This window comes from Hydractinia symbiolongicarpus, chromosome 3, assembly GCF_029227915.1.
Source record: "Hydractinia symbiolongicarpus strain clone_291-10 chromosome 3, HSymV2.1, whole genome shotgun sequence".
Classification (NCBI taxonomy): domain Eukaryota; kingdom Metazoa; phylum Cnidaria; class Hydrozoa; order Anthoathecata; family Hydractiniidae; genus Hydractinia; species Hydractinia symbiolongicarpus.
This window is the reverse complement of record NC_079877.1, coordinates 26,437,214-26,580,398: the sequence shown is the minus strand read 5'-3', so window position 1 is coordinate 26,580,398 and position 143,185 is coordinate 26,437,214. Positions and strand designations below refer to the sequence as shown.

The window sequence follows — 143,185 nt, the reverse complement described above, 5'->3', positions numbered from 1 at the left end:
CCTTCCCATCCAATATCTGAAGGTCCAGTCCTCCATTTGGCTTATAGGCCGCATTTGGGTTTTATTTGAAAATGCTATCCATTCTTTTTGATTTAAATAATTCCACTCTCTAATATAAGAATGTATATCACAATAAATGACGTAAATAGTGAAAAGACAATCTATTTGTATCACCCAATCACCAACCCACATGGCACAAAAGAAGTTGCGATCATAGAGACGTTTTCGGACAATGTTACATATGAAATCACAGCTCCACTAAAAGTGACCATTGGAAAAGACGAAAAGTTGCTACCGAAAGGAAAATACACCGGCAGGGAGTTGAACGCATCTTTAGCGGGTGATGTCACATGCACACCATTAATCAAAGACCCTCGAGTAATCAAAACAAATAAGCTAACCAACATAACAGAACTAGATTTCAATTCTGAATGAATTGGATAATACATTAAATCTTAAAAATGGTAGATATAGCGATAACCTGTTAACATATCATATATCTGAGTATGGTGATGTTACACATATTGAGCCAAAAAACCCACAATATAAGAAACTAAAGGGTGGTTACCTTCAATCACTTACTTTGAAAATAAATGATCAAAATGGAGATCTGGTAAAAGATAGTCTGGGAACAACAGTTTTCCTTCACATAAGAGAGATGGCAGACAATAGGTTTGAATAAAAGGTCATAGGTCTAATGAAGTATACGCTAACTGAGATAAAAGTAAAAATAAAGTAAAAGTAATAACAAAACATGGAATACGGAAAAAGGTTAAATCCTGAACGTTCTCTTAGAACTGCTCATGGTGTAAAAGGATCACACCAAAAAGTAATTGTGACACACAATCCAAGTGAGATTGATCAAAACCAGTTACTTTTGATTAGGTTTCCTAATTTAGGTAGCGATGATGTTATTGTTCCAGGGACTTCAAAAATAAGTTTCGACGTTGAACTCGAGTCAAAAGCCGACACGAAAAGAACATTAGTCTCTAACATTGGAAGAGCTATTGTTAAAAAGTTGGCCATCAAGTTTGAGGGTACCGAGATTTTGAGCATTGATGACTTTGATCTTTTCGGATGCTACAGAGATTTATGGCTAACCAAGTATGAAAAGAGAAATGCAATCAGACAAGGCATCATATCCAATGATGGGTGTACGAAAAACTGTATGAAATTGAGGGTAAGCGCTTCGGATAAAGACGCATCTGATGTCTCAGACAAAGCCATTGCTGATGCATACAAAAACAAGTTCACCATACCACTAGATTTTGAAATGTTAGATAGCACGATCCCATATTATCAAGCCGGATTAGGTAATAGGTTATGTTATGAGATCACATTCAATAAATACGACAGGGTTGTATTATCAACTCCAACCAAACCTTCGGGTTCTGCCACGGCACCAGCACCAGATGCTAAATACAAAATAACTAACATATCTCTCGAATATGAGATTGTGACACAACCAACCTTAGCCAGATTCATTTCAAATGAATACGAAAACATGGCTTTACTATACGACAGGTTTTTGAGACATAGACAAATTAGAGTGGATAAGTCGGACACAACGTGGAATTGGTCATTCAATACACCTTGTAAATCTTTGAAGGGTATATTGGTTTTGTTTGAAGACGAACAAGCCTACAAACGAGATACCGGTAAGTTCTACAATCCGAAAATTAAAAAGGTATCCGCCATAGTTGAGGGTAAGCCTAACCAACTTTTCGCCCAAGGTATGCAGCCGTTTGAACATTACAATGAAATTTGCAAGTATTTTGCTGAGGGTAAACCAAAGGATGGCAATGCCGGCGAAATTAAAAAACATCTGCAATTACATGATGTAAAAGTCTCCGATTACTTGACGAACAAATATGCTCTATGGTTAGATTTCAGAACCATTGATGAAAACTCCCTGCATGTGACCGGCCGACGGATTGAAAATGCAAGTGAGGGGATCACCCTACAAATTGAAAAGACAGCAGAAACCGCAGGATCCTTAAACGCCTATATATATCTAATCATGGACGCTCAATTAAACATTCAAAACGGTGAAATTATGGATGTACTTTATTAAGATAGAATGGCGAAAAACACACTTTACATGAAAGAGCCCCACACAGCATTATTCGTTGGTCCTACGGGCTGCGGAAAATCCAAACGTGTTGTAAAATTATTAGAGAATGAATACTTTGATCACTTCGATTTCATCGAGATTATATGCCCAACATTAAGATGGAATAAGACATATAGGGACCGAAAATGGTTTTGGAACGACAGATATGTGATTCTAATTTAGCCGGGAGGTATGTTATATGAATATATTCGAAAGATGACGAATTTCTGTGCCGGATACAAAACCTTATTCCTGATCGACGATATCATCGCAGATGAGAAACTAGACAAAAAGAGACAGCCATTGCTGGAGTTGGCCATTAGCGGACGACATCGAAACCACACTATGTGGCTACTCACACAATCATACACCGCTATACCGAAAAATTTACGAAGGCAAGCTAAAATGTTATATGTGTGGTATCCAAAAGACAGACAAGATCTCGCAACTATTCATGAAGAGAATGATGTCATTGAATCACGATCAGAGATCCAGACGGTTAAGAAAAGGCTAAAAGTTGGCAAATACACACATTTAGTCATGAGAATGGAACATCCAAGAACTTACGTGATTTGCTAGATTGGACGTTTTTTGTTACAAGACTCTTGTAACAAAAGTATAATAAGAATCTAACAGATCTATAGGACTCCTATAAGACTACTATAAGACTACTATAAGACTACTATAGATTTCTTGAAATCTCCTATAGATTTCTTAAAATGTCCTATAGATTTCTTGAAATCTCCTATAAGACTCCTATAAGACTCCTATAAGACTCCTATAGGACCACAACAAAATGATAGAATATATCAATTTCATAATACTAGTACTACTAGTACTAGTACTACTAGTAGTACTTAGTTTTTGCTATTTTTGTGTTAAAAAATACCTATTGCTATTGAAAATGGCTGAAACGGCAATTGATAACTTGATAAGATGATGAGGTGAAGAAACTATTTAGTATATATGAAGCTAAACTATCAGGTAAAATGGTAAAGTCCTTGGGACAATCAATCATTCACATGTATTCCATGGGTGCCTGTACAGTCTTAGGAATAAATTCTCAAAATGCATTGAGCAATGACCTGAAAAATGACCCCTTCCTAAACTCTGCCCTTCAAAGGTTCGCATGTGACCTGTATTATAAATTCGGCTCATTGTTAGCACCACTCAGTGTTGGTCTCATTACGGGTAGGCATTATATCGCAGGAAGAAATTTAAACGCAAATAATAATACTACTAGTAGTAGTAGTAGTAGTACAACAGATAATAAAGATGTCAGAGGAACAGACTCCTATTCAGGTGACAACGAAGAACCCTAAAGAGGTTGAAGCGGGTAAGAGGTTGGCGGAATACAACCGTGAACAGAGGAAAGAATATAAAGCGGTCATGGCACAGCAGACGTCTCAGACACAGCAGACGCCTCAGACACCCCCGATGCCTCAGACACAGCCAGAAGACAATGTCGGAGAGGCAGAACCTACCATCGTCCCAAATGAAAAGCCTATGAACTACGCTATAGGGGGAATAATAGCCATCGGTTTGGTTGGTGGATTTGCTTATTTTGTGTATAAACAGAAAGACAATGTACTATTTGCTATAACTGGGCCGAAGGGTACCCCACCACAAAAATCCAAAACACCTGTGAGAATAAGTAAACTTGAAATGGAATAAAGGGATAATATCGCGATATAATAATCTCACAGTATATAATAACATGGACAAGAAAAGTATCGTCAACGATTTATATCACGCATCGGTCGTCTGCGTTTTCGCTGTCGGCTATTCGATGCTAGGAAAAAAGGTGTTAAAAATGTCACCACCCTCAATTCAAAAGTTTGACTTGGAAGATACCGGAAAGCTAGTCGCAATCGTCGCCGCTAGTGAAATGTCAAGGGAATACTTAATTAAGCAAAAGATTATACCCGAAACTATCAATATATAAATATGGCTTCAATTGCAATGATGTTGGGAGGGGCCTTAGCCAATGCTTTGGCTTTTACAGGCTCAAGCTATCTATTTTCAAGCTTATCAAAAGACAGAATTGATAAGGAAAGAAAGCGTCATGATCTGGCCATAGAACAATTACAAAAAGCCCAGGTTTTGTGGCAACGTAAAAGACAAGAGAGAGTAGACTTTATCAATAAGCAGCTCAGACTTGAAAAGAAGGCCGAAGGAAAATTCATAGAGCTAAACGATGCAATGCGTGAATATAAAAAAGTGTTTGGAGATAAACTTGAACCTTTACCGCGTGAACCTGTATTGAGCGACTTTTATACACCGAGTCAGGATCGACATGAAAGGGAATTGGCCTTTATCGCGCTAAGTATGATCGGTGTCGGTGGTGCTGTGTGGTATTTCGAAAGATAGTACTACCGGTACTACCGGTACTCCTAGTACTACCGGTACTCTATGTTACATGATGCGTGTAACATATAATCTATACAAGGATCTAACGCTTTGTCACGGGATAGGTGTATATCAGACCTCCGATTCCAACTATCAAAGCCCACAAATTTTGACTCAACCAACCAACCGCTCCTTTCTCTCGATTGAGTATCCATGATACTATGGATCCTAATATACCCGGTAGAGCCGCAGCGGCCGTCCCCGCCAACCTTCCCAAGAGAGATCCCAATGCATTCAACTTGTTTTTTATCCAGGACCGGAGGTCCTTTGCACCACCCTTTTCATGATTTTGTGTGTTACCGGTGGATGACCCCCACCACCAGACGTCAAAGTTTCTACGAGAAGGCCGATAACCATACCAAATGCCGTTAGTACGCTGACAACAGTGATACCCTGCTCACGGAATAGTGTTTGTATCTTTTCAGACAGTGTGGTATCTTTGTCAAGGACTTTGGTAATCGTCTCCTTGATGCTTGTTATTTGACTGTTAAGTTTACCTTTGAGAATATCGATAATCTCTTGCCGACCTTTCAACTCATTTTGCAAACCTTTCAACCTTTCTTTCGCTTCATTTTGTTGTTCCTCGGTCATATTTGGTGTGTTTTCCATCTCTTCCAACTTGTTTTTTTCTCTGTCAATATGCTGTTCGAGCTGAACCTTTTTTGCAACTTCATCCTGAAGACTTCCTCTTATGTTTCTCAATGATCTATCCAATCCTAGCAATTCACGCATAGGATATTCAAATAGATCACCGGTCTGGGTTGCTTCATGGTCTACAGATTGTTTTACCAATGAAATTAAATCTTCCGTACTGTTTACCACATCCACAGATATAGCTTCAAATTCTACATCACTTGCTGTTGTTATTTTAGATGACGAGGGTAGTTCTTCTTGTATTTTGTTTAGCTTAGCAGCCTGTCGGGCCGTAATCTTACCTTTTGGTATGTCAAAGCCTAAATTACGCAGCCTTCTCTTGCCTAATATATCTGATATAGTACCGGTGGCCCTTAGTCTTTCATTGTTTGTCAAAGGTTCGTTTTTACCTATGTAGTATAATTCACCATCCTTAATTTCAAAAAGGTCTGTATGTAGCACCTCAGGTTTTGACAGGGATCCTTCAGATAATCTATCATACAACACGTCAACCATTTCCCGCAAAACTCTGGTACGTTGAGTGGAACCTCCTCCGAATGATGCTTCTTCCTCACCCGGTGTGTGTATTTGTACTCGCGTACGGTCCCCGGTGGGTATGAGTGGTAAAGTTTCATCGGTACCTTCATCCGGTCTCCCATGGTCTCCAAAAGGGTCAATGTCTGCCATTTTTTATTATTTAGAGGATAGTTTTTCTTTTTAATAAGATAATAACTAAAATGTCCGAGCCTAATATTCATCCAACTCCCGATTATTCGAGTGATCAAGACAAGCTAGTTATTTCTTAACTTGGAGATTTGATAAAATTACGAAATAAATTCGACAGCAAGTTGTATAAATACAACAAAGCACTAGACCGATTAGCGATTGCACTCGGCATCTCAGAAAACTTGGTCGTTACCACTGGTTTTGGTACGATAGTCCGGAGCGCTACCATTATAAGAATTCCCATTTATATGGGATTTTCCGGTATAGGGCCATCCAGCTCTGTTTTCCGTGAAATTATCTCGGAATATATTAATAAATATAGAAAGAAACTCAACAAAGTTGAGAAATTATACGATACTACAGTATCGTATATTGATGAGATTAGAAACTCTTCCTATTTCTGTGCACCGAATGATGATAATATTAGCCACATGGAATTTCAAACTTTGTGTGGTATATACTATGAAGCTCTTGAAAAGATAAGTAAAATAGATGGAGAGTGAAACATTCTCAACGGAATCATGAAAGGCGTTTTTTATTATTTAGAGGATAGTTTTTCTTTGTAATAACCTAAAATGGCCGATCTTAAGATTTATCCAAAGTTACCCACCGCTCCCGAGTATTCGAGTGAGCAAGACAAGTTTAATACAAATACAGTTAATTCCCAACTTGAAGAGTTGGTAAAATTACAAAAGAAATTCCAGGACAAGGAGTATAAATACAACAAAGCACTAGACCGATTAGCGATTTCACTCTACATCTCAGAAACCTTAGCCATTTCCACCGGTATTGGTACGATAGCAACCAGTGCTACCCTTGTTGGAATTCCCATTTCCATAGGACTTTCCAGTGTATCCATAGGTGGAGCTATATCCTGTACCATTATCTCAGCATCGATTAAGAGATATCAAAATAAACTCAACAAAGTCATGAAATTATGTGATGTTGTAACATCTGCTATTGCTGTGTTTGAAAACTCTTTCTCACGAGCATTGAGTAATGATAATATTAGCCACATGGAATTTCAAACTTTGTGTGGTATATACTACGAAGCTCTGGAAAAGATGAGCAAAACAGATAGAAAGATGGAGAGTGAAACACGCAATCAGTTTGAAAAAAGTTTAATGGCGGAAGTTCAAAGTCTAAAAAAGGCATTAAATCAGGAACAAAGTTAGTAATGTGTGCCTGTATACCACTCACATGTTTCATGTGCTATTTGAAAAATTGAAAGTAAGGCGGTTTATGACAAATCATGGATTGGCGCGATCGTCCGACCGAGCCATAGCGGCCTTACCTGCCGGTCGCCCTGCGCGATCCCCGGCACAATCATCTTTACCAGACAGGTAAAGATACTTTTTGTCATTGTCATGACTTCGTCCCCCTCACCAACCTTGCACATAATCAGGAGGTAAATCTGTATCTTCAGGTATTAACATCAATTCCTCTTTTACAAAAGCCCGTCTGGGTCCGTCTTGAACATAGTACATTACACGGTTACCGGGTTGCGCTATTACCTCACGCAATCTATATGTGTTTTTTGACCATATTCTATCGGTTGCCCGTCTCCGCCCATCATCATGCTCTTCACCGGGTTGCAGTAGATATCTATACAAGCCATCTTGAGGTAATTCTACTTCAGGTGGATAACTCTCTTGATTAACCAAAGGCACCTCTTTCATTATAATAGCATCTTTTGGTTTCATACCAATCATCTGCGTCTTTGTATCGTTTAGCCTATCAATCAGTTTATACAGATGCTTAACCCATGTAGATGATACCTTTTCCGAATCATTCAGTTCTTGGGCATCTTGTATTTTGAATAAATTTTCCGCAAGTATCTTGTTCAACGCCTCAACAAAAGCTGTGTGCGTATGCTTATATTTTGTAGTCGCCCTTTTAATTTCAACCTTATGCTTCCCCAACAATTTTGATACATCTGCTTTGAATTCTGAACCGTTATCACATTGGAAAGTTTTCGGATAAGTTAATGGTCCTGCCTTGTAGATGTCCTCAATCATAGCGGCAACCTCTTTGGCTTTCTTACTCCTCAAGGGTCGGGCTACTTTGTATCTGGAGGCAGCATCGATTCCCGACAAAATGTACTTATATTTACTACCATACAGTATGTCACCGGGCATGTACAATAAATCGAATTGATGTAAATCATTAGGGGTGGTAACTTCATAATGTGGTCTTTCAACATGTTTTGGGGCGGGTAAATGTACTTGCCAAAATGCTTGTTTTGATAGCCACTTCTTAATCTCCTTTGGCTTGAAACCGAATCCTCTTAAATTCGTAACAGCCTTTTGTCCTTTCCATAAATTTTGAGGTTGATAGTAAGTCTCTTGAAGTTTTGACATGTTTTATTTATGCACACCTTTATTTATCTCCTTTTTGTTATGATGTAGTACGATAAAAGTGCTTAAATGTATTTTTACTGATTATATATAAAGATGTCTGACGTGGCTACTCAAACTGATCTACATTGTGGTACCACCGATGGTGGTGTACCCGACTACAAATTAATGAAACTCAAAGAGTTGAGAGAAGTGGCTAAATTCCGTGGGATTAAGTATATTTATGGAATGAATAAAGCTAAATTGCGTGAGGTGATTGCGAGGAATGATATTGATCCATCCTACACCATCGACCTAGATAGCAAAAAAGAATGGTATGGATACTGTTCCAACTGGAGGGTAAACAACAGAGAAGCATATCTACGATCTCAAAAACGTTATAACGATAAGAGATCTTCCAAAAGGTGATTAGACCTAGAACGGATTTTGTTACTCGCTCGGGTAACAAATGTTATAAAGGTGATGCTCTCGCGTCCCGATTTTTTTTTTCCTGGGGGAGTACCCACCCGCGAAACGATCCATGGTGGCGCGATGTTGGTATCATAAACCGCGGTTTACCACCAACTACCCTGTGGAAAATTCCGGTGACCACCATGGGGCAGCGCAACCTCGGGTGGTGGTTATGCGAACGAAGCCCCTCGCGATCCTCGTCCGGTTTCACGATTATAAAACCATCTTAAAGATTCATAAAATCGTATATCACAACCAGGCATGTCTTCAGGAATCGTTCTCGATTTGATATACAGTAGAGAATACATTGATGACTTTGATCTTTTCACGGTCCCCGATTTAAGAGCCCGAGCGAGGTTCCTTGGCATACGTGGATACTCGCGGCTCAGAAGGTCCGAGCTTATCAAATTATTGCTATCAACCGTACCCCCGCTCAGAGATCCCGATCTGATCGTTGATTAAAGTTATTTTGCTAGAGAATTATTGCATCCCATCAGACAGGTACCGGCACCTGTTGAGAATGATACGGGTGATGACGAGGACATTGATACGGTTTCCGATTCGGAAAAATGCATAATTTGCTATTCGAAACGAAAGGAAGCAACTATTGTTCATGGTAACACAGGGCATTTTTGCTGCTGTCTATCATGTGCATCTATATTGAAATCGGGGGGAGATAAATGCCCCATATGTCGCGCATCCATCGATCTTGTCATTAGACAATATAATTGATTTGTTGGGGGTCAGATTGTTTTTTTGTTACTTACGCGAGTAACAAATGTTATGAATCTTTTTTTTGGTTTCACGATTGTATAAAACCATATTAAAGGTCCACATATAGTATATCACAACCCGATATGACTTCGAGAAATACAGTTTCCGAATTAAGGGATCTCGCTAGAGAACGCGGTCTACATGGATACTCAAGGCTCAGAAAGGCTGAGCTGATCGAATTATTGACACCCACTACCGTGTCACCACCGGTACCCGTGCCGAGACCCACCAGACCAGTACCAGCGCCGAGACCAAATAGACCAATACCGATGCCTAGACCCGTACCAGCACCTAGACCCTCGAGATCCGGTACTAGCCAACAAGACATGGATTTGTTTGAGCTGCAAGAAATGATTAAAACCAGACCTATTGTGAAAAGCAAGTTGAATGAATGGAGAGACTGGTTGATAAATCATGTACCTAAGGCTATTAAGGATAAAACAACAAAAGCTTTCAAAACCATGAAGGATAAGATCATGGGTTTGTATAAAAAGGGCAGTGGAGAGAAAGAGGAGAAAGAGGAGGAAGAGGTGAAAGAGGAAAACCCCTATATTCCTATTGAAGAAGCGTTTGTAGGTTCCTACAAAAGGTTCAAGATAAACCCTGACGGTGAGAAGAATGTCAGGGTATTTTTGAAAAAGGTTCATCCTATCGTCAAGAGGTTGATGAGTGACGTGCTCGGGCAGAAGAAGTCATTGAAGACTCAAGCGACCTTGTGGGTGAAGTGGGTAAGGGAGGACACCAGCTCGGCTGATGCCCCGTGTGTACATGTCGATAAAGCGTTCAATAGCTATATGGAGATGCTGCACGCCCACGATGACATTTCTGATGTTTTCGATCGGATGTGTAATAAGATAATCGAGCAGATTAAAAACCCTGCTCTACCCGCCAGCGGGTTCCCAATCGAAAGGATCCTACATATGCATGTGGACTTTCATAAGCTAAAATTAACGAGAGGTAGCTCTTATTTGCCGCTACCTAAGAATTTCAGTGGAAAGCGATCTGTGATTAATCCTAAAAATGAAGATGATGATGAATGTTTCAGATGGGCTATTATCGCCGCGCTTAACCACAATCTGATCAAAAGTAATCCTGAGCGTATCTCAATTCTTAAGAAGCATGATAAGTATAATTGGGATGGTCTAACTTTCCCGATGGCGCTAAATAAAATAGATTTGTTTGAGAGAAGGAACCCCGATGTCGCTGTGCATGTTTTGACAAAGGATGGGAGAGAAGGTATCTACATGCGTCGCAAGTCGAAGCATCTGGATCGTAAGGAGACGGTTGTTTTGTTCTTGCTACATGAGGAGGAGAAGAGACATTACATCGCCGTTAAGAACTTGAGCGGTGTCCTGAGCAAGGCCAACTCAAAGCATAAAAATAAGGAGTATTATTGCTTGAATTGTCTCTCTGGTTTTCCAAGCGAACAGAAAAGGGATGAGCACTTTGAGTATTGCAAGAATAACGATGCTGCTAAGATTTAACTCCCTGAGGAGGATAGCACCTTAACCTTCACTGATGGTAAGTTTCAGCTCAAAGCTCCATTCATCATGTATGCCGATTTCGAAGCTTTCACAAAAGAATTGCCCGAAGAAGAGAGAAAATGCGAATCATCCACCGAGAAAGTTGGTAAACATGTTCCCACTGGATTCTGTTGTTATAGTAAATATGCTCATGGTGAAGTGCCGGACCCTCTGAAGCTTTACCGCGGTGAGGACTGTGTTCCGCGCTTTGTAGATCATGTAGTTTCTGAGGTGAAAAGGTTATATAACATGTTTCCTCAGAAAGCAATGGATCCACTGACGGAGGAGGAGCGTGACAGTTTCAAGAGAGCCAGGGTGTGCCACATTTGCATGAAAGAATTTGATGACAAGGATGACATCAAGGTTAGGGATCACTGCCATTTCACCGGTAAGTTTCGCGGGGCTGCCCATCGAGAATGTAATATCCGATACAAATTGCCTAATTATATTCCGGTTGTCTTTCATAATCTGAGTGGCTACGATGCACATCTATTTATCAAAGAGCTTGCGAAGCAGCATGGAGAAGAAAATATGAGCGTTATCGCTGAAAATAAAGAGAAATATATCTCTTTCTCAACTGATGTTAAGGTTGGTGAATACATTGGCAAAAAGAGAGAGACTAAAGCCAAAAAGATAAAATTAAGATTCATCGATTCGGTTCGTTTCATGGCTAGTAGCCTGGATAAATTGGTAAACAATCTCTCTGATGATCAGTGTAAAAATCTTCGAAAATTCTTCAATGATGATGAGCAATTCAACATAATGAGAAGAAAGGGTGTATACCCATATGAATATGTCGATTCATTCGATAGGTTTAATGAAACTAAGCTTCCGTCGAAGGATGCCTTCTTCAGCGAGCTGAACATGAGTGACATCAGTGATGCTGACTATGCGCATGCCCAAAAGGTATGGAAAGACATGAAAGTTGAAAATATGGGTGTTTATCATGATATATATCTCAAGACTGATGTGCTGCTTCTGAGTGATGTGTTTGAGACCTTCAGGGAAACATGCTTAAGAAAGTACGATCTAGACCCGGCTCACTTTTACACATCTCCAGGATTAGCCTGGAGGGCGTGTTTGAAAAAGACCAAGGTTAGTCTAGATTTATTGTCGGATATGGAGATGGTCCTGTTCATTGAGAGGGGTATTAGGGGCGGTCTCTGTCAGGCTGTTCATAGACACGCGAAGGCCAATAACCCATATATGGGTGAGATGTATAATACTTCTGAAGAGACCACCTATCTACAATACCTAGATTCTAACAATCTGTATGGATGGGCCATGATTCAGAAGCTGCCGACTGGAGGGTTTGAGTGGGTTGACACCGGTAAACTTTTGCACTTTACACCTGAACTGATTTCGCAATTAGCTGTGGAAAATGGTGAAGAGGGGTACATCCTTGAGGTTGATGTGAGCTATCCACAGGAGCTTCACGATTCTCATAACGATCTTCCTTTCATGCCCGAGAGGAAGGTGATTAATGGCGTCGAAAAGCTGACACCGTGTCTTTCGGACAAGAAGAACTATGTCATTAACATCCGTGCACTTGATCAAGCGTTGAAGCACGGTCTCATTCTTGAGAAGGTTCATAGGGTACTGAGGTTTAAGCAAAGCGCATGGTTGAAACCTTATATCGATTTTAATACCTATCTGCGTACCAAATCAACGAATGACTTCGAAAAGGACTTTTTCAAGCTTATGAACAATTCAGTCTTTGGGAAGACAATGGAGAATCAACGGAAGCAAAAGGATATACGTTTGGCTACCAAGAAAGAACAATATGAGAAGCTGGTGATGAAGCCCAACTTCAAGGGTAGCACGTGGTTCTCGGAAACACTGATGGGCATAGAGATGTCCAAGAGCAAGATCAAACTGAATAAGCCAATCTACCTGGGACTGGCAATTCTCGACTTGTCCAAGATAGTTATGTATGAGTTCCACTATGATTACATGAGACCGAAATATGGTAATGATGTAAAGCTTTGCTACATGGATACAGATTCATTCGTTTATCATATCAAAACCTACGACTTTTACAAAAATATCGCTGACGATGTAGCTTTGAGATTTGACACATCAGGGTACGATAAGAAAGATGGTAGACCTCTACCATTAGGTTTGAATAAAAAGATCATTGGTCTGATGAAGGACGAGTTAGGTGGCAAGGTAATGACGGAGTTTGTCGCCCTAAGGGCGAAGACCTACGCTTACAAACAGCTATGTGGTAGGGAGAATAAGAGGTGCAAGGGAGTCAAGAAGTGTGTGGTCAGGAAAACCTTGGGTTTTGATAACTACAAGAGGTGTCTGTTCGAGGGTGTAAATGTTTACAGAACCCAAATGACCTTTCGATCCATTAAGCATGATATTCACACCATAAAAACAAATAAACTCGCGCTCAATGCAGATGATGACAAAAGAATAATAGTAGATGGTATTACTAGAGGCCATTATAGACACAGTTGAATCTTATCACTGTAATGGGGGGACACGGCGGGGATTGGGGGGTGGGGGGCCAGGGGGACACGGTGGGGATTGGTGACAGAAACTCTTCTATCGTTGATTTCACGGGTATGATCCATGATTTGACGATGATGACGATGTGATTGCACTAACATCCGCATTTTCCTATCTCTTTTATTAAAGAATGATCTCTTATATTAATACGGTAATTGTGTTTGTCTCTCTGTGACACGCAAAATGAATATGTTTAGTGTTTACAGAAGTACCCGAAGCACGTCTAACTTGTTAACTTTATTCCGTCTCGAATTAATTACATTGTAATCTAAAATGTGAAAATGTAAAGCAGTCTTGATACAACTTACCAATTTGACGACTGATTATGTGGGAATAAACATTTTAATTTGATGAATTGAATGTCAATTGGACAAACTGACTTATCAATGACATACTGAATTTGTCAGCCAATAGCATTGCACTGACATCAATGCGTGTAACATTAGTAAAGCCATTGCATTGCGTTTATGAACTACCTAGAATCAAAATGAGACCAAGTTCGTAAAGCTGTGCTAAGTTTTTCGTTCATCCAACCAAAGGGTTGCATATGTCATCAGAAAAGTCAATATTTAGTCAAAAGCACACATTGCTTTGATCAAGGTTTTAAGCTCCACATAATAGACGCACCAGCTAAATACAATTTCGACAAGACATTTAAGTTACAAACTAAATAGCTTAAATACGAGTCAAAAAAGTCATCAAAAAACTTGAAATCCTAACATCTCTTTATCCATTCGTTAAAAGCATGATTTTTGATCAGCATTTCAAGTTCTACACAATAAATACAACGAGTAAATAAAAGTTGTTTAAAGTAGTGACGTCATCAAAATTCCAATGATGGATATTTTCCATTGTTATCCTGCATAAGTGGATTTTTCCACGGCCAAATCTGCTAAGTTTTAAAATCATTACGTCGCTTGTCTTTTACCCATTAAAATATAAACAAAAGCTTTTCAAAAGTACTGGAAATATTCACTTAATCCTAACTAAGTGGCGGCAAGCATTTTAAGAATAATAATACGCTGACGTCAGAAATGTGCTGGACATTTAATGAGATGTTTTCACTGTTGTGTAAAGCTTAAAAAACTGATTAAGAAAATGTGTAAAATGGGGTGCGTTTGACGAAGTGGTACACCCGTTTATTGCGGTCGTTTCTAATTTACGAGACCGCAAGCATAACGTCAGTGTAGTGCGATGACGTCGTGGCGTAACGTTTAAACATTTTTTGCCGCTAAATCAAAAGAAAATTAACATATCCATTTTACCTGTAACATATAGGTAGAGAGACAGACCTAACATAATAGTATTACAGACTAGTTGATTGGTGTGCAATTAAGATTAACATAGATATAAGCGCATCTTGGTAGTTTCACTAATTTTATTATACCTATTGACGACAGACAAATCTGTCAACATCAAAGTTAAATTTTCGGATTAAACGAAAAAACACCAACCGGCTTGCGAAAGAAAGAGGCACGAAAACCTTTTTATATTAGACCGCTCGATTTGAATTTGTAAATTTTCGCTTGTCAGTATTAACAAACGGATCTAGGACTGTATTTGGTTACATCCGAATCTTCGAAGCGAGCTAATTTTTGCTGACGTCAGCGTCGCTTATTCTCTGGATCTTTGCGGGTGGCCGCGTCAATTATTTCATAATGCGGATAACTGCGACTAGGGCATTTTTAACTTTCCTTATTAGGCCTAAAGACGATACTGTAATGACACCTTCAAGTGGGTTGTGGGACACGGTTTAACTGTAATAAGCTCCCAATCTGGCGTTGACTCTGTTTTTAGCGACTAGCCTTATATAATAACACGCTAACTGTATATGTCTGTGACTTTTTGTACATTTTTTAACAAAGTTTGTAAAACATTATCTTTAAAACTGTTTAGTTAGTTACAAAACATATTACATTAGTCTGATGTCAATAATTCAACTATGATTAAAGCCATTACATTTCAGACTAAAGCCACATACGTTCAAAATGAATGGAAAATGAAAAACCCTTTTAGGTTAAAAGATTTCGGATTTTTAGCTTGGTTATGCACGGAAAAAGTCTGCCCAATCTTGGAACGTGACCCGTCTTGAGACTGGCCAGGCCAATCTTCTGACAGTGACAAATGGGTAGCCAGTCTTAAAGGTTCCCTCCGACCTTTTAATGATGCTACCTAATTAAGTTCTATTCATATAAGTATTTAAGAAAATAACATTCGTTTTTTACAGAAAAGTTTAGTACAGCAAATAATTGTAAATAAACTTTCAAATTTTGAGCTACCTCCCTTCATGCGGCTTTATCATGCTCCCGCTTCTTCTCGAACTTTGAAATTCATAATGGCTGCATAATTGACGTCACAAGGACCAAAGAATTATAGGATGCCTCACGGTGATATATTCTACTGACTAATTCGTGTTTACAATGCCTTGTTGATATGTTTCGAAGTATTAAATATTTATGAGATATAGAAGATTCATTAGCGCTAGAAAAAAATTTTGTTGTTTGCTTAATGCAGAATTATTTGTTTTCTTTTAAAAGCAACACGTTTGTTAAGTACTGTAATCTTCGGATGAGTCGGAATCAAAATGTTCTAACGTTGTACTTGGCTTCCAGTTTAAACCTAAACGTAGGGGGGATTTATCGGACTCATCGTGGGTGACATATGACAGTGATAGCGATGGGGAAATAGCAGAATTAAGAAACAGGTGAAAATCATGTCAAATTAAGTTGATCTTTGGCGATATTACGATTCAAGTCCCTCAGGGAAGCTATCATTTCTTCTCCAAAATTTGAAAAAATACTCAAGTCTTCGAGGACGTTGATAGCTGTACGCACTTGCTCGGCCGTCGGTCTTGTGATCTTATCTTATTTTGAACTCTTTTGCCACATTCTTTGGCGCAGTACCCTTTTCCAACGCTTTAAGAGCTTTGTACTTGATTTTGCACGACTTATTGTCAATTCGACGCTTTGATCCTGCCACAGACGACATTGTTATGAGAGTGTCTTTCTTTTGAAATTCTTTAGATTTTCTCGAAAACGTTCGAAAAAGACGTTCGAAAGGTTTGGATGACGCATCATTAATCATTCGAATTAATAATAAGGCCTGCAAAACACGTATTAACAAGATTTTTAGACCCAATTTATCAGGAAAACTGTTCGAATTTTGATTATGATGTCAGAAAATTCGAGTTATGGAGAGAAAAATCTCCAAGGGACAAAAAAATTTGTTCGAGTTAAGGGAAGATTCGAGTTATGGAGGTTCGAGTTGTAGAGGTTTTTTTATAAGAGTTTATTAGGAAATTTTCACGGTGCCAACGAATTTGTTCGAGTTAAGGAGAGATTCGAGTTATAGAGGTTCGAGTTATGGAGACTCTACTGTATATATAACCTACAAGGTGTGTACTTTTTAGCGGGATATACGAAACATTATATGCTGATTATTAAGTTATTAAAAATATATTCTTTAGAAATAAACTGTATAGTCAATCACGAAGATTTCAAGCCGATTGTTTTAAGGAAAGGAAATCTCTGGACTGCTTTGGTTGGAATGTATGAAAGAGAATCGTCATATCTTCCTCCAAGAAATGACGTTCCCAATAAGTAAGTAGATGTTGTTCTAGTCAAAACACGCTGTTTATAGAAATATGGGTTATAAGAACATAAATTTGATATTTAAGGTTAACATTTTTCTTTTAGAACATATTGCTATGCTGCTTACCGACAGTTCACGTGGTGGGTTCACAACAGACTTGGCAAATCTGTGCGAAGGGTCATCCCGTCATGTGCAGTGACAAAAATTCGTGATGCTTAACCAGAGCCGGACGGGGTACACAGGATATATGGAAGGGCGTGTAGTTCCTGAAAATGAGTTAACATGGGTTTTCCATGATGCAAAAAATGTTTTTTAACTTAATTAAAAAAATTAAAAAAATTAAAAAATAACATGAACAAATTACATAAAAAAAGTAAAACAAAATTATGTCATTCGTGAGTATTTAATTGAGTTTTTAAAAATTTCCTCTCTAGGGCAGGGGTAATGAAAGCTCGTTTTCTTCCCGGACGGCAATTACAGGTGCCTTTCACCTACCAATTATATTTGCCCATAAAATCACGTGACTTAGTCTTCTTTAGCAACAAGACAGCACATTTTTTCCCTTTCCTTTTTCACCTCGCTAATAATCTCTCGTGGTTTGTTATCAATCACTAACCAAATCTGTTAAGCATGGCCAACAAACAAATCGATAAAGAAATATATAGATGTAGCCCTTTCGTTATAAAAAGACCCTTTAAAATGACCGACCGCTTACGCCAGGTCGGGTTGTTCTGATTCTATCACGGATCAATTTCACTACCCGAGCAGAAAGCGGTATAAGAAACAAGGCCTGTGTGTCGTCCTTGTTTCTTAGGTCATCCCTTCACCCACACAACATCCTTTCTCTACATACGATACTTCGAATCCTCCACTGGAGAGTAGGGACACCCAATCAAAAAACATGTTTACAATATGAAAAAGAAAATATTTTTAAAGCTAATTAGAATTGTGATAGCGGAACAACTTCTTAATAATTAATTTCATAAAGAAATCTCGCTTCGTCGTTTTCATGCTGCAAGACGGTGTGGTTTTGGCTCTTGTGACGTTAGGAGGTATCCTGATGTTTTTTTCAAGATTTTGAAGCGTGTTTTTAATGCTGCAATAATGGCGGTCGAAGCACAAGGTTTTATAAAAACATGGAATAAGTAAATCGTGTTTATGCTTTTATTTTGCAAGTAAATCCTTAAATAATACTTTTTTCTATAATGTTTTAACGGTTTCTTTCGGTTAAGATGAACTTGTTATAACGTCGGAGGCAACCTTTAAGACTGGACTACCCAATCTATAGAGATCTAATCTTAGAACAATTGTGGAAAACAAAGATAACAGTAACAATTTTAGACTGTATGTCTTAAAAGGAACTCTAAATTGAAACTTTTCTTGGCAAATCAAAAGGCAAAAAAATTATACAATTTATATAAGAATGTGTATAAAAAATATTGAAACTATTCAACCATATGTGGCTGACTATCGCTACTTAGCTAGCTAGCTAAACTTCTCATTCAAAATGAAGTTAACAGCTAACGATTTATCTGATTCTTTATATATAAACCTTTTTTAAAAAAAATTAGTCACTACGAACTGCATATAAATGCCAAATGTATAATACGTGCTAGCTATAGCTAGCTAGCTAGCTAGGATTTTTACTATGCCCAAAAACTGGCTTGGTCAATTAAACAGTTTTTTGTTTTTCGTTTTTTGTTTATCATATATCCCAAATATGATGTTTTAATGTGTCTGAGAATGGTTGTTGAGTCTTGAGCAAACAACACAGCTTGTGTGGCACATCCCTTCTTTAAAATTTTAAAGGCGTCTAAAGAAGGGTCTAACATGGTCCCCTGCCCAATCTTGTTACGCCTTGCCTAGTCTTTAAACTGGCCGGCCAGTCTTAAGACTGGGCATTTTTATGTCCAATTTTTATGTCCAGATTGGGCAGTGTCCTAAGATTAGGCAGAACAGTTTAAATGATTTAAAAAACACATTGAAAATTGTGCGTAAAACTTAACCAATGACTTTATGCTTACAATTTTTAATTTGTTTGTGATATTTTATGTGATTGTGATGTTTTATGAAAGGTTGTAGAGTTGGGAACAGCATTCTCTAGAAGAGAAATAATGCGTTGTGCTTACGTAACATGAGTTTTCTTATATTATAAATACATTGTTGGACATATATTCTATTAACATCTCTTGAAATAAGTAGAAATATATATCGTTTGTTTTAAAAAGTTTAAGTCTTGATAATGCACGTTTCTTCTCGGGCTGAAACTAGCCAAAATCTTCGAAAGTTATTAACCAGACCACTACGTTCGTTGAATTTTGGACTGAATTGCACAATGTTTTCGTTTCTCGCAAGTTGAATCATAACACAACTCCCCAGATCATCTTGTTTTATGCAAGCATGCAAAAGAGTGAGGCATTCACTGAATCAAAAATTAAAGTGGCAACATTATTTTCCATTTGAAAAGAAATCTTGCTCCATTTTACAAAACACTAAATTCAAGCTTTTTACACATGACTAAAAATATGTCTAGATACATTAGAAACATAAATTAAGGTGTGTGCACAAATGCCAATGAAAAATGCAGCAGGCTTAAAAGAAGATCTGAAAAATGTGACGCATGCTTTTTGCTGTATTACTTTTTACCTTACGTATAACAGGATTAATTGAAGCTGGATTAAATTTGAGGGATTAATTTTAACAGGGCTTGGCCAATATATGTAAAAAAAAAATCACGCAACAAAATATCTTCTAGCTTAATTCGAAAAATCAAATCGTGAAAAAGAAAAAACAGAATTTCATTATTCATTTCTTGTGGAAGTTTTTCCTGAAAACCGCTGGTGGCAATAACGGCAGTCCTTTAAAAAATTGGGTCGAAGAAGAAAGAAAAGAAAAATACGACAGATTTTATTAAGATCTCGGATGTAACAACCCAAATTTTAAAAAACTTACATTTTCACCTGCAAGGGTAACTAGGGACCGCCTGGCACCACAGTTGGGTCCATTTCCCAAAGCTAGACACGTCATCGAAGAAATTTAAACAGCAACAACTGTTTATCGGCAGCATATGATCCTACACCTCTTCCTGACCAGCTTTTCAAAGTTTAACTCAACAGAACTACAATATCAAAAAGTCTATTTGAACATACCTCCCAAATTGCTTACAGGGAACCACAGCAACCAAACAGACAAATGATCATATACTGCTGAAATAAGTTACGACGAGAAAATTAATTTTAAAATATTTCTTGGTGGGAATCATTTTGCCCCATTAAGGCAAAACATTGACAAAATTGTCATATTTTCAGACTGTTTTCTTTGCTGTAATCACCAAGATTGGGACAGTTACAGTAACTGAGCTACAATGACCCCTATCACATCTCTTCCAAAACTTCACTTTTATAGCTTGTGTCACGCCTATAATGCAAATGCAGACACAAGCTACTGTGGAAGAATAAAAAAAAATGCAGCTAGCATGAAACATAAAGCAAACATTGAAGCAAAAATGTCAAAAAATGTTCTTGTTTCATTGCTGCATCTGCTTTATGCTTGTTTCATCGTTTTTGTGGTGTAAGGAGATAACACAAGGTACGCGACTGAAGCAAATAAAAAAACAACAGCTGATGATGGCACAACCGTGTAGATGATGATGATAAAATCGATGACACTGCCTCTGTCGTATCATTGGCAGCTTCAAATGACGAGGAAGAAGCTTCTAACAACCATGTAACAGCTAACGACTGTAAGTTATCGGATTACAGAAGGCTATTCACGAAACATGGGATTAATAGCATAGTTTTTAAATTTTTGTTTCAACAACTCCTGCTGTATTTATGCTTCCCACATCCGTGTTTATTGTGTACCCAACAATACCACATATTGAAAGCCATCCGCATACACCTTCTACTTCTCAACTGCCCCCTCAAGGAGAAATAGGAAGACAAGAAGCCCAGTTTTTAATCGGCATATTTCGGTTACACAACTTATTTATAATGACGTAAATGAATATTTTCCCCACAACTTATTTCAGTAATAACACACGGGACAAAAAAATAATATAAAGTTTAAACTTTAGTATACACCGGGTCTTATTAAATATTTTAACGAAAGATACACTTTTGCTAACATGTGCAACCACTCTGTAATATCTCTCCTCTGCTGTGCACATTATTCGCCATGGTAACAAGCCTTCCATTAAGTTCACGTAGGTTTTGATTGCATTTTATACTTCTATTGCTGGTTGTAATATCCTGGATCTTCGTAATGAAGCAATATCATATGAAAAATTATCCATTGTAGCTAACCAGGAATCTAGCACAATTTTCCTTTCTTATATTCTTGTTTATTTGTGAAAAATAACGGTAAATAAAAATAAATGTCAAATTAAGTACAAATATTAAAAACACAGAAATTCTATAAACACTACGGCGGCAATTATTAAATGCATCGGTTCTTTTTTATCATGGTGATTCGAGAAATAAGGATGCTGGTAAGACGATTTGACTGAAAGCCGTAATTCCCAAGAGCCTCGAGGGCCAGCAAATCTATCGAAAACATCAAAACTCAAGAAATTGACTAACGCAACGCAACGAAAAATGAAATCAGAAAAAACAAGTTTGAAATAAAAACCACGTAAAAAAGATTTCATAAAAATAAACTAGGGGAGCTGAAGACCAAGATGCTCGATCCCTTGAAGTTAAAGGGCATTGAGGCAGCAACGGAACCAGAATCTTCAGTATGGTTAGCGGCTCTACCTCTAAAAGAATTTGGATTTTTCTTGAATAAACAGTCCTTCTGGGACAGCTTGTACATTCGTCACAACATTCCGTTTCAACGGTTACCAGTCCATTGTCCTTGTGAAAGTAGCAACGACCTTCAACATTTACTATCTTGTGCGAAGGGTGGTTTTCTCATTCAAAGACACAATGCGATTCGCAACATCACTGCCAAAAGTTTAGATGAAATTTGAACCAGCGTCGCCATTGAACCAATTTTGACACTGCCTTCTGGTGAACGTCCAACAATTTAACTGCTATCATATCCAGTGACGCCCCCACTGACGTAACAGCAAAAGGTTTCTGGACAAAGGGAAAAAACAGCGTTTTGTAATATAACAGTTTTCAACCTATTAGCCAAATGCCACTTAAGCTGTGCACAAAAAAGAATGAGAAAAAAGACTGCTACAACAAGAAAAAAAACCAAGTTTTTTCGTGCTTTGGAGGCATAAGTCGCGAGTGCAGCAATTTTTTTTAATGTAGCTGATCTTTTGGCAGAAAAGAGGAAGCAACCCAGGAGCACCAACATCCGCTGTATAAGAGCACGACTAAACCTCGCTCTTTTGCGATCCAGCTTGCTTTGTGTTCGAGACGCACAAAAGCCAAAAAATTTGATGCTACGCTGACATTTGCTACAGACATCGCACTGGCCGTAATCAAAACTTGATGAATTAGTGATTAGAAAATTCATTTATTCATTTATGGAACTGTTAAATCAATATTTAGGTTGATTAAAAAAGTAACAAGAAGCCCTGGGGGCTCTAAGAATTTCCGCTCGCTACCAAAATATTTGATGACAACCTGCTAATTTGTTCTGTTATCATGCCAAACATTCGAAGAGTTTTGGTGCATGAAGCTCTGAAGATAAAGCACAAACAAACGCAAACAAAACGAAACGTGTCATAATAAACTCACGTTTTAAAAGAAATTGCTAACAAAAAATACAGCCTATCATTTATGGTTGAAAGTCTTGCGATTGAAAGGTTTATGGTCTTAAACGGCATTTAGTTGACAAAAAATCAAAATTTTGATGTACCCATCATTTTCAGCATACTTTTTTTATTAACTGTGCCGATTTTTGTCGAAAATAAAGTAGTTTTAATTTTTGGACCAATTCCGGCCTAAAATGGCATTTAGGTGACAAAAATCAAAATTTTGATGTCACCATTATGTTCAGCATACTTTTTTTGTTAACTTTGCCAATTTTTTTTAAAAATGAAGTAGTTTTAATTTTTGGACCAATTTTGGCCTAAAATGACATTTAGGTGACAAAAATCAAAATTTTTTGTTAACTGTGCCAAATTTTGGCCTGAAACGTTATTTAGATGACTTCCCCGTACTTAGGGAGCTTGGGTACGAAGTTTAAATCTGTGGCGTTGCAATTGACCATTTGGGACAGGGATAGTTAGTTAGTCAGATACCAATACTATCCTCCTCTCAGATGAACGTGAAATCCCAGGGTCGATTTTTTTCTCAAAAAATGCCCCGAAAGAAAAAAACAACGGTTTTAAAGAATTTCCTCCTTAAAGGGAAACTAAGGTCAAAAATTTTTTTTTCATAAAAACGTTTATTATACTGTTTAAAAAAGATACCTTAAATTTTTTTTCAAAAAAAATGTATTTTTATGAGGATTTTAGTGTAAAAAGGTTATTATTTACATCTCCGTTAGAGTACATAAAAAAACTCTACGATGGAGAGCAATGACGTATGATCCGCGAGTGAGTAAGTGAAACCATACCATAAGGTTCGCCTGATTTGATGTATGAAGACATAAAAGATGAATTTTACTTCTTAACTATAATTGTACATTTTGTCTTTACTACTCTTTTGAATTTGAATTTGAATTGAACGTGATGGCCTCGCGGATAAATTTAGCTATTCTCGATCACAACTGTAACGTAGACAGAAAGCAGGCTGTTATTACTAAGGAGAGAAGTGGTTGCGGCGCTTTGGGCGAGAAGAGATGGCGATATTTATCAAGTAAATTCAAAGGAGTGGATTGCGAAGCCAGTCATGGAAGCAAAATCTCATGATTTTATTGAAAAGTTGCTTATGGAGGTAGTGCAACGAAAACTAGATGGCCAAAACATCTACAAGAAAGTAGAAAATATGGAAGGCAGATTTGACACTCCAAGGAATATTGCGTATACAGATCGTCCAGAAAAATTGAGTATACTTGAAAAAAATAAAAAAGTAAAACGATTTTCTAAGTAGATTTGATTTGTTTGTTATACACTTTTTTTTATAAGAACAAGGAAATTTGGCTTGTATATTTTCTGTATATTTTCCATCTTTTTCTGGGAAACTTTCACGAATTTTTTTCACAACGCATGCCGGTATAACAACTCCACATCCTTTTCCCAGTGTTTCATAGTAATGCACCCAAGCTGTATATTGTCTGTATGCTGAAAGCGTAGTTATCTAAAAAGAATATAATATGTTTTGTTGTTGTGGAACCTAGGCCTTACAAAATGTTGTATATATATTTTTAAATATTCTTTGACTCACATTCAGTAAACGAACTTTTATGTAGATAAAGAACGCATTTTTTTTTCGCATATGAAGTAATATTTTATATTTGTTTTGAAAGGTAGAATAATAAGCTTACTTGTTTTGAAAAGATTTTATATCCTTGAAATTATTTTGATATCTGCGATGTCTAATGCTTGCTGTCTCTAATACGGTGCGATTTAAACAAAGAATATTAAAATCTTTATGCAAGGTAATACATGTATTCTCTTCCAGCTTTTCTCCCAGTAAAGTTGTAAACTCCAAACAACACTTGCATTCTTCAACAGTCATTAACTCGTGTATATCACATTTTTTACACTTACACCAATGTAAGTTTTCTAACCTGCTTGAGTCTAAATCCTCATCTTCGTCGTCGTCTGAAATATCATTCGCAGTTTTTGATGAACAAATGTTTTTCAACTGACTTTCAGTATATTCAGGTTCGTTATCATAACACCCTTTGCAAATACTTTCATCTGTTTCAGAACTATATACTTCGCTATGTTCACTAGCACAACTACTTTCTTCGCTGCTATCCATGTCTAAGTGATTTTGAGTCTCGCGGCTCATACGTCATAATTCTGTATGGTTCACGAGGAACCGTGAATGGAGTACACGGTTAATTTAAGAAAACCTTAGAACTTTAATGGGCTAAAACAGCCTAAATAATGAAAATTAAGAGTTAATTTTTTTTCAATGGTTTATTTAGATGTTATACAACGTTCTTAATTTTTTTTAACAACATTTTTTTTTGACCTTAGTTGAATTTCCGCGCCCGAAGGCGTAGGAAATTCTTTAAAACCGTCGTTTTTTTCTTTCGGAGCATTTTTTGAGAAAAAATCGACCCTGGGATTTCACGTTGGTCTGTCACAGATGTAAGCTTTGTACCCAAGCTCCTTAACTACTGGGAAGTCCAGTATTGACGCTTCAGGCCAAAATTGGTATTTGTTTTCGACAAAATTTGGCACAAATAAAGTATGCTGAAAATGTTGATGGTACAAAAGTTTGATTTTTTGTCACCTAAATGTCATTTCAGGTCAAAATTTATCTAAAAATTAAAACTGCTTTATTTTCGACAAAAATTGACACAGTTAATAAAAAAAGTATGCTGAAAATGATGGTCACATCAAAATTTTGATTTTTTGTCAACTAATGCCGTTTAAGACCATAAACGTTTCAATCGCAAGACTTTCAACCATGAATGATAGGCTGTATTTTTTGTTAGCAATTTCTTTTAAAATGTGAGTTTACTATGACACGTTTCGTTTTGTTTGCGTTTGTTGTAAGATATAATGTCACTGGTGTGCTTTATCTTCAGAGGTTCATGCACCAAACCCCTTCGAATGTTTGGCACAATAACACAACGAATTAGCAGGTTTTCATCAAATAATTTGGTAGCGCGCGGAAATTCTTAGAGCCCCCAGGGCTTCTTGTTTCCCTTTAAAAAGAGAACCATCGTGGAAGATGCAGAATTATTTTCAAGATATTGCTACATGAGTTCATAATGAAAGCTGTTAGTGTGGGACGTCATCACGTTCTGCCTGTCATATCATCGCACTCTGCCTATTTAACTCCATTTGCATTTTTATATCTGATTAGCTAGCTCTATAGATTTTAGGTTAATTACAAGGTATGCGTACATAGGATCAGACTAATGAGTGGTGTATTTGGATTTGTCAGTAAAAATTATATAAGATAGGAAGTTTTGAACACCATAGCTAGCTAGGTATAAAGGGGCCTGCGAAAAATTTTTTTGGGCCCTGTTAGCAGGATATCGCCGCTAAGGGGGGGGGGGAGGGAGTTTAAAGTTTGAGAAAAAATCTTTAAGGACTAAAAAATTTTAAAGTTTGAGAAAAAATCTGTAAGGACTAAAAAATTTTAAAAATTTGTTCTTGGCCTGAAAATTCTTCATTGTTCGCGAGCATGATTGCACGTGTTATTAATTCTGATAACTTTTATCTACAAAATACGCCCCCTGAGCCTTCCAAGACTTATTCAAATGTGTGTATTTCACGGACGGAAATTCGTTAAAAAAGGGGAGGAAGGGGTCTGAATCTTAGCTCCGATATCCTGCTAACAGAGCCCAAAAATTTTTTTGAACGCCCCTAAGAAATAACGATAAAATCCATGACATATATCCAAAATATATCTAGTATTCCAGTAAGCTTTCGCCAACTCCAAGGTCCGCATGTTCACACTAATTCTAAAAATGTTTTCATGTTACGGATAAATAAAAAATATATAAAAGAAAATAGAACTATTATGATAATTCTAAAGGCATAGCTAGACTTTACCGTGTTATTCAAAATAGTACGGTCACACTCAATTAAAAAAGTCTCCATCAGAGTAAGTTTAAAAATCATTAGACTCTTCCGTTGTGAAACGATGCTGGAAAGTGATTACAAAACATGAAATGTTTGAAAATGGCACTTGCATGAGGACCAAGTTTAACGCATTCACCTATAAGTGCAGAAATACCTTTAAAATGGTGTTTTGTTTTGCCATAATAAGTGGCGTTGCAGCCACTACACTTAAAACAAGTCCAGAGCTATAATTATTAAAACAGGACTTGTAATTTAAAGTTTTAAAAATTTTATAACAATTTGAGTGTATTTTCACTACAGTTGATTTTTGTGAATATATCTCTTTAAAAATCATTAAATGTTTTGCTACTAACTACATAGTGGTAGTTGTACATAATGTGTTAACTTAGAAGTAGCTTGTTTCTATGAATTATGATGCTGAATTAAATTTTTTGGTTATTTTTATTGAAAATAATCAGTAAATTTTAAGCATGTTAACCCTTTTCCAAGAATACTGGTAGCTAACTAGCTGCTGGCCATCTTTTATAATAATATGGAAACAGTATCTGTCTGTATTGTATTCATTTTTCTTTTGTGTAGCTAAAAAAGCATGTTTTATTTGTTAACTGCGTAGATCTTACAGGACGATGTCAATGCATGTAGATGTCAATGCATGTAGACTGACATCAATAATATATTTAAATTCCTAGACAACTTTTCAAGCTCTTTCATATGCGATTAACTTTATTTTTCGCGGGAGGTAACCTTTAAGTAATAGCAAATTTTGATATTTTTTGTCCTCAATAATTTCAGACCTCTTAAGGGATATGCATTCAATCAATGCATAGATATTATAAAGGTGAATTGATTAACATAATTTTTTTTAACAAAATCACACTCGTTTGCTCGTCCTAGGCCTCTTAATTTGAGATCTCCAACTTAGTTTAGGAAGTGACTATTACTGTTGTAAAAAATTTCCCCCATTATTTAACAGCTTTTAAAGGAACAACACACTCTCCTGCACTGTGTTCCAAGAATTATTCATGCTTTGTCAATTCTATCGCGCTTCTGTCACTTTACTGAACTCAACCTTATTATAATGGATTTCAGTTGTGTGAAATATTCAAAATATTGATTTGTCTTTCTTGCTCAACTATTTAGATATTTTATGTGTTTTTCCTGCGAATCGAAAAAATCTTGTAAAATACAGCTAAAACCCTTCTAAATTCTCGTTAAATATACGTAAAAAATTAGTTGGAAATAATTGGGAACCATGTTTTATTTGTCACACAACACATTGCATGTACATTATTTTTAATCCCTTCTCATAACATCTGTTTTTGTTTCAAGACAATGAAGACTATGGTACTATGGTAACTGAAGCTGTCACAATTCTTTTATCAAATTCTCCACAAAGGAATCATTTTTCCTGTTGTCTGAAAACTATTTTCGCTTTTTTAAAAAGATTTCCTTTGTGACAAATACAGCAAAGCATGACAAGTTCTATTGTTGCCAACCCCCAACATCAAATCTTCAGTGTGTCTTAACAAATCCCCTTAACCCATGGCATGACATACTATTTGATGGTTACTTTAGTAGGGTAAATAAAATCCTACGTCCGCTAAAATAATTTCACTTTAAGGCCTTTTTTTTCACCAATGGCTAAATTAAACATTTTTTTCAATCATTTTTTATATCAGTATATTTCAAAGTATAAAGAACTTGTTATTGACGATTTATTTATCTTTTTTAAAAAAAAAATATTCTAATATTTATAAATATTATAAAACTGCTTTTCAAAAAGCAGTTTTAGTTCATTTTCTCAATACAGGATGTGAACAATCCATATGGATTCTCTTTGATTTCCATATATATTACATCGATATAGTAGTATTTTTTGTACTCTCTCTTTTGTTGTTGCCTTACACTTTCTAATAACCGTTTTTTGTTTTTCTAAAATGTTTTCTTTCAGAAAACAAAACAAAAATCTTAATTTTGAACAAAAACAAACTTTTGTGTTACTGGTTACTTTTTACATACAGTTCATTGCAATCATATCAACTTTGTTTAGGGTTAGGGTTATACGAGGCAAGATATCTATTGCCTTGTTCATTCAACTCGTTTCTTATAGGGTTTTGTGTGAACATTTGTGATAATCACGATTTGTTAGTTTGAACATACACTTACATTTCATTTAGAAAACACTACAAAAATGAGTGCAATATTTAATTTTCAAAGTCTCCTCACTGTTATCTTGCTATTGATTTGCACATGCACCTACATCCATGCAGTGATGCCAAGTTTACTAGATCGACATAAAACTGGTTTGCCCGGAATTTTTTGGAAATGTGCAAGAATTGGCGAACGAAAGAGTCCGTGGGTGGCGGCATGCTGTCTGGCAATGGCAGTTAACGTTTTGTTTTTTCAATAAATTGGAGAAGAAATTTTATAGATTATTTATTTATTTGTTTACTTTGTAACTATGAAAGAACAGTTCGTAGGATGGAAACTAAAGAACCGACAACGATATAACGTGGGAAGAAACAATGGGTTTAAATTGTCTTGAATGTGGGTACATAAATTTTATATTTGGTCTTTTAATTGTGACTAAAATAATTTGACTTATACACAACAGAAAATTATTAATCACAAAATATATCGTTATTTTTTTTACTTATTACTGCATGAGCGATCTTAACCATTCTAATATTTTTTTAAGTAGTACTTAGCTCTTTCAAAAATTCACGGGTTCGCCCGACATCTAAATTTCACGAGAATTCGCCCGCTGCAACCAAGTCGATATAAATATATGTGGCATGACTTTCTCGCGCGTATAATACAGGTATTATTTTAGAGTTGTAGTTCCCTTCATCGAAATCCATTTTACAGAAAATTGTGTTCAGCGGAAGAAAACACCCTAAAAACTAGCCTCAAATAACTCTAAATAAATTTTACAGGAAAATTACAAACGAATCGGGAACAAAGTAAATGCAAAATAAAGGTTTTCGAAGGCCACACGGTGAATCTTTGTCATGGCATGTCCTTATTTTTTATTTTTAACAGGTGATCATGCGTCCTGAGCAAAACCACATTCAAGAACTTATAATACGTCAAAATGCAAACGAATTATCAACTGAATTGAAGCTTTTACTGGTGTATTTAAACTGAAAATACGAGAGATAATGTATTCGTCTGTGTAAGGAGATTTCGGTACCTCCCACTGTGTAACAAATTTATTACATCCTGTTAGTTTTGAAGGAGATTTCAGTTCTAGTTTATTTATTGTTTCTTACTAGACATTGCAGCTTACAGGACATAAAAGCCATCTTTTCTCATAACAAATTAACGAGAATGTCATCCACTCCCCAGGACTCATAATCAACTTTTTCTGGAACATTTAAACACTTTTGCAAAGTTTGACCTCTTAGCAAAATATAAAAGTCCAACAATGTATTCATAATATATTGATGTCACTGGGATCAGAAATTTCGTCAATTTCCCAGAATTGATGTCTTTTTCTAATCTGGTCTTTATTTTATCTCTAGGACTTCTATATCTCTTTAGCAACATCTCAAAAACACCTGGTAACGAACATATATAAAGTTAATGATTATATCACCAATACCAACATCTTACAACACTCAGACATGCATCTCACCACTTTTTAAAATTTACACAAAATACCCACCGTAAAATGCTGTTAAGAAAAAATATGAGAATATAGAAATGAGCCAAATTTTACTTTTTAAGCTGAGAACATATGAAATAGGGAAGAAATAAAAAAATTAATTTTCAGAAATTTCTGTCCCGCCCTTAACGCGCGTGGTGTGCTCCACTTGTCAAAAAGCCTAAAAACAAATTAGACTTATATTCACTCCCCCTCCTTACCAGGACATTTTTAAGTATAGCAAGGAGGTCATCTCTCTTTAAACCTCCTTGAATATAAAAAATCTTTTTGCGTTATATTTTGATATATTCATATCATCACCAAGATAAAAGGTAAAAATGATAAAACACTTCGAAACAGTAAAATAGTAAATGTACATTCAGACTAGACGTACGAAAAACAATCATTTAAATGCTCATATCATTACAATTTAATAACTAGTGCCCTGGATCGATATTCGTCTTTTTTATAGATGTTTTCAGTTCATTTATCTATCTATAGAGATTAAACATTCATTTTATATGTTAATGATCAAAACTTTGATGCAATTATGTTGACGTTATCCATGGTCAATTCACAGTTACACGCATTAAAATGAATCCCTACAGCATACGGCATAGTAAGTGTGGGCTTGCCTGGCCAGCATGTTCGTAGAACGGACACGTAATTTTGTAGAAAAATTTTATTTTTTGGTGATACTTTCACACAATGTTTGACGATAACGCTGTTTTTCGACCTCATCCCCAGGACTTGTTAGACTTATCATATTTGGACGTTTTCAAGCTGTCCAAATATAAAAGGCCTAAGAAGTCTTGGGAAAAAGGTTGGATGTTTTCATCTTTCTTAGTATAAATATGACGGCCCTTAAATATCACGTAAATACGATTGTTCTTAATGTAAATATTTACAAATTATTAGCGGATAGGTTGAAAGTGAAAGGCGTAACAATATTTCTATAAGATAATTGTGATGGGTTATTATAACTTTAATTGCTAATAAGTATGTCCTTAGGATACAAATTTCTATTAACAACCGATAATAGAGGAAGTTAGGTAGTTTTAAAGCTTTTGAAAAGGTTCTTACGTTGAACAAACTTCAACTGACAACACAGAAAAATAACAAAGCAAAAACACACAAACAGAGATGGACGCTCCTGTTATTATTGCCGTTGTATTGCTGAGTATAACATTCGTTCAATGTTTATACAACGAACCTGCTTGTTTGAACGCAAAAGGAGAGTGCCTGCTGACGTCAGCATGTCCATCTGGCAGTCAAAAAAGTGGTCTCTGCCCAACGCAAGCTTATAATGTCAAGTGCTGTGTGCCGTATAACGAAGACCCATGCGAATATAAAAGTGGACGTTGTCAATGGAAAAATCACGCTTGTGATGGATTGTATTCGAGTGGACTTTGTCCTACACAAGCCGCTGGTGTATTGTATGTTTGGTTATTTCATCTCTCGATAATCTGATTTTAGAATCAGAACCTACAAATGTTGTTGTTGTTATTTTGTTGTTGTTATTGTTGCTGTTGTTGTTGTCGTTGTCGTTGTGGTAGTTGTTGTTGTTATTGTAATTAAAATGTCTTTTTTAGGTGCTGTGTACAAAATAGCAACTGTCCAGAAAAGTACAGTCATGCTTTGCAAAAAATGTTTAAATTCGAAGGAAAATGTCAAAATTGGCGGGAAGACTCAGGTATCTCTATTTTGAGAAAAGTACATAAAGGACTCGTTTTTTTCTATCACCCTTACTTTAACTATTGCTCCCATTTATGGATTCGCCAAACTTAAGTAAAATGTGTAAGATGGTAAACGGGAGATACCTTATCTGTGAAAAAACCTCGAGGAAAAGACGGGAGATACCTTATCTGTGAAAAAACCTCGAGGAAAAGTGACTAAATTTTTTGCAAGTGAGTTAATTTTTCCCCGACCAAAATTTCCCCCGATAATTTTTATCTTTACCTGATTTTTTTACACCCTAAACTTTTTTCTCATTGTTACCACCTTAATAAATTACAAGGATGATTACAAAAAACGATCAGGGACATAAAAACATAATAGAAACAAAAGAAACAACATTTAACTTATTCTCGTAGTTGTTTTTGTATGAAAAACATAGACAAATAAAAAAAAATGATTCAAATTCCATTGTGAAGTTATCTACAGAAATATCAAAAATTAGTCGGGGAAAAGTGACTTATTTAAAAATTTAGTCGGGGAAAAGTGACTTATTTATCAAAAGTGACTTAATATTTCCCTGACTAAATTTTAACCCGTCGAAATTTCCCCCCTACTTTTTCCCCGATAAGGTATTTTGTGTTCTCGTCCTGAGAGCTTCTTTTCTTCTCTCTATTTCGTGCTGGCGTGCTAGCGACATATCAGAAAGCGAAAAAGACGCTCTTGGGCGATATTGAAATGCGTCTATCTTTGGTGTAAATTTTTGTGGGTGTATATTCTCGCGAATTAAAAAAATTAAATATCTCATGTTCACGTATGTTTGTTTAACAAAACGCAGGAATTAATTTTTGCAAATGACGTAAATATGATACAATACATTTTTAAAGGGTGGAATTTTCTTAGAAAACAGTCGTACAAGTACACTTTTAACGACCTTTTATGATTTTAACTTGTAAGCGTTTTCCATACGTGCTATTACAAATTAATGGCGTTATTGGCATTTTCGCAAATTTGGTCTACATCCGCGTAAAAAGCGCGAAATTAAGTACCCGCAAAAAATTATTACCATTAGTGTAGCTTTTTTACATATTTCAACAGACATGAGTGACTTCAATTTTGTCAATACGTTTTTTTTTACACAGGTAATTATTTTGAGGGGAGACTTGGATATACTTGCATGGGCGTAACACCAGGCGTTGGATGGAACAACAGATACCTTTTTGACAATTGTGGAGGTTATACAAGCTACCCTGCACTCTTTGTAAAATATTGTTACGATAGAAATCCTTCTTCATTCAAGAAAGGCGTCGAAAAGTTGTACATTAAAAATTATCTCAGTGTTTGTGATAAACTTGCTGATCCAGCATTTTTCGTTTGTGGGGACATTTCGTTAAACTCTGGTCCAGGACGTGTAAAGACTTTCATGTCTGAGCTTGGTTCACCTGGGAATGATATCAAAGGTTATGCGCGGCGTTTAAACCAACTGCATCGTGATTTCTACATAAGAATTACTCGACGCAATCCTGAATACCAGCGGTTTATAGCAGGTTGGCTTCAACGAGCGGATGAAAGGGATTCTTACATTAACAATTATACTTGTAACTAAAACAAAATCATTTTTCTCGCATGCTAAAGCACACATGTACTTTTGTCTTGAATGATAAATAAATAAATTCATTTAAATTTTTTGCCCAGTTACTGTTTGTCTTAGGTAGTTTTTGTTCTCAGAGCTGTTTGAGATACGTGTATCTCAAAGAGCTCTGGGGACGAGAATGGTCTTAGGTTGGCTTATTGGTTAGAAAGTGATATTGCAATAGAAACATATCTACATTTTCACTAGGACTTACGGACTGAAAAAAGATTAATAGATCCTGGGAACGAGTTTGGGTCACACAGGATTGTTAGTTTGCTCACCTGTGCAGGTGTGTCGTCGCAGTCATGAGCAATTATTTAAAGTAATAAACACATTTTAAACTCATTCTGAACGTAGAACAGACATGCATGTGCTCCTGAATATTCTCATTGCAGCTTGCATGGCAAGTTCTTTTCTTGCTGTGAAATGGCCGTGTGACAAGAAAGAAGCTATTAAAGCGTTTAAGGAGAAAAATGTGGTAAACCCGTGGCCATCATTTAAGAACGATCCATACAAGAACCAAACTAAAAAGTCGATGAAAGTTATCAAAGACTACCTGAAAGACGAAACAAGTGTGTGCGCTCTCCGTTATGTAACGCCTGCCAAAGATTTATACGACTTGCGGGACTTTCCAAGCAACAGATCAGCAGTCGAAGCAGGGTACATTGTAACACACCAAGGCAGATGTGGAGCGTGTTCAGATCTGCAGGACTTAGCAGTGTACCTGGAAAAAAACTTGACAAAACCCGTCCGTGCATGTGGAGCTCGAATGGTTGGATTCCTAATTCGCAGATGTCTGTACGGGCTTGGTTTTACATCCAGTTGCGTCGACATATGGGAAGCGAATATTCACAACACAAGAAGAGAATGTTTTATAGTGTGTATGAAAGCTTGGATTCTTGGTACTCCCAATAATCTTCCTGATGGTCGATTAAACGATTGCTTGCAATGTGATGAAGATAAATCTGGTCCTGTTTTTAAATATTTTGCAGGACGTACCAGAAGAAATAGTGGAATCGAGAGTGCAATAAATCGTCCAGGGACTACAGTTTACAACATGACTCATTGTTATTATTAGCGTGACATTATTGATTACAAAAGTTAACAATACGCAGTTTATTTTAACCGTGTTTTATAAACTCCAACGTCGTCCCCAAGAACCCTTTTCGCTTTTTTATATTGGTGACGAAAAAAGAGACAAGGGGTCCAGTGGACGAAAAAAGCGACAAGGGTTCCAGGGGACGAAAAAAGCGACAAGAGGTCCAGGGGACGAGGTTCAAAACGTACATCACATCCTCCTTATTGTATCAGCTTATACCCAACATGTTTTATCGCTCTTTATCCACATAAATATAGTGTTGTCACTTGCAACCACCATAGTAGCCGCCACCCCTCCCCTTTTTTAGAGGTATTATATTGTGATAAATGATGTTTTGCTATAGAAGTTACACTTACAAATTTAAACACAGAACTTAATCAAGGGATGATAAAATCATGCAAAAAAAATGACCTTCATTACTTTGTGATAGCGTATTAGCAAGTCCAAAGTACTTGCATCGTAGCTCTTTTTCAAAATGTAAGATTTTGTCTTCCACCGAGGCTTTGAATTTTACTTTAACTGTCTATCTGTAGATCAGCTTTGATTGTGTACCATTTTGCTCGATGCTTCCGTATTGAATTCTGGTTTTTAGTCTACATGCTTTACAGTGTGATTAAAGTGTGAACGTTTCGTTAACAGTTTCGTTTATAAAACGCGGAATACGCGCGTGTTAAGAAAAAATTGACCTACAAGTAGGACTGTCTAGTCAGGATTCCTTTGGTTTGTGCAGTGTTTGTCATTATGAGACGTCAGTGTCCTCCATTGTGAGAAGTCAGTGTCCTCCATTATGAGACAACATTGTCCACCATTGTGAGACGTCAGTGTCTCTCAATTTAAGGCGACATTGCCCACCATTATGCGAAGTGAGTGTCCGCCATTATGAGACAGCATTGTCTGCCATTATGAGACGTCAATGACCGCCATTATGAGACGTCTGAAAGATTCACTAACATAATATATAAGTTTATCACTTTTGTCTAATTCTAATTCTGAAAACTTCCAAAAAATTTCAATAATAGCATAAATAACTAAAACAAAAAATTTAGACTGCACATCACGATGGTGATAACAATAAAAACAACTTTATACCACAAATTTCAGAGTCATTGCAAATACGGATCCTGAAGCATCGTACCAACACTAAAACTCGTAATCTCAGAGCTCCTAAACAATAGAAATTTTAAGAAGTCCTCGGAATGAAGTTGAAGACTTCACAAGACTTAAAAGTATTTTTCTGATTCTTCATTTGAATATGATTTCATTGACCGCTATTCAGAAACTCCGTACCAAAAGCAACCAGACGAGTGAGCAAAGAGATAATAACGTATAAATTAAGACATCGTGGGTAAGCGTAAATCTCAAATAAACCGTTTAATAAATACATTACATAATTATTATAACATTAAGATGGTAAAATTCCCGGATAATGTGCCAACTGGAACAAGAAATATGATGAATCATTTGTTTTTATACAAAAAAGAGAGAAATAACAAGACAAAATACCCTTATAAATGTACAAGTATAAAAATTAAATAAAAAAGATAAAAAAAATGAATATAAAAAAGAAAACAGTAAAAATGAATATTAAAATAACCGAAAAGAAAACTATAAAATTCAAAAAAAAACATAAATGCATTTAACGTCATAAGGGTAGTTAATGATCAAGTATTAAGGAGTTGTGTCTGATTCATTTGCGCAAGTCTTAACGTGTTCTCCACCTGCTTGTACGTCAAATCCAGACGGCCTGTCGTCGTCTCAATATCACATTTTACTTTTTCCATCACGTCATATAGCGACGCGTCAATACCTAACTCTTGCGCTAGTATCGTGTAATCGGAACGTTCTTTTAGTTTATGCAGTAACAAGCTCACTTGATTGTTGTACTCCCTGGAAAAGAAACATATAGAAGAAATGACGATGTTTTCGGCTATTAAAGTTCAACTTTTTTACATTTAGAAGATTGCCTTAAAGGTAATACAGTGTTTTTTTTTTTAGTTTCAACATGAATATTCTTAATTTCTGGGCAAAAATCGTTCTGCATATTCTTCACATATTTTTAGCGCGGTTAAGATAAAAAGATCTGAGAATCCAAACTGATGTAAAAATCACCAGGTTGTTTGAACACCCTAATTTAACTGACAGACAGACAACTAGATTTTGTATAGAATAGCTTCCATACAAAATATAGTTTTCTATCTGAAAGTCAAATAAAACGTGAGAAAAGATATTTTACATCAGTAATTGGATATAAGTTTATACGAGTTAACAAAGAATAGGATTCACGCAATTTCAAGATGAGCATATTCTTCGGATATTCTTAACTTTTTGTTTGATTTCATCTCAAATATTCTTATAGAGTATATTCTTATAAAAGAAACTCTAGAAACTCTAGCTTATTTAAAAAAAAATTTCCATAGTGCATTGAGAACCAAATGGCGCGAAAATAAGCAAATATAAACGTTGAAGACTCTCAGTTTATACATCGAGTAGAAATTCTAATTAGGAAAATTTGTCAAAACCCTATGATTACTTATTATCCATTTTTTTCACACAAATAGCGCTTGTTTTGGAATCTTCACTCTCTGATTACATTTTTTCGAACATATTCACGTGTATCACCTGTCAAGTGTCGATATGATTTTAAATTTAGAGAATCAAAGACAAACATTCTATAAATAAGAACAAGGTTATGTCCTCACTAATCAGAACAAAATAAAAATTCCACTTCAGTTTAAGATTTCTTATAAATTAATTTTCAAGAAAATAATGTTGGTATTGTTGCCTTTCTTGCCCTGCCTACCTTGCTTGCTGGATCCTCTTCTATTTTGCCTTACAGTTTTCTGCTTTCCCTGCCCTTACCGTGTCTGCTAAGTTAAAACCGTTTGATTAGACAAAATGAAACACATAAGGATTTGGTTTTTATTATGTTTTGACTAAAAATGGCTATTTTTGTTTGCGAACCTAGGGGATCTTATCCCCAGCTCCACAACCTTTTCTATATCGATTGACTATGATTTTATGAAATCAATATTGATTAATTGAATCGTGTATCAGCGTTAGTAAACAAAAATCACATATTACTACAAACAAAATAGCGTACTTGAGTTTTCTCATTTGTCCAGATGCTTCCTTACATATCTTTCCGAAATCATTCGTGCAATATGCTATCTGTCTCATACGATGTTCTTCTGCTTGAAAATAATTGCTGACGTCAGTTCTGTATTGCTGAGCTTGCAGAAGTTGAGAGTTTTGCTGTTTAATGTACGCAACAGCCTAAAAATAAAAAGATTGGTGTTACAATGCGATGGCCCGGCAATGTGTTCCACAAACGTTTTAACTGAACATAAACAAAGCATGGCTTGGATTTTTTTACTTTTAATATCGCGGTAATATCTCCAAAATACGCCCAGCAGACTATTAAATTAGTTCCGAGAGCTTTCGCTTGTTATAAAGGATTCACTTATTCGAAAATTCAGTTATTCGAATTAAATTTCTATCCCCTGTAGAGCTTCGAATAACCGGAGTGTACTGTATTATGTGAAAGACAAGAGAGTAATCGTCACCAATAATTGTCAAAAGTAGAACAAAGAAAACAACCATTATAACTGTTCTTAGCACGCACCTCGTGAAGTTGTGCATTTAGTTGCTGTATCTGTAACTGGAGTTGATCAGTTTGTGCAGGCTCTGTCTGTAACTGAAGAAACAAAATAATAAGCAGAAACACTTAAAAAGAAATACAGGTTTAGGGTTAAAAGGTTTCTGCAATGCTCACTGTACGTCCGTTTGCCTGTGAGCCAAAATGGTAGCCGCGAGTAGCGATGGGCGTAATCCTGTGGGTTTCTTTATCCTTACCAACACATGATTCTTACTACACAGGGTGCTCGTTTAGCACAAAATTTTACGACTCTTCCAAGAGTTCCAGGGTTAACCTTATTAAATACCTTCTTACCTCTCGCATTGCAATCCATCAAGTTATATAGCTTCGGTGCTTCACTTATTGAAAACTCAACTGGATAGCTCTTGGACATTATAAATATTCCAGCACAAGCAACCGGTTTATAAGAAACTCTACTGAAATTTGCCAATATCAAAATACAAGCAAAAGTACGCCGTACCAAATAAGAAGCAACGCCTAAGAAAATCGCTTATATACATTCAGGAAACATATATCATGTCCTGCTTGTGGTTACCATATTTGTTTATATCTTCCCCAGTCCTCTAGCTGCTCTTATTATGTATTTATATTCTCGCACATGTTAGTTTTAGATTTCGTTCTTTAAAAATATAGTCACGTTTTAAAATAAAGTTTTATTTGTATCCGAATTTATCTGGAAATTCATTGGAGCCCTCGGAGAGATACTTTGCTTATGTATCTATGGTTTTATTTAGTGGTTTTTAGTTGTCTTATTTTTATTGGTTTGGTTTAAAGTTTGGTGTTGTTTTGATTTTAAAAATGGGTGATTTCGCGAAGTACAACAAAGTTAGAAAGTCTGTTGTTAGAACTGCAAACAAATTAATTACAAGGGGAGAGACAATTATTTCGTCATATACCGATAATGTTGCAGATGTTCGTCAAATTGAGTCGATCCGTGATACTTTGATGGAAAAAATAGCGAAAGTTGCTGAACTAAACGAGTCGATTATGGATTGCTTGACAGAGCAGGATGATATCGACAAGGAAGAAGATTCTAGTACGGAGGAAATGATGATGTTAAAGGATAAACTTCGTCTGTTTGAATCATTTTTAGAAAAACGATCAGCCAAAAAGGATTTTTCAGAAGCAGGAAGCACTTTCAGCCACAGTAAACTAATAAAATTGCCTCGCTTACATTTACAGCCCTTTGATGGGCATCCGGAAAACTGGTCGACTTTCTGGGATAGCTTTGAATGTGCCGTACACACTAATGACGATATTTCCGACGTTCAAAAAATGACCTATTTAAAAAATCTAGTAGAAGGTCCCGCTGCAAGTTGTATCGCTGGGTTTAGACTTAGCAATGAAAATTATAAAACCGTCGTTGATTTACTGAAAGAGAGATATAATAATAAACAGTTACTTATTTCAGCACATATGAAAAAATTACTGAAACTTGAACAGGCGAATAACTTAACTAACATAGAAACATTGCGTAATGTATTTGACAACGTTGAGACACAAGTGAGAAGTCTGGAAAATTTAGATGTCACGTCTGAAAATTATGGTCCGCTATTAATACCGGTACTTATGTCGAAACTTCCAGAAGAGCTTAATTTAATTATTAGTCGTCAATTTAACGACAAAGATTGCTGGGATATGAAGTTAGTTTTAAGAGCGTTAAAATCGGAGATCGAAGTTCGTGAGAAATCTGCATATTCTTTACAACAGCCACACGATAACAACCCGTTTTCATCATCGGCATTACCAGTTCACTATTCACATCAATCGAACCGTGATCTTCCGCACAATCAGTATCAGAACAATCAGCATAATTATCGCAATCATCAGAATAATCAGAATAATTATAGATGCATATTTTGTGACAAATCGCATAAATCACAGCAATGCCGAATAATCACTAATTTCGACGCAAGGAAAAACGTGTTACGTGACAAGAAGAGATGTTTTGTTTGTTTGAAAGGTGGACATTTAGCCAAGTCTTGTTATTCTAAGATTAGTTGTTTAAAGTGTTCGGGTAGACACCATGTTGCTATTTGTGATAAGAAAAGGGACGTTGACCAAGGTCGTAGAGATAAGGATGGAACCGAACAAGAAAAACCAGAAAATGTTGCTGGTGCCACTTCGTTGGTTACAAGTTCAAATTCGCTCGACATTCCGAGTTCCGTTATGTTGCAAACCGCTAAAGTTAAAGTTGTTAATACTACTGATCCTTCAAAAATTGAGAACACGAGAATTTTGTTCGATAACTGTTCCCAATTAAGTTACATATCGCCCGAGTTATGTGAAAAATTGCAATTAAAGGTTGTTGGTAAGCGTGAGATTTGCATCCGTATTTTTGGTAAACATTCGTTCAAAGAAACTTTAGATAGGGTGCAGTTTTCAGTGATCGGTTTAGATGGAGATAAAATCAACGTTGATTGTTATGTGAAAAATATTTGTCATCCTTTAACAGGACAGAATTTTAACGATTGTTTGAAGTATAAACACTTGAAAGACTTACGTTTAGCTGACAGTAACTGTAATAATAGAGATTTGAAGGTGGATGTCTTGTTGGGTGCTGATAATTATTGGAAATTTTTTGATGGTGGTATAGTTCGGGGTGAGGATGGGCCAGTTGCTTTAAATTCAAAGGTCGGATACATTGTAAGTGGACGCATAGGGTCGAGTGAAGGTAGTAGAAGTGCAGTCTTGGTAGCAAACGTATTGAAGATTGGGGCTGAGTTTGTCGAAGATAAGTTGGATAATCAGTTGGAAAAGTTTTGGTCCTTCGAAAACGCTGGTATCGAGGAACAACCAGCTGTTGAAAATTTTTGTGAAAATGTTAAATTCAGCGCGCAGACTAAACGTTACGAGGTGCGGCTGCCTTTTAAGGATGATCACGATGTGCTCCCTGATAATTATTGTGTTTCTTCAAAGAGACTTGAATCATTGAGGCATAAATTGAAAAATAATCCCGAATTATTGCGTAATTATAACAGTATCCTCAAAGAACAGCTTGAACAAGGTATCATTGAAAGAGTTACCAACGACGATTGTACCAAAAGACAAGTTCACTATTTACCACACCGACCAGTCATTCGTGATGATAAACCAAGCACCAAAGTACGCATGGTATTCGATGCAAGTTCAAAATCGGTGGGACTGTCTTCATTAAATGATTGTTTGTATGCTGGACCATCTTTAACGGAGCCTTTATATAACGTTTTATTGCGCTTTCGATCTCACAAAGTAGCCTTCATTGCTGATATCGAGAAGGCATTTTTACAAATTAGTTTACATCCAACCGATCGTGATTTTGTTCGTTTTATTTGGTTTAAAGATTTACATAATTTATCAGAACAAAACATTGAAACTGCAGAAATTGGTATTTATAGATTGAGTAGAGTATTGTTTGGTGTAAGTTCGTCACCATTCCTCCTTAGTGCCACTCTTATTAAGCATGCTGAATCGTTTAATCATGTTGATCCTTTGTTTGTACAGAAGTTATTGAGTTCACTTCACGTTGATGATCTAACTTCCGGTGGCGCTACTGTTAATGCAGCACATGATTTTTACCAGAAATGTAAACAACGTCTCGCTGAAGCAAATTTCAATCTGCATAAATTTCATTCGAATTCCGAAGAGTTGGAACAATTAGTTACCAAACCCCATGTTGCTCATACCGGACATGTTACCAAAGTTCTTGGTGTTTTGTGGGATAAAAAGAAAGATTCGCTCTTATTCACATTCGACGACATTTTATCGTTAGCGAAGGACATACCGACAAAACGACAATTGATTAAATTTACCGCTTCCATTTATGACCCTCTTGGTCTTATTAACCCTATTGTTATGCGATTAAAAACATTGTTTCAAAAAACCTGTGTAGGTAAAATTGGTTGGGACATCGAGTTGAGTGGACAGGTTTTGGACGAGTGGCGAGTTACGTACAATGATTTTAAAAGTTTTTCACATTTGAATGTACCACGATGTTACGATGGCGGGAATATTGTTGATGTACAATTGCATGGTTTTTCTGATGCTTCTTTGAAAGGTTACGGTGCGTGTGTTTATTTGAGGTTCGAACATGCTGATGGTAGTTTTTTTACGAAGTTAGTGACGTCTAAGTCGAGAATCGCGCCAATTAAACCGGTCACGATACCTCGATTGGAGCTGTATGGTGCAGTGATGTTAGCGAAGCTGGTGAAGTATGTTCGTGATGAGTTGAGTTTGGTTTATGATATTTCTGTGACACGGTGTTGGATTGATTCGTCTATTGTTTTATATTGGATTAAAAATGTTAATAAGAAGTATGAGGTGGTTGTCGAACGGCGAGTTGGTATCATTCGTGATTTAGTTTCACCGGACAGTTGGTTTCATGTGGAGTCAAAGGCAAATCCTGCGGATATTTTGTCGAGAGGTTGTTTGGTATCTGAGTTGGTGAACAATAACTTATGGTTTTCAGGACCTGATTTCTTGCGCGACACTAACATCTCAGCTTCGAGTTTTAATTTCAGTAATTTCAAGGTTGATGATTCGACTTGTTTAATTGTTGGTAACGACGAATCAGAGGAGAGCACCGAAGAAGAAATTGATTTAAATTTTATGAACATTGCACGATATTCTAATTACACACGTTTATTGCGAATTACCGCATTGGTTTTACGATTTGTTGGAAACCTCAGAAAAAAGCGTCGTAAGGAAGAATTGGTTTTACATACATTTGTTACAAAGGACGAGCAGTTGCATGCAAAAAAACTGTGGATTAAATATGCGCAAAAAGATATAATTCAACTTCCGAGTTACAAGCAGTTACAAAAAGATTTACGATTTCAAAATATTGATGGTATTATTCGTTGTAAGGGACGCTTAGAAAACGCTCCTTTAGACTTTGATACTAAGTTTCCGATATTTTTACCGAAAAAAAACCCTTTAACTAGGCTAGTCATTTTGCATTATCATGTTCAAGTTTTGCATAATGGTTTGAAAGAAACACTTAATGCCATCAGATCGAAATTTTGGATTCCAAAAGCACGAAATTACATAAAGCAGTTAATCCGACAGTGCTATTTATGTCGTTATTATGAAGGGAAATCTTATGCGTATCCTGTTTCACCAGCATTACCGAAATCACGACTATCCAATCATCATCCGTTTAAACATACTGGTCTCGACTATGCCGGACCTTTATATGTTCGAAATGTTTATCATGGTGGAAGTATGTATAAAGCTTGGGTGTTCTTATTTACTTGTACCAGTACCAGAGCTTTACATTTGGATTTAGTTCCTGATGCTTCGTCTTCAGGTTGTATTCGTAGTCTTCGCCGATTTTTCAGTGAACGAGGTATTCCCTCTGAAATTATTTCTGATAATGGTAGTCAATTCATTGCCGAAGATACGCAACGATTTTCGTCAAATCGAGGAATTAAATGGCATTTTAATTTAGAAGCCGCTCCTTGGTGGGGAGGGATGTTCGAAAGACTTGTAAGATCCGTTAAACGTTGTTTAAAGAAGACTTTACACAATACCAGATTATCGTATGAAGAACTACTGACTGTTCTAGCTGAAATTCAAGCAGTTATTAATAACAGACCGCTGACATTTTTGTATGAAAACATAGGTGAGCAACCATTAACACCTAACCATTTATTATTTGGGAGAAAAATTAATTTGGAAGCCTCACATATTGATAGCGATGAAAATGAAAAAGATTTGTGTCAACGTTATGATCATTTGCAACGTATCATAAACCACTATTGGAATCGATGGAAATGCGAATATTTGACAGAGTTACGCGAATATCACAGAGTTGGCAAATCACGTGGTGAAACTTCTATTCGAATCAACGATGTTGTTTTAATTGAGGAAGCAAAGCAACCGAGACAAAATTGGAAAATGGGAGTCGTTGAAGAGTTCGTACCATCACGTGACGGCAAGAAACGGGGAGCTGTCGTTAGATATGTTCTCAATGGAAACACACATACAATAAGAAGACCGATAAACAAACTTTATCCTGTTGAATTAGCGAAAGACGAAGCTGAAAAGAAAGAAAAAGTAAATATCACATTCATTGACGAAAATGATATCATAACGAACATTTAAATAAGAAACATAAAGACATTATGTTATACATTTGTTGACACTTTTATAGTTTATCACGTATTTGTTATATATAAGATATTTAGGCAGCTAGGGGGGAGGATGTGGTTACCATATTTGTTTATATCTTCCCCAGTCCTCTAGCTGCTCTTGTTATGTATTTATATTCTCGCACATGTTAGTTTTAGATTTCGTTCTTTAAAAATATAGTCACGTTTTAAAATAAAGTTTTATTTGTATCCGAATTTATCTGGAAATTCACTGCTTTGAAACCAAAAATTGCTTGCTGCGTGGGGTGAAGATTTAACATCGATAAAAAACTTGGGTTTAAATTTAAATTTCGCAGTGGTTTAAAAAATATTTTAAACTGTTTTATCTTCTTCCAAGCAACTGTTAAGCAACTTTTCTATTATTTTTAAGCATTTTTCAGCAATTTATGTACCTGGTCAAAAGCAAAGTCACGTTACCGTAGAAATCAACACTGAAAATCCCAATATCAAAAATACACTGGAAAGTATTCGCAGTTTCTAAAATTTCAAATAAATTTAATGCAAACATGCTCTGTATGCGTCACTTGCTCACAGCACGAATCAAAAAACGGAAACAAATATCGGGTCAATCAGTGAGAACCAGACACAGTGGGAATATATTTAACAGGACTTCTATTTCACGTCATGCTGTGCCAGCAAAAATTCATGATTAACATCGGCATTTTTCTTCTGACGTTGGTTTTAAATTAAATGTAACTTAAACCTACAAAAGCTCGTATTTTCTTATGACATTTAACTACTGCTCGTGTGGGAGCTCTCACAATCGCAAAACAAAATAAAAATTGCTAACGTGAAATTTAATTTTTCCAACGTCAAGAAACCAACCAACGTCAAAATTACTGAATTAGAAAAAGTGATGGGGCAGACAGACTAATTCTTTCTTGGATCTTCTTAATCTTAATTCTTTGATCTTCTTATCATAGTTTTCGGATCTTCTTAATCACAGAATGTGTTTTGAGCCGACTACTGGTGTATTTATAGCTCTTACTTAATAGACACTCTACGCTAAACGCAATGGAGGGAAGGCTATGCCGCATGTTCCGTGGAAAGGAAAAGTTGAGGTTCGGTGACCAGCACCGGTCCTGATAAAAATACTACGAACTAAATCAGAAAAACATAATGGTAAAACACTCACACTCTTACATTTTAGAATAGTATTAGACGACCTGACTTGCTTTCAAACTTTTAATTGCGTTTTGAGTGCAAGATTGGTAGTAATTGTTACAGCGAATAACCAATTTCTTACACTGTTATTACGTTGAGTTGACTTCAATCTCTCCTTGCAACTTTTTATGGCGATTATAAGTTTTTTTCGAGGACCAAGTTTCCTAAAAAAAAAAGAACCCCGTCTGACATTACCTTCACGAGTAAACAACGAAGCAGTTAGTTAAAGTAAACAAAAAGTGAGAAAACAAATAAACAAATAACTCATCAACGTACTCCACACCCATATCTTTTAGGTCTACATCAGTAAGCTCGAGGAAAGCAGTTAGATCGATTCCCTGCTGTTCAAATCTTGGTATATAAGACTCCAGTTTGAACTCTTCAAGCAGTTCTTTCAACGATTCTGGCGGCGGAAGGAAATCTAATGAACGTTGCGTCGTGAAAACGTTTTTCGGTAATTCGCTTGCTATTCTGCTAACTTTCTTCTGAGAATATCTATTGAGACAGAATATCACACGTTGAATGCATCTGGCTTTACTTTAAACTTCGTTTACACTATCTTAAGTTTTTGATGAAAATCAAATCATATGTACATGTAAGCAGAGAGAAAAACAAAGTTGACGATTATAATCATATTTGCAGCAGAGAAAATAATGACTTTGTCAACATCCTTCTGACTAAACACGACAACAGAAGTTGACAACAACAGAAGATATTACTAAAAAGGAATCGTTGGTATCAGATCATATCTATGAATAGTTCATGTAGTAAACACTTAATGTATCAGTAAAAGATAAGAGCATATTTTGCCTCTTCTTCTCGGAAACATCTTATGCAAGTTTCTGTGTAAAGCACTGACTGATACATGAGTTTTACAAAATTTTCTTTTCAGGAATATCCCTGATCAACACATAAGCGTTATAAGACGATCAGCTTAACAAGAAAACACACATGCATTGGAAATGGGCTGATATACAATAAGATGTTAAGGACTAACCTTTCCGTTGCCATTTCTGAAGAATCTGAAATAAAAAAATAAGAAATAAAATAAAAATTTAAAAAAAAATCTAAAAAATCCAAATGAAGTGTTATTATTACACATTAAAAACAATGTAAAAATGACTCCTACCTTTCTCAACACCAGTTGTAGAAACGCCAGACATCTAAAAAATACAAAATATATGATCATCTATTAACATTTTTTACAGATGTTATTATCTATACATTCGACCATGCTAGTGCAGCAGCTTAAACATGTTAGTCTGTTCAAAAAAGAAAAGAAAAAAATAATAACATTACCTGGAGATTAACTGGATCAGATCCTAAACAAGTTAAAATCGTACAAAACAAATATGATTTAATGCTTTTGAACAAAGAAAAGCGACAACCAAAATAGTTAAATGTCACAAGACTCACTACAAATTTTTTCCTGCCCAAAGTTATATTACTTAAGCTTGTACGAAATATCAGAAAATACAATAAAAGAACGTGCAAGATTTTCTGGATTTGCTGAATTTTCTTTACCCAACAAACCATTTGGTTAAGTCACAAAACATACCTGTTGAATATTCGTTGCTTGCAGGAGCAGTATTGCGTGGAGCCATCAGATTGTTGAAGTCTGGACACAATGCAGCTATCGGTTTCTCACCTTGTGGCATGCTACAAAAAATAAGAGTAAATATATAATTATATACAAACAATTGAACAAAGTTAGCTTGTATAGTACTCACCCTCGGTTGATAAACATGTTTGAGATAGCACTTGGACCTTCATTGATATTTGATTCTCTTGAGTCAGAAGACCCGGAATCATACAAAGCTTCGCCACTACCCAATTCTAAAAAACAAAATTGTGTTTCAATCTTTAACAATATTTTTGTTTGTTTGTGAGCAAAATAGCTTGAAGTGTAAGAATACACGAAATAGAAATGCACTAAATGTGGACGATGGCTAAAAATGTATTTTTCCAAGGCCTAGGCATTGCATTCACCAAAGCCAAGAGTCTACTTTTAATCGTAACACAAATGCTTTAACATTAAATTCCTCTAATAGATTCTGAGGAGATTTTAAAGAACTTAAATTTACAGAAAAAAAATTGTCTAAAATTTGATTTTGGAGGTCTGAGGACTCTTTACCACAACAACTTGTCTTATGTTCTCCATGCTAGCTTGGTTGTTACCACTAAAATTCAGTTAAAATCCTTGAAATGTCTTGCCAGCCCATCAACAACATTACTTTTGTGTGCATCTTTTTCACAGAGTAGCAATTTGGTTACCAGAGTATTAACTTGGCTACCACTTTGAACCGGATATATGGCTATTATTACAGAGAAGACTTTCTTACTTGGTTCTTCACGTAATGGAATTTGTGTGCTTCTTGTAACTTTGTCTATTAAAGTGACTATGGCTTGATTACCATACCGCACAGCCAGACTGCGAATAGTTTCTCCTTTCTTTGTTCTTTTGGAAATATCTGCTCCCTGAGATGAAAAGTAGCCAAGGTCAAACAAACCAAAACAGACAAAGCAAGTAAAGTATATATAGACTCCTTACGTGATGCAACAAAATGCTGAATATCACTTCATGTCCAGCAATGGCTGCTTCCATTAGAGGTGTACTTCCTGTCACTGCGTGACTAAACAAAGAAAATGTTAAATTAATAATTATTATTGATCGCACAATAAATTTTTAGTGTATTAATACCAACGTGTGTGTGCTGAATTATTTAACTGTAGTATTTAGCAGGTCTATCAAAAAAGGGAGAGCTACATAGCCCTTGTTCATGCAAAGACTCGCCCAATTCTGAGAAATGAAAAACTAACTGTGCCCTTAATTGCTCCCCCAATTCCACAAAATGTTTGTCTGGCTGAGCAATATCAATTCATCTCACATGAAAATTAATGTGATCTTTTTTATTTAAAGAAAAAAAATAACTAAAATATATGAAAAAAGATAAGAGAAATAGATAAAAAAGATTTTGTAATACCCGGTCTAAATTATTGTAACATTGGGCGAGTGGTTTATTGCTCAGGTGTTATTTTCTTATTGATAGGCTTGATTTAGCTTACCATGTGTCAAGGTCAGCACCATTTGAAGCAAGTAATTTGACAGCACTTTGGTGACCTTGCTTTACAGCATGAAACAGACTGGTCATACCGTTGACATCTCGTGAATTGATGGAAGCACCGTGCTAAAAGAATGTCTGATTTTTGTAATTGTCTTGTGGAGAAAACAAAACTATAATGACACATGGGAATTTTAATAGTGATTTTATCAATACACATTTTTTTAATATTTTTTTTATTACTTGTTGTTATATTTTTATGTTTTAAAACAATCATACCTGCAACAGAAAGTACATTATTGATTCACTTGCACAGTAAGATGCCAGCATTAATGCGGTACAACCATCTTTTTTAGATTGTATATTTATTTTAGCACCAGCTTCTAACAGAAGATTAAGTATATTATCTCGTCCAACATAAGCTGCGTACATAAGTGCTGTCCAACCGCCACGATTCAAATGATTCAAATTGGATTTCCTTTCTATAAACCCTACATTAGAAAAATACTCATTGAAACTAAAAATTAGGAACTATACCTATAGAATCTAGACCTGTGAAGTTTCATGTTATTTTTGAAATAATTCCGCCCCCCTGACGGTTTTTTTTTAATAACTCCTGATTGCTTTGTTATATGGCTATGATACTTACTGAGTTTTAACATTTATCTATTAGACACCTGCATGCTAATTTTTTAGGTCCCATACTTTTCAGAGGCTTTGATATTGGCCATTACTCGAAACTATCCCTAAAAATCTCTATGAAATCCTTATAATGGGGAAAATATAATAAATCCTGTTAGGATTATCCTTAGAACTTGAAACTTGCAACACAACTTTGTTTCATCAAGAAGAATCATTTGGAATAATTTGAACACGTGACTAACCCGATTTCCCGATTTTGTCGGATTTTACCCGAAAATAGGAAAAAAACGGATTTTCGGGCAATTTTTGGCAATTTTTTATCCGATCCATGTAAAGACCGGAAGATATGTTAAATAACTTTTATTTAGCTTTCAGAAACTTCAAACAGAATGTAAAAATTCGCTCTAGAACAAAAGTAATTATATTTCAAGCAGATAGTGGCATTTTTAACAATTTTCAAGCTTCTGATGACGTCACAGAAAATGTGCTGACGCAAGCAAAAGTTTATTGGCGCCATTTTGTTCCTTTTATGACGTAATATAAGTGTGCCAAGTTTGATTCAATTTGAACAACCCTATGAAAAGTTATTGAGGGGGGGGGCGGAATCCGCCCCCCCCCCTCCCCCCCCCCCGTTCATAGTATGTTCGAAAAACCCCGGACCGAATAGGGTTAACGTCCGTTTTCCATGCTAGCATGGGTTGGACGGGGTATATTAATGACCCTCTTCCAATCTGATCTAGACTGTGTTAGATCTAAACTCAACTTCCTCTGTATCAAGTCTGTCCTTATAACCTCCTGCCAAGTCTTTCTCAGTCTGCCTCTGGGCTTTGCCCCAGGAACTATCAAGTCTCTACACTTTCTTACCCAATTATCCTCCTCCATTCTTTCCAAGTGCCCCAGCCAATTCAATCTTCTTATCTGGATAACATCTTTAATTCTACGGAGACTTAGCCTGCTTCTTAGCTCATCTGAACTTTTTCTGTCTCTCAGACTGGCGTTACACATTTACCTAACCATTCTCATATCATTCCTTTCTAAACGGTCAAGATCTTCCTGCTTCACTGCCCATGTCTCACTACCGTACAACAAACACTTCTTACACAGGCCTCATACAACCTACCTTTTACCTCCATTGAAAGGACTCTGCTAGTCAACAAAGGAAGTAACTCTCTGAACTTTTTCCAAGCAGAACCTATCCTGCAAGTAACACTTCTTCCAACACCCCCTTCACTGCCCAACATATCACCTAAGTAACAGAAGTTCTCAACTATCTCCTACGAGCCACTGTTGTACATCATTAAAGCTGGACATACTTCATTCTCCATAATCTCACCTTTGCAACGCTTGCATACAAACTGAATGTCAGCTCTTAACCTTCCACTAATACTACTGCACTTCTTATGTACCCAATGCTTGCAAGTCTGACAAAAAATTGAGTTACTACCAACCCCTTTCCTGCAAACTTCACAAGGCCACTTTCTAACTACAAGGTCACACTTGGCTGCAATGCTACTAATCATGACTTTAGACTTTGCTGTGTTTACCTTTAGCCCTTTCTCTTCTAGTCCTTTCTTCCACTTCTCAAACTTTTCAACTAATTCTTCCATCAACTCTGCTATGAGAACCAAATCATCTGCATACAATAATGTATAATATGCATACAATAATGTATAATATGCATACGTATGCTTTATTGACACCCTCGTTCCCTTTTTGTTGAAAATTCACAAAAACCAAGCTTTTATTTTTGACATTATTGATTGGTAAACTCTGAAAAGTATTAGTAACACATTTCATATTAATTCTTTCTAAAAAGAATTTTTGTGTAATTCAAGTTTGAAAATTTTTATAAAGTATCTAATACATGAAAATAAATCTATATCAAGCTATATAAAAAATATTAATGCCAAGGCAGAGGGGGTGAGATATTTTCATGACAAAGCTTAACAACAAATAAAGTTGGTTAATGAATATGTTGTCACTTTGAAGTCAGAAAAATGTAGCTACCTTAAAGTTTGGCATATAATGAGCAAAGTACTTATTTTTAAAATAGTCATTCTAGCAAGTTACTACTGTACAAAGACATTTTAGCATCTATTAAGGGAAGGCTCGTCCCTGCAGATTAACAAGCCCTTCTTTAGCTCTAAATTAGTATATGTGTGGTGAAGAGTATACTAAAGTTATCGAAACTCAGTACATTGTTGCAGTGCAATACATCTTTCAATACAGTACAAGAATTTGAATTGTGGTCAAAAGCTGTAAATAAAATTCTTACCGCGGACACAATCATAATCTCCAATGAGAGACGCAGTGTGAAGATCCAAATGAATAATTTCTTCTCTCTCTTCTCGTTCAATTAAGGAAGCAAAACTTGATGTTTCAAAAATATCTTCCAGTGGTGGAGCCATTTTTTCTATGTTTATAATGTATATACTGAAATAAAATGATATTACCTTACTTAAAAAGTTGAATTGAAAACTTGCATAAACTTTAACGTATGCACTAGGAAATATGCCATGCAAAATAGTGCATATCTTGTTTTTATGATATCTGTTTATTTTTAAACACACAAAAAAAAACATATAAAACACTGTCTTAAAGTGTTGTTTGTTTTTTACAACAACTATTTCTCTGAATAGTGAACCTAAACTATCAAAAGATATTTTTATTATCTCTTTCTATTTTATTTTAATTGTCCTAAGGATGACCTTTTGTACATATTTTGTAAATTAAAAATAAAACTACCATTAAATTAAAGTTAATTAATTTCTCTTTGATTATAAAAGAATATGCCAATTGGTTATAACAGCGTTTACTTATCTCTAATTTTTTATATATAAACAATAAACACAATTTTTATTAACAATAACACATTAAAAGACCTCATTTCATGATTTCTAAAAAACTAATAAAAATTAGGGTATTGATATATTGGTATACAATCCTCAATGGCATATTTATTTTTTTGAAAGCTGTTGTAGATATTTTAAAATAACTTTAGACGTCTGGTAGATAGCTGTATACCAGTTTCATCTATTAACAATGTAGTTTTTATTTCTCAAGATTAATTCGTATATATATTGATGTTTCAGTTAATTTAGTGAAAACGTAACTAACTTTACAGATATTTTCTAAATGAGGGGGGGGATAGCTATTAGACTTCTTGCTTTGTCCATTCTACTTTTTCACATTAAAAATATAAAAAATAATTCTCTCCTCATTTTTCAAAAAACATTATTTTTCTCCAACTGGCAGTAACAATGACAAATGCTATATGAAGCAACTACAAAATTTTATAGTTTAGTGAATGATACTATGCGTATTTTAACAAAATATTTAATTCCAACAAAAGATTATAAATGAATTTGGATAATCAACAATCTTGATTACAATTGTACAAAGTTCTGTTCCTTGTTGAACAAGCTGAACATGTAGAAAACAATATATTAATTTGGTAAAAATATGTATGTAAATAGCAGGTAGCTTTAGAATGTCAAGAATGTTTTTGAATTTTTCAGTTGTGTGACATTTTTTGTATCCCCTATATGGATAGGCATAATTTTGAATAGTTTTACACCAATTGTAGTGACCTTTTTCATCAATAGATGTATATCATCTGTTGGAAGTAAGGATACCTCTTCTATATCAAGTCGAGGATGATCTTTGTACTTCAGTTTTTCATTGACATTTGGTACAAATTTCTGACTATTTTTCACATCTATATAGTTATGAAACCCTCTCTTCTTCTTTAAAGAGAGAACATAAATTTTTCTAAAATTTCCCAGTAGTTCATTCCATTTGTATTTTTTACTTTTCGTAGGAATGAGCATTGTAGCTGTTCTAATACATTGGATATGGCCAATTTTTCTAGGTATTTATTTGTTATTAGCATAGCCACTTTATGTCTGGTTTTTAAAGTGTGTAGAATCTGTAAAGATAATTTTTTTCCTTTCTTAACACCTTTTCAATTTGTGTTAAAAAGGTCCAGTCAGGCGACATATTTATCGATAGGTCGCACACTGCATCTTTTTCTCTGATAATCCCCAATGGGGTGTAATAATATGTGCATAGCTTTATGTTCTTGTGTTCCATAAAGTTTGTGTTTTATCAGGAAGAACGTTAAGGAGAACCCGAGGTATAAAATGATATTGGACATATATTATAGAGCTTTTAAATTTTTTAAAAAGCTCTTTTCGTTCTCAAGATATTCACATTTAAAAAGTTTAAGATTTAATTATGCTGCATGAATTATGAGGTCATATTTCAGTAATATTAAATTTAGACATTTCTTTCATCAGTAATTTTAGACCTGTTAAGGGATGTGCATTCAAACTTTATCAATGCATAGATATTATAAAGGTTAATTGATTAACATATTTTTTTTGCCAAAATGACACTTGTTTGCTCATACCAGTAAACCTGTACAAGGAAATTAAGAGCATTGAGTTTTACAATGATGATGAATCCGATCTCTTGAAAAAAATTTTTGTACTACTCACTAAGTGAATATAATAATATAAAAAGCAAAAATAACGTTCTATAAATACTTGATCGAAATAAAACCTCTCTTACTTCTGGATACCTAATTTATTGCTCTCAAATATCAATAAAATATTGGAAAAAAACTTACTTTTGGCCTGTCATCATTTCTTCAAGAAAAATAACTGTCTATTTTTATGCCTAATTTGATTTTAGAGCAAGACTTGACAAGGTAGATCATTCCATACATAAACAAGGTCTCACTCTATGTGGAAGAGGTAATGCGAAATTAATTTACATCTTATCTATCTCACAGATCCCAATTTGTCACCATTTAAGAGAAGTCTTCTAAAAATTTAATTATTAAACATGGAGTCAGTCAGGCCCACTTCTTTTTTTGATTCAATAAATTATTTAAATCTTCACATATATATATTTATTTAATTTTATGTGAAGTAAAATATATTACAATGAAATTTTAATTTGTGCTTTGCAGAAAAAAGGAGAGGCAGCAAAATTAATTCCCGGAAATATGAGGTGAAATGAAACTGGCATTTAAAACATTTTAAATTGTCATAGAAAAAGCCAAAAGGGTGCGTTCATTTTGCTTAAAAATTAAAATCAAGAGCAAAAATCAAACATGTCTTCACTCGTGCTTCAGTTTTCTGTGCTATCACTTCTGCAACAAGTTCAAAAGTTCCCTGAATTTATACACAAAGTAAGTCTATTTGATTCCCTTCAATCTCATTCCTAGGGCATTTTGCTTATTTTTTATTAATTTGTCTCCTCCGTAATAATGGCTCATATTTGTTTTGTTTTTTGATGATATTGTACAAGGGCCAGCTATGCACATTAAGAAAGAATTAGTAGTAGCTATTAGGAAAATGGAAATTGACAGGGCTGCAGGAGTATCAGGTGTTAATGCAGAGATGGTAAAAGTAACTGGATATACTGGAGTTAAGCAGTCGAGTATAATAGTAAATTCTTTCAAGGGCAAGGTTGATGCATTAGAAAAAGTATATAACTATAGAGGGTTTGAAGTTGGTTGAGTAATGAATGTTTTTGAAAGAGTGTTTGATAACTTAGGTAAGAATTAGGAAGGAAATTTGGTTTTTCTTCCAGCGCCTGGCACTACAAATGCAATATTTTTACTCAGACAGCTTTAGGAAAGTATTTAGGGAGAGGAAAGAATCATTATTTTGCCTTTGTAGATTTAGAGAAAGCTTTTATATAGTGTCACATAAAGTAATTCAGTGGGCAATAAGAAAATTAGGGGTGGATGAGTGGCTATTTAAGGTGTACAAGTCTATGTACAGCAACGCTTAACGCTGTGACAGGATTAAAAATTCACTTAATGATGAATTAAGTGTAAATATTGGTGTACATTCAGGTTCTGTACTTAGTCCCTTTATTTTAGTCTTAGAAACAGTGTCTAAAGAGTTCAGAACAGGTTGACCATAGGAGTTATTTTATGCAAATGATTTGGCAGAGTTTTGGAAGAATTATTTAAAAAGTTTGAGAATAGGAAAAAAGGACTAGAAGAAAAAGGGTTCAGATTAAATGCAGTGAAGTCTAAAGCCATGATTAATAGCATTGAAGCCAAGTGTAAACTTGTAGTTAGAAAATAGCCTTATGGGGTTTGCAGGAAGGAGGTTGGTAACACCTGAATTTTTTGTCACACTTGTAAGCATTGGGTACATAAGAAGTGCAGTAGTATTTAGAGGAAGGTTAAGAGCTTTCATCCAATTTGTTTGCAAGCCTTGCAAAGGTTAGATTGTAAACAATGAAGCATTTCCCGCTTTAACAATGTATATACAACAGTGGCTCAGTAGGGATGTGTACTGATGGGGATGATGGAAGAGATGTTACTTGCAGAAAAGGTTCTGCTGGAAAAAGTTCAAATATTTATACTTCTTTTTTTGACTAGCAGAATCTTGTCAATTGAGGTAAAAGGTGTGGACACTTGAAAAGGGAACACTTGAAAAAATGGAGGAGGATAATAGATAGATCTGCACACATGGCTTGCAACCTCGTTATCAAGTCTCTAGGCGAAAGATATTACCTTTCTGCAGCAAGCTTCCAAATCTCTCTGTCTCCCATGCAGTTGTTAGAGCCAGAAGGGCTTACCGCGGAAAATGTAAACATTTAAAAAGGTCTATAGCTAGCTCTACTTTTTTCTTTTCCTATAAACTCAATCATAGTGCCGTGTTTTTCCTGCATGCGCGTCATATAACATTACGTAATGCTATCCCGAAAAGTTGCTTGCTCAAAAATGGAGGTAACTAAAACATTAGTGTTGTGAAAAATATGGCTAGCACAGCAAAAAAAGAAGGAGATTGACTAACTGCTGTGTTATAGGATGCTCGATTAGCCAATACTCCTTGGAAAAATGGAAAAGGACTGAATGTTCAATTCACGTGGGTTTATGTTTCGCTAAAGGCACATGTTATGGTTGAAATTATAGTAAAAAGATCGCTTTCTCAAAGCATATATTTGATGTCTACTTTGCGTATATACTCCGTTTCTGAAAACAAGCATAAAAGTGACAACAAAGATTGCACAGATATGCTGTGCTTGGAGCGGTTCGCGAAAGAAGCCAAGCTTTGAATACATGTTTTATTTGTGTGAATGTTAAAATAAAATTGTGCCAGTACAGCATGGTTAAACACATTGTGATTAAATGTTGAAATCTAAATTTCCCCCACGGTTTTATTGCATATTTTTTGTTTTCACCGTTTTGCTCCATGTCTGCTCAGTTTGTTTACATATTTAACTTCAAATGTGCGCGCATCAAGCATTACGTAATCACTTGGAACCCTGATGTACACCAACATTTACACTAAATTCATCACAAGTGAATCATTAATCCCGACACAACTTCTAGCATTGCTGTACATAGACTGTACCATCGTAACTAGCCACTCTTCCACACGTAACTTTCTCATAGCCCACCAAATAACTTTACGTGGTACTCTATGAAAAGCTTTCTCTAAATCTACAAAGGCAAAATAGAGATTCTTTCTCTTTCCTAAATACTTTTCCTGAAACTGTATGAGTAAAAATAATGCATCTGTAGTGCCATGCCCTGGAATCAAAACCAAATTGCATCTTATCTATATCAATTCTTTCTCTAAGTAACTTATCAATCACTCTTTCAATAATTTTCATTACTTGATAAACGCTATATCTTCTGACAGCACAAATAATAAAGAAAAATATATGTTGTCTATTAAAAGGAGGTTCTATAGAATGTTTTTATATATAAAATCGTTGCAACTATGCAACAGAACAGCGATGGGCAGCACAAAAGCCTAATAAGAGAAATAAATTGCCCAAATAGGCTATCGCAGACTAATTAGACTATCATAGCCTAAATTGCAGTTATCCCTGACTGTGTACTGAATTTAGTGTCATTTTTGTTGAAAATAGTAAGCATGTTTAACCTGGATCCAAAAATAAAAAACATTTAGCTAGCTAGTCTTGTTGAGTAAAATAAAATGATTTTATTCTTACTGAGCTCAACCAACATAACTTTGTTTGTGCTGTGCTCATTGACCTTAAAAAAGCTTTTGACACTGTTGATCATAAAATTTTGTTAAAAAAACTATGGTGTTTTGGCATCACAGATGCTGCCTTTGACTGGTTCGAGTCCTACTTAACGGACCGAATGCAGCTGACTCTTGTAAACGACACAGGATCAGATCTGCTTCATGAAGACGCTTTTGGGGTGCCGCAGGGATCTGTGTTGGGGCCCCTGCTCTTTCTTTTGTATATTGATGACTTAAAATCTGTCATCAACTCAAACTACCACCATCTATATGCGGATGATACAATAATTATTTCGTCTCATAAAAACTTGGATACCCTTGTCTCCCAGGTCGAGTTAGAACTTTCGCAAGTCGACCTCTGGCTGAATAATAACAAAATGACTATTAATACGGACAAAACTGAAACAATCTTTTTCGGCAACCACAGCCAGTTAAAAAAAGTTGAGAACAAAACTATCAACTATATGGGTATTCCTTTGAAGAGGAGCGAAAAAGTTAAATATCTTGGGGTAACATTTGATCAAAAAATGCAATGGGAAAAGCACATTAATGACATAAATAGAAAAATACTAATTAAATATTCTAAAATTAGAACCATTGCATCCTGTTTAACACCTCACACAAAAAACCTTTTAATTAATGCACTTGTCATGCCATATTTCAACTACTGCTCCTCTGCATGGGCTTGTGCCACCCAAGGTAGATTGGGAAAACTAGAAAAACGATTAAAATGTGTCCGTACCTTTCTTGGGAAAGAGAGGGAATATTCAATGAATAATTTACTCATCAAAACGATGCCATATTAGTTTTCAAAGCCATGAATCACATTGCTCCTGATTACATGCGCTCAAAATTCCTTTTGACAAAAAACTGTCATAATCATCAAACAAGAGGAGCTTCAAAAAACAGGTTCACACTTCCCTTGGTCAACACGGAATTTGGCAAAAAAGCCTTCCCATTTAGAGCTGCAAAAGTGTGGAATAATCTTCCAGACCAAGTGACCTGTGATGGAAGTCTGCTTTCGTTTAAGACTTCCATCTCTAATGTATTTGGCAAATTCTTATGGAGATCACTTTTTAATTTTTTAATTTTTGTTTTTTATTCTTTTTCTTTTCAATTTTCACAGATTATAAATGTTACTATGTTTGATTGAGCTGAGGCAGTCTAAGGTTTATCATTTTTTGTTTCTTTTTTGTTCTAGTGGCCCCCAGTGGAAACAATCCACTAACTATAGGTTTTTGTGATTTTCTGGGCTAGCCACTTTAAATATTTATTATTATTATTATTATTATTATTATTATTATTATTATTATTATTATTATTATTATTATTATTATTATTATTATTATTATTATTATTATTATTATTATTAAACTTTCCTCTTCTTAATATTTTTGCTAAGATGGGAAAGATGCATAAAAATATATACAAAGAAAAGATAAGATAATTTTATTAATCAAAAATAGCTGTCATTTTAAATAATGAAATAAATTGGTAATATGAAGAGAAAAAAAAACTATTTTTGAAGGGAGACCTTACCTAATAGCAGAAGCTGGGACGAGGATAAGGACACCCCTGGACGAGTACAATAGACGGCACAGGACACACAAAACGGCACGAGCATATATATATAATTATCAGATATCTGGTTTATCAAGATAAATGAACGTGTGAGAACAAATGAAAAATTTGTTACAAATTAATAAGGGGCAATAAAATAATTCTTTAGATCACTTTCAAGACCAAAGTAATCTATGGAAATAAATCTTTTAGACATTGATGTCAGCATCTTATTCCAGGATTTAATGGTGTTAAATCTAATAGAATTTTTACAAAAAACAACCGGTGTTGACAGTAAGAAGATTGATCAAGCCAGCCTTTTCTGCTGTATGAGTGCTCTGGCAGGCATGGTTGAAGTCAACCGCAAAAGTATTCTGGATAGTAGCAGGTATTTTATCATGAAAGAGCTTATGCAAAAACAGAATGTTCTGACACTGGACAATATCATTGAATTTGAGGATTTTCAGATTGCCATAGATGATACTAGATGATGATCTTTGAGATTCAAAAGTCATTAGTCTGATAGAAAATGTTTGTAAAACAGCAATACGATTAACATCACGACTGTTTGGTTGACCCTAAATTTGATTACAATATTGCAGGTGGGAATGAAAAATGGCATAGTAGACTAGGATAAGGACATTTTGAGGCACAAAATAACGAAGTTTAAGCTAAAGGGAAAGAAGAAGGAGACAAAAATTATTTCATTTTACAAAGTGTTTATAGTATTTTAAGTATCGAAAGATCCATTTGTGCGTCTTTAGTTAGTTGGCTAGGTAAACAGCTAGCTATTAGTTGGCTCGCCTAGATGGAAAATGTTGTATTAGCTACGACTGAATTTGTAAAGATGTAGTTAGTAAATAATTACCATTCGAAAGAACAACTGGATGCGCTACTGTTAAGCTACCATGTTGAAAACATTAATTGAATCAAGAAATGTCTACTTTGCTCTTTAGCTATAATGTTGTCAAGGCTTCGAAAATTAAATAAACAAACATCGCAGAACACTCAGTTGTGCTTTTAAAACTGCATACTTTTCATTTTCTTACCCTTGTCTAGTCTACTTTTAAAGCAGGTTTTGGGCAATGTCAACTCATTATAGCGCCAACCAGGTAATTTAAAAATATTTTTATTTTTTTTCACAGTGTGGCTATGCTAGCTATATAACTAGCTAGCTATATAACTAGCTAGCTATATAACTAGCTACCTAACAGTGTAGTCAATAAAAAGACCTCTTCTAGTTTGACTGCGGATCAAAACTAGTAGTTTTTTGGAGTCCAGATGAAAGGATTTATTCTAAAGTTTTGCTAGCCGGTAGTACTATTTTAGACCTAGGCAGAGTTGATAATGGCAGCTTTCTGGCAATGCTTTTGCACCATCACATTTATATATTACAAAACATGCAGAACTGTGTATCTCCTAGGCCTGAAATAAAGCGAACATAAGCATTACACATCAACTGTGAAGCAGGAAAGCTCCATATAAATGATGATGTTACAGGGCTTTTTATTGTGTAAAACAAACACTCCCATGTGTGTCGACCCCCTTAGATTTCCCCTAAACTTTGTTTATATGATTGATATATACTATGTGAGCAAGATGAGATCAATATCAATATTCCCTGTTTTAATGGTACCACCAATGGCTTAAAAATTGTCAAAACAATGCATTTTTGCATACATCTCAGCTTTCTTAACACCCCTGAATTAAAATTCTAGGGAGTGTATATATATGTTTTGAACATATTTGGAAAGTTTCAAAGAGTTAAAGTCATCACTTTAGCAGGAATAATAAATTCAAACTTAGGTGTGATTTCCTAATCCGTTGTTAAAGTACAGTAAATTTCAATTGGCTTATTCCATGCCAAATTAACAGATTTTTAGAATGATCACATTGTCGACTTTCTCAAATTTTGCTCAAACTTTGTTTTATATATAATGCAAGGGTGAGTTAAAACACTTCTCTGTTTTTACAAATGGAGACAGAGATCAACAAAATATGAAATATTATTGGACCGGATCTTGGGATCTTGAACTGGCGGAATGATTGTGAAAGCTCTCAGTGAATTATCACTTCAAGTTGCTGCAGGTCCGGATGGGATACCAATTCTACGGAACAACTGCAGAGAATGAATGAATGAATGAATAAATGAAATAAACATATATTTCAGTTTACAAGGAGATAAATACATTATTAATTAAAAATTATGCCCTAGAAAACCCCGGAAACTGCCAAAGTTAGCAGAGCTCGAAGTATGACAGTGGCTGACATGGACAATACAAAACACACAACTTACACAGACAGCACTACAAAACAAGACAGACAAGCGAAAAAATGTGAAAGCATTGCAATTGCAAATCCCAAGAAAAAAAAGTGGTGTGGAAGTGATTGTGAACAATAGTAATTTTAGAGGGATTGCAAAAGCACTATAAATCTCATCTGGAGGAATGTATCTTAAATGACTAAGTGCGTTCTTAAATGTGCTGAAATTATTCCGCTATATTAAGGAGGTGCAAAAACTAAGCCTTATTAATTTTCGCGAGTAATTTTTTGGAAATATGTATAAAAAATATATTCTTTGCACAGTTCGCGAGAATTAAACTTGCAAATTTTGCGATGATATTTTTTTCGCAAATTATACCGTTTTTCATAACGGCTTTTATGTAGAGGAGACATAAAATAGACTTCTGAAGTTGAAATTATCATAGAATATAGTATATGTAGATCTAGATAAATTAGAATTTTTTTTTTGTGCAAATCCTTTTTTAAAAAGAAAAAAAAGGTCCAAATTGCATGGGAAGTAATATTCGAGAATTTCGCGATTAGCGAGTTATTATTTTCGCGATATTAGAAAAAAGTAACGAAATTCGCGAAATTAAAGCCAGCGAAAATTAATTCTTCAAGGTACCAGTTTCACTTGTGGTGTAATAGCGTTGAAGACCATTTATTTGAGCGTTTGCGAGCGTCGCTCGTACTCTGCATTTTGTGGTAATATTCTCACTGAAGTTTAAGAAGTTATAAAATTGCTCTTCGAAGAAATGGACGAAGAAGATGTAGTTTGTTTATTTAGCGGTGATGTTTTTGAGTAGGAGGAGAAGAAGACGTGAAATAGAAAAGAAAGAAAAGGTTTAAGGTTCGCGGCATAATCTAAAACAAACTATACATATCTATTTAGTTGAATATTGTGTCATATCTTTTGCCACCTATAATGCGAAATAAATTTTCATTCGTCTATTTCATCGCAGGTTCTCGCGCATGTCACCAGAAAGCTTGGAGCATTTTTTACTTTAGTTGGGTCCTAATTACAAAAGCAGGATACTCAGATGCAAAAGTCAATCAGTGCTTAAGAGCGTCTTTTCATTACGCATGGAGAAGTACAGTTAGTGGCAATTTTAGAAACATGTGCTGCTATATACAATTTCCTGAAGGAGTAATACATCCGCATCAAAATCTAAAACTGGTTAGTTGATAATAGCAAATGAATTCAAAAAGACATGGAATTATCCTCTTTACCTTGGATCTAGACAGAAAGCACATTCGAATTGGATGTCCTTGTTTGAGTGAAAACTATAACTAAACTAGGTTTTTATAGCATCATACTTCTGGCTATTTTTGATTCTCGTTATTGCTTCTCTGTTTTTTGATTTGGAACAGTACGGAAGCAACAACGATAGTGGAATTTTAGAAAATTCGGAAATGGTGATTTGCGTGCATTAGTGAGGGCCACTATGTAATTTCGTGTGCACATGTGTGTTAAAAGTGATTTTTTGATTTAAAGTTGTTCCTTAGGTCCCAAATTACCAAAAAAATATAGGTGGCAAAATTTTTTGTCCCATGGGACCAAATTAGATGACGTCATCACTTTTACAGTCAGCAAAAAAAAAATTTCACATTTATATGTCATATTATATATCGTTGGAAAGAGGAGATCGAGTGGATCAAAAAAAATGTAAGAACCATGTCTTCAAAACGTAACGTTCGAAAGATATTACTATTCAAACTTTGTACAAATTACAGACCGGTAATTTACTGACCCAGCACAAAAATGACTATAACCTGCTCAATAGCGAAGTTTTTTTGTTGAATTTTAGTATGGTATTGGGTCACCCTAATGTCTTTCTGTTTGATCAAAATTTATTGTTCAAATCACCTCAAGAGATAATTTACAGACCAGTAATTTACAGACCAAAGCACGTGTTTAGTTGTTTACTTTCTTTCTGGTAATTTCACAAAGTTAAAAAAATTGCTGAAAATAATGACAAAAAACAACTTCAGCAATGCTTGTACAATGTTTCATTCACTCATCATCACTAGAACTATATTCATCTGACTCGGATTCATCGCTTGCGCCACCACTGTTTTGACACGTCGTACATTTACACATGTCAGTGCACAAAGAACCATTTTTACGGCATTTACATCGGTTGGATATGCAACTTGTTTTGCAATTACAAGAACTTAACTCGATGAGTGCCAACGGTGCAGGAAGTTCATCAGTCATTATGGGGGATAAGTTACCGACTTCATCTGTATCCCAACCATAATTGACTGCATTCGGAAGTTGTTGAATGAGGATATGCGAGCTTCGTAAAACCATTGAAATGAAGTGACACCTGAATATTTTGTACTTCAATGCAGCTAATGTTGGTGGCAACATATCAGCATCACACTGGAATTTGGAGAATAAATGCCAACGCAATTGAGATAATGATACCACGTCTGCAGGACATTTATTCCCCTTATACATTGAAATCACGAAACGTTCTAAGCTTTCCAGTGTTTCCAGATTAGGAAGTTCGACAGTACTTCCAAGTGTCGATAATGCCAGAACCACCTCATTATCTGCCTGTAAAAGAATCTTCAGCCAAGCAGACTTCGATTTCTTGTTGAAACGCCCAGTTTGGTCACACCCTGTGAACGTATGAAAACCAAGAATAGCTTTCGCGTGTACTGCACCAAGGGGTTCAAAGCAATTACGAATATCAATATCACGTAGAGTAGAACCTCGCCCTGTTCTAAAAATGGTATTTATTGGTAACATCTCATAGTAGTAAATTAGCAGTAGAAACACGTCAGTATCCGGAGAGTAAACAATACAACTGGTGAAAGGAGATTGTTGTGCAACATCCATAGCATTATATATAAGTGCTGTGTCAGCTTCTTCGTGGTCGTGTATTCTGCAATCAACAAAATTTGATTCCATTTTAGTATCATAAGTCACTATATACCGAATATGCAATGATGAAAGAGCCTCCATCACTTTCTTTGCCAGGTAGATGGTTAAAGCTTGCTTTGTATCAATGTGGGAAAGAAATTGCTTGAGACTAATGGATGAAATATTGGTGTTGTCTGATACTTTGTATCGAACTTCATTACCAGATGTACGATGCTTTCTTGTCCGTGCTTTCAAGGAGTTTTCTATATAGCGATCAAATACCAATCGTATTTCATCACATCCTCTTGAAATTTGTAGTACACGTTATGTAAAAGCTAATGCGAAATCCTAAAAAATTAACTAGTTTTGCGCACTCGAATATTGTAGCGACATCATCTACGGGGTTTTGAAAGTTCAACTCGATTGCTTTTGATTGCGTCTGGGTTGTACAAATTCTTTCTGATTCTGTTCTTGATGGAGGTCTTGAAAACACTATGTCCTCAATATTTTCTGTTAACAAGTGCTTTAAATATCGCTTGTAATTGATTTGGTTGCTTTCGGAGTTTCCCATTAAGTTGTTGTATGTATAGTTAACATCGTTCATACTTATTACGTTGTCGTGTGATTCCCCCAATAAATGTTTGATTATGTTAATTATTTCAACATCTGCAAGTGCGCGGTCTGTATCTTCCATATTTTGTAGCTGTGATATGTCTTGATGTAATGCTAAAGCCTCTCTCGGAACCTTCACCCAACATGCTAAATGATATTGGGCATCATTTGCTATAGCATCAGCGTTAGGAATATTGTTCATACGGATGAAAAATGATTTATTTGCTATAAGCTTCGAAACTCTCCAGCATCTTTGTTGCTGCCGTCTTAGACATAACTTTATATATCTTTCCTCCCCTTTCTTGACAAATAATGCAAAGGTGTTTTGAAACATAATTCCACTTGAGCGCAATGTTTTTTTTTCATTTTGTTTCACAGATACAACAAATGATGGGCTAAAACTGTCCGAAGACTCTTTTGATACTGGCCGTTTCTTTAACCTGTCTATCTCTGTTTTATTTGTGGCCATTTTGTAACAATCAGAATGGTATGAAGACTTTCCTTCAACAAGCTGTACAATATCATATGACTTCAGTTTTTCCCAACAATCTAGATACTTCGAATCACCACAACTAACTCTTTCCTCCAGACATGATAATAACTTTTTCAAATACTGCTCTTTTGGGTTGCCAACATTCTAAACAAAATACGACATCTTGGTCAAAGTATCAAACAAAAATCTTTCTCTCAAAACTCTCAGAACTCAGAACAGGAATGGGAAAAAATGTTTAAGTAAGGCGGTACCTTTTTTGATGTATCTTTCTGACACACTATACATTTCCCAAAATCCAGCACATTTATTGTTTTTACACAGTTAACATCCATTTTAATTCGGTCTATTCATTTTATTATTATGCATGTATGTCTATACTATAAACTTCACATTACACTTCACTAACACTTCGAAATTAAACAGTCTAGCTATGAAATTGAACAATAGAATGTTTTCTAGAAATAGAAAATTCGAATTCTATGTCTATGTCTATGAAATCGAACAATTATAAAACAAAACTTGTTATTATACTGATACTAATACATACAAAATGTCTAAGTGAAATTCGCTACTTGCTTTTCAAAACTAAAGTAAACAACTAAACACGTGCTTTGGTCTGTAAATTACTGGTCTGTAAATTATCCCTTGAAGTGATTTGAACAATAAATTTTGATCAAACAGAAAGACATTAGGGTGACCCAATACCATACTAAAATTCAACAAAAAAACTTCGCTATTGAGCAGGTTATAGTCATTTTTGTGCTGGGTCAGTAAATTACCGGTCTGTAATTTGTACAAAGTTTGAATAGTAATATCTTTCGAACGTTACGTTTTGAAGACATGGTTCTTACATTTTTTTTGATCCACTCGATCTCCTCTTTCCAACGATATATAATATGACATATAAATGTAAAATTATTTTTTTGCTGACTGTAAAAGTGATGATGTCATCTAATTTGGTCCGATGGGATAAAAAATTTTGCCACCCATATTTTTTTGGTAATTTGGGACCTAAGGAACAACTTTAAATCAAAAAATCACTTTTAACACACATGTGCACACGAAGCTTTATATCAGAACATAGCAGCCCTCACTACATGATTCTATAAATATTTCAGGCACCATATAACATAGTAATATAGATTCTATCCCTTTTCATTTGAAGACCTGGCTTATGCGTCCATACCCTAGGAAATTGTCGGAAGAGCAACGTATTTTCAACTATTGCTATTACACGGCAAACTATTGAACATACTTTTGAATTTTTGTTGCTAGATGGCGTCTTTTCTACAACCCAATAAATGGCAATGTTTCGAATGTGGGAATATACGCTAGTAAAGAAATATACGCTAGTATTATACGCTATTTCCGTTTAACTAATAATTTCTCGTATTGCGTGCTGGTTTTTGTAGATTCAGTTGATGTTTACGTATAGATTCGCAATCTTTAATTCCACAGTTTCGTGAATGCATCACCAATTCGCAATCTTTAGTTCCGCAATTTATGATTTTTTCTACCATGAATTCGCAATCTTTAATCTGCAGTTTTTTCCTGCGCAAACTTTCTTCCCTTAAGGCAGGTATAAGTTTATCTAGGCCTGTTATTTGCTAGAAAGCCTGGTATTCTCTTTAATTTTTTCCAAACTATAGGAAGATTAATAGAATATGACAATAACAAAATTCCTTTCTGCACAAGTTACGTCACTGGAATGGACCACAATCTCTTGAGTAGTGGTGATATTTAATATAACTTTGAAACCAGTGTAAAATCTAAACCAGGAAGGAAAGATTGTAAAAGATTGTGAATTGAACCTCGAAAATCGTGTAAAGTTCGAAAAAAAAAATTGCGAATGGATACAGTTGTTATTGATTATCAAATAGTAACCACATTGTTTTGCTTACATTCAATGTCTGAATTAAATTTTATACTAAATATCCAGAAAAAATGCGAACGAATCGGTGTAATGTTGAATAAAAGATTACGAATGCTCGTCCTTGTGTAGAAAATACATAACATAAGTTAGGTAACAAAGATCTTCATGACTTGGATAAACTTTCTTCACCAAAAACGTCTTTGCTGTTTCCAAACCAGAATTAGGAAAATACATAGCAAAACAATTTTTCGAATATCCAACAACTCGTAAAGTATTAAAAGACACCGAATTTTATTTCGAGACACCATCAACAATGGTATCACAATCCCAAATCTAGTCAGAATATAAGCACCATAATACTTGAAAGCACTATTTTCAACAAAAATGTATTTCACCAAATTGAAGTTTTACTTTCGCTTCCACGGTATGGCAGGTAGAGTAAGCGATAAGAAACCGTCACAAAAAATAGGCGTACTTGAAAACTGAAAAATAGTGACAATGTTGTGGCTGACAGAGGGTTTGATATTGCTGATAATTTACCGATATATCGTTAGATATTCCTCCTTTAAAAGGACACTGATCAGTTGACAGCAGAAGGAGATAAGATGGAACAATTCCAATCAAGGACCCAATATGTAATAGTACTAAAAATATTTGCCATTATTAAAAACAAACAATTGATTCGACAGAATATTACCGTTTTTATCTAGCTTACATGAGACCTTTAAACATTTTTTGTTAAACCATTCAAAAAGCAGTTTTTTTCCGGAATTGATTGCGTGGTTACAAACGAGTAGCAAGTAACCGATCAATAAACGCTCACAGCATTTGACCGCAGAAAATGTATTTGCCATCCAGTCAGTTAAAAGCATTTCTTGTTAAGTCGCCTTCAATTCCCTACTCTGTAACGAGTTTTCTAATTCACCGCCATCACGAAAACATACAATTCAAAGTTTATTTGTGAACGTATACACGTTTATATATATTATATTTATATATCTTTCTTTTGCTTTAGTACGAGAATGCATTTGCTGCAAATCGTCTTCAAAACTATGAAGTACCCAATCGTTACAAAGAGGTAAGACCACTCCATACCCATCACGCAAAACTTATTTCAAAGAATAATAACTGCTCATTTAATCAATTCTTGGTCCATGGTAATTAATTTATTTTTTTTGATTTTTGCTTTTTTAAAGCATCCATCTCCAAAGGAAGGTTTCACACGTCCAATAAGTAACGATAGAGGACATTTACTTCCTGGTGTGGCTCGCTCATCCGAATCGCCATGGGGAAATTTTAAAGGAACATGGGATGATCACATGGATTGTAGGAGAACAAAACATTTTCAAAAAACTCTAACTTCATCGCAAAAAGCCTTTATGAGGAATTCACAACAGAACGATAAAATGTGTGAAGAGAAGCCAGCGTCACGAGAACAGTCCAACCGTGAATATAGGCCCCAACAATCAGCTCGAACGCCGGAGAAAATTAGGTCGCCATCAGAAGCAAGCTGTGAAGCGATCACAGAATAAGTCATACAGCTATTTTTTCATAATTTATTATTTGAATTTTTTGTAATTTTGTACATACACTACAATTACTTTCATGATAACAGGGTATACACTGAAACAACGTTTGCTGGTTTTTTAAAGTTTTAAACGAATACCTCTATTTCTCTGGGTTTCAATAACTGCCTCATAAGCTGAGCGAGTTAACATACATACTTATACCAGTAACACTTTACAATCTGAGCAAATTTGCCAATAGCGATTTGAAATCTAAGCGAGTTACTGATAACCTTTTGCAATTAGAGAATTACTGGTAACTCTGTGTACGTTCCCGTTATGCCGCGGAAATAAAAATGCGCTCCGTTGCATGATAGCAACAGTCCGTTTTTCTTAGCAAATTTTGTCAGTACCTTGCACTTTGTATTCCCAGAGTGGCACCTACCCCATCCAGAGTGGCACTTCGTCTTACCAGAGTGGGTCCCCGCCGTCTGTCTTCCAGGAGTGGCTCCCACCCTTCCAAAATGACACTGTCTCTCGGAGTGTCTCACCGCCTTTTCAGGGTGACACTTTGTCTTCTCGGAATTGTTCCCCGCCATCCCAGGTGACACTGTCTTTCCAGGGCGGACTTACTACTTTAGCGTGTGGGCAAAATCTGAAATACGTTTATAAACCAAACGAGTAAAAAATCTTTACACATTTCTGTTTCTATGTGGCAAGACGTAATAAACAAGCTATGTATACATAAAAAGATATTTATGCGCAATCATATACAAGATAGAATTCTAACGATAAAAAATCGTGTAATCGTGCGTTTATTCGTGTGAAGATTGTGTATGATATCAGCTTGATATTTGTAAATCTTTTAATTCTTTCAATAAATCTTTTTCTGTTGTCAGCTTGTCAAGCTAGAACAATGTAGAAGAACAATTTTACAATTTGTTTTCATAAGTCAAAAAGTCATACTTCATGTTAAACACACTTAATTTTATCCATAATGCATATTAACAGGCTACTAAAGTTACGTGAGAAGGCGCTAAAACAAGATATATATTTTTGTTACCTGATTTTTTTCGAGTATTCTTCCTTCGCTTTGTTTGGCTTTTAAATCTTCTATTTGTTTCAGTTTCTAAAAAATAAATAAACTCGATACTAATCAAAATTACAGTGTTCATATTAACTACTACTCGTTTAAAATAGGTTGGCAATCAAACAGGAACAGTCAATCAGGACGGGCAGAGCAAATGCGTTAATAACTTATTTGTACTATTTTTCTCTCGCATTAATTTTCGCGCACTTAAAAAATCCTTTTTGCGCGTATTAATTTTCGCGCCAGTTCAAAATTTCTACACTAATAAACAAAATATGGATGCGTTAAAAACTCTTTTCCCCAATCAGTTTGCGTAAAACTTTCTCTAATTTCTAATTTTTGTATTTAACGAAAAGATAGATCGAAAAAGATCGAAAATTCGTACAAATAAGGTAAATTTGGTACCCTGTACTAAAACTCATCCAAAAAGTAAAATTGTAGTGTGCGCTTTTTCTGAGGACGTGTACAAAAAGTTAGCGATTGTAAATGTTATTCGTGCCCGACACTGCATTGTCTTTTTTTCACATTTAAATGCGTTAGAATAAATAAATAAAGTTAAGAATGAGTTATGGCCCTTATTTTCTATTTATAACCCTTCAGTGTTATATATCGGGTATAAATCGCATTGACGGGCTATTAAAAAAATTAGGCCAAAAACATTGACAACGCCTTAGAAAATGGCGTTATTGTTATAATAAGTTAAAGTGGGGCGTAGAAGGTAAACATGGAAATTGTCCGCTGTTTTCATTTCAAATTTTTGGTTCAAAAAGGTAATGAAATATTAAGAAGAATATTTTGATGTGGCCACAATGATCAGCATGCTTCTTTTATTATAAGTTCTTGAATCAACTTTGAGCAAGAATGACGTGTGCTGATAACGTTACCATCATGTTTGGCAATTTTTTGTCGACAACGGAACAAATTATGGGCGGATGCCTTCTGAGTGCAATGTCAGACGACAGAACTTTTTAATTAAATTCGCCTTCAAATACACACCCCATATCATTCAAAATATAATTAAAAAAAAAATGCTATAAAAAGGAAAAATCAATATGGCGACGAAAAATTTATAAAAAAATCGAAAAATTTACAGATAATTTCCTAACTCTTCTGACTCGGAGGGGAAAACATCATTGTTCAGGCTTTCAAATATCATATACTTTAACTTTTGCAAAACACTCCGTAAAATTTTATTTCTCCTTGGGACCACAGACGATTAAACACAGGTGTAAATTTTATTTTTTATACTAAAGGTGGCGTAAATTTTAAAGTAAAAAAGGCTATTAAAATGATCACCCATACCTTTCTTAAGTTTTTTATCTTCTTATCTTTCTCTGGATCACCAGTAGTGACAACATCTGATAAACTTGCATTGGCTGAGTTGCTACTACTTGCTGCTTCAATCTAAATCAATGTTAAAATAAAATTCGGACGTCGGTAATAACACACAAAACGTTTTATCAAAACCGCAACATTGTGGCATTTTGCGGGAAAAAACTTTTTCGATTCTGCCAAATTTTTCATCTAGTTTCCACCAGTTTTAATGAATTCTGTTTTATAGTAGAAAAATACTGTTGTTTTTTGTGCTTGTTTACATTTTAAGCTACCATTTTTTTAACGACGGGCAATACCGCTTCATAATTGGCCCGTACAATAATTTTTGAATCTACATCATAAAATATTTTTTTCAATGATCAAACTTACTTCTTTCTTTGATTTTGCTTTCGCTTCTCGTTTCTTTTTATTTTTTAAAGCTGCAGCAGACATGTTTTCTTGGTTGCGTTGATTTTCTGGAAGTTCATTTTCATGCTAAAATCAACATGACATAAACTTTCGCTTTTTGTAATATTACTTGGCGAATTCGAAGATATAGCGATGTGCGAAGCTTAAACCTTCGTGAATAAAGGAATGTAAGAAAATTTTCCGTCATTAAAATTCGCGACTGACTGACTGATAGATTCCATAGATCTTTTATTGGATATTTATTCACTATTAAAGTCATTGAGAAAGTAAAAACGTTTTCTAGAATCGAAGCCTATGAGTTTCTTCTGGTTACTAGACAAAAAATTTTTATCGAGTAAACTCTTGAAGAATCATGCTAAAATTGTTGATTTTGAGAGGCCTTTTGCCACATTCCATCTGAAATGTCGCTAAGTAAGTGAACAGTGTTTAGCAGTTATGGGTAAGACATGAAAAATCCAAAACTCTTAAAATCCTATGCTCTTAAAGTATTATTATTATTTCTCAAATAGTGTCCCAGACTTTTAAGCCTTTGTAGGGTATCGTTTTTTAATTTAGGTAAAGCATCATTTGAACTTACAATAACTATCTTTTTCACTGCTGTCCCTCTTGCTGAAGGAGGGCGGTACGCTTCTTTTTTCACTACAAAAGATAACAATATACCCTTTAAAGTTACTTCGATAATTCAAAATAGACAGTTTATATTTCAGTAAAAGTCTACCTTCTTGTGTGGCAACAGATGCTACGATGCGAGGTACTGGAAAAGTTCCATCTGGGACTGTTTGCCATATCGTCTAAAGAAAAAAATATGCGCGTTCATTAAGCATGTTTGTAGGAGGGAAGGGAACTTGAAATCAGGTCACAGAGTTTTTCATAAACAAACCATTTCTTCAAGGTCTCCTATATGACACTCTTAATCTTACCTCTTTAAAGCCAACCGGTCTAAAAAACCTTAATGAAATTGCCAATTAAGACCGTCAAAATTTGAAACATAAATTACAGCACAATCCAGGACATGTTTCTCCATATTTGACTACCACCAAACAACATTACAGATACACTTTTACTTTAAAAAGAAAAGAAAATATGGTAAATAAGAAATTCTTTTTTCGGTGCTAATTTTCCGAACATAAAAATATGGTAAAATTGTAGAACCTTCCAGTATTTGTTAGTGCAAAAAATCAAATTCCATGTGCTTTATCATTTGTTGCTTCTTTTTAATTACAAGAGGCTTTAAATTTTTAATAAACAAACGCTGTTCTATGGCAAGGTAAACCCTTTCAAAAATTTTCAAAAATTTGAAACATAAATTACAGCACAATCCAGGACATGTTTCTCCATATTTGACTACCACCAAACAACATTACAGATACACTTTTACTTTAAAAAGAAAAGAAAATATGGTAATTAAGAAATTCTTTTTTCGGTGCTAATTTTCCGAACATAAAAATATGGTAAAATTGTAGAACCTTCCAGTATTTGTTAGTGCAAAAAATCAAATTCCATGTGCTTTATCATTTGTTGCTTCTTTTTAATTACAAGAGGCTTTAAATTTTTAATAAACAAACGCTGTTCTATGGCAAGGTAAACCCTTTCAAATTCCATGAGTTTTTCCGATTTTCAGATCATTATGTGGGTAAGCCATTCATTCATTATCATTATTTAATTTTTACATGTTTTACGTATATAAATTTTTATTCCTTCAGAATGAAGGACAGTTAGGCAAACATTTAGTATTTAAATTAGAAAAAAAAACTTACCTCCCATAATTCGGTATTTTTGGGAACATCAAAGCTGTGTATTACTTTACCAGAATAATGCCATATTTTGTACCTTAAGATAAACGTAAAGGCACGATCTACAACTTCATCATTTCAATGGCATAAAATATGCATTTCCACTACATAAAAATTTTTTTAAAAAAAGTCCCGAAAACTACAGGTGGTTTCTGTACAAATAAGAAAAGCCTCCTACCCATTGGACACTCGCAGCCTTGGTGCACAGGTAGCAGTAACAAGGTGTTGACCATCCGTACACCACTGAAAGAAAGTAGTATCTCGTGCTTGTGGCTTACCAATCAGTTTTTTGCCGTCTACATTCCACATCTCCATAATTCCAGGTAGATTCCCAAATCCCGCCAAACATAAAATATTCCCATGTTGATTGTATTTACAAATATTTCTTGGACCAGTTCCGAAATCAAAAACTGATTCGGATTTTAAATTAAAAAGAGTTGCTTTAGCTGGCATAACTATAGCTCTATATTAAGGGTAATAACGTATAATAATATTTCTAAACAAAGAAACATGATATATAGATCAGCTAAAAATGCGAAAGGATACAACCATATACAACACAAAATTGTGAAGAGTTTGGATTCCAATCCACAGAATATATTGGACCTTTCTTTTCTAAAGATAAATTTTCCAAATAAACCATCTGCGAGAGATTCGAAACAAAAAATGGGGCTTCCATACCAACTGATTTATAACTAATGTGGCGATGACAACTCCTCTACAATTCAATGATCAGTGGTCTTACCAAATTGCACTATATTGCTGTTTCCATTGGTGGTCATCAAATGAAGTGTTTGTTCACCATAATAAGATGAGCCTGTTGTGTCGACTTCAGCACTTACAAGAATTAATAATGCATTTCCTAAACAAATAATCTCACAATTAAAAGATGTTAATTAATTTCCAAACCAGTAATAACCTGTATTAATTAAGATTGAGTGCAGAAAAAATCTAAAAGATCTACCATGCGTAGCAACTTTGCAAGAATTTCCTTGTTTTCAAATTAAATCTTTATCAATAAGTAAACTAAAAAGGTTTATTTCCCAGTACCACTTCAAATCTGTTTTGATATTGAAGATTCCAGCAATCAAAAATTTAAAAACATGATAAATTTGAGTAAAAAGGATTTTTTATGAAGATTTGCTAATTGAACAAGACCATAGTGAAGGTTAGCTTTACTTATGTTAAAAATGCACTTGTACTTCAACCCTCTCAGTTGCAACGTTTTTTATGGAAAATATAATAAGAGTATTTATAAATGAGAGCAAATCAGTTTGCAGGACGAACTGAAAACTCATTTCACTGCCTTTTCAAATTAAAAAGTCAACATTATGAGAGCAACCCGTTAATACTAAATCAGTTTTAAGTTAAATAAGTATTTGTTATTCAATTTTCTGAAATGATTGATTTCATCTGTTTTTCTAACAAATTTTATAATGGTCAACAAGGGGTAAAGGTCTACTTAAGATTTTTTTAAATCTACTTTAATGCAGGTTTTATAAAAAAAACAGTGTGCTGTACTTACCTTTTTTATTCCAAATCATGTCTACCTTGTCAGCCTTAAAAAAACTTCTATTTGTTATTGCTTGACCATCTCCAAGATTTGGATATTGAAACAATCTGACTGATGATGGTGATCCCTGCAGAGTTAAAAAGTTGATGTGTTGATGTAGTGCAATTTTTCACAAGAAGATTTTGATATTTTAGAACAAACCCAAAAAAAAAATAAGAATTACGATTTGTAAACTAACCTTTTTACCCATGATGTAAACAGCTATCATATATGGCGACAAACATGGTGCTATCGCACATCCACTGACTCCTTGAAGATAAAGTTTTCTTGCAGCTTTCTCTAAAGAATAATGAAAAAAGTTTTAGACGTGTTTAGGTACAGGTGTATTGTTTTCTTCTTAAAACAAGTATATTTTTTGCATGTAGCTATTCATATTCGTGCAAAATGTTTTGCGTGACACAAATGCGTAAAAATGAGTGTGCAAAAAATGAGTCCTAAAATATAGCTTGCATCAGAGGAGATTTACTAATCACAGCCAATCAATTCCTCCCTAATTCAACTGCAACATTTTTTCTAATATAAAGTGAATGCAAATATTGCAATTGTTTCTATATCCTCAGGATAGTTTTTCTGAAAAACATTGTCATTTTAGTATTTAAAGTGTAGGTGGCATTAGTGAATGGTTTGATGGAAGTGACTTTTTAACGGAAAGTTGCTCAGGTTTACAAGTTAGCGAGGGATATTTAACAGTTCCATGCCTGGAAATTTGGTGGAAATGTTCGTTTTGTTTCCGCGAATCAATAAAGACGGTAACGATGAATCATTTCCCTTAGACAATATTTCAAATTATAATAATTTCATGTTATAATCTATATTTATATTATAATATTTTACTACTATGGAGTAGGTCTTGTCACTAATTAGGGCCATTATGAAATGGTTCTCCACTTATTTATAGGTTTAAAGCTAATCGTTATGTATCATTTCCACAAGGTCTACTTCGCGGAAACGACAAAACGTTTTGATCGTTTCAGTCAGCTTTAAATCACAGTAACGATGGATCGTTACCTCAGACTCCACAAATTTACAGGCCTGAGTTTCAGACCATTGTTTTTATACAAACAAATACAAATAACAAGCAGCAGAAGTTTATTACTAATAAGAAATATTATCTTTTTCTTATGCATTAAGAAGTAGAAATGACTTCTTACGAAACTCTCCATCCTCATAAAATTGAACTTCATTATTAACACATCTACCACAGATTTTCTCATCTTTACTCCATACTGGTGCCCTGATAACAAAAATAAAAAAAAACATGCATGATAATACACTGGTCAGTGGCCGCAGATGAATCCTTGGGTTCTCCAGTCCTTTTTATATCGCATTGCAGCGTAACACTACTCGTGGTACTATTTTGTGTCACAGATGTATACAGGCATTATAATATAGATAGGTAACTAGAAAATTTATCTGTGCTAGTTAGAAAAAAATAATAATATATTGATGATGGACAATAAATAATTCTGGTGAAGTTACAAATACTAATGTTTAAAACATGTTGATTCTGAAATTTCATAAATGTTATTTCAATACTCCTTCATTTTGTTGTGATGCTTCTTCATTTGTAGCTAAGACCATTATTAGTGATTAGGAGCCTAAAGTTGATTTGTGTGTTCATAAATTAACATAAAGTATCAAAAATTAATTAAATGGAAATCAAAAAATAATTTATACCTTGTTTTATACCCTCAAAATGCTTCTTAGCAAGAGGCCTGTCAATTCATCAATATATTTCTTAAATTTTATCAATATTTTCAAAGAAAAATGTCATATATTCTATAGTATGAAGTATACATACTCACCAAGTATTTCTATTTTTATGAATCATAGATTTTTTAACACATTTTGTCTTTATGTTGTGTATTTCATAGTTATTGAAACCCTGTGGGTTTTGAGGAGTTGTAAAAAAAGGCTCCCATGTTGCAATATATGTATTTTTTGGTGATATGACGATATCTGTGGTCTTTTGTTTATCGAGAGAATATATCACCTCTCCTGTATCCATAGACAGAACTTTTAACCTAAAAAAACAAACAATTATTCTCATTTAGAAAATATTATCACATTTTAAATATATTTTTATCTGTTTTAAAATGCATACTCTCTTCCATTAACAAATGCAAAGCATGCGCCATCATCACTAAACCGCATGATTTTAGAAGATGTCGATTCGTCACTAAACCAAAAAAATAAAAAAATACATACAATTTTTTTAATTATTACAGTACTCAAATCCTTATTGAAAATAAAAGAGATGTTTACTTGTACAAATCATGAATTTCTTGAAATGCATTTTTGCCTTGCAGTAATTTTATCCCCAATGAACCACGAGCTAAAAATGTAGAAAAAAAAAATTAATATAGATATAAATTTACCCTGTGTTTGGTTGAGCCATCTACTTCTATAGGGAAAATTAAGTTCGATTTCTTTCAACAAAGGCAGTCTTTTTTGAAATGTTTTGTCACATACATATTCCAAATGTTTGCTTTTTAAGGGCTTTTTTATCATATTTAGTGTTTTTTAAGGGTTGTGATACATACAGACGCAAGGTAAAACTAAACAGGTAATAAGGCAACTCCAACTTAATTAGTTGTTCTACGGACCCAACTGACCCTAATTTTTTGAAAAAAGAAAACACATTTTCTTATCCCATCTTGTAAAAATAAAACGAGCTTAAGAAGATACCAATAATGGGGGAAGGATCTCCCGAAAGGTCGCCTACTAAACTGTTCGAGAAATGATAAACTTTCCCAGTAATATGAATACTGAACAGACAAACCGAAATAATATCTTCAATAAGATAATCAATGATGTCATATTTTGTTGGTTGAATGTCAATCTACAATTATACTAAACAAAGTGAATTAATAACGGTACTTTTGTTAAGGCCTCTTGCAGTTGATTTTTTGTTCATGGTAATTTGTTGCGATTAAAATAAAATGCGTGATGCACTAATTTTGTAATCACAAAAATAGTTATGTGGTTAAACAAAAGTTTAAATTTTTATGTGATTTATAACAAAAATTGGCTAATATTGCCTTTTGCTAAAACAGTTATAATACAATTGTAAAACAAGACAGATTATTAATGTCATAACACCCTCCTTCGTTATGCTATTTATATATGCTTGAATTGCGCTAATGCAAGACTTTTAGACGATATTATTCTGGAAAAATAATAAAAACAAGGTAGAATACGCTTGTCGTAACACCCTCCTCCATTATAAATTTTAAATGAATAATTTTAATGCTGCGTAATACTTTAAATATTGTCAACTAAACTATAGTCTGTAAAAAGAGACTGCACTTAAATTTAGATTGCACAAAAAACATTAAAAGAACACTAACATTTGCTGTGTAAATTTCGAAACAGCGCAAATATAACTTGCTGTATAACTTTCAAAACAACACAAGTATATTCTGTATAACTTTCGAAACAGCACAAGAGAAATATTCTTGCTGCATAACTTTTAAAAACAAGTTTTTGAGCATGCAAGTAATTTAATTTTTTTACCTTGACAGCTAGTTATTTTAATAATTTAAAACAAGAGAACAAATTTATCCAAACATTTTTTATAGTAACCAAGTTATTATTATTTTTCCTTCGCAACGAAAAATATTAACTGCGTACATGATGCGAAAATACATAGAAAAATATGCTTGTTGTAGCACCCTTCTCCGTTTTTATTTTTTATAAATTATTTTTTTGTTGTTTTGACAATTACATTCTCAATAAAATTATTTTTATTTCACCGACCGACGGACCGTAAGCTACTGTCGACTTCGCCCGTAGAGCAACTAATTAAGTTGGAGTCGCCTAAGTAATGAAAAGATACCCAAAATTGCCAGTTCTGAAAATTTAAACCTATGGGAATTATATAAAAAGTACAAACGCTCAATACAACTTTAACTTATGCCCATAAAGAACAAAAAGTCATTGCAGAAAAAATAGCTTATCCCAAACAATATTAGTATGTCAATGCATACATGGTGCTTAATCATCAAAATTATGAAAAATTAAAGTATTAAAAAAGGGATGATTTAAAGAGTAGACTCCAGACATTGGAGGCTTGGCGTACCATATCTTTGACTTCCAATACCTTCTTCTCAAGCATATTTAATGGGTCGTTTTTGTGAAATAAATTAAATATTGTTTATAAGATTTTAAGTTTTGTATAACCTTTGAGCGTCTTCTTACTTAATTTTTTATCAATTGTGTTTTTAATAATTTAAAATCAGAAATAAAACTAATGATTTAATTCTTAGAAAAGCTTGTAATGGACGACAGATGACCTTAGCAGTACATAGGTCCAACAAAGCAAGAACAAGAAACAAAAAAGACATTGACTGTTAAACCTGATACCCCTTAATAACCAGTATATCAACTTTTATGGTATATTGCATGACCCACATTTTAGAAATGGCAAAATCTCTGTTATATAACAGTTTGTTGCAACAGATCTCTACAAGAAACTATAATTGATGCAACTCTGTATACTTTACTGATTGTCTTTTCTGTAGCCAGCTCAGCACACTGGCTACAGAATGGATTGAACCAGTTTACAAAAATTAGTCCCATTTTGGTCTTGGGTTGTTCTTAGGAGAGAACGTCAGTTATTTCCCCTCGTTTCCCAAGTTCTTTGGCCCTAAACTTGAAAGTACACTGCAATATCCTCACCAACTTTAAAAATATCATTGAAGTTAGTCTTTGTAATTACATAATGTATAAATAGCTAATAAACAAATTAGACTTTTTTTTGGAATTTCTAAAAACAAACATCCCCTTTGGAAAGCTAAATTTTCGAGGAAGGGGATGGTTATAATCTATGTTGTTTAATTTATACCTTATATACAACCTAAGCATAACCACAATTTCCATGCTCTCTTTATAAAACATTCCTGGAGACATTATTTTTTGTCTTCGATGTTAATCTAATTTGTATTTTTGTGAGGCAATGCCATTGATTAAACCTGAGTGAAGACAAAATGAAGCATTTAAAATATTAAAAAATAAGAACGACAAAATCTACGACATATCCAAATATATCTTTCAGCAAGCTTTCGCCAACGCCCAGGTTGGCATGTTCACACTGTTTCTAAATTTTATTTACAAGTTAGAGATAAAATACTAAACAAGATATAATAGGAAGAAAATAGAGCTATGTGGGTCCAATCCTGGTGTTTTGCATGGTCAAGCCAAGGTACATAAACCTTGTGTTAATGGCGTACCTAAGTTTCGTCCTATTCTTTCTGCTATTGGTACTCCCACGTACAAGCTCGCAAAGTTTCTTGTACCTAAGCTTGTAAGTCTCACTATCAATGACTATACCGTGAAAGACTCCTTCAGTTTTGCATCTGAAATTGTTCAGCAGAATCCTAACTGTTATATGGCTAGTTTTGATGTTAATTCACTTTTTCCGAATATTCCATTACATGAAACGATTGATATTATTATCAATGAGATAGAATCTAATTGTATAGATGGTATTCCTAAGAAAGATTTGAAACATCTTCTTACTCTAGCGACTACCGAGTCTATTTTTGTTTTCAACGGCGTATATTATAAGCAAATTGACGGTGTGGCTATGGGGTCTCCGTTAGGGCCTACACTGGCCAATATTTTTATGTGTCATTATGAAAACATTTGGCTTGAAAATTGTCCGTCTGAATTTAAGCCGATCTATTATAGACGATATGTTGATGATATTTTTGTTTTATTTGAATCACGTGAGCATGTTCAAAATTTTTATGAATATATTAATTCTAGGCATCAGAATATTAAATTCACGTTTGAAGAAGAATGTGATAAGGTTTTGCCATTCTTGGACGTTTGCGTCATGCGTGAAGGTGATTCTTTTGTCACCAACGTACATAGGAAACCAACATTTAGTGGAGTTTATACTAACTTTTCTAGTTTCATACCCATGGAATATAAACATGGCTTGATTTTTTCTTTACTTTATCGCTGTTACCATCTGTGTTCAGATCTTAATAAATTTCATGTAGAAATATCTCAGTTGAAGACTATTCTTGGAAGGAATGGATACCCTTCAAAGGTTTTTGAATTCTGTCTCAGAATTTTCAAGAGCAGAAATTACGAACCGAAGGAATAAGTGTCCCTTGCTCCTAAGAAAGAGTTAGTCCTTGTTTTACCTTTTTTAGGAAAGATTACCTTACAAATTAGAACACGTTTGCACCGTTTGTTTAAGCAGAAACTGGCACATTGTAATGTTAAACTTATATTTTTTTCTAAGAGGAGGCTACGTAGCTGCTTTGCCTTTAAGGACAGAATACCCGAATCGTTACGCTCCGGACACGTTTACTGTTTTAAGTGTAGTGGCTGCAACGCCACTTATTATGGCAAAACAAAACGCCATTTTAAAGTCCGTATGTCTGAGCATTTAGGTATTTCTGCACTTACAGGTAAACGCGTTAAACCTGGTCCCCAGGCCAGTGCCGTTCTTGAACATTTAATGTTTTGTAATTACTCTCAAGCATCGTTTCACAACTTCTCAGTACTTGCGGAAGAGTCTAAAGATTTTAAACTTACTCTGATGGAGAGCTTACTAATTGAGCGTGACCGTCCCATTTTAAATAACACGGTAAAATCTATGCCTTTAGAATTACTATAATAGCTCTATTTTCTTCCTATTATATCTTGTTTAGTATTTTATCTCTAACTTGTAAAATAAAATTTAGAAACAGTGTGAACATGCCAACCTGGGCGTTGGCGAAAGCTTGCTGAAAGATATATTTGGATATGTCGTAGATTTTGTCGTTCTTATTTTTTAACATCTTAAAAAACTGCTCTACCAACCATTTAAAATATACGTATATATCCAAGATTTTTTTCGTGGTTTTATAAAAGATTTTTGAAGACAGAAGAGAAGGGAGGGAAATTTTTGAATTATATATAACATGATGAGGTCTAGGGGATTTGGATTTAATATTAGTGCTCAAATGTAAACTAAAACATAAGAAAGTCAATAAATCTCTGAAAAGAGCCTTCCTTTTTAGCACTTCTCAATGCTTGGCTACTGAGAATGGAATGTTTAAAGGCCAACTTGTATGGCATACCAAAGTGACATTAATACAGTTATCATAAGATAACAATAGTTATCTTAAGATAACAAATGTTATCTTAAGATAAATGCGTGCATATTCACATTAATGTCCTGATTGTAAGATAACTCGAGTAATCTTAAGATAACATATTAATGTGATAATTATATCTTTACTTTGTAGTTATCTTGAGATTAGAGCTGTTATTAATACAATTTTTGCTAACTTAATATAACTCGTGTTATCTAAAGATAGCATTATATTCCTTTCAAACACGTTAAATTACACAATAAAAAACAATTACAGCGTTGAAGTGTCAAATTCGTTCCCATTTAGTTTTATATTTTAGGCGGGGAACTTTACCATGTGGCTTGGGATTTTGCGTGTAAAAATTTTCAAGTAAAAAGAGTGTCTACTCGCGTATTACGCAAGAATTTGTAATGTATAAATTTTCAAAATAGTCATTCTATTTGTGTCTCCAAACTTATTTGATTAGGATAGAGGTCTGGCGAAAAACAAACAAGTGGAAATTGAAAAGTAAACGTACAAGTTAGTCAGTCGTTGAAAGCAGTCAATAAAACGAATTGGATTTGTTCCGCCAAGTAACGTAGATACTGTAGTTAAATCAGATTTAGTATTTGAACTCACAAAGGGTCACATCCATACCGTTAAGTTTTGCGTTTTTAGCTTCAATTTGACAATTGCGACAAGTAGAGAGACAATTTCAGAGATTATTCATGTACAACTTGTAGATTGGTTTTAAAACATTGTTATAAACATTTGCATTGGGCTTTAAATACTGCCTTTTGGTACTTATTACTGCGGATTAAATTCTGGTATCCTTAGTATTAATAAGGTTCTTTCATACTGTTACAACCTCAACCTTAATACAATTATTATATTACTAGTTATATTATATATGACTAGTGAGGTTGGTTGTTAAGGTCTGGACATATGTACCAGGTAATCGTTAATTCTCTAAAAATTAACCAAGTTGGGCAACATACCGTACAGTACTGGAAAAAGGTTGTTTGCGCTTCGCGTATCGCGACGGTATTCTCGATCCCCGATAGAGTGTATTCAACAATTTGTGTTATATTTTTTTAACTTATGCATAACAATCTAGAGTATACAGCTAGCGTTAATCTTTCTTTAGATCGCATTTTAAAAATTTAAGAACGAAGAACGGCAATAGAAAAGTTTTTTAGATCGCATTTTAAACATTTAAGACCGAAAGGTGGCGACAAAAAAAGCTTCGTTAGAGATCGCATTTTTAAAGTTTAAGAGCGAAAAGTAGCGTTAGAAAAAAATGTGCTGAAAAAGTAATGTGCTAGAAGTACTTTAATAAATACGAAAGTTTAAAATTTTCTTATAATATACACCTATTTTTAAAAAAAAGATAAAGCAGAGATGTGTTTGTAATAAAAAAACTTTCTCTTTATTCTCATTAAAAAAACTTTCTCTTTATTCTCATTATCACCTACCATCGCGACACATCGAGACGGGTTTTGTCACAATACAAGATTCTTGATAGATTGCAACAATTTATTTTTATTGTTTCTTATTATTATAAATGCGGTACATCGCGTATCGAGGGCACGTTGCGTGCTCGATATGTTAAACAACCTTTTTCCAGTACTGTACTTCCTGTGCGTTAAAGTTTAAAACGCGTTTTTGTTTTGCATAGTTCTTGAGTAATCTCCAGTTTTCTCGCAATCTTAAAGGGAACAGGTTGTCCATGGGAGTTATTGTATGCAGATGATTTGGTTCTCATAGCAGAGTCGATGGAAGAATTAGTTGAAAAAAGGGCTAAGAGTGAACACAGCAAAGTCTAAAGTCATGATTAGTAGCATTGCAGCCAAGTGTGACCTTGTAGTTGGAAAGTGACCTTGTGGAGTTTGCAGGAAAGGGATTGGTAGTTACTCAATTTTTTGTCAGACTTGCAAGCATTGGGTACATAAGAAGTGCAGTAGTATTAGTGGAAGGTTAAGAGCTGACATTCAGTTTGTATGCAAGTGTTGCAAAAGTGCGATTATAGAGAATGAAGTATTTCCAGATTCAATGATGTATATACGACAGTGGCTCGTTAGAGATAGCTGAGAACTTCTGTTACTTAGGTGATATGTTGGGCAGTGAAGGGGTGTTGGAAGAAGTGTTACTTGCAGGATAGGTTCTGCTTGGAAAAAGTTCAGAGGGTTACTTCCTTTGTTGACTAGCAGAGTCTTGTCAATTGAGTCTAAAAGTAGGTTGTATGAGGCCTGTGTAAGAAGTTTTATTTTGTACGGTAGTGAGACATAGGCAGTGAAGCAGGAAGATCTTGACCGTTTAGAAAGGAATGATATGGGAATGGTTAGGTGGATGTGTAACGCCAGGACATTATTGTGAATATGCACGCATTCCAAAGTCACATTAATAGAGTTATCTTAAAATAACATTTGTTATCTTAAGATAACTGTATTAATGTGACTTTGGAGTGCCATAAACTTGCCTTTGGCGGGAATAAAGGCTAAGCTCTTGTGAAAAAAAGTTATCTAAATTAACTTAGCTGAATCATTAAAAATTTATTTATCGCACTCAAAACTTGCAACCTTGCCAGATAATTCCAGATAATTAAAGTTGTAAAAACTAGCAGTGCAACTTGAAATCAAAGATCTCGAAGGCTTGGTCCACATTTGTGATCGATCCCAGTTTATCTCAAGAAAATAAAGAATAAAAATTTTCTGTATCGAAGCTTTTCCAATCTTTCCTGATGGAATTGAGGTGGATGGCCAGATAAGAGAAGCATTTATGACAGAGCTCGAAAAACATGAAGAAATGTCTATATTAACAAAACTGTGCTCCTGGAAAAACATAATCAACAGTCCATCACCTACTTGCTAAAAGTGGCAGCACGGGCACTTGGGCAGTCGCCATGTTTATTATTCTCGATAGCCCGAATAAATGCATTCGACTCTTGACTAGCACACAGAGAGATTTCGAACTTTATCTCCCGTCGTCTTGGACTACGCTAGACCGGTGTTGTGCCATGTGTCTAATTTTTGTCCGAAAAAAAATCAAACAATTTTTTATTCTCTAATTATTATGGCAAGTAAGTTTTGGGGGTTTTTGATTATCATCCTCTTATTTAGTGGAAAAAGGATCCAAATAATTTCCTCTAATTAACGACTTTTTGACTTTTTCTAATCAGACAAAAATTCGGACTTAGCTTTTGTCTCTGTTGTTGCAAAACCGCGAACATCAAGTATCGGTTCATCAAATCAATGCCGGATAAAATGGCGTTGTAAGCTTTTTCCACACAATCAACCATGTGTTCTTATCAAAACTAACATTCCTATTTCTAAAATATGTTGGTAAGTTTCTTATTAAGAACGGACCGCGAGGATATTCCAGTGGACCTTAAAACAAGTGGGATTGGAGTTACCAGCCGAGTTATCCTAAAACTTACAATGAAAAACTATTTTTAAATGCTTTTGTAGAGATTGAGAAATTTGAAGAGCAGAGAAAACAGAAAAGTAGAAGAGAAGAAAAATAATTTAATACTACGCAATAATATCTTTCGCCTTGGTAAAATACGTAGTGTGTTATTCCATGTGCTGGTTAGAGTTGTGCATGACTATTTTTCTAGACCCTTGACCAGCGAGAAAAAAAGTATATTGAATCCTCCGTTAAATAATTCAGAAACTGCTTTAGTTGTCCGTACTAAGTAGCATTGCCCTAGTACAGAGCAATCTTGTGAGGGTATGCACTAAACAAAACAGTGATAACACTATCACAAGGATATGCACTAGAATCATCAATTTAAACGCAGGAATTATCACAGGATTATATTTTACTAGGATATATAAGCTGACGCATCAATTCCATTATATAAAAATATTTGTTTACGCACCAAAATCACCAGAACATGTGATTTCAGCATAACATTCACCAGAGATGTGAATTTTTGCACAAAAATGAACAGTCATTTGATTTCACCAGCTCATTAACCAACAGGTAGCTTTTTTACAGAATGAGCTGTTTTTAATTCAAAACGCGGCAGGCACTACAAAGTAAGCCGTTTTTATGACGAAAATCAGCATGTGTTACAGAATCAGCCACTTATTACAAAACGTGGCAAAACACTGGGCTGCACGTTTTCAGGGCGCGGGATATCCAATGGTTGCTCTTTCAGAAAGATTTAGGTTTCTATCATCCTAGGTCAAAACTAAGGACGGGTCAGGAAGAACATATATAATATTGCGTAGCTACCAGTGCTCTGATATTGATATGTTCACAATAGCTCATACAGGTGTTTTATAATTTTAAACGTTGGCAATGTTTCAGATCTCTATCAGCACCATTGTTATCTTTTAAAATCCCTAAAATAAAGTGAGAATGATTATCCAGTGAGCCATTTATCTCAAGCTAGCAAAATGTGACTTACTAACTCGCTACTAGTCACTTTCTTACCTTGAAGCTAGGGTATCAAATGACTCATTTGTTGGTGTCTTAAGTACAGATAAAAAAAATTTACTGCCAACAAAAGAGCAAATGAAAATGCAAAATCCGACTGGGTATACTTATGCGAAAAATACAGTCAAGCTTAGAGTATGCTTATGTTTTGCTTACTTCCAAAAAAATGCAAAATTTAAACGTTGCTTTGTGCATTAAGACAAATAACCCCGTTTTCAGCCAAAAAAACAAAAACAAAATTAAAGGTATCATTGCACAAGTCAAGTATAGACAGTTTCGTGGTGTTTATTAAGTCTTGTGTGTATCAGAATTAAAAAATCTGTGACGAATTAAAATACTCATTACACAAGAAAAACGCATCAGAAGGATTCACTAAAGCCGGCTAATATGCTTAGCATGTGCTCAGAAAATTCTTCTATCTTAGCCTGAATATACTTGTAGGATTTATGCTTCAAAAAAACAAGGAGAATGTAATTTCTGTTGTTCTATTTCGTTTATTTCGTCAGAACTAACCGCAAAGATTGTTAAAATCCTCGATATAAAACGGAAGAAATGAAATTACGTTAATGTGAAATCAATTGTTAGGAGAATATGCAAAGTGTTGCTGTAAGCAAAATCGCGAATCAAAGCACATTTTCGAGTTGTTAGTTATTTTGCTGAAATATACTCAAAAGAGCAACTACAATCTCAGTCAAAATAAGTTGAGATAAGACAGTTCAAGTTCGAAGTTCGCCACCACAAGTAATATAGGTTAATTCTATAGGTTAATTCTATATTAGATTCACGCATTTTAAACTTGTCAATGCTTAATGCGGAATAAAAATCGTAAGAAAGCAGGATCGTGTGATCTTGAAATGTGATAATTGTTGCTTAAGTCAGCATTTACTTTCTCTAGTAATTTCGGAGCCTTGGCGGATCTCGGCAAGGACTGTATTGCTGTATTGCTGGACTGTACTGGCGCGAAAAGGTGGAGACTTTGCAGCGTGCCAGCTGCATACTGTTTGACGCTTTTGTCCATATTTGAAAATGACGTCTAACTGTATTTTTCTCAATACTTTGGTCTAAGATTGTAGATACGTTACTTGTTTAAAGGGTACGTTAACGTTTGTGTAAGTACACTGCACTTACTACCAGACGTCCTAAAAACTAAAATAATACAACTTGCAAGGTTCATCTGTGAAATAAGAACATTTTCATGCTTTCTATATGACTGCTGAAATTTCGTTAAATACATCTCTTGAAAGGACCCACACTTTCGAAATAGTGGGTCCTTTCTGGAAACAGGCTAATTTACATACGAAATCATAAACATTTTTATAGCAATAAAGTGCTTTATACAGAGCTTTTGGCTTTTACAGAATCAAGAAAGCAACAAATTTTTGGTCAGTGTTTATATTCTAGAATCCCTTCCTCTATATGGATCCCTAAACAATTTTCTCTCGGTATGTGTTAGCTCCTTTAGTAAATGAAACATAAAAATGTGATATCTCAGCTATTTTATGCGTCGTTGAGAAACTAGATAGAGTTTTTTTTTAATTTTAAAAGGTTTACTGCCACCTTAAGTTTAGTAAAAGTTGATCTCTTCTTTTTGTATCTTTTTTAATGACGCTTAGATCGTACTAACTTCGCACATTTATGCATCATAAGCAAAAACCCATAAATCATTATTTCCACTAAGGATAACACGGACATTCCCGCCATTAATCCAATAAATCCTCCTGATTCTGCCAACAAGCTCTCCCATGAATACATTTCATTTTCAAGGACATGTGTCAAGATATTGGGATGCTGATTTTCCAACGAGAAAGTAACAGATGATTTTTTCATGTTGGCATTGTAACTTGTTGTGGAAATGTCGTAATTTATTTCTTCGCATGGCAGCTGACAATCAGAAACATTTGCTATAACCTTTTCCGAATTGTTCAAAAGGCACAAAAATACATTACCATGCGAGCTATTCCTCCTATATTTTTGGTACGTTTCTTCATCTATAAAATCACGGCAATAATCGTAGGTTCCATTGCATAATTTGAGTGCTTTCATGCATTTAATTGTGTTTAGACAGGAGGAGATACTATACTTTCCTGGAAATATCCTCTCCTGCAGGCCTTTCGAACAGTTGGAAGGAAACGGTGCTGGGAGTCTTTTTATTTGGTTCTTTTGGATTCTGATTTGGTAATCCTGTGTTGATGAAAGTTTTATAATGCCAGTGTTCATGATAAAGGGAAAATCATCATGTTGGTGAATGATAACTTCAATATTGAAAGGTAAATTTCTTCTTCTTAAAGGTTTTACTTTGAGTTGTACCTTATTCCCTGTGTTGTAATGCTTTCCATCATAATTCCAGGTCACACAGGTAGCACGGGAATAATTTGCTGTTTTTATGACAGATGGGTTAAATTCATTCTGACCACACTTTTCATTGCTCGTACACGTGACCGAAAAATCACTGTTTTGCCAAGTCGTATACCGAAAAGCACCGGACAAATAAATATGAGTGTCGGGGTACTTTCCTTTCCAATTGCAGTTTAAAAAACGCACAAGGTCTGTACCTACAGGTGCACTACAGTATGTGTCTTGTTCATATCTTTCCAGGCAGATTGTTAGAGATGGAAAATAATTTTTATGTGCAATTTCTTTTCTTATTGCAATGAATGTTTGTTTGCTCCTGTATTTTCCAACTAACTGATTAACAACAAAACCTACGCATGCTAATCCACCAATAAGTGCTATCAACCAAACTATTCGCTCTACTGTGTTTCCTTTGAAGATTTTGCTTAAGCCATGAACAGTGAAAGAATCCTCGTATTCAGTTGCTTTCTTAAAAAATATTGAATCCTCTTTGGATGTCTCGAGGAAATATTCTTTACCGGAATCATCTAAATAATAATAAGGCGTTATTTATCTAAAATATGTTACTATTCAAGAAATGACATGATTTGTAAAATTCAAATGGGAGGAGGGAATATAATAGAGCAAATCAAAGGAATAGTAAAAGTGACGTTTGTATAATAAAAACTGTTCATTATAAATTAAATTGTAAATTTCAATTTAAACACGGGAACCCAAATTTCACCTATAGAAATTGCCTAAAATTTTTGTTCTTCTTAACACTTTTTTTTTTGTTAACTTCGTTAAACAGGCGCGAAAACTTGAAATAATAATAACAATGTTAATTTCCCGTCACTTTTTTATGCTCTTTTATGAAAAACGCATTTGTTTTTCCGGTTGCAGATATATGACAGTGGTGTTAGTATATCAGACTATATTAGTATATCAGACTAGTTGATTTAACTCGTAAAAGAATCCTCTTAAAAAATTTATCTTTAAGTTTATTGTGTTTATTATCTCAAAAAATTAAAGATAATTGAAAACGTTTATTTGTCCATGACTTTCCTCGTAAATTAATTTAAAAACAAAGCAGTTACGCTCCCTGTTGTTTTAAGACCAGCCACGATAAGGTTAAAGATAATAGAAAATGTTCATTTGTCCATGACTTTCCCCGTAAATTAATTTAAAAACAAAGCAGGTACGCTCCCTGTTGTTTTAAGGCCAGCCACGATAAATATAAAGTGTCACATAATTTGTATGAATTTTACGAGTATAAATATAACATATTAAGTTCTGTTGGAATAACAAGGTAATGAATGGCTAACCATTTTGGGCTTTGTTTGGGGGTACGGTCGCGGGTACGTTTAATTGATTGTGACGACAAGTCTATTTTAAAAAAGTGGACTACCCATGCCTTCCTTAATTTTGTTTTTTATGTATAGGTATTTACACAGTCTAGATAACGTGATTTTCAACTATATTTTGCTGAAGCAGAATTAACACTTCAGCAAAATAATAATGTTAAGGAGGTTCTGTGCTAACATAGTCTAAAGCTAAAAAACCACTGGGTCGCCGGTCCTTTATATATCGCATTTCATGTTTCCGTAACAGACAGACAAAGAGATGGACGACAGCTATTAATATAGTGACTCACTAAGGTGAAGTCATTGCAATACTCATATAACTATAAGGCCCAATAATTTGAAAACTAGTGGAACTAGGAGTCACTTAAAACTAAAATTAGGCAAATCCGCCAAAGCTTGACCAAGCCATTATTTTTTAAGAGGCTACCTTTAAACTTCAGTATTTTCTTAAACGTTCGTCGAATGTGCATCATTCTTCACATCATTTTGAGCAGCGTTTTAACTAGCACACAAACGGGTCACAAAGTTACAATCGTGAACATAATATATCGAGACATTTTATGGTAAAAAGTTGCTTTAAGAAACCCCTCCCTAATTCTCAATGTTGTGGATAGCCTAGGCTTGCATCTGCCGGATGTTTTGACTTCACAACATTGAGTAAGATAGGGAAGGGCGGGGAAGTGACAAACTGTCATAATTTATTCCCACAATTTTAGTTAGTAATATTAAAGTTCATCAACCTTCTAATTTTAAAGTTCTTAAAGTTCAGGCTTACCATTCTTTAACTGGTTTGGACTTTCCATTTCTATTTTGACGCTCATGTTGAGATAATCTAAAAGCACAAAGTGATATTACTAAAAATGCAACGCAAGGAAAATGCAACGCAACAGAGAAACTAATTCAAATCTCAGAAATAAACACAACATCTCGTCCTGTTGTCAAAACGCACTTTGGTGTAACAGTCAATCCCGGTTTCAGCATCTCAACTAAAAAATACAGATACCTATGAGTTTGGTTTCTCATAAGTGAAGAAGAAACACTAGGGATTGCGGAAGGCTAGAAAATATATTCCAAGAAAATTTCTGCTTTACTTGTTGCTTTTTACTTATAATTTTATACTTCTCAAATAGTCTGACACCACTTATATACATTTTTTTTTACCTCTTTAGATATATTTTCCTTTCCGACACCTAAAACGATTTTACAGCAAATGAATTTGTGAATAAAATCTGGCTGCTAAAATACATTTCTATTGCAAGTATGGATCAATAAATAATTTTTTTCAAATTTTTGAACATAATTTTAACACGTTTTGAAAATATTTATAAAAGTCATGGAATTGACTTAATCAGCAGCTCCGAAACCCTGTGGTGTTGTATTAATAATGTATTATTTGTCCTTAGGCTTGTTTTGAGGTTTTTAATACGCCTGAGTTTATGATTGTAATGTCATCTGAAGAGAAGTGTTAACATTTTGGTAAAAAGAAAGACAGTTTTAAACCGCCTCTACCGCTTTGTTTCAAGATTATTAATATATTCTCCTTAGTAAGCATGTGAAACTGACTCATATTTTAAAATAGAATTACAGATGGTTCTTCAGATAGACTACATCAACACAATGATTTCGCCAATTTTAGGAAATAGCTGAAAAGCTGTAGCGAATTTTTAAGAAATTAAATATTTTGTTGGCTAGCTAAATTAAGAAGGGCGCAGGTTCAAAGTAGAAGGAAGTTTGAGATACAGGGGACTTATTAATTATCTTTTGGCGAAATAGGAAAAATCCTCTCAAAAATTTTCTAAGCCATAACCCTATTATATATATACTATTATATCTTCTACACTATTAGATTATTTTCTTTATCTGGCGAAAAGAAATTTTTGTGAATCGAGAATTCTTGTGAATTAATCTTAGCTAAGAAGAGAGAAAAATAGCTAATGAAACAATTACTAGTAGCAAAGAAATAGTGTGACCGTAATAATTGAAGATAGTTGAAAATTGAAGAGAATTATCTTGTTACGTTCGTACAAGTCTCCTATAATGTGTTTTTCCATCTCCTTAAGCAAATAATATTTTCTTTTCTTAAGTCAGGTAAGATTTGATTTTTCACAAAAATAAGTTTCTACGATTGGCGGCAACCTCGTCCCCAGGATCTTGTAGCCACTAAGCCGTTATTATAGGAGTGGCCACCATCAACCCCATCAACTAGGCAAAGTGCCTTGGGAACGAGGTTAAAATGGTTGCCGACTTTGCTGTATTTTGCGAAAGTTCGTGAAAATTTCTTCTCCGTTAGTCGACTGCGGTGTTTGTTTTGGCGTTGGTTTGAAGTACTTGGAATTTCTTAAAGTTCTTTTCAATTAGGAAAAGCATTACAACAGTGATATTTACTGCGGTAGATTTTGCAACATAACATATGGCCTTAAAAACCTTCAAAAAAGTTAAATAAAAAATGGGCATCATCATAGTCATTTAAAGCAAAAGTTGCACATTAAAATCGAAGAGCATCGTAACCAAGGACTATTTGCTTCTCAACAGCCGTTTATCGAAATCGTCACGGTACAAGGTACCGAAGTTAAACTTCAACATCCTTGTCCTCAGGGTTTTTTGCCTATGATGATGCCAAATCCGCTAGCGCCTCGATGTCAAAAAGGCAAAAAACCCTGGGGACAAGGTAGGAGCTTTAAAACATCGTCGTCACGACACGGCGAGGTATCTTTAAAATACTGAGGACGAGGTTGTGCAGCCTGAAGATTGCGGGCATTCGTGTTGGTTTTACATAAGGCTGATTTATAGTTTTTTTTACTTCAGGCAAGATGGCGATGCAAAAGAGGACAAACGTAAGTTAATGCATTTATATATAACCTATTATAGCTAGCTGCATACTTATTTGCAAGATTATACACATTTTTAGCGCGTATACTGTCCTAATCACGTGTATGTCTTAATACCGTAATTTTACCTTTCTCTGTAACTTTCTCTTTTTACTGACAACAATGGATGGCTATGATATGATATCCTGAGCCTTACATCATGATGCTGTGTACTATATTACCATTTTCACCAGCGCAGAAACTTGTGCAAAGTTGTTTCTAGGGATGGCGTATAGTCAAAACTATATCGCAAGCTGTTTCTTTAGATAATTACTTAATTAGCTAGGACAGTATAGGCTAAAGTTAAATTGCAAAAATTTCTCTCAAACTAAAGCTTAGACGCGAACGAATTACTCAGCGGAAACCCCGAGTTTAAGTCAAACAATGTGACTAATCACTTTAGAGGACATTTTAATTTATCTGTGAATTGTTGACCAAGCTTGGCCAAATCTTACTTTGGTAAAAACTTTGTAGAACACTAATGTTTATTAGGGTGAGTGAAACCACTCGCTGGAATATTCAGGATGAAAAGGGCTTTCCCCGATAATAATTATGTGAGCAGAGAACAATAGAATTAGCCAATCAAAAAGCGCGGCCAGATTTTGGCCGCAGAAAAATCGTTTGAGACCCAGTGTAATTTTTCCCACCTTAACTACAACGATTTCCCGGTGGTAAGAAAAATTACTCTGGGTTTCCTGGCTAAGCTTTTAGCTGTGATCTGAGAACACTTGTCATGGATTGCATTAGTACCTAATTTTTTTGATGTGATGAATTTTGTGAGATAATTTAAATTTTTTTGTGACCCATCAACCATATTTGTTTTTTATCTAAATTTATATGCCCTAGAGAATATTGGATTATTTTTATTTTATTTTTTTTACTTTTCCATGTTATATTTTATGCAGGAGAAAATTGGGGGAAGTTTGAACCCATAAACCCTGTAATGATGATAATAAAACAGACTTGATTATTACTTTTTCTAAGGTTTTTATCTTCTAAAACTAAATTATAAAATATATAATAATATCACTAACACTAAAGCACAAGAAATTAGCGCCTGAGCTAGTGAGCATAGTTGGACCCTTATCCTCTTTACAAAGGAAGGGGTTCGACTTTCTAAATTTTATATAGCTGAAAAAAGGGAGTTAAAATGGGTAGGGTTGATCAAAATGAGGAGTTGTTGTGAAAAGGGTGGCATTGCTTTATTTTCCAGAGTAAATTATTGCTTCTTAGATTACCTAAAGCAGATAAATTTATTGTTCTATGGCTTTAGACGGTAGAACTTTAAAATCGGCTCCTTTTTGTCGCCGTTTTTACTACCGAGACTAGTAAAGCACGGCAGTATAGTGTAGCGGTAAGGGAATTATTAGTTTTTGAGTGTTATAATAGACTACTCTGTTGCACAAGGTTCAAAAACCTATTATTTTTACAAATTTATCATTTTGCATTATTATTTTATGTTCAATTGGTTTCATTAGTACCAAGCTACAACAGTCGTCTGTGATCTTTTAAGTGATCTGGAATTTTCCAAACCTATAGATTGTATTTCCTACCACGAGTTTAAACAGGCTATTATTCATTCGTTTTAAAAAACAAAATAAATCAAAAATAGTTTTGTTTTTATTGCTTTTTAAGTTTCATTTAGGTTTCATAAAAGCACTATGTTTACAAACTTAAACCCATTTTTCTACTTTCATATTTTTCATTCTCTTTTGCTGTGGCCAGTTGAAATAATTAATTATTAATAACGGGAGCATTTTTTCTGCACAGATAACTAAAACAAACACTCCCCTATAGAGGACTACTAAATCATTATTTCGCCGTAGAACTTCCTGCCGAAACAGCCTTAAAACAGTGATTGCCTATTTTTTCTATTTTTTTTGTTTGCAGCCAGTTTCTATTTCTTTCTTTTAAAAGTTATATCTGGTTTATTCATTAATATATATAAACTTACCTAACCTATTAAAAAACCATTGTTGACAATTGTGAAAAGATTCAATAAACTCAGTAAACTAAGCTTGTGGCAATTTTCAAAATTGGCAATGTTAAAAAATTAAGGAGACTTATCTATGTATTAGTTCTAAAAATACCAGATATTTTTAGTCACATTTGTAGCAATGAAAGACAAACAAATTAGACAAATAGAATTACCAAGAGCACAATCTAATTTGCTAGAATTTTTTCTCACTATCAACATCACTATCAACTATCAACACTAACTATACTTAACATTGCTTTTTGGTAGGTTCCCAGGGGCTGATCCAAAAATTTATTTTGGGCGTCGATAGCCCTTGAAATTTTTTTGAGACTTTGAGCTGATCTAAAGACCCCCGGTCTTTAGATCAGCTTAAACAGCCTTACCCGGAAATCAGAAACTCAAAATGTCTCTAAAACTGTTGATATTAAAAATTTATGAACGATGGCCACCAACAGGAGATTGTGGACAACTTCAAAAATAGTGCACCTCCAAAGATTTCACTTTGAAGACATTTTTTTCTTTGATTCAAGGTTTCTTTTTGTTTTTTTTGAAAAAAATGTAAACAATGAGAAGAATTTTTATCATTTTTGGATTTCATTCTTGTAAGAAAGAGCAGAACACGTAAAAAACAGATGCTTCTTAATTTAGGGGTTTTCCTGAGGATTGTTGTTTACATTTTGTGTTCAAGATCCTTGATATTTTCTCCTAACAATATCCATAATGCAACAAGACGAATTTCATGTGTAAATCACTATTAAAAAGCTCTATTCTGCTTTTAGGTGCGACTTCCACCAGAAGTTAACCGCATTTTGTATGTCAGGTATGTACTGAAATAGCATTGTTTTTATTAATCCAATTCTTTGTGCACTAACCTTCTTGTATTGCTACTTTCGTCTTTTATGTTAGGAATTTGCCTTACAAAATCACAGCCGAAGATTTGTATGATATATTTGGGAAGTATGGTGCTATCCGACAAGTGCGATTGTGAGTTTTTTATTACTGTTGGATACATAGATACTTTGGACATACAGCTACGAAATTTTTAGTAAAATATCTAAAAGCAGATAACACTGCTTGGCTAGGTTCAACGCGATGGTGCTAATCTGCATTTGAGTATTTTGGAGGGATTTATATTATTTATGCATACTTTACTGGTACTAATTTTTGTGAGTAAATAATTTTTTAGTTCTTAAAAATGTTACATTTCGAAGTTATTGTTTTTCGCGAATTACGTAAGAAAGCATTTTTACAATAGAACATTCAAATTTAGCCTAAACACCCGAAAATTAGTACCCTTTAGGTATTCCGTAGAGATATTTCAAACCACATTCTTATCAGGATATCATAAACAAAACTACTTTTGGTCATATTCTGCTCAAAATTGTTTTTTCTGTACACAAACTTTTTTGAATTCCATTTAAGTTGACATCAAAACGTTCTGCATATTCATTGCATTTACAATCTGTTCACTTTTAGAGGAGTTACTCAAGAAACACGAGGAACAGCTTATGTTGTTTACGAAGATATATTCGATGCAAAGAATGCGTGTGATCATTTGTCAGGCTTTAACGTCTGTAATCGTTACTTGATTGTCCTCTACTACCAACCCACCAAGGTAGATTCTTTATGCTTTTTTTGACGAAATCTACGCAGACACATTTTTAGGTGTTTACTCTCTGTCAAAGATGCTGGTCAGAAAGTCAGAAATTTTCAGAATAATGTCAAATTCTGACCTGAATATGTCAAAAAAACGTCAGGGGTTTTAGGTTTAAATGACACTCCACTAAAACTATTTTTCAGAATATATTGGTATTGAATGTTTATTTCTGGGTAATCCAAGGTTCCAATAGTATGTCTGTACTGACTCAAAATAGTTGGAATGTGAAGGAAAACTATTCGGCCATTTTTAGATCTTGTTACTCCGCCTCGCTGAGCACGTTTGCTTTTACGTGTACCGTAACAACAATAATATATATAGATTTCAGGAATTGTAGTTAAAATGTCACGGAAATAGATTTTTAAGTGGATCCGAAATAACTGAATAAATAAATTCCATTTTTTACGCAAGTAAACAAGACTTAGTTTGTAATGCTTGCTTCTTGATATAAAAATTCTTTTAAAAACTATCGCGACTTCATTGTGGATATTTGATTTTGTGCATATTCTTTACATGTTTATAATCATTCTTTAGATGTTTCAAAAGATGGATAAAGATAAAAAGAAGGACCAGATCGATAAGATGAAAGCGAAATATGGTGTTAGTGCCACGCCTGATAGGTAGTACTGTGAAAACTAACAACCAATTTGCACATTGTGATAACAAAAATATTTGTTGTAATATTTTTGAAAATTGCTGCATGTACCGGATAGGACACTTCAACTGACTTTTGACAAGAGATGAGAACTATTTAGTAGTTTAAAACCAGTGTAAATATATTTTTATCTCTGCGGAAATATATGATCTCTCGTATGTTTTGTTGCTGAAAATAAAAACATGCTTCCGTATTTTACAAACCAAATACCGTAAGATAATTCGTTTACTCTCTAATTCTCTCTAATTTCAACCGGAACTGCCCAAGCACGTACATCTTATTTTTTTTCGAACACTGATTACGAGAGTTTTTGAAAATAAAAATTTCTACATTATTCTAAAACAAAATTCGCCGACTTTTTTAAAACTTTCAATGAAAATTCCACCTTTATTCTAGGATATGATTACCAAATTATAAACCAACTGTAATTTGTAGGGTTGTTGCCAACCTTAGTCCCACGGACTGTATCGTTTTGTGATAGACTATGACACTTTTACTCCTGCTCTGGTTTCATCCTTATATCGAAAGATGCTACGAGCCTGTTTTTAGTCTAGCTCGTGTGGGTTACGTTTTTTAAAAGAAAGAAAATTTAAGTTATCATTTTTTGACACGTGTAAAGTACCGAAATCAATTGATTGGATTGGACGAGCATGAGCTTTTATTTTACACGTGGGAACAAAACAAAGGGCTAAACTGTCGTTTGTTGCTTTTCCCTATCTATATGAGAACACCCAATTCACATGTTTGTTTGCTCAATTAGGCTGCTGTGCGCATCGAAATCAAAATTTAGTTTTATACGCTTTCTACAAGATTGTTTTAAGAACGGCTAAATGTGCATGTATTTTTACTTTTTCACCCTGGAAATATGTTGTAAAGTTTACAAACTGACAAAATTTAGTAAGTTGAAATTATTGTGTTGTAAAGAAACATACAAGCATGTCCACTATTTGGATTATTTTATAGTGAATCTAGTTTATGAATAAATACAGGGGCTAAGCACGTTTTTAAATGTTCTTTATTTTAGGCAAAATCTCAGCCTAGATGTTCTTTTAAACTAGTATGCCGGAAAAAAGGCTTAACTGCAATTTGCGAGCGAAATTTATTTTACATGAGTTACTGGAGCAGACGGATAAACTGGTCGGGTGGTTTTGATTCCATTATGGATCAATTTCACTACCCGAGCAGAAAGCGGTATAAGAAACAAGGCCTGTGCGTCTGATGAAGCCCTTGTTTCGTAGGTCATTACTTTACCCACACAACATCCTTTCTCTACATATGATACTTCGAATCCTCCACTGGAGAGTAGGAACACCCAATCAAAAAACATGCTTGTAAATCAAGGGAGTCTGAGTCTGAAGTATATGCGGAGGGTAAGAAATTTGGTGCGCACGTACCCTAATATTTGGAGCTATTTGAGCCTTGAGGTTATAGGCTTTCTGCTCATAAAAACTTTTTTGTAAGAGCATATGATTGTACGAATTTGGATTAGGGACCCGGAAGGAAAGTTCGCAAAAAATGTTATTGCTACAGCTTGTGAGAAAAAGTAATTAAGGAACCATACATTTCTTCCCCAGACGTGTATTTGCAATTCAAATTATTCTTATACTTTTTTTCCTTCAATTTTTTAAAAGATTATTTTGACGATATGCAAAAATTATTACTTTGTACTCATAGCGAAATCACCAAAAAAATTCTGGTTCACGACGTCAAAATATGTGCTGAATGTTGCACCGAGAACTGATGAAGAAAACAAAAGTTTCTTAGCTTAAATGTTTGAGAGAAATAGAAATTTTGTGACTATATCCGTATAACTAAACGGTGTTCTTATCTTTATTTTACAATAAGTGCTGCCCATCTAAAATTCTAAGAATTAGGCACTGATAATAGGGCACGAAGCTCAAAAGATGAAATAACTAAAAGCCATTGGATTTGATTTCAACTCTTGTGACGAGTTATAAAGATTCCAGGTATCCCAAACTTACTTGATTTTCTTCAAACATTTAATCCTTGTATTCAGGGTGCTACTCTAATTTCACCTAATAAACTCATTTAGTAGTATTCTAGTTATTTGGTTGGGCGTCTTTTCCTTCGGAGAAGACTTTACTGTTGATTGGTTGCCCATGGTTCACTGGATGTAAACATTTAAGCGCAAAAAGTTTAGATAACCACTCCAAGGTACAAAATTTTGCCGTCAGATAATATGTAGGAAAAAAAGGGCTGATTAAGACTGATTAATATCGACGATTAAAAAAGAACTCATGACGCCAGTAATTCATGACCTACTGTTCATATTTTACTTAATTAAGTTATGTACAAATAAAATATGTTGGAAACAATAGAACGTAGATAGCATGACAACAATTTAAGTAACAAATGAAGCTGCAGAAAAACAACACTGCGATGGAGTTTTTGTGTGCAGATCAGTAACGCTGTGTGTGGGAGTTTTAGCCAGGGTTAAAAGCTGGATTTTTACTCAAACCCTTTTTTACGCACGCGTAAATTTGTAAATACGCGGGCATAAAAACGCGTAATTTCGTAATTGTGTACCCCTGTCCCAAACAAAAGTGGAAACAGAGTATACTTTTTCGACTACAAAACTATGCAAAATAAAATAATGCTTATCAAAAACTGGAGTAAAATGTAAACAGATGTGAAAAACTAATATCAGGTAACCAACATGGCAGGGTTGCAAAAGCTGTGTTTGACCAAAAAAGAAACGTGTAAAGTAATATTTCTAGTTAGTGAAAGAAAACAAGCAGAAATGAGGCGCATGTGAGATTGGTTTGAGTGAAAATCCAACTTTGAAAGTAGTACGAAAAAAACTTAAAAATTATACACAGAATATTTACATGCTAAAGTGACGTTTTATGCCGTTGTAAGCACAGGGAGGAATAATAACTCGTCGAAGTATTTCGAGTGAAGTCAATAAAAATCTTTAATACTTGTATCGTTGTATGTTTAAATGATCAAAACACCTCCGGCAAGTCTTGTGAGACTTCGGTTTCTTGAGAAACGTCAGATATTTGCGAATCTTGAAGTAGATCCGACGGAATTTCTCGTTTTTGCCTTTTTGATGCCTGGAAAGATTAGGAGGTAGAACATCATGAAACTATACATAGCCCTGTGAATTCATGTCGGCATTCCGCATTGCCGACATCAAAGCCGAGCTACATATATTCAAGGAGAGTTTTTTATGCCGCCCTAATGTGTGCCAAGGTCGGCAGCAGAGAAAACTTCTTCAGAATGTCCGCAGAACAGACCTTGTTTTAAAGGATGCAGAAAAAAAAAATCAACTTTAAGTTTTTAAAACGTTGTTTGTTGTAGACAAAGGAAACCCACTCACTCCATTTTAATCTCACGTAGAATCCGCATTTCAAGTTATTTCATACAATGAAAAACCGACATTACCGCTCAAGAAAAACAAAGTCAAAGTGGTGAATAGGAATAATGACACGTCTGCAAAATATATTAGTTGGAGTCAATTTTGTAATTTAAATCCCCAGAGTAAATGAGAATATAACGTGCCAACCTGTGAAGCGCCTCTAATCGGTTTTGCCGACCTCATTTTCGTTGTAGGTCTGTAAAATTTTGCCGGCCTTTTGTGCCGACTTTTAGTATTTTGGGTTCACAGGGCTACATAAGATTGTGTGCTTGGTGACAAATAGAAGTGACAACAAACAACATACCCTCATTTCACGTGCGCTTGGACTGCTGATGTCACTCCCACTATCTTGACTACTCTCGTCAATTCTGCTGCGACTAGAAATATAAGCAGAAAAACTTTAAACAAATAGTATCAACACCAAACGACCTTGTCAATTCTGTAATACTATATTTCAAAGATGCCCTAGAAATAATTTCAACCTGGAAATTATTAAAACTTGAGAATATTTCAGCTTTCTCTGATTTTTTTTACCATTTTTAGAATGGTTGTTGGTGAAAGGTTTAAGCAAAGCGTCTTCATTTTGTCATTCGAAAATGCAGTTTTAAAAATTTCTGTTGGTGTCACTCACTTTCTTTTCAATGGACTGATTGATTTTGCACTATAATTTTTCTTCGGTTTCTTTGCACTTGGCCTTTGTTGTGATGCCAACCAAGATTTCTGTGAAGCTCCAGCAATACTATATTTAAACAATTACACAACAATAAGTATACTCTTTTAAGGCTTGTTCTCACTCATCGAGGTATACTTGGAAGCCTCGCGGAAAAGCCACCATTTTTATACATGCAGTTTTTAGTTTTGCAACTCAGTCACAATTTGATTTTTGTTATTAAAACAGAATGGTGAGAATATTTAGCCTGACAATTGGCCAAAGCATTAAAAAAAAAAAAACAGAAAATTTGTCTCATATCTATATTATAATACCCGTATACGTCTGTCCGTCCGTCCGTCCGTCTGTTTGTAACGCAAAATGGTAGCTTAGCTGCGCAGGTAGCGAGACGCACGCAATGCGGTATAAAAAGAACGGGCGAACCCGTGGATTTTTCCACGGGCTAACGACTATTATTCTAAATTATTGAAAGACAATAATAAGCGCAATCTTGTCGTTAGAACCTTGTTAAAAAGAAGAAGTCGCAGATAGCTTTTAACATGGTCGATTTAGCAGTTATGTCTTTTGTCACATTTTTGAAGATTGTTCATTTAGAACTAATGAAATTGTTTTGTCTTTAAACATTAAATTAAATAAAAAAATCCAGCCTCGGCCAAAATAAAGTGTATGAAGCCTGCTAATACTTTGCCCATGTTTTTCTGGAATTTGATGTTTTTGTGCAAAAAAATGTCTCGCAATTCTAATTAATGAGCTTAGAAAATGTATATATGTTTGAATTTTCTGTGATGTCAACTCTTGTTACGTTAAGGAAACAATTTAAATTGACAACTACCTTTCATCTTCACCCTCCACCACACTGCTTACATCACTATCACTTTCTTCTGGTTGAGACGAATCCTCCACTTCTTTCTAAAATAAGAGTACAAAAGAGAACGCTTAATGGCAAACGTTGAGATATCTCTCAAATAGGGACTCGATTTTCTTGACGTCTACCTGATACCTTTTTAGCTAAAAATTCTGCTATTTTCGAATTTCTCCTGCATTTTTTTTATAGTTATGGCTGATAAACTAGCTGATTGTTCAAGAAACAAGGAAAAATGCAATATACGTGAAGTAAATGCATTACAGGGACTTAGTGAAAAGTTTAAAGATTCTGCCATTTTTTTCTAATATTTCATAAAAAAATTCCATGATATTTTGCATATATTTTAGAAATTCCTGACATTCCAGACAGGGTAGACACCCGGTTAACGTATTTAACTGAAGTTGAAATCAATTGTAATCTTTTTGACGTGATGATCGTCAATCATGTTCTCAATATGGTAGAATCGCACATAGTCCAAATCTTCCGTAGGCGTGAAACAGAGTAATTACATTAATAGTGTAGGTCTACGCCCACATATTTAAAGTTCTATCTAACTGGAAATTTGTAGATACCTGGATTATAAAATCACTGAAAGCATAACTTGAAACACAGCATTTGGTAATAAACACACAAAAACGTACTATTGGACTGTCTGTTGATGATGATTCCACACCCGATGTCAACCGAATCGGTATCTTCGCTACTGCACCTTTTCTTGCAGGTGTTTTCTTCTTAGTTGAGCTTATAAGCGTGTCTTTGGTTGCCTTTGAACCTCCTTTAGAAGCAAGCTGTTTCTTAGGTGAGATTCTCGATGAAACATCTGCCAAAGTCTCGTCTTCATCACTACTTTCATCTGAAGACGATTTTTTAGCATCCCCTTCATTAGATTTTCTAACTCTTGGAATCGCTCTCGCTACTTTTGGAACAGATTTTTGACTTTCATTTTCGATTGACTGTTTGCTTAACCACTGGTCGTTACCTCCCACTGCAGAGAAAACAATTGAGATCTTGTAAATCTTAATTAAAAGTAGTATTTTAGCAAGAACAAAAGAAAGAAATTAAAGCTACCTTTACTCAGGGATAATTTCTTCTTTGCTTTTCGTTTACTTCCAGCTGGCAATTGATTCGTTTCATTCGCAAATGATGTTTTCTTTTTCTTCGATTTCTTCTCCATGGCTAACTCCTCTGTAACAACAAGAATATACATGCCCATTTAAATAAAATATAAAAAATAGAAGTATAAATATATAAAGAATCAGGTTTCGCATCTATTTACAACGAACCGTGGTGTAGTGTGAAAAAAGGGTTAACACACGCATCTAAAAAAAATCACCACTACCCGACCTATAATCGAGAATCCCTCTTAACGTACGAAGTCCCATCAACCCATAAAATCGTTCGCAGGAAAAAAAAAAGACGAATATCTTCTCTATATGAAAAGATAATAAAAAAATGATGTAGCAATAGATGACTGAAAAGTAATACAACAATGCTCCTCTGTAACAAGTAGCGAAATAATAACAACTAAATGAAACCATCTACCTTCCAGTTCCCTCTCAGCTTCGTCAGAAATTTTTGTTTCATTTACGCCACTGTCGAGACCGTTCTTGTACGTCCGCACAGGTGACCAAACACCTCCTTTTTTACTAAGCATATCACCAGCCGTGTTTTCCAAATGTTTTAATCTAAATATGAGAGGTATTGAAATAATAAACAGACAGACAGACAGACAGACAGACAGACAGACAGTCAGACAGACAGACAGACAGACAGACAGACAGACAGACAGACAGACAGACAGACAGACAGACAGACAGACAGACAGACAGACAGACAGACAGACAAACAGACAATACCTTAGTGACTTACATGACTTTTCGATCGATCTTCGTCACTCTATATGTAAACTCGTGTAAAATCTCCAAGAAAAGAAGATTTGGAGGTGTGTCTGGTAAATTCTGTTTGGAGGGTGAAAGAGATGGATCAATTGGATAACTGAAAGCGTACGTGATGCCTTCCCTGAGAAGAAAAAGTTATTAATTGTTACATACTGCAATACGTAAGCAAAATTTTTTGATAAATCGTTGCATACCTGTGGATTGTTATTGTGCTTTTCCTCGTGTTGTCTAAATTTATGTTCACTCCAAGCGTCAGTGCAAAACGACGCGCCAGATCCTGTAATAAAGATACAGTTCAGTTGACATAAAAAAAAATTTAAACATACGCGAATTTAAATAATTTGGGCAGTTTTTCTAGGGTGGCCACAACTGCAAAATTTTAAACTTTTGCCCAAATTTTAGGTTATTTGGGAGGTTTTAGGAAGAGCAATTAGAGATTTTAGGTGTGTTTATCGGTTAAATTAAACAATTTTGCTAGTCACTTCACATCACAACAAACGTATAAATTGAAAAGTGAACTCCTCGTGTAGTTGAGATTTGATCAAACTTACTTTTATTGCACCAAATTCATCACAACGTGTATCAATAACACCTTCGCTATCATCCCTCAAACTTTCAAAAGCCTAAAAAAAGGATTATCGGCAACCACAACAACAACAACAACAACAACAACAAACAAACAAACAAACAAATCACCAATCTGTACCTGTTGCAATGCAAACAATAAAACTTTTGAAAACACAATTAGGTTGCTTTCCTTGGCTTTCTGCATGAGCTGTTTGATGATGTCAGAGTATTCTGCATAGGCCTTTAATACGAAAAGAAAAACTCAGCATTATGCAGTAGAACAAACAGCACACAAATTATTTGATTTTTAACATTGAACTTCAACATTAACCCATCCTTTCCAGCTATTTTAACTATCTATCACAATAGCATACATTTCTAAACCTGCGAACCAAGTGATCATACATTTCACGTTTTTTATCTTTTGTTGTATTTAACGTACCCGTAAGAATTGCACAAATATTGGAGCCGCAAGCTTGATATCAAACATGTCATAGGCGATCAGTTTACACAAGCCAGCTAACAAAACTCTCTTATTTTTCAATTCTTGAACTTTAGCATCATCCTCTGAAAAAAGAAAAAAGTATCAAAAAAACAACTGCTTAAAACAACAGAACAACAGCTATAAAACAAAAAACAGAGGCTTTTAATCACCTTCTTCGTCTTGGATATCTTCATCAGTAACCGTGTTAAAAACGTTGGTGATGATAAAATCCCGCATTCGTACCTGCAAACTTGGGTCTGCAGTATACACGATCTGGGCTAAACCAGGAGCTAAAAACAAACAACGAAATAAAAATAAAATTATTCTTTAATAATTTAAATAATAATAAGTTTAATAATAATAATAATAATAATAATAATAAGTTGTAACAAAGGCTGAGGTGCTTTCAATCCAAGACCCTAAATGATATCAAATGTTGCTTAAATTCGCATTGTTCATTTGCGGTCCTGTTGTCGATCATCGTGAGTAAATTGTGTAGTGTATACCTAGCCATAAGGTAGGATTTTAATGTAATTGTTATTACGTTGACATTCAAATATGCAGCCACAGTTTATGAGAAACATTAACATCAAAGTTTGAGGCATTTTGACTACTTTGAAACTTTGGGTCCAACCCCACACATTTAGCTAGCTAGCTTAAGATCAGATTTGCGAGGAAAAATAATTATAACAAAGATAATTAACGAGTGCTATAATAAATGGACTTATACTGAAATCGCCACTACAAAATTTTTTACTCGAACATAAACAGAAAGAAGCAGTCAGTCAGTGCAAACATGTGAGAATGCTTACCTTTATTAAGCAACTGCTTTGAGAACATTATGAAATAATCACATAAAATTTTGAAGATCTATAAACATGAAAAAATAAAATAAAATAATAAAATAAAAATAAAATGAAATAATCTCTCTCAAGCATCGCATATGTTACATAACCACAATGAATAATACGAAATTCACCACAAACCTCTGTTTTAACGGGTAACTCACAGAACTGTAGAAGCTCATCCAGTTGCTTGACATATAGCTTCTGACGTTTTCTCATAGCTTTCAACTCCGTCTAATAAAGTAATGGTAGTGTTTGTAAAAAAAAGTTATTTTGCTAAAAGTAACCTGCAAAAGTGACCGGCAACGAAAACTAGCACCTACTTTACTTGGCGATTCAAATTCCAACATCAAGAAATGATTCATACACATGATGTTAACTGCCAAAATCAGCACCTAGTGAAAGAAATAACATAAGATACACAGTCAAGGAACAGCAATCAACTCCCACCTTTTTTTACAACTATTTTTTAAGGATATTCAGAAGAATTTAGCTGGGTTTTTATTTCGATAAGCAGGCAAAACACATCAAAAATTTAGATTTTAGAAAAAGAATTTTTAGGAGGCGTGGGAGCCCTATTGTTATTCAGTACTTCAAACCTTAACCCTTCTTAAATTTCACTTTTTACAACTACAAAATTTCAAAAAAGGTATATCACCTCTTCAGCAACACTACCATTGACTCCCTGATCGATGATTGCATTTATATCTTGATACAAATCCCAGTCAGAAAGATCATGGTTTCTAAAAAATGGGTTTAATTTATTGTTACATTTTCAAAAGGTTTGCCATGACCTAACAAGTTACACATTTGGCACGACATGTCAAGATACCATTTAGAAAAACAGAAAACATTTCAACCACAAAAGCACGCAAAAAGGTAAATAACAGAGTTTTGGTTTTTTGCGGATTATTATTATTATTATTATTATTATTATTATTATTATTATTATTATTATTATTATTATTATTATTATTATTATTATTATTATTATTATTATTATTATTATTATTATTATTATTACTATTATTTACCCAGGATAGCCTCTTCAGCTCCTAATAGAACTGTAATCAATAAGGTTCCTGCGAAGAAGGTCCTTGTGCTCCCCTTTTTGCTATGGAAGGCATGCAAGCACAACAGCTGCTCAACTAGACAACCACTTAAGATATCAATCCTATTCTCATGCTGAACATTAAGCACAAAGGATCGATTCACACTTTCACAGTCTCTAGCAAGACTCAGTCGGGGTTTGAACCCAAGACCTTCTGCACTGGATGCAAACGCTCTATCAAAAGACCACCAGTCGATATTAATTTTAAAGTGCTAAGTGAGTCTATCAGTTGAAACAAATGTTGTCTTACATATTGAAAGCATTGATTCTCTTCAAGGAAGTGACAGTGTTGTAGTATGCTTGACTGTCCTTGTCATCATCTTCCTGAAATATACACACAAAAATATAAACAAAAAAAGGCACCCACCAAGAAGAACTTCCAAATATAAAATAATTAGCAAAATTTATTAACATTGCATGTGCATTAAGTAGTAAAGAAGACGTACTGTAGGAATTCCATGCGCAATACTTTTTCGAAATTTTTCAACAATTTTATCTAACAATCCATTTCTTGAGATTTCCTGCCAAAAAAGAGAAGTAATGAACAGTTAAATTATGTTTCCTGCAAAAACGTGGAAGTTTTAGAACTGTACATCATTCCACAACAGCAGAAAAAGTTCCAAACTCTATCTATCTGCAACATTAAAACACAAAGTTACAATACTTACAGCCGTTTGTTGAATAACTAACTCATTATCGATCAAATAATGATATGTCTCGGAGCATGTATTTAACAGCTAAAAAAGAGTACACAATTTAATTTTACTGCAAAAGTAACGAATGTCGAAAACTATTACATTTTATTTCCCTGTTGACATATAACACTGCATTGAATACTACTAATACAGAAGTAGCTTTAATTTAATGTTTTCAAGCTTTGGGAAGAAGGGAAAGTCTTCATTTTGTGTTTTCAAATACACTACTACACAGATTTAGTAACTTTCTTGAATACCTCCGTGTCAGCATGTTTCATTACTATATCTTCCATGTGTTTGAGAGTGGATTCCAAGTGCTAGAGGAATAAAATATGAATTGGTAGAAGCACGAACAAAAAAACAATTTAGTAACGGAAATTCTGGTTTACCTTAGTCAACCTTTTTTCTGCATAAACTTCCAAATCAAAGTACTGTGGAATGGCCAGCAATTGCTCGGTTTTTTGTATATCAGCTTTGTACTAGAAACAAAATAAAGATATTTGAACTGCTTCATAAAAAGTATAATACAGTTAGGGTTTTGTAAAAAATGACTAACCTTTTCCAGTAAAAGGGGCAGATTCTCCATGAAATGGGTACTGATGCTGTAGCGATCTTCTTGGTGGGTTTTCTTATCTTTTTGACTGAGCTGAATACAATTAAGTATGTGAACAGACTGACAACCTTCATTCATATAAATGAAAACTAGGCCTAAACCTGCTCAGTCATTCTAATTCAAATTTTGCGTGGACACGAATTAAAAAGGCTGTTTACCCTAAAACCAAATGTACCCCATGAAGACCAAAGGGGTAATCGTTATTAAAATAAATTATATTCGTTGCGCAACAAACTTGTAAAACAACTGATCTTCTCTTTAAAATGTTTAAATTGTTCCTAACTTTAGACTTTTTGAATTTTTTTATTCATAATCACATAAAGAACTGCATATATTGAAATCTAGATCGTCTTCTTTAGACTTATTTCTAAAAATGCTAGCTACGGATACAGTGTTTGCATTTCCAACATTTTTGGCTTTAGAATACTTAACATTTATCCGAGATACAAGTTTAATAAAAACACCAACAGACCTTTTTATTCACAACTCTGCCAGGTGGTCCAGTGCCATTTGCTGCTTGTTCGCATGCACTACACATGAGGTCAATAAGTGCTGTTTCTTCCTCGTTCTCCAAATCTACATCACAGTCATACAAATAACATAATCACCAAAATACATCATATTGCAGAAGAACTATTTTTCTCCCCACTAACATAATGCATGCCAGCAATTGGGATTCGATTCGCGGTCCCCAGAACCAGTAGTTCTTCTTAAATATGACTTACACGGATTATAATTGGAGATCCAATCAAGGGTAATAATATTCTATCAAAAATGAAAAATACAGATGTGCCATGATAAATATTCACCTATTTATACACACCATCTAAATTAACTATCTGAGTTCATCACTAACATATTGCCGCACCTAGTGAGTTCGTCTGGGGCTTTCAGTTTTGGGGAATAATCATCGAATCCCACTCACTGCTAGGCAGTATGTTAGTGATGAGCAACAAAGTTCTTTTTTAATATGACTTACACAGATTATACTTGCCCATCATGATCGGATATCTGATCAGAAAGAACAATTCTCTGTTGAGAATGAAGAATATGAATGTGCCATGATAAAGATCATGTATATCTACTCACCTATATGAGAGTTTGTATCAAGTAGCAAGTTAGTCATTGTTTTCCAATCCTGGAAAAAAAATGTTAAACAGATTAAAATGTAATCAACTAAATAACCACTATCAAATAATTTAAAATTTTTAAAATAAAAGAAATTTGCTAGTTTTTACCTTTAATAAATCAGTGTGCTCCCACAAGCTATCGACAATATATGCACATGTTTGGTGAATCTAGATTAATCAGAAAAGAAGTGTTAATATGTTTATCTTTCAATCTTTCTGTAGAACTGTTGATGAAGATTAGATCACCTCAGTTTTTATGAAGAAGTCCAATATTGCCTTTACGTTCATTTGACGGAGATAACTTTCTTTATGGCCTGTGAAATAATAACACATTGGTAACATCAGTAAAAACACTGGAATTCAAAGCATTGAATGCTTTTTCTTGTTCCCCTTAAATAATTCTAGGCTGAGTGTAAGTTAGTGAGTAGTTGAAGGAGACATTACGTAAACTGTCCCTTTCAGGATTAGACACCCCTCGTCAATTAAACACCCCTCGTCACCCCTCTGAGCATCAAGGGGTTTTAAATTTAATGGTTTGATATGGGAATGCAATTGAATTAAAAAATCAATTACTCTGAAGTGAAAATTTTCTTCAAAGGTTGGTGTGAGGGTACATAACAGAATGGTTAATATGACATTCCTGTTGCACCTCCTTACCTTTCCGCAATTTCTTAGGAGATGCTTCAATAGACAACCTAATAATTCTTGAAGCTAAGAATTCTCCTGCTGCATGAGCCATTCCGCGCTGATCGCAATAAACAAGCTGCTCTACTTGACTGCAGTCATCTTCATCCAGCACATCGTATCTAGATAAAACAATGCAGAAGCTAAAAAATATTATTTTCAGGCTAAATCTCCTGGCTGCAGGATACTAGAAAAAAGATTACTTAAAAATCTTAACAATAATAGTAAGTAATAATAAAAATTAGTCCAAACTAAAAACTAAATACCAAAGCACTACATTTTAGCATCTTTGTCAAACTTTTTTATAAATATTGGCTATCCGTAATTTTGTGCTTTATTATGTTGGTCCAGACTTACCTATATAATATGGAAGCAATTTTTATCGCTTGAACTGCAACATCATTGTCAACATCAAGGGTCATGTGAATTAACCGGTTCTAAGATCCAAAAACATAAAACATGTCAAACAACTAAGCCTTAGAAAATGACGCCGAAAAAGAAACGAAGAAGAAAAAACCTACCTTAAATCTTCCAGTAAATAATTCTAAGTTTTCAATGTAATCTTCATTTTCATACAACTTTTCGAGTACTTTCAAAACTTGTAAGCGCACATCTCCCACCTATGACAACAGTAACACAACAGAACTAATTAGTACTGCTTCATGGTTAAAACAAGTTTTCACAAACTGAAAGGTTTACCTTGTCATACAACAACCATCCAACATACTTTAAATAATTCTGGTTAAGAAATAATGTGCTAAAATAAAAAAACCAACTAAGTATTTACAAAACAAAGGAGAACAACAAATGCTGTCTCTCATCAATAACATTATACAGGTATTATATACTTAGAAGTTTGTTCATCGTCAAGCCTCACACTCAGTAATATCGCCAAATTTTGCTTGGATACAATTGTTTTTGTAAAAGTCTTTCTTTAATTGATTCACACACTAACAAGATCAATTGAAGATCAAGATTGTATGCATGCCATATTTCCTCCTCAACCGACTCCCACTGGGCATATCACTTTTCATTCAATTTTTAAAAGCATGTGGCAAGATTTTGAAACCAGTGTTTGCAATTAGAAAAACAATTGTATGCTAGAAAATCAATTCAAAAACCACTTAACAAGGCGGCAAATAGAACATGTTTCGATACTTCCACAAACAGTTGGGGATAAGGTAAGGAACTCAATTTTTTGCAAAATACCTATATCCACCAAGATGAATTAACTATAAATTACCTATACTTGTCCATCCATGTTCCAATTTCAGCAATACATATGGAGCGTATTTCAGAACGGATATCCCTAAAATTCAACTAATCTATTAGTAAAACAGTCTAAAAATTTATGGGTCAGGGGTTTAATTGTAATATATTATGATTCATTAAAATGAGCCATTTCATAACTGCTATATATAAATATATCAAAAATAACTTTGACAAGAAAAAATTGTGATAAATATTCTAACGCTACATCGTAACATTTAAAAATATACGGTGAAGAATAGGGTAGAGAAAAACAACAACCCAGCAAAGGGTTTTTACAACTCATACCTATATCGATGTACAAAGATACCAGAGAAAATACGGTTCATCATGTACTCTAATTCAGTTTTGTTTTGACAAAGCTAAGACAAAATTACAAGGTGTAAAAATGGAAAACGAAGAATAAAATAATAATACCATGTTAACTATGGGACACCCTAATTACGTGAAATATAAATATATAAAAATTTAATAACAAAATAACCCCAAACCTCCTCTTTTCTCTTTTGTAATTTATTTAATTTTTCCTTAGATTTCTTGCTGGCTGTTTTCTGGTTTTCGCTGTCGAGTTGTTTCTGTCAACAAGAAAAGAAACTATAACTAACTGGTAATCCCATCCTAATGTAAAAATACTGAAAAAAAAGATTCTTACTTGGGTGTTGTCCAACTCAATGCCTACTTTTAATGCTACGTCAATCAACCCAGTAACAATTTTCATTCCTAAATTGAGATTTAAATAATTTTGTAGAATATCTCTAAACAGATTTTGTAATTTAGGGAGATTTTAGCAGAATTTGAGATTTTTGGGTCAAATTTTAGGAGAAAACACTGAAAAATACATAAAAACCATGTTTTAGAAAATTTTGCTAAAGTTACTCATAACTAATAATATAAATAAAATTCGTTGGTCCTGTTGAAAGATGAACATATATGATTTTTTTTTTATTTTCTTTTTAAATTTAAGGGAATCTACCTAATAAAAGTCCATTCACTGAAGAAAATAGTGCCTACATGGCAAAAAAAAAAAAAACGTTAGTATATTTTTGTTGGTTAAAAGGTTTACCACTTGAATCTTTTTTGTAACTGTAAAGCCAGTTTTATAGAAAACACAGATTTTTAAATCTAAAAAACCTACTGTAAATTGGCATATCATAGGTCACCTTAAAATGTTGATCAAACCCAACCTAATTTGTCAGTATCCTGGCATCCTAATGTCTCAGGATTTTAACCAATGGTACATCATCATCATCGTCATTCTCGGCTTAACGTCCGTTTTCCATGCCAGCATGGGTTGGACGGGGTATATTAATGACCCTCTTCCAATCTGATCTAGACTGTGTTAGATCTAAACTCAATTTCCTCTGTATTAAGTCTGTCCTTATAACCTCCTGCCAAGTCTTTCTCGGTCTGCCTCTGGGCTTTGTCCCAGGAACTATCAAGTCTCTACACTTTCTTACCCAATTATCCTCCTCCATTCTTTCCAAGTGCCCCAGCCAATCCAATCTTCTTATCTGGATAACATTTTTAATTCTACGGAGACTTAGCCTGCTTCTTAGCTCATCTGAACTCTTTCTGTCTCTCAGACTGGCGTTACACATCCACCTAACCATTCTCATATCATTCCTTTCTAAACAGTCAAGATCTTCCTGCTTCACTGCCCATGTCTCACTACTGTACAACATAACACTTCTTACACAGGCCTCATACAACCTACCTTTAACCTCAATTGACAGGACTCTGCTAGTCAACAAAGGAAGTAACTCTCTGAACTTTTTCCAAGCAGAACCTATCCTGCAAGTAACACTTCTTCCAACACCCCCTTCACTGCCCAACATATCACCTAAGTAACAGAAGTTCTCAACTATCTTTAACGAGCCACTGTTGTACATCATTAAAGCTGGAAATACTTCATTCTCTAAAATCTCACCTTTGCAACGCTTGCATACAAACTGAATTTCAGCTCTTAACCTTCCACTAATACTACTGCACTTCTTATGTACCAATGCTTGCAAGTCTGACAAAAAATTGAGTTACTACCGACCCCTTTCCTGCAAACTCCACAAGGCAACTTTCCAACTACAAGGTCACACTTGGTTGCAATGCTACTATCATGACTTTAGACTTTGCTGTCTTTACCTTTAGCCCTTTCTCTTCTAGTCCTTTCTTCCACTTCTCAAACTTTTCAACTAATTCATCCATCGACTCTGCTATGAGAACCAAATCATCTTCATACAATAACTCCCATGGACAACCTGTTCTGAACTCCATTGACAGCGCTTCAAAACTAGAACAAACAACAAAGGACTGAGTACAGAACCTTGATGTACACCAACATTTACACTAAATTCATCACTAAGTGAATCGTTAATCCTGACACGACTTCTAGCATTGCTGTACATAGACTGTACCATCGTAACTAGCCACTCATCCACACCTAATTTTCTCATAGCCCACCAAATAACTTTACGTGGCACTCTATCAAAAGCTTTCTCTAAATCTACAAAGACAAAATAGAGATTCTTTCTCTTTCCTAAATACTTTTCCTGAAGCTGTATGAGTAAAAATATTGCATCTGTAGTGCAATATTATACAATATTATACAATATTATAATAATTATTTTCCTATGGTATTATACCTATTCAGGATAACAGCCATCCTTATTTTGAATGTTTCCACAAGAGCGACAGATTAAAGTACAACCAAATTATTGCAAGTTTCAAAGTTGCTGCCTTTACAACAGATTAATCTCACCTGCCAGGGTACTTGTGTGACGAAAAGCACGAACTTGTGAGTCTGACAGACCAATGATCCAGCAAATCAAAATATCCATCATTTCATCGTCATATATGACTGTATGTTGACATTGGTTAATAAGTTGTAATATAAATGAAACAAAATTAACCTGTAAACAAACAAAAAATCATTATCAGAAAGATAAAACGTATTTTAGCAGAAATGATAAAAAATGCCTTATTAGGAATTGTTCGCAAATAATGTCACTATTTTTCAAAAGTTTTGACCCCCTCCAGCAACCTGTGTCAACTTTGCTTTATCTCTCCACCTGAGCGAACAACCCAGCCCATGATAGCAACACGGAAGGATTTTCACACGCTGTTGACCACATTTAGTGTAAACATTTTAAAAAACATAGGCATATAAAGTTAAAAAATTGTGAAGTTGACGTCAACAGTAGTGTCACCTGCCCCTCTCCCCTGTCAACCAGCATCAATTTTAGAATAATAATCCCTTCTGCAACAGTAGATATCATTTGTTAACAATACATTAGGCTTGCCTTGCTTGCCTCAGGTTGGTATTCATGGCATGAAAAGTACATACTTACTTTGAATTTTTTAAACTCTGGTCTTGAAATTATCAACGGATACTCCTCTGCTTGTTCACCGAAGTTTTCTGTTAAGTGACGAATGGCTCGAACAGTGTCTTCCTCTTCGATCATTGTTTTCGCAACTTTGGCTGAAATAATAAAATATTGTAAATGTTTCAAAAATATGGTAATAAAATCTTGTATGTGTTAGTCTACAATATGAAGAGGGCTTTAACAACATTATTACACTTTTTTGTGCACCTTCTAAGATTTATTAAAAAAACAAAAACAATTTAGAAATATATTATAACCTTGCTTAAAAACGATTAAAGCAGTAAAAAATGGATGTATACTAGTAGCATACATTAAATAAGCCATAGCAGTATACGTATTGTATACATTTTGAGAAGAATCAATGTACGCTCGCGTACAATTTTTTTATAGTTTGTATATGGTTTGTCTTTCTAACACCAGTAGCTTGCAATTTTTCATTAAAATTGACAAAGATATATTTTGAAAAATTATCATGGAATGCTGAAAGCTAAATAAAAACAAGGTTAAAATTGCACTAACCATTACATCCGGAACTGTTTACAAAGAATTGAATAAGTTCAACCATAGCTAGAGATTTATCATCGTTATAAGTTTCAATCCAATCATTTATAACACTCTGGAAAAGAACAAATCAAAACAGTATAGATAATTTATTGGACATAAGAATGCTTTAAAATTTTGAAAAACATAGGTTGTAAATACTTTTAAGATAAAAAGTGTATTTTGATGCACTTTGATAACATTTAATTAACATTAAAGCAGGCTGGATACAATGCTTTCAATTTGATGTAAATTAAAGAAAAAACAGTTTTTAGAAATTTTGTTTGTCTAAATTTGCTCGTATTCCTCACCTTTATTATACAATTTCTAAATGAGCATCCCGTTGAAAAATATTTCACTGAATGAACACCTTTTATGAAAACAATTTCACAAAGGTTGCTCATTAAATACTTACTTAATATTAAAAGGGAGGCGCACATTCAGCTCTTTAAGGAGCAAGGTGTTGTAGTCAAGTAAAAACAATACATACCTTCCATTTTCATAAAAATTCACAATAATGTGCAAACACATCACAAAAATATTCAAAAACTGCATTCAAAACAATGCAGTAATGCAAACTTACCACTAAAGCACTTTTTCCTAACTTGACAATTTCAAACAAAGATGAATTTTCCTCATCGTCGTCAGGAGTTTTTGTTGTCTTTTTCTTGGCAGACATTTTGCCTTTCTTCTACAAAATAAAATGGATTAGTACATCAATGACATATATCAATTAAAAACTGTATAAAAAATATTTAATCAGGTTGGCTAAAAATTTAACACCTAACTAAATTTCTTTCTTACTATACGCAAGTAAATTTAAAAACAGTTAAGTTTCAACTTTTGTTCCAGTTCTGCATGTGCAACAGTGACTTTTCTAGAACTCTTTTAATGACATTAGGCCATTCTTAATTATTGGTTTGCTGTGTCAATGTGCAACTGTGACTTTTCTAGAGCTCTTTTTATGACATTAGGCCATTCTTAATTATTGGTTTGCTGTGTCAATGTGCAACAGTGACTTTTCTAGAGCTCTTTTAATGACATTAGGCCATTCTTAATTATTGGTTGGCTGTGTCAATGTGCAACAGTGACTTTTCTAGAGCTCTTTTTATGACATTAGGCCATTCTTAATTATTGGTTTGCTGTGTCAGGAATCATAGCTTTGTTGCAGGATGAGTCAGTTGGCAGATTTTCAGATTTTTTTTTTGATTTTTTTTTACCTTTTAAAAAAATATCATATTTGGTAAATATCATCAGTAAATGGTTTTTAACAAACATCATTCACTGTCTTCTTTCTTGTGACCCTCGCTTTACTATATTCTGTTGAGTTTGACAAAGTAGGAAATTTCAATTTTGTTCTTCATACAGTTTTAGTAGCTTAATTTTAAGATGGATCAATGTTTTTAAAGCTGAGTGCTTCACAACTGTCACAGCACAACTGCATGTTTAAAACAAGTTTTAAGCGAAAAAGATGCAAAGGCTAATTACAGAATGGAATTTTTGCATGGAAACTAAATCTAACCTACTCACATAAAGTAAAAATGAAAAACATTTTTGTTGTCCATGTGAACCCAGCTTAAGCAACATAGCTATTTAGTAAGACTAAAACCTAAGCATTGGTTGATGGAGTTGGAGTAACTAAGTATAGATACACACAAAGTTAAAAAATTTCAATTGGCATACAAATTCAATAAATCTGTAAACAAAATTAAAAAATTATTTTTCTCATCAAGAAAAACCACTCACAACAGTGACATCTAGTGCTCCTTTGCTCTTTCTTTTTGATGCAGGTTTTTTAAAAACAATTTCATTATCTTCTTCTATTTCTTCCACAACTGTTTCCTCCATCTCTCTATTGTAACATACAGAAATAAAAATAATGATTTCTAACATAAATATATATTTGGATGTTAATTTAAATTGGAGCATTTAGGTGAAATTGCAACGAAAACATTAAAACACACTTATAACAAGATGTTGATTTCCGAAAAGGTTCTGGGATATACTCTTCGAAAATGCTTGTTGTATTTTGGAAGTTGGTTTTTTGCTATTTTCTTTAAAGACTTGTTTCAGGGAAAATGTATGAAAACAAGTATTTTTTTCTAGAGAGCTGATTATTTGAGGAGAGCAATTTATTAGAGAAAAAACTTTAATTAATCAAAGCATCTAACATCTAATGCATGAAATAACATAGATACTAGTGTTTCAATAACCAAATGTATTCTAAACATTCACATTTACTGGTAAGTTAAGATTAAAGGCCTTTTGTTATTTTTTGTTAAGCAAACCAAAAATGATAACAATTCCTTGGCACATTTAAATAAAAATATAACTATTGATATATAAAAAAAGGTTATAAAAATGTTTTTAGGCCACATTTTTAGCTAGCTTTAATCTAGCATTACAACAATACGCCTAATTATATGGTGAGAGGCTTGCAACCACACACGTTTGCCCCCAAACACACGTGCATGTGCAAATTAATATTTTCTTATGTTTGAGAAAAACATTTCATTATCATGGACACTTGGTAAAGTTTTTTCCACACAAGCTTCAGATGCAATTTTCATACTTTGGCCATTTGAAAATGGTACATCATTATAACAACTTTTCTTTTTTTCAAACTTTATTACATAAATCTATAGACTCACCTTGGACAAACAATGCACTAATTCCAGAATTTGCCTTTGTTGTTGTTTGGTATATTTGTTCACAAATAGATTTTAGAGAACTGTTATAAGCACGAGCCTACCTATATATTTACCTTGGTAACACAAAAACCTAATGTCTATAATAATAGACCCATTTTGTATGTTGGTCAAAAGTTGGTCGTGCTAACCAAATTTTTAAGCAACAAATAACAATTGCAATATATTGTTATTGACTTTTGTGATGAGTGAATGCTCAGGGATTTTCCACAGGCCAACAAATAGGGATATACCTTACCTATTATTTCCAGGAGGGGCCATGGCATTTATGGGGGGTCCTGATGCATTTTATGCTCATTTTAAGCTATGCAGACACCTGCACTTTCCCAGACAACTTCCAGCAATATATAACAGCCTGCACAGTGTGCTATCTCTCCCATTTTCCTAACATGGCTGGGGTTAACCTGGGGCTATGGTAACATTCCCTTGCCCATATTAAATCATCGGCAAGGGGAAACAAACCCAGGTCTGCTGTACAAACAAAGTGTGTCCATAATAGCCATAATTTGTGTGTTTAAAATCTCTCCACAGAGTAAATATTTTGTTGATGGGCAGGACCATAGAATTTTCCATCAGTTAACAATTAGTATTTTGAACATTTCCTTACAATTGTAAATAAGTTACTTACTTTTCTGAAACATTTTCTTCGTCAGCTATTACATCATCCAATGGAGGAGAAGTTAGTTTTGGTGAATTTGAACTTTGGGAAATTGAAACAATCGGTGATGCATCAAAGTAAGCAGGCTTGGCCTTTACGCGACTTGACAGTCTGCGATTTGCAAGTGTTTCATCCTATGAGTATAAAAAAAAATAGAGCGAAGTTAAAAATGTTAATAAAAGTAACGTTTGCAAAGATTTCTATATAGTGCATATAATACTTAGTTTTCTTTGTCAAATGCCATTCTTTCATGCTTTAGCTACCCCCTAATTTTAAAACAAAATCAGAACAGTGGGGTCATTTCAATAAATTTACAATCAATGAATCTTTCTTTACAAAAGATTGTACGAAATAAGAAGTATATGTCATTTAAAAACAATAATGTTAATTTAACTGCAGCTAGAGAAAAAGGATACAATTAAAAATATTTTACAATAATTTAATTTACCCGCAAGTGGTATGAAATTGTTGTCACTTTAAATATGATCCTAATTGCTGGTTCCGCTCACAAACCACAAAAAACAAATACAACATTTTTTCAGACTTGGTTTGACCGTTTGCGTGTTGCAAACCAAACACGATGCCCAGTTTTTTAAAAAACAGTACAAGATTTTGGCAGACTGGACATGGCGATAAAGGAAAATCATCTTAGTCTATGTTAGGATTTTAGGACTCTCTGAACTTTTTTGTCTTTTAAAAGCTTTTTATCTTTGTAAAATTCGTTTTTTGTATGCTTTCAAATGTTAAGATAAACATAGTCACATTTTTTAGCCCATGTACAAATCTTAAATGCACCAGTTTTAGAATTTCATGTATGAATAAAGATTTTGAGGGAGCATCCTAGGGAGTATGGTTTAAGAGTTCTTTATCATAGCCACAATAACTTATTTTTATGTTGGGGTTGTGGCCATCTATAGCTAGCTCCTTAGCCACCTCTGGCTAAAAAAAAGTCAAAGTAGCCTAATGCAGTTTGGATACAACACAATTCTTACAGGGGCTGATCCAGAAATTTATTTTGGGCATCGATAGCACCGCAGATAAAAAACTTTTAGGGCAACAAAAATACATGACTTTAGCATATCGTTTTCTTTTTTAGTATAGAACATAGTTTCTTCATGAAAAAATATCTTCTCTGTGATTGAAGATATAAAAAAATATAATGAGATATAAAATATCCAGAAAATAAGAAAAAATGCAACTCTAAAGCATTTTAAATTATGTGTTTTTTAGTTGGGTACCCAAATTAGATGTCCCCAGAATCGGTATACCGATGTCCAAATTGACTTGGTTCAGCCCTTGTCTTAATCAATGATTATGCTAAATGCAGTTAGGTAGTTCCACCTTTATTAGTGTCATGAAAACTTCCACAAAATAAATTATTGTGTTATTTCTCTTAGCTGGACAGGGTAAGGCAGGCTATTTTCCGGGTTTTCCTTTTAAACTGAAGTTGCAATTATGTTTTTTTTAATATTGTATTATGCCCATAGTGCAAGACGGTTTACCTGTACTAAGCACTCAGCCCAGTGTTAACAACCAACATTTTTTGTAATTAATTTAAATTAAGGCTACAAAATATTTTTGGAAAAAGGATATTACTCCTATAAGGATGAGACACAGTGTATATATACTTTTGTACGAAGTGTTTAGTTTGGTGTCACAATTAATTTTAAACTTTTACAGAAACTTATTTCACAAACTAATATTGATCGATTGACAGAGTAACAACGTGTTGTAAACTGTATTTTTATTTTCGTTAAAGTTGCAGTAAAGTTATTTTTTTAAAAAAAATATTACACCCAAAACAATGTTGTGTGTGCTTTACTTGATTTACAACATACTGCATATCTGTACTAAAGCGCCTCACCTAAATATGTGGCCTATAGTTTGCGGCTCCACAGGGTGTTTAACGAAAGGTCCCGGCGTTTCAACTCTGGGTAGTCTATTATAATACCTGTATACGTTCGTCTTTTAAGCAAAATTGTAACGACAGTAGCAAGACACACGAGTGCAGTAAATAAAAGACGGGCATACTTGTGGATTTATCCTCTGGCACTGACTACTAGTTTTAATAATTCCTTTCTCTCATTTGTCTTTATAAATTAGTAAATAAAAGGCATACCACTGGTCTGAAAAACAGTTGTATTTACAATGACTCTTAAGGAAAAAGACCAATCTTTTTTAATAATTGAGTTAGGTTTTTTGATGGTCTTTAATAACAGAAGTTTATATAAAGTTTTAAAGGTCACCTAGTCAGACTCCTGGTTTTTCAAGATGTGTCACCATTTGATAAAAAAATCTAATGATCCACACTGTTTTTAGTACTTTGCAATTTTAAGGCAGTTGCATGCTGCACAACAAGACAACTTTTAATTCAAACCTAATTTAACTTATTTAATGTCACCAAAAATTACCCAATTGTGGTTGGCAAAAATGGTCAGTAGTAATAAACTTCGCAGGGACCAAAATTTTAAGAAATAAAGGATTATATATGCTCTTGACATTTAGAACCACAATGCTTCGAAAGTTTTGTTAGCTATGTTTGTTAGTTAGCTATGTTTGTTAGCTATGTGTCACCAAACAGCCAAACATTTGTCTTTCTAGTATTTAGAAAAATTCAACACAATTTCATTTATTATAGCCGTTTCCAAAACAAAACCATGTTAAAACAATAATTATATTTCCTTCCCATGTTCGCATTTTATTTCCCCAGCGCTGAATGTTTTTTTCTCACATCTAAAATTCTTCAAGAACATGTCCTTTCGTAAGATGGGGGTATAAATTTTAGTCTTGTCTTCTACTGAGTGCATTGGATCGCTACTTAAATTATTGAGGGCAGACAGTGCAGTGGTTAGTATTGGTTTTCAAAGACAAACCATTCCTAAAATTTCAGTTTCAGTTATACATTGTTTTTCTAAAAGGAAACCCCTGTCTCAAGTTTGTTTTTTGAGCACACTTTCTTATTCGATTTGTAAAGCTGAATAAAATAAAACAACAATGGTCATGTTTTTTTGTGATGTTGTTTTAACAGTAGCAAATAATACCAAATAAAATACAAGGAAGGAGAGTTGAACAATTTGAAGATAAAACTCATGTTAGGCAAAATATTTTGAGAGAAGTTTTGAGTCAGTTGTCATGCTGGTAGGCATATTTTTTTATCAACACGAAGACTAATATTTAAATGGAATATTTTGTTATGGTTTTAAACACAAAACAGAAAATTATGGTTGTTTATTTTAACTTCAAAATGATTGTCAGAAATTTGATTTGTATCCCTGCAACACAAGCCTTGCACTGTACGACTCCATCGCTCTACAGTGACCACCGCATTGGCACCAGGTATTGTTGCCGATCCTAGAAACTTCTTCTTCTTCTTACTCATCACTCTCGGAACTACACGTTCGAAATTTATTCAGTTTTTCCAAAGAAAATTCTGGTTCGAAAATTAAGGGACCAAGAGCAGATAAATCAGGTATGTCATCATTTTTATCATCGTTAGAGCTTAAATCGCTGCGAATTTGATCCATTGCTTACAAATTGACACTGCATTTTTAAAAAAGTAATTTGTTACAGATTTAAAAAGAAATATAGCTAGAAAAAAGGTAGATTCTTTTACCAAACGGTGTAGCCTGTGTTGTGACTCTTTCACGCTATGCAATGTGTTGAACTATGAAACGTCATACTTGAGTTAGAACCCAGCTTTTTTTTCTGGCGCGTTTTTTTTAAAAACGGAGCATTTTCAAGAAGTTTGTGTCAACATTAGACACATTTCTAAAACTAAGAATTTAATGAAGTAAAGTTTTTCTGTTCTTATAAGTATAAATATGTGGAATTATAAAATAAAATATTTTTTTAGACCGAACTTCCCCTTTAATACATAATTGTAAAGAACAAAACATTTCTTATGACTTATTAATTCTTTTTCCCGAAAATAAAACAGAAATATATTAATTTTTTACCAACAGTATAATACAATATAATTAAGTAACTTTTACCATTTTTTTCTTGATACCAGTACTTGTGTTAGCTGGACTGGTCAGTTCTGATGACGATGAATTTTCAATGTTAGATGTTACCATTGGACTATCCATGACACTACTTACTTCAGATGTCTTTTGCATATCATCCATTATTAGGCCAGGCATTACTCAAGGGATGTATATATATATATAATAATTTTTTGACTAAAAACAATAATAAATTTTTGAGCTACGAAAGCCTAAAAATATTAATTTGAGTGTCCATAGAAAGTAGTTTGACCTGCCTTTCTAGTCACATCTCTACTATATACAGCCACTATTAATTCCTGACTAGATTTTTTAATTCTTTAATCCAGCAAACAGTCAATTTGTCAACACATAAAAAAATAATTTGTCAGGCTTTTCAGTCAGACCTGCAGGATCACACCTTTTCCACATGCATTAAAAACTGTGTTAAAAAAATATGTAACTGTGGACTGTGAAGCTTGTATACCGTAAATGACGGAACAAGCGCTCCCTGCTAGAATAAGCGCCTCCCTAAGAGACATTTTCTTCAATAAGTGACCCTGCTCAAATAACCGCCCCCCTTATAGCCAGGTCTACCTCCTCAAAAACCAGCTCAAAGCAGCTATACTTTTTTTTATTCCTGCACGCTTAATTGAGAGGACATTTGCTACCTTCTTATTGTCTGTGTATGCTGAAATGACACAATTTACTTGTTTTTATTAAGTATTATAAAGTTAATAAGCGCCCCTGCGGAATAAAAGCTCCCTCTAAACATAAAAATTTTAAATAAGTCTTATTATATAAGTCTTTTAAATAAGTCATTCAGGTACTATTTTCTATTCAGTTAGTGAGAAACATCCAAATGCTCACAAATTGGAAGTTAAAAATGGTATTTATTATTACCATATTAAATAAACTATTTCAGACTGTAAAAGTTTGGGTACTTTTTAGAAATATGTAAAACTATTCTATTATGCCATGATTCTTTACCTCTCTCACGCGAATAATTTCACATAAAATAGTTTTGTCAAAAAATTGTGTTTTTATTTCAATAATGACTCAGTTATAATAACTTTAAATGACTATGTTGCTAATTTATTTATTTATTTGAAATTGTTTACCCAGGATAGGCTTTAGTTCCTATTGGTACTGCTATCAACGAGGGTACTGTGAAGGGCGTCCCAGTGCATTTAAAACTCCTATTTGAGTAACAAAGTTGTGCCACGCACAGCAATCGCTCAACTAAGACAAGTTCTAAGACATCAATTCTATTCTCATGCTAAACGCTAAGCAGAAATGATAGATTCATAATTTTATAGTCTCTGGCATTACTTTGCTGGGGTTTGAACCCAAGACCTCCCGCAATTCAATTTTCCATTTTTATCGCTTAGCTATTTAAAGCTTTGGGGAGATGATGCAATTTTTTCATCCGCATGCAAAGCGATTTTGTTGCATTGCATGGTCAAAAAGTCGCTCTTGTCTCGCCACCTGTGCAACAATTTATATGCAACAAGGTTATCACTTTTTTCACTCACTAACTCAATATGGCTGTGCAAAAAGCAGCTATCATAGCGTTATTTACTTGACGAGAAAGATGAGGAAGAAAGAAGAAGAAATAAAATATGGACCCAACCATGGATCGTAAAACAACAACGATATGGTGCGTTTCTTACTAGCTATTCACTGACTTAAAGCTAGATAATATAGCCTTCAAGAACATGAGGTTGGATAGATTTTAATTTTTGTTGTTACAGAAGGTCTATAAACATATCATTAAACAGGATCAAATATGCGTGATTACATAAAACCAGAAGAAATGTGCCTGTCTTACACTGCGTTATCTTACATTGCGTTATCTTGCTAGTGGAGAATCATTTCGTTCATTGGAATTTCAATTCCGAATATGCAAAAGAACCATATAATACTTGATATGGTTAATCATTAATTTGAGCAAAGTCTTTCATATTATTTTCATTTACGCACAAGATTTCCCATTAAAACGAAACATTGAAACTCCTACTTTTTTACCCAATTTATATCACTTCTGTAATTTAACCAATTTTTTTTAATATTGGCTTACTAAATTTCTGCATAACACTTCTCTACATGCTTTGTTACACCTAGCAATTAAAAAAATAATTTTAAGTTTGAGAGCATCATTAGCTAGCTAGCTAGCTACACAGATATCTTAGAAATTTCAGCCTCAGAGGCTGAAGTGGCTATTATTAAACCCAGGTTAAACCTGGATGTTAATAAAAAATACATAGATTATAAAAGGTACACAAAGTTGGGACATATATCATAAAACAATATTCAGAAAAGAGCATTTATCATAAAATTTAGCTAGAAACACTAAAGTATTTGTAAATACTTGGTGTTTGGCGCGCGTCGGGTAAAGATACGAGGAGCCATCAGTGCTAGTGCGGCTTTTAATTAAAATACAGCCCGGTTGCTCTTTATGGCTAACGGGGTCGTGTAAAAGTCCGTATTTACGGCAAACGAGTGGCTGCTTAATCTAATGCTGACAGTCAGGGTAAAGCAAATGGAAGTTCCTGAGATCATGGAGGGAGATCCATTTGACATTTTTTTTGACAACGAAGCACTAAGTGATAGGACGCTTTATATCGTAGAAGTAGAAGAAGTAAGTTTATTTTTTTATTTAACTATTAGTTGGTGTTATTTACCTCTGGGCTAGCTAGCTACCCAGAGGTAATTTCAAAGATAATTTGGGCAACTCAGGAGTTATTCAGTAAGAAAGGCAAATTTTATTCAAAAGGTTGCTCAAACTCACCCCCATATATGTAGCAATCTTTGGCAAGTCATCACCTTTGTTCTCCATAATGTTATCTTTGCTGTGAATAATTTTGGGCCATTTTTCAGGAAATTCAGGAAATGGAGAAAACAACATGCGTGCTACACACATGACACGTGCAAATCTATATCTCTAGCTAGATAATTTGTGTGTGTGTTTTTTAAAATTTTTTTTTTAGTCCCCTAAGTGGTGTGCTATAATTAAGTTTAAACAGTGAAAGAAGAGACGCTGGCTCATCCCATGTGTACTCACCGCGATGGTCTGCCATTTTGTTTATAGTGCTATTTACCCCCAACCTCTTGTCATCAGGGTTATATTTTCTCTGTAGTAACAATTAAGGGCATGTTTTTTTATACAGTTAAGAATTTTAAAATACAATGTTCAACACATTTAATTTAACACACGCAGAAAAAAACACAGCATTTAATTTACAAACTTTTATTTAACAGGGATAAAAAAATGTGGCATTTAATTAACGCTTAATTTAATTTAACCACAAGTGGTTATAAACTGTTTTTAATGATGCAGTTGCTCATGATGTTACACAATTGATTTTTCAAATACATTTTTTAATAAATGCTTTTTGCATTTTCATAAGCTGCAACTTGACTACTCTCTAAAATATCAACTTCTTATAATTTCTTTGCCATTTTTACTAAAGAGCATATTTAACACATCCCATAACTCACACGCCTGGATAGCTGATGTTGGCATGTTGCTATCGCATGGAACTCATGGCATTGTCTTATGTTTGTTAATTGAGGATCTAAACATGGAGTCACAGTGTTGGGAAATATTTTAACTTTAACTATTTTTCTGAATCTTTCTAAATATACAAAAGCCTATAGTATATATATGACAAAAATTTTAGACCAAGCCAAAAAATAATTAGGTCCAAAAATTTTAAAGAAATTTTGTTATAAATTTGAACGAGACAAAAAATAGGAAATCCAAGAATCTTGTAGATTGATGATTTTTGCTCATTTTGCAAGCCAAAAACCACTTACCAAGGCAATTATACTTAACGGTTTCCTCGCAAGTTTTAACGTTAAGCTATAAAAGCTATAAAATGATGAACAAATTCTCACGTATAGATTTTTATTTTTGTAAAATGATAAAAGAACGGCACCAATTTAATGCAGTTTTTTATTTTGTTTTCTTTTCAGATTTATTATAAACTGACTGCCCTTAAAATTAGAATTTTTTTTAGGGCGGCAATAAAACTGCCAACGTGATCATTAGGCTGTATATCGCAGAAGTCGCCGGTGACATGCTTCGAAAATGCTTGTCACCGGCACAGTTTAACATAAAGAAAACTATACAGGATACTCAATTGTTAAAGTCTTCGCAGAACATCTCTCCTCGCAAAACCTAGGGCAGGGCTGACTTATTGCCTGCTGTGTCGTGTGGGAGAAAGAACTTCTGGACTTCTTTTTAATACAATCTTTTTTTTTTTTGATTATTATTACAAATCGAATGGCACCCCAGTGTTTCTGTAGCCCGAATGATTTTAGTTAGTGATAATGGCCTAATTTACTGATCGAATGTAATTATTTGCTATAACTAATTGTCAGAAATCCTAACACCTTTAATCTCAAAAATAACCTAAAAAAAATTATAGTGTTTTCTCCTATTTTGACCTCCTAAAATTATGAAATGTAAAACCTGTGGCCACCCTGAAAGAAACCCCATGTTTGAATTGAAATCTTTTTATTTAGGTTGTGAACATTTCCTGTGATGCTGGAACAAATAAAAGAAAGTTAACAGTGGGTGAAGGCTGTCCTGTGCAACAGACATGTGAAAAGAAATATAAAAGTTCAGAGGTTGGTATGTTTTCCTATTTACATTTTCCAAAATGATATACACTACGTATTGCTGATTCGAATATGCAAGGGATGAGAAATATGTTTAAATGAAAAAATAATGTGAGAATTGAACAGCATTAAGGGAATTAATTTTCACAATATTTCTTTTTAAAACAAAATTTAATTTTCGCGAAAACTGATTATTGTGAAGTTTTTGCAAGAATTAAATTTTGTGACTGACACGAAAAAAGAAAATGAGGACCGTATACCTTTTTCAAGGTCTATGTAGGAGACCTAAAATAAAGACCGCCGAAGTTAAAATTCAAATTTAAATTATATACTAAATATAGTGTAAATTTTTAGAAAGGAAAAAAAATCATTTCTCGAGAATTAATTTTCGAAAATTTCGCAAATAGCAGACATTCCAGTAATTTTTGCGGAAACTAATTTCTGCAAAATTGACAAAAGGCACCAAAATTAGCGTAAATTAATTGCCTCAATAGTTTGAAGAGTTTCATAAAGCAAAAGATTAGAAAACTTTTTTGCGATTTTCGGTAACAGCATTCGCATTAGCAGACTGTAGAGTAAATGTTCTGACTCACTTTCCTATTACAACAAACTTTAACATAAAAATTAATATTTCGTTTTTTTTTAACTTTATTTATCTGCCAAACTTATTTGTGAAGTTGTGCCACTTCTAGGACCCCCTTTGCAGAACCCTCGATGATAGCAGTGCCAATAGGAACTAAAGGGTTTATGGGTAAACAAATTTCAATAATTCAATAATAATAATAATAATAAACAATTTTATACTTGAGGTGGAAAGTGAATTAGATTTGTTACGTAATTTTTGACTAACAGTTGTCTGCCTAAACTTTTTTTATGTACATTTGATACATCTGTTGTTGTTTTTATTTTATCAGTCTGATCCTTGCAGCTTTTCAAAAGACGTACCCATCAACAACGTGGAAAAGGGATCTTCAACTTCATTTACTGATGAAAGAAGACAAGAAAGCGTAAATACAGATGACATTCCAGTTATTGAGATAGACGCTGAGGAAGTTACAGAAAGTGTCGAAGTAGCGGCCTGTTCGGACGAGGAGCTGACGAACATTGAAAACGAGGAGTCGTCATCTGTTGATGTACAGCCGATAAAAGTGGAAGAAACTGGGGAGAGCATAACATGTGATGTCAAAAGTGAACAGATATTTCAAATTGTTGAACAAACTTGCTCGACAAAAGAGAATGCTTTCTCGTCTGTCCTTTCTAATCCTATAAACTGCAACAATGTACCGAATGATCAAGGTAACGTCATTGAGAAAAATGTTATAAAATCAACAAAAGTGCATGTGCACAGCGTAATACTTGCGGCAAAAAGCTCTTTCTTTAACTGCCTTTTCTCGAGTGGGATGAGAGAAACCAATGAGAAGGAAATCAAAGTTCAAGTTCGGAAGGGTGAGACCGAGCCTATGCTGATCCTGTTACGTTGTTTTTATAACAAACAACATATAAACAGCCACGATCTAAATACTGTACTGGAAGTTTGTTTTCTTGCCATGCGGTATTGTTATGACGGATTGATTAGTGCGTGCTTAGATTTCTTAAGCAAAAAAGCCAAAACCTTGGTCAAACTTACTGAAATTAACAAAATTGTGTTACTTGTCTCTGCAATGGAGAACCAGTTACCATTTCACCAAAGTATGTGCGCAAACGTGAAGAAAATGTGCGCACCAGTGCTCATCTATATGTTCTCTCCCTTAGACGAATGTCTTGAAAAGACGCCAGGGAAATTTATTCAGCTACCTTTGTGTACGTTAAATTTGTTTCTGGAGCCTAACGTTCAACATCAGATTAACATTAAACATAAGAATTTGTTTGTGTACTGCATGCAAGTTTGGTTGAAATCAAGAGAACCGCTTTTGGCGGAGGATGCCAAGTTTAAAAGCGATGTTCTGATTTTTATTGAGAAGTTATTGTCGGTTGTTGATACCAACCACGTCACAGGTGACTTCCTTACAAACGTCATGACGTGTGAAAATTCGCCTTTCTCGATCTGGGGCGGTTATAAAGACTGGTATATAAACAAGTTACAAGAATGTATTTACACTTACGGAATTCAGAATTCCGTAGCGTCCCTAACCGTAAAACCCTACATGGTGCTAAAAAGAAAAAGATACGCCAAGTTCGTTCGCCAGGAGAACGACGCAGATATATTTTCTCTTGGTTGCCCGATTATATTAAACGGATTTGAAATCGGGATATATTTACGGGGTCGACAAAGTACGAGACTGCAAATTTTATGTAAATGTAAGAACATGTTGCAGAATAAGCAAGGTTTCGGCAAAAGTTCGTTAGCATTTAAACTAAATGGTATTATCAAACTGAATGGTCGTCCTAACACGTGGAGTGTTCCTTTTCCTACTTCACCGCGCGAGTGGTTTCAGTTTAGATATAAACACAATACGATGTTTGCAGAAATGTATGAGCTGTGCAAACTAAGACCAGATATATACACATTGGCCAAACAGTTCGGATTTGTGGTTTCTTTTCAACTGGAGCAAATAAATTAAAAAATAGAGAGTGTAGATCCTTTAGGACAGCCCACTGGCGACTTAGGTTAGAAGCTTGTTTTATGGAACAGGCTTACTAGAGCGAGCTGATGGTTGGTAGAAAACACTAAATCTTTTTTTAGTTTTAATTCTGTAAATTTGTAAAATTTTAAAATGTAAATTAGACTCCGCATCTTAAGAGCTACATAGATGTTGCGTAGCAGTAGATCAATCTCATTGTTAATTTATCGTTCTGTTCTATTCGTTGGTTTTATAACATTGTGCACAAAGTACAGTAATTTTTATAAGCATAATGTGGCTCAAAATTTGGCCGAAAACATCAAGCATTAACAAGCCTATATTATTCAGTCATAAAAAGGAGGGAATAAAAATTATACCGTATATAATTAATTAGATGAACTATAAAAACCTGAAAACATGCCGCTATTTACAAATTTCAGTTGGTTTTATATTTGAAAAATTTTTGCTGCTAGGCAACAAGCCTTAACCCCCAAATTAATCGTAAACAAGGTTTTCATGTTTATCAAGAAATGTTCTTATTACTTTGTTTGTGCTAATGTTTGATGTTCGCGTGTCCTTTGCGTAAACGGGTATTAGTATCCAAACTCATTTAGAAAAAACTTATCTAAGTGCTTATGCGCTAATGAAAAAGCTGGGGAACTTTTTGTGGCATACAGCGAAAAATGCAGCTAAATGGAAACGTGCATTATGTGATGAACCTTTCACAAAGTTTGACCATTGCGAATTTTTTTAAGAGTATCTAGTAGAGTAAGTTCATCACCTCCAGAAATGTTTTTTTGATTCAAGAAAATTAATGTTAAAAATTTAATTTTGTGTTTAATAATTTAAAATTACGCAAGGTTCATTACTGAAAATTATTAAAATTAACTTTTGGTAATTCGCAAAAAATTTAACGCTCACGAAATTTCCTAAGGGAAAAGTACCAATATATGAAATAAAGTTTTGGAAAATAGGCGAGGCATGCATCCTGTATTTATAAGCGCACTCCATTATTGATAAGCCTCGTTTCCTAAGGGCGAAATTTTGACCCCAACGTCGCTAATTGTAATTCAAATTTTTCAAAATTTCACTTGGAGATCCTCATGAACTTACGTACATTACGTTATCATTTATACGTAAAAGCCTTGGCAAGTAGGGCATTAGGATCGCTACCAGACTTTAGCGGGAGCCTGGGTCAAACGGCTTCCAGTGAAGATCTGGGTGGTAGTGGCAAATATTGAAATGTGCTGGTTTCTTAACTTTCTCAACCTCTCACCCTTTAACAACTTGGTTTGTTTATAAAAAATAGTACACTAGAAATTTTAGCAACATTTAGTCAAGGCATTGTATATCACTGGCGATAAATATTTAACCAGAATAAGTTCTCGAGGTTTCCTTTGCCACTTTAGGAGTCTAGTACTTTTGAGTGCGGGCATTATTTTTTTTCTGGTTGCAGCGCCATTAATCTACCATCTTTGTTGTCAGGAGATTGATCAAATTGAGCGGTGACGTCTGAAGGTTGGGGGCTGCCATGAAAACTGCAATTTAAAGAAACCTTAACAGAGGGATTAACTTAAAAATATTTACTTTTACACAAATATACAGTTTTTTTTAATTTCAAAACCTAAAAATAGCAAAACAAGAACACAATATAAAAATTTGTAAGACTTTAGCTTTGTTGATCAACCCAAGGAGAGATGATAGCAATTAACTTGTAAGAAGTAAAAAAATTCGTTCACTTTAAGAAATTATAAAAATCGTGTTATATATTATCAAAAACTTTTATACTAAGGTAATTGCTAAGAAATTTACAGAAAGCTTACCTTGTCCCATGGCTCTTTTTCTCTTTCTGACAAATTCGCTGTCCGAGGTTGTCAGAAAGAGAAAAAGAGCCCTGGGGACGAGGTTGGCAGAAAGCGTATTTTCAAAACAGAGTTTTGCGCTAATAACCGCGACTGAATATAATCTGTAAATACTTTCGACTACTTAACAGAAAAATTTTTTTCGCTGCACTTACACCCGTATCCGTATTTTCTCTTTTAAAATAGTTGCGCTGTAGCTTCATTCTTGGTACCCTGAAGAGTAAATAATTTGCTGACGGGCGAGGTTGTGGATTTTTTCATGGATTAACGACTAGTATAAAGTTAATTTGCACGGTAAAGCACTTCATCTCTGTTTCAAAAAACCATAAAAAATCGTGGAAATAAAATCTCTCGCTTTTTTACGAGACTGGTTATATATTACTATATATGTTTTTGATCAGTATATAAATTCTCCTCCACGTCAAAAATCTAAAGAAGGTCCTCATTGTTTTGAAAATCATCTACATAAAGAAAGTTCCGAAAGTAAATGATGTATAAGTATGCCACAGAATTGATCCAGTAATGCTTATCACTCGTTCAACCGATCCAGTAATGATTTAAGTTGTGAAACATCCAGTTGACAGTGGTTAGCGACCTATTTGCATGAGCTTCTCTATAAGACGATTCAAAATGGCGGACTGCGTCAGCTTCGTCTTTGAGCATAGCCAATGAATCTCTCAAGTAATCCAAATCGTTTGGTTGCTCAAGTTCTGGTATTCCAGTCGAGAGGAGCATAGCGAAAACTGTGATAAATAGGTTGCCTTTGCTTCGTAACGTTTTGAATGCATCGATACACATTTCTTTAAACCTGGAAAGAAGAATACAATAGTATGCTACCTAGTAAACATGTAAAGTTTCTAGTGCATGGAGATTATATATACATTTACTTATACTTAGTTTTTAGAGTTTAGTCTTAGAGTTTACTAAATAAGTAGTGGTAATTATTACTGAAAATTCAAAAAGTTGGATTGTATGCAACATACACGCTAAGGCTCGTACAAATTTTGGAGAGAATTTAATTTGGCGATGGGCTAAATTGATTTTTTAACAAGCATTTAATTCGGCGATGGAAAGATTTTCTTTTAATTTTTTTTATGTTACTTACAAATTTTATTTTAAAACCTTTAACGACAGAAAAGATAAAAAACACGATTTTTTTAACAAGAGAACATGCTTTATATTAAAACAAAAAGAAGTCATGTTTAGCCTAGTTTTTTTTGTCGGACTTTTTTTGTCTGTAAGAGTAGAATTTTTATGCATTGAATTTGGCGAAAGATAAAAAAATGGCGAGCATTTATATTTTGACGATGGATAAAAAAAATTAAATTTGGCGAGTACTTAATTTGGCGATTTCAGACCAAAATCGCCAAATTTAGTGCGCGCCAAAAAATGTACAAATTTGTTCAGGCTCTGTGTTGCAAGAGATTGTTACGAGAAATTTATAATTGGAAATCTAAATCTGCTGCATTGAGTTTGGATCAGGGATATTTTAAAATTTTTCTTCCAGCAGAATAACAAGCTTGTGTTTATTATGAATTTTCATTCATTTATTTATTTTTATTAGTGTATGAGAAATGTAAAAGCGTGGAAAAAACCAACAGTACAACTACCAGTCAAACAAAACACGAAGATACTTGAATATACCTGTCACCCAGTTCTTCTGATCCTTGGTTTTTCAGCTGACGAAATATGTACAAAATGTCAGATGTTAGCACGAACTTTACGCGTTCTCGTTTGATACCAAATTTGGACTTGAAATTCCCCAAGAAGTGCCCAAAATCAATGTGGAAAAGCTAAAACAAGATACGTATCAAATATTTTTAACTTCTTAGATTATTTAGTGAAAACCCCAATGACTACTTTAGCGTAGAAGATATATTAATTTAAAAATAGAAGTCATAGTTCATTCGGAACGTAGATAAAATTTTCGACTCATTATATGGTTCACTGATTTCAAACAAACTACCTTGAGGAAAGAAATTTCAGCAGAATCTAATTTAGCAAAACTTTTGGTCCAATCACGAAATTAAATTCGGCAAAATTAAAAAAAATTATATTATGATTTCTTGCACAAAAAAACAACAAATAGTTTATGTACACGAAATACATAAAAGAACACAATTATTCTACTTTCTTCTGCAAAAGTCAGCAATTTGCCTTTGTCAACCGTGAATTTATTTTCCCCGAAAATTTCTGCCCTAAAATTTCTTTCCGTGAAAATTTTTTCCCGCGAAATTCTTTTCCTAAAGGTAAATAGCAAATAACAGCTGATTATTTTAACGAATATTTTCTACCTTCTCAAAATGATCGCATTTGCTTATTTACCTATGCTCAACGCCTTACTTGTTGCATTGACAACAACTGACAATCCATCAAGTAACAACAATGTTGCTCATTGTGGTCACTTTGTAGATTCCATCAAACAAGTCATCTAACAATCTCAGTTTCTCTCATAATTCTCATTAATATTCTGTACAAAAACAGACAAACTCACCTGTCCTGTGTCATACTTCATCATGATGTTGTCATTATGTCGGTCACCGACACCCAAAACATATGTAGCCACACTGTACCCAACCACTGAACGCATGAAGTTGCCCATGAAAGTATCAAGTTTACTAGACAACAAGACAACAATGCGTTATAGTGAGGAAAAGAAAGTTTCTTTAAAAAACCTGTAAGTACAACGAGAAGACAATATATCATAATTAGACAGAAATGTTTTCTCGAAATATTAATATTTCAAAGCTTTCTCTCTTAAATGATGGTTATCTTAAGTTTTCAAGGTCACTCTTTCTGAGTTTAAGGTTTTTTAAGGTTCGGCAGATAACTTGTTTGTTTTAAAAAAAACACATTTAATACCTCAAAAACTCCTTAACCCCTTCACAATTCGACAGTATTTGCTTTTTTAAAACGAACTAACCACTTACTCCCCGTTCCCTTTACAGTGTTCCTGTAACCACTGGTACAAATTGTCCTCCTTCCACACACCCCTGATCGATCCTCTTGATGCTTGAATACGTCCCAGTGTTTCTGAATCAGGAACAACTTCAATCAAACCAACCATAGGTCCTGTGGATAAGCAGCGGTAGGGTATAATACCGTAGTCGTAGCCTGCTTTCTTCCATACGTTATCCATTAGACGAAGTGAGAGTAGTGTCAGCATGTCTTGGCGAAGATCTGAGAAGAAAGTATGTGAGGGGTGACATTTTATTCTCAACTTCAATCAATGTGCGTTATTTACCATATGAATTACATTACTAATTTTTGCGGGTCGAGAATAATCACATTTCGCAGGTAATAATGTTTGAGTCTTATTACTTATAAAAACGTCTGCCCGTATTAACTTATGCAAATAACGTAAAAAGGGAAGAGCGTGAATAAAAGTGTGAATAAAAGTGTGATTGAAAGTGTGAATGGAAGGATGATTGAAAGTATGAATGGAAGTGAGAATGAAAGTGTAAATAAAAGGGTGATTGAAAGTGTGAATGAAAGGGAGAATGAAAGTGAGAAAGAAAGGGAGAATTTGGCGTCAATCCGCGAAATCCCCGAAGTAAATTCCCCGCAAAAATTACTACCATTTAGGTAATGCACAAGGAGTTGCTACAAGTTTGCAAATCGAGGACAAAACGAGATAAAATATCCTAAGAATGTTCTTAAATTATAGTGATGTTTTTTAAAAAAATCTTACCATCGCCGTTCTTAAAAATTATTAAAACATCCTCCGCCCCTTCGTCAGCATTTTCAAACACAAGCCACAACGGCTTCTTCTTTGAGCTCATGTATTTACATTTTTCAACTCTAAAAAATTCATCAGAAATGAAAATAAAAATACATTAAATGCACAAAAATATGAGAAATACTTGACAGAGTATGCTACCTGAGACATTTCAATTTTATGCTTGGATCGAGAGGTGAGATGATATTTGAGAAAGCTTTGATATAACTAGAACCATTGAAGCATTCTCTCATTAGCTGCAATTTTTTAACATTCTAAAACACAAATTATTACAAAAATAATCATTAAGCCACATATACAAAGTCAAACTGCACGTTGCTCACAAATGTTTTTTTTTTCTTTCGTAATCATGCTTCATGCTCTGAAAAACCTTAAAATACATTTATTGTGGTATGACTGATAAACGTCAAGATATTAGGAATCTTCCCTGAAAAAATGTAAGGTGTGCGCAAAGTTTTGCATTCGCATGGCTGGTCATCAATAAAAAGTACGAGTGGAAATCATGTCGGGTGAAACAGGAAATGGAAAAAATATTTCAACCCTTGAAGACATTGATCACGCGGAATTTAAAAGTTATATTTAGTCGATTTTGCATACACTAGTACTAATAGCCAGGTACATTGAACGAAGGCTCCAATATATGTGATGTAAGGCTTTAAATATAAGCACAAATATAAAACAAAAATTATTTATTTTTTGGTCATCACAGGATTCTGCTGAAAGTATCTACAAATACGTGAAAAATAGAAATTTTAAGACTCTCAGGAGCTTTGAATTCTGTGGAATATTGGTACGTGTGCAATATTCTTTCACAACTTTCAAGTAAAGTATGGTTTCTTAGGTTGTCATGAGTATCAACACTAATTTTCACTGATTTCATTGGTTTAGTCACTCGCTTTTTTTGTAAAAAATTGATTTTTCCTATAGAACTTAAAATGCTGAATGTACTCACATCTTGGTCTTTGTACGATTGTAAGATCTCGGTAACAGTTTTCATTTTCCCAATAGCTTCAACCTGTTAGAATTTAAATTAAAATGTAAATATAACTCACTAGTACCTATGATATTCTGACACTCGTTTTATTAGTATCAACAAATACATCTATTGGTATATTTACAGTCCGCTTTTTTGTACAGTGAACAAATCCAGCAAAGATGTTTCATCTAAAAAACTGAGAGTCATTCTAAACTAATGACATGGTTACAGGACGCAGTAACACCACGTGAAAGTAAATTGAAAGTACTTTCAAGCATATACATTCAGAAGCTGCTCTACCTGTCGTAACAAAATGGGAATATGGTCAACAGCTCCTCGACAATACATTTCTAGCAGAAGACCAAATTGAAGTGAACATTCTGGATTACTGACTTCAGCCCTAAATGAAAAAAAGTGTGCATTATATTGATACAGATATTTGTTTGCAAGACACAGGATTTTATTTTGTAAAATTTAAAAATAAAAACACAGCTTACAACCTGTTTTTACTCTGGAAAAGCAAAAACAATCATGCAACATTTTTTTACATTGTGAGAAAAGTTCCCGTAAAAGATTAAAAATTAATTGTGACACCAGGGTGCGCTCTTAGTACAAATACACCATGTAGCATATCCGTATAGGCGTAGTACCTTTTCCAAAAAACCTTTGTCACTTTGGGCGAAATAAAAAAAAACAGAAACAGGTCATTGTTACATCATCCACCTAAAAAAATCCTTGAAAAAAAGATAATATTTCTCTTACTTCAAGTGCCAGAAAAGGTAGTGCCCAATCCTCCTGTTGTTTAACGCTCTTCGAAGTAAATAGCCAGCCAATGGAGAGTCGAGGTAAGATTCAAACTTTAAAGCCTGAAAAAAAGAGTAAGAGTCTGAGGCTAAAAAAAGTACTTCAAGGTATGACAGATGGTTAATCATTGTGTTTGTCATGTATAAGTAATAAAAATATTATTTTTGCCTAAAAAGAAAAGTTTTTGAGTAATCATATGTTTAACAATAAAAAACCCTGAAACAACTTCGATAAGAGGAAATTGTGAAGAAACAAAAGTAAACAAACTAAAAAGTCACGCTGAACATATTGAACATAAGAAAGACAGATTTTTGTCACATTAGACAATTGATAAATTTTATTTTGCTTTTACAAATATGGAGCCAGTGCGACGACAAAAAAGTACGAGTACTGTCACAACCCTATCATTTATGTTTGTTATATTTTGATGAATTTAAACAGTTACAGCAGTTCCTTTCATGCTTTTGTTATGCTTTAAAGAAAACAAAAATCAGAATGACTTACTTGCACTAGCTGCAACAAGTACATCTCTAATTCACCATCACTTAAAAAAGAAATAGATATTATTGAATAAACATCTTAACATCATTGTTAATAATAGTGCATGTGTTGTTAAAAACACTTCTACATTTCCAGAGCCTTTAATAAAACTTACTGACAAAGGAGCTTGCCAAGCACAAAAATTGAATAACCGCCCCTTCTTTATTTTAACAGACTTGTAGCCTTGTAATAGAGTAGTGTAGAAGTGTAGAAGGTCATATCTATTAAAGATATGCCCAGAGACGATGAAAGTGGATAAATTCTTAGAATCAGAATAGAATTATGAAGTAACTGCCTAGTTTATTGGTTGATGTGCCTGCATTGCTTTTGTAGCTCAAAAGGGGCTTAAATAAAAACCTCCATTGATAACAGTATCATCAGGAATTAAAGAGGCTATCTTAGCTAAATAGTTGCAATAAAAAAATAAACTAATAATCTCATCACCTCAAATTATCCAAAACCTCGACAGCCAATGAGCGAACTTTATTGTCTGGAAATTTATAATCAAGCAAATCTAATGCGATTTCCACTTCAAGGGGTTCTCTCCTCCAATTATGAAGTAAAAAGCGAATCTAAATATGTTAATATTCACCACAATATACATCAGTTTCTTGGAAACATATTGCACTTTAACCCTATTCCTGTTGGGCCTTTTAGGGGCTCCTCAGTGCTGGGGGGAGGGTTAATTTGGCCCTCCTTGTGTAATTTCTACAATTGTTGTCCATTGGACTAGAAACTTACCAAAGTGTTGTCCAGGTATTAATAAACAATTTGTTAAAAAAATTGACGACGTCAGCATTTTTGGTGATGACGTCATCAAATTCGGTGACATATGGAAAAAAAAGCACTAACTTTGAATTTTGTTAACGATTTTGAATGTTGTATAATTTCGATGAGTTTATGATTAACATTTTTTAGTAACAATTCTTTTTTCACAATTTTACTCAACGTAAAAAAAAATTTGGCAAAATTTTTTGGAAAATAAAGCTAAATAAAAGTTAGGAAAAGCAACATTTTCCATAAAGTGCACATATCCAATGTTACCAACCTGTGCCACGTCTTCATGAGAATGCCACTTGACACATTGTAACAACTTTGGTAAGGAGTTAGGATAATCATGACAACATTCTGCACTGTAGGTAAAGAGAGTAATCGATTGTAAAACTAAAAACACTTCTTTTCCTTATGTCAAAAAATAAAGAAAGTAAGCTAATGAAATATATACCGCAACTTCCACAGCAGTTCTTTATCTTCCTCAAACATGGATGCCAGCGAGTCTCGTTTTATAATCTCCTCAATTTTTTGTCTATGTTGTTTACCTCCTTTAACCAAAAATGGGTGGTTTTCACGGCTTGCTACGGATTGTGCAGCTATTTCAAATATAAAATCATCAGATGGATAGACCACAGTGTGCACAAAGTTCATGAACTCAATAACGATACATGGTCCATTCTCATTGCCACTTGATGCCACAGTTCCAAGAGGATTTAGAAAGTTTTGAGAATTAGAGGCCATTTTTACTCCATTTTGCCAGCAATACAATCTGCATGATCCACTGTTAAGCATGCCTTTATAGTTGAACACTGGAATATTTACCCATGCGATTGGTACAGGCTAAAGGAGGATGAAGGAAATAAAACATGTTTTTACAAAACCTTCATACCTGTCATAATTAATTGTGCAAATTTCTTACCTTTTTTTTCCTTGTATCTTTTTGCTGGTAACCAATGATACAAAAACAAAGTCTTGCCATGCGGGGTAACACAGACACAGATAATGGAAACTCCAAAAATTCATTCCAGCATGGATGAATACCTTTTTGACGAGTTGTTGTCTGCTTTTCACATACTTCTTCACCACCATGAAAAAGACCACACTGAACTTCTTTCTATAAGTATAGATTGTGCTTAACATCCCTGATGTGTATATAATGAAATATTGAAAATTTACAATGTGGAATAAAAAAAGCGAATGCTTTAATTTTTCATAATTAAAGAAGGTAAACAATTAAAAGATTATTTTGTAAAAAAGGTGACATGTATTCTAACATAAATTACAAAGCGCTTAAATCCTATTTCATGTTTTTGCACTAACACAAATAAGAAAATCACTTACCCACATTTGACCTGCATTGACATTTAATGCACACACAACTTTTATTCTTAGCATCGTGGAGGGACTAATGTCCCACAGACAAATTTCATTGTAATTTCCATGTCTTCGTCTTGGCAAAGGTGGAGGATTTTGTGTTATTGTAGGAGCCCTGACACGCCCCACAACCATTTCGGACTTAGGAATGATAACCAATTTTGGTTTTTTATCCCAAAGTAAACATTCTCTTATGTACTAAAAATATTTGAAATAGTAACCAAAAATTTTTAAAAAAAAGATATTTTTTTGATATTTTGATTGTTAAGACAATCAATAATCTCACCTTGTACTGAATAAGATGTTTTTCTAAGTACAATTCTTCCCCATATTCATCTTGTACAATATGTCCAAGAAAGAAGGACAATCTACCGTGCACTTTCAAAATGTAATCATCGCCATTCTCCACCACATTTTGTTTCAGTGTTTGTGCACGTTTTCGCAGTGCCATATCAATTAAATCTTTTGGAAAATAAGTGCAAGGCACTTCAAAAGTGTTAGATGAATTTTTCATAACAGACACTGATAAGTGGATTCTATTTGAAGTTGCTTTTAGTTTCTCAGTTATTATAGGTGGAAGGGTTTCATCTTCTTCAAATTCTGGAGGGTAAGAATAAATGGCCCTGTTTGACCAGCTTGATCGTCCACGTTGGTATGCAATAGTTTCGCAAATGCTCACATTTTTCTTTCTGAAATCACTAACTTCTTCATTTTTAGTTGATGTAATACTACGACCAATGAGCATACTGATAGATTGTGTAGTCTTTTTTTGCGCCTCATCTCCTTGTTTTTGCACAACCTTTAGGTATGGCCTAACTGGTTTGACATCAAATAATGACTGTTCCTCATCTATAAGCTCCTCTGTACCACCTTTACTGCTGACACCAACAAAAACATATTCATCTTTCGGTCGCAGTAGATGAAAAAGAGAATATCTGGAAGCTTCTTTCCACAGTTCTTTTTTGATTTTTTCCAGCAAAGTATCAGCTCTTATCAATGGGAAAGATATTAATATTCCATTTGGAAGCATACAATGAACATCAATTTTTGTTGAAGGCTCTTTGCCATACCAAAAGTAATGTTTATCCAGTGAAAACTCTAATGACGGTGCCATCTCATTAATCTTACTTAATAAATATTTTATTCAAATTTTCCTAAAGAAGAAGGTGTGATGATTACAACATTGTAACAAAAGCCAAACATAAATATATTAAACATGACGCTAAAATCAAGTGATAACTAATAAAACAGCTTAATAAAAAATAACGATCATGATAACTATATAAAAAAAGACAGGTGCCTCTTATTGTCATGTAAGTAATTTTATTGTATATGCATTAAAAGTTACATGAGGTAAAATTTTTTTAAATTTTTACACGCTTTATGAAAGAATTTCTATTTACAAAACCACTGCAGGTTTCTGCCCAACTTTCTGATTTTCCTGGTATGCATGCAATACGCTTTTATTCATTGCACACATGAGCAAAACTGTTTCCCTTTTAAAAAACAAGCAAAAAAAAACTTAGCAATACATTGCAAACAAGACAACCTAAGCAGTATTGGCTCAGGGGCTGCAATGATTTATGCCTAAAATATGTTTCAAAGTTGGTTATTTAATAATTTACACAATTTACGCACAATTGTTTTTACAGTCAACTTCATTATTTTAATGCATCTGCTGAAATTTTTTTAAAAAAAATTGGGCACCCTGGAAAGTACATAATAAGCAATACAACAGTGTTTATAGGTCATGCTTTAACAAAAGAGAGGGGAGGTACTAAAAGGATTCCAAGCTAATCACTTTCCAAAAAAAAGAGTTTAAAGATTTCTTTAACCTATAATATGTGCTCAAAAACTCACATTGGTATACAAAAAGTGCTTTTGAATAATTGATTACTTGGGTATAATTTCTTCCATAGTTTGGAATATGAAACATGTGAACAAAAATTTAAAAAGGGTGAACAAGATAAGCAGTATTTTAGAAAATTATTACGAATTGTAAAGGTATTAAACAACATGCTTACACACCTAGACATCGGTTCTGACAGGCATATAAAGTGCAACAACAACATTGCGCATTACACATGCATAAAAAATTTGCACCATCACCCAAGTGCTTAATTGTTTTTCCAAGAGCCTTAAAATTGGGTTGCCTCCTGTATTTTATTACAGCAATACATTGCCATAATTATCTTGAAACTTATTGTGGAATAACTCTGAATCCTGCTCAAAATACATTGCCAAACTTTGTGTTGCTGTTTAACTTTTTGATTTATTTAATTCTTTTGTTCTGATTTCAATAAAACAATGAAACCTATTTACAGAACAGAAGAAACTACAATATCAATAATTTTTAAGTTTTTTTAATTTTTTTTTTTTTAAGTTTTAACAACAAAATATAAAGCTATGAAAAAGAAATTACTGTATTATTTTATTGTATTTTTTAAAAAATATTTAATATTCCCCTCACAAAGATCATCATCATTCATCATTCATCATCATTCTCGGCTTAACGTCCGTTTTCCATGCTAGCATGGGTTAGACGGGGCATATTAATGACCCTCTTCCAATCTGATCTAGACTGTGTTAGATCTAAACTCAACTTCCTCTCTATCAAGTCTGTCCTTATAACCTCCTGCCAAGTCTTTCTCGGTCTGCCTCTGGGCTTTGTCCCAGGAACTATCAAGTCTCTACACTTTCTTACCCAATTATCCTCCTCCATTCTTTCCAAGTGCCCCAGCCAATTCAATCTTCTTATCTGGATAACATCTTTAATTTTACGGAGACTTAGCCTGCTTCTTAGCTCATCTGAACTCTTTCTGTCTCTCAGACTGGCATTACACATCCACCTAACCATTCTCATATCATTCCTTTCTAAACGGTCAAGATCTTCCTGCTTCACTGCCCATGTTTCACTACCGTACAACATAACACTTCTTACACAGGCCTCATACAACCTACCTTTTACCTCAATTGACAGGACTCTGCTAGTCAATAAAGGAAGTAACTCTCTAAACTTTTTCCAAGCAGAACCTATCCTGCAAGTAACACTTCTTCCAACACCCCCTTCACTGCCCAACATATCACCTAAGTAACAGAAGCTCTTAATTATCTCTAACGAGCCACTGTTGTACATCATTAAAGCTGGAAATACTTCATTCTCTATAATCTCACCTTTGCAACGCTTCCATACAAACTGTATGCCAGCTCTTAACCTTCCACTAATACTACTGCACTTCTTATGTACCC

At 34.3% G+C, this 143,185-nt stretch overlaps 11 protein-coding genes and 1 long non-coding RNA gene across 13 annotated transcripts in view; 6 read left to right on the top strand and 6 right to left on the bottom strand.

The window, feature by feature from the left end:
• Positions 1 to 24,295: 24,295 nt before the first annotated feature.
• Positions 24,296 to 24,930, bottom strand: LOC130635470 (uncharacterized). Its single transcript, XM_057444801.1, has 2 exons — positions 24,565 to 24,930; positions 24,296 to 24,499 (listed from the first exon to the last, which is right to left on the bottom strand). Coding segments are annotated over exons 1-2 (357 nt in total). The 5' UTR covers positions 24,920 to 24,930; the 3' UTR covers positions 24,296 to 24,497.
• A 6,189-nt stretch (positions 24,931 to 31,119) lies between these two features.
• On the top strand, positions 31,120 to 34,781 carry LOC130636528 (uncharacterized). Its single transcript, XM_057446274.1, has 3 exons — positions 31,120 to 31,785; positions 31,942 to 32,042; positions 33,166 to 34,781. The coding sequence occupies exons 1-3, from the start codon at positions 31,493 to 31,495 to the stop codon at positions 33,627 to 33,629; spliced, it is 858 nt and encodes a 285-aa protein (XP_057302257.1). The 5' UTR covers positions 31,120 to 31,492; the 3' UTR covers positions 33,630 to 34,781.
• Positions 34,782 to 35,714: 933 nt separating this feature from the next.
• Positions 35,715 to 51,866, bottom strand: LOC130636527 (ankyrin repeat and SAM domain-containing protein 3-like). Of its 2 annotated transcripts, none has more exons than XM_057446271.1 (15): positions 51,685 to 51,866; positions 49,047 to 49,258; positions 48,772 to 48,893; positions 48,257 to 48,338; positions 48,048 to 48,183; positions 47,436 to 47,541; positions 47,264 to 47,364; positions 47,005 to 47,027; positions 46,835 to 46,868; positions 46,703 to 46,727; positions 45,982 to 46,200; positions 45,788 to 45,869; positions 38,378 to 38,449; positions 37,856 to 38,028; positions 35,715 to 36,642 (listed from the first exon to the last, which is right to left on the bottom strand). In XM_057446271.1, the coding sequence occupies exons 1-15, from the start codon at positions 51,815 to 51,817 to the stop codon at positions 36,417 to 36,419; spliced, it is 1,746 nt and encodes a 581-aa protein (XP_057302254.1). In that variant the 5' UTR covers positions 51,818 to 51,866; the 3' UTR covers positions 35,715 to 36,416. The 2 variants fall into 2 exon arrangements, with proteins under 2 accessions (XP_057302254.1, XP_057302256.1); XM_057446273.1 differs by having other exon boundaries at positions 38,378 to 38,443.
• On the top strand, positions 38,999 to 44,643 carry LOC130636526 (uncharacterized). The gene is made up of 2 exons (XM_057446270.1): positions 38,999 to 43,736; positions 43,839 to 44,643. Exons 1-2 carry the CDS (start codon positions 39,209 to 39,211, stop codon positions 44,492 to 44,494), a joined length of 5,184 nt encoding a protein of 1,727 aa, XP_057302253.1. The 5' UTR covers positions 38,999 to 39,208; the 3' UTR covers positions 44,495 to 44,643.
• A 492-nt stretch (positions 51,867 to 52,358) lies between the features above and the next one.
• LOC130636529 (uncharacterized) lies at positions 52,359 to 54,271 on the top strand. Its single transcript, XR_008982270.1, has 3 exons — positions 52,359 to 52,517; positions 53,230 to 53,280; positions 54,105 to 54,271. It is a non-coding gene; the product is annotated as an uncharacterized LOC130636529 (long non-coding RNA).
• A 5,678-nt stretch (positions 54,272 to 59,949) lies between these two features.
• On the top strand, positions 59,950 to 68,761 carry LOC130636525 (protein Flattop homolog). Its single transcript, XM_057446269.1, has 3 exons — positions 59,950 to 60,108; positions 68,145 to 68,207; positions 68,326 to 68,761. Exons 1-3 carry the CDS (start codon positions 60,082 to 60,084, stop codon positions 68,659 to 68,661), a joined length of 426 nt encoding a protein of 141 aa, XP_057302252.1. The 5' UTR covers positions 59,950 to 60,081; the 3' UTR covers positions 68,662 to 68,761.
• Positions 68,762 to 69,373: 612 nt separating this feature from the next.
• Positions 69,374 to 84,920, bottom strand: LOC130636523 (eukaryotic translation initiation factor 2A-like). The gene is made up of 17 exons (XM_057446268.1): positions 84,771 to 84,920; positions 77,099 to 77,168; positions 76,938 to 77,012; positions 76,639 to 76,857; positions 75,985 to 76,067; positions 75,012 to 75,112; positions 74,786 to 74,900; positions 74,006 to 74,122; positions 73,807 to 73,875; positions 73,439 to 73,715; positions 73,225 to 73,297; positions 72,186 to 72,258; positions 72,045 to 72,106; positions 71,429 to 71,533; positions 71,027 to 71,128; positions 69,698 to 69,763; positions 69,374 to 69,542 (listed from the first exon to the last, which is right to left on the bottom strand). Exons 1-17 carry the CDS (start codon positions 84,841 to 84,843, stop codon positions 69,477 to 69,479), a joined length of 1,746 nt encoding a protein of 581 aa, XP_057302251.1. The 5' UTR covers positions 84,844 to 84,920; the 3' UTR covers positions 69,374 to 69,476.
• An 892-nt stretch (positions 84,921 to 85,812) lies between these two features.
• LOC130636522 (uncharacterized) lies at positions 85,813 to 91,530 on the bottom strand. Its single transcript, XM_057446267.1, has 2 exons — positions 90,820 to 91,530; positions 85,813 to 89,228 (listed from the first exon to the last, which is right to left on the bottom strand). The coding sequence occupies exons 1-2, from the start codon at positions 90,863 to 90,865 to the stop codon at positions 87,949 to 87,951; spliced, it is 1,326 nt and encodes a 441-aa protein (XP_057302250.1). The 5' UTR covers positions 90,866 to 91,530; the 3' UTR covers positions 85,813 to 87,948.
• Positions 91,531 to 92,776: 1,246 nt separating this feature from the next.
• On the top strand, positions 92,777 to 97,359 carry LOC130636521 (splicing factor 3B subunit 6-like). The gene is made up of 5 exons (XM_057446266.1): positions 92,777 to 92,878; positions 95,669 to 95,709; positions 95,796 to 95,873; positions 96,366 to 96,504; positions 97,081 to 97,359. Exons 1-5 carry the CDS (start codon positions 92,855 to 92,857, stop codon positions 97,168 to 97,170), a joined length of 372 nt encoding a protein of 123 aa, XP_057302249.1. The 5' UTR covers positions 92,777 to 92,854; the 3' UTR covers positions 97,171 to 97,359.
• Positions 97,360 to 99,467: 2,108 nt separating this feature from the next.
• On the bottom strand, positions 99,468 to 123,330 carry LOC130636518 (cohesin subunit SA-2-like). Its single transcript, XM_057446263.1, has 42 exons — positions 122,690 to 123,330; positions 118,668 to 118,831; positions 117,078 to 117,183; positions 115,915 to 116,022; positions 115,311 to 115,407; positions 114,756 to 114,886; positions 114,167 to 114,317; positions 112,067 to 112,134; positions 111,906 to 111,989; positions 111,703 to 111,776; positions 111,389 to 111,454; positions 110,845 to 110,902; positions 110,667 to 110,765; positions 110,503 to 110,582; positions 110,119 to 110,267; positions 109,708 to 109,775; positions 109,570 to 109,629; positions 109,421 to 109,469; positions 108,804 to 108,907; positions 108,275 to 108,364; positions 108,108 to 108,197; positions 107,976 to 108,035; positions 107,692 to 107,760; positions 107,470 to 107,544; positions 107,274 to 107,347; positions 106,571 to 106,655; positions 106,236 to 106,307; positions 106,054 to 106,146; positions 105,880 to 105,937; positions 105,238 to 105,357; positions 105,026 to 105,150; positions 104,723 to 104,824; positions 104,568 to 104,639; positions 104,211 to 104,293; positions 103,988 to 104,137; positions 103,661 to 103,803; positions 103,187 to 103,303; positions 102,760 to 103,103; positions 102,086 to 102,162; positions 101,215 to 101,322; positions 100,888 to 100,960; positions 99,468 to 100,278 (listed from the first exon to the last, which is right to left on the bottom strand). The coding sequence occupies exons 1-42, from the start codon at positions 122,837 to 122,839 to the stop codon at positions 100,168 to 100,170; spliced, it is 4,257 nt and encodes a 1,418-aa protein (XP_057302246.1). The 5' UTR covers positions 122,840 to 123,330; the 3' UTR covers positions 99,468 to 100,167.
• Positions 123,331 to 125,101: 1,771 nt separating this feature from the next.
• Positions 125,102 to 130,090, top strand: LOC130636520 (uncharacterized). Its single transcript, XM_057446265.1, has 3 exons — positions 125,102 to 125,321; positions 127,211 to 127,315; positions 128,221 to 130,090. Exons 1-3 carry the CDS (start codon positions 125,199 to 125,201, stop codon positions 129,865 to 129,867), a joined length of 1,875 nt encoding a protein of 624 aa, XP_057302248.1. The 5' UTR covers positions 125,102 to 125,198; the 3' UTR covers positions 129,868 to 130,090.
• A 1,337-nt stretch (positions 130,091 to 131,427) lies between these two features.
• Positions 131,428 to 143,185, bottom strand: part of LOC130636519 (phosphatidylinositol 4,5-bisphosphate 3-kinase catalytic subunit delta isoform-like) — a 17,784-nt gene continuing 6,026 nt past the window's right edge. The window contains exons 2-17 of the mRNA XM_057446264.1: positions 140,223 to 141,090; positions 139,904 to 140,134; positions 139,482 to 139,676; positions 139,014 to 139,402; positions 138,837 to 138,921; positions 138,233 to 138,360; positions 137,753 to 137,792; positions 137,207 to 137,310; positions 136,745 to 136,844; positions 136,421 to 136,483; positions 135,610 to 135,722; positions 135,421 to 135,530; positions 134,660 to 134,909; positions 134,224 to 134,347; positions 133,374 to 133,522; positions 131,428 to 132,537 (exon numbers count right to left, since the gene is read on the bottom strand). Coding sequence (XP_057302247.1) covers positions 132,267 to 132,537; positions 133,374 to 133,522; positions 134,224 to 134,347; positions 134,660 to 134,909; positions 135,421 to 135,530; positions 135,610 to 135,722; positions 136,421 to 136,483; positions 136,745 to 136,844; positions 137,207 to 137,310; positions 137,753 to 137,792; positions 138,233 to 138,360; positions 138,837 to 138,921; positions 139,014 to 139,402; positions 139,482 to 139,676; positions 139,904 to 140,134; positions 140,223 to 141,050 — 3,180 coding nt within the window. The 5' untranslated portion in view covers positions 141,051 to 141,090 and the 3' untranslated portion in view covers positions 131,428 to 132,266. The remainder of the gene's footprint in view (positions 132,538 to 133,373; positions 133,523 to 134,223; positions 134,348 to 134,659; positions 134,910 to 135,420; positions 135,531 to 135,609; positions 135,723 to 136,420; positions 136,484 to 136,744; positions 136,845 to 137,206; positions 137,311 to 137,752; positions 137,793 to 138,232; positions 138,361 to 138,836; positions 138,922 to 139,013; positions 139,403 to 139,481; positions 139,677 to 139,903; positions 140,135 to 140,222; positions 141,091 to 143,185) is intronic.

Excerpts from the sequence above, each read along its gene's own strand:
- LOC130636523 (XM_057446268.1), bottom strand. The coding sequence starts at position 84,843 with ATGCATTTATTCGGGCTATCGAGAATAATAAACATGGCGACTGCCCAA. Across the intron at positions 73,298-73,438 it reads AGGCTGCGAGTGTCCAATGG|GTACAAAATATGGCATTATT; the intron begins GTAGGAGGCTTT and ends GTTTATCTTAAG. Across the intron at positions 72,259-73,224 it reads AAAATACCGAATTATGGGAG|ACGATATGGCAAACAGTCCC; the intron begins GTAAGTTTTTTT and ends TTTTTTCTTTAG.
- LOC130636522 (XM_057446267.1), bottom strand. The coding sequence starts at position 90,865 with ATGAGCGTCAAAATAGAAATGGAAAGTCCAAACCAGTTAAAGAATG. Across the intron at positions 89,229-90,819 it reads TCCAAACCAGTTAAAGAATG|ATGATTCCGGTAAAGAATAT; the intron begins GTAAGCCTGAAC and ends ATTATTATTTAG.
- LOC130636518 (XM_057446263.1), bottom strand. The coding sequence starts at position 122,839 with ATGCCTGGCCTAATAATGGATGATATGCAAAAGACATCTGAAGTAAGT. Across the intron at positions 106,656-107,273 it reads AGAATCAATGCTTTCAATAT|AAACCATGATCTTTCTGACT; the intron begins GTAAGACAACAT and ends CCCATTTTTTAG. Across the intron at positions 106,147-106,235 it reads AATTTGAATCGCCAAGTAAA|ACGGAGTTGAAAGCTATGAG; the intron begins GTAGGTGCTAGT and ends TTACTTTATTAG.
- LOC130635470 (XM_057444801.1), bottom strand. The coding sequence starts at position 24,919 with ATGGATAGCAGCGAAGAAAGTAGTTGTGCTAGTGAACATAGCGAAGTA.
- LOC130636528 (XM_057446274.1), top strand. The coding sequence starts at position 31,493 with ATGGACGCTCCTGTTATTATTGCCGTTGTATTGCTGAGTATAACATTC. Across the intron at positions 31,786-31,941 it reads ACACAAGCCGCTGGTGTATT|GTGCTGTGTACAAAATAGCA; the intron begins GTATGTTTGGTT and ends TGTCTTTTTTAG. Across the intron at positions 32,043-33,165 it reads AAATTGGCGGGAAGACTCAG|GTAATTATTTTGAGGGGAGA; the intron begins GTATCTCTATTT and ends TTTTTTACACAG.
- LOC130636526 (XM_057446270.1), top strand. The coding sequence starts at position 39,209 with ATGGGTGATTTCGCGAAGTACAACAAAGTTAGAAAGTCTGTTGTTAGA. Across the intron at positions 43,737-43,838 it reads CCGATTTTTCAGTGAACGAG|AAGCCGCTCCTTGGTGGGGA; the intron begins GTATTCCCTCTG and ends ATTTTAATTTAG.
- LOC130636521 (XM_057446266.1), top strand. The coding sequence starts at position 92,855 with ATGGCGATGCAAAAGAGGACAAAC. Across the intron at positions 92,879-95,668 it reads CGATGCAAAAGAGGACAAAC|GTGCGACTTCCACCAGAAGT; the intron begins GTAAGTTAATGC and ends TTCTGCTTTTAG. Across the intron at positions 95,874-96,365 it reads GCTATCCGACAAGTGCGATT|AGGAGTTACTCAAGAAACAC; the intron begins GTGAGTTTTTTA and ends GTTCACTTTTAG.
- LOC130636527 (XM_057446271.1), bottom strand. The coding sequence starts at position 51,817 with ATGGCTCCACCACTGGAAGATATTTTTGAAACATCAAGTTTTGCTTCC. Across the intron at positions 47,542-48,047 it reads TCCATTACGTGAAGAACCAA|AATTGGGTAGTGGCGAAGCT; the intron begins GTAAGAAAGTCT and ends TTTGTTTTTTAG. Across the intron at positions 46,201-46,702 it reads TCAGAAATGGCAACGGAAAG|ATATTCTCAGAAGAAAGTTA; the intron begins GTTAGTCCTTAA and ends CTGTCTCAATAG.
- LOC130636520 (XM_057446265.1), top strand. The coding sequence starts at position 125,199 with ATGCTGACAGTCAGGGTAAAGCAAATGGAAGTTCCTGAGATCATGGAG. Across the intron at positions 125,322-127,210 it reads ATATCGTAGAAGTAGAAGAA|GTTGTGAACATTTCCTGTGA; the intron begins GTAAGTTTATTT and ends CTTTTTATTTAG. Across the intron at positions 127,316-128,220 it reads AGAAATATAAAAGTTCAGAG|TCTGATCCTTGCAGCTTTTC; the intron begins GTTGGTATGTTT and ends TTATTTTATCAG.
- LOC130636525 (XM_057446269.1), top strand. The coding sequence starts at position 60,082 with ATGTCAACTCATTATAGCGCCAACCAG. Across the intron at positions 60,109-68,144 it reads CTCATTATAGCGCCAACCAG|TACGAGAATGCATTTGCTGC; the intron begins GTAATTTAAAAA and ends CTTTTGCTTTAG. Across the intron at positions 68,208-68,325 it reads TACCCAATCGTTACAAAGAG|CATCCATCTCCAAAGGAAGG; the intron begins GTAAGACCACTC and ends GCTTTTTTAAAG.